Source organism: Corvus hawaiiensis, chromosome 4, assembly GCF_020740725.1.
Source record: "Corvus hawaiiensis isolate bCorHaw1 chromosome 4, bCorHaw1.pri.cur, whole genome shotgun sequence".
Classification (NCBI taxonomy): Eukaryota; Metazoa; Chordata; class Aves; order Passeriformes; family Corvidae; genus Corvus; species Corvus hawaiiensis.
The window spans coordinates 46,258,642-46,402,114 of record NC_063216.1 but is presented as its reverse complement, the minus strand read 5'-3'; the positions used below and the strand labels follow the sequence as shown (position 1 = coordinate 46,402,114).

Sequence of the window (143,473 nt, the reverse complement as noted above, 5' to 3'; positions counted from 1 at the left end):
TGGAGGCTGTGACTGCTCAGTGCCGTGCGGCTGCCCCCGGTCGCGAAGCCGGAATTCACGGATTGCTGAAAGAACTGTAAGGGAAAAGCTCTCCCCATTATTTTGCCGTCGGTCATTTTTTTAATGACTGTTCTTACAGTGCACAGAAGACTGAAATCGGGTAATTATTAGGGAAAAGGTTGGGAACTTCTTACTACAGAAGGCCGCCCTTAGCTGCCTCGTTGCTGGTAATGAGCATGGGGGTGCGGAGGCGCCGGCAGGAGACCGGGACGGGGTCAGGGACTCGTCCGGCCCCGGGCCGGCAAGGAGCCGCCCCCGCCCCTCACCTGCTGCCCGGGCGGGCGGGGGCGGCGCTGCCGGGGAACTCGCGCGGCAGGAAGGGAGCGGAGCGAGGGCGGGAGCGGGGCCGCCAGAGCCGCGGCTCCTCCTCCTCCTGCGCCCCGGACCCCGCGGGCTGGGCGAGGAGCGGCAGCGGCGGGGCCCCATGCGGCGGCCGGGACGGCGCTCTCCGCCGCCCGGCCCCAGCACCACCAGCAGCCCCCGCCGCCGCCGATGACCTGGACCAGCAGCATGAGCAGCGGGTACAGCAGCCTGGAGGAGGAAGAGTCCGAGGAGTTCTTCTTCACCGCGCGCACCTCCTTCTTCAGGAGGCCGCCAGGCAAGAGCCGCGCCGCCCCACAAGTAAGTGCCGTGCGCCGGGCAAGAGGGGCGGCTGCGCCCCGCGGGGCAGCTGCTGCCGGGCCGGGCCGGGCCGGGCCGGCTCCCTCCGGCTCGGCCTCCACGTGTCCGCCGCCCCCTCCCCCACAGGGAAGGACCCGCCGAGCCGCCCGGGCGCCGGGACGGAGCGGGGAGGAGGCGGCCGGCAAGGGCTTCCCTCGGCAGGCTTCCAGCGGGGCTCCTGCGCGGCCGGGGGTCACTGGAGGGGCCCCCGCCGGCGTGCCCCGCTCGGCAGCCGGGCTGAGGGACCCCCATTGCCCGGTGGGCAGGGGACGTGACCAGAAATCGCTTATTTGTGCGGAGAGTAACCGCGCTGTTCGCCCCGCTGTAGCCTCTGCGGGGCACGGCGGGGTCTGCCTCCTCGCTCTTCCGGAGCTCGTTCCGAGGTGAATGACAGCCTCTTCAGCTGGTTTGTTGGCAGGGAAAGACCCTCTGAAGTGTTTAAGTGGCTTGGTTTAAGCATTCAGGCTCATGCAAGTGGAGCTTTGAAGTGAAGAATTGATTAAAACCAAAGCAAAAACCCCGAACCAACCCCTTGTGTGGGCAGCGTTGAAATTTCAATGGAGGACCTGTCCGACGCAGAGCAGTTATTAAACCGTATAGGGTAAACGTCACACTTCTTTAGCCAGCCAGTCTATCCCCCCTCATTCCTCTCTTCCCAATGTACAGGATCTCATTGTAGAGAAGGCTGGCTATGAGCTAGTGAGCCTGTTTTGTTTATGCTAGTTCTTCACCTGCTCCCACCAGCATCAGTGCCTTCTTTCTGTTCAGTGTCTGTTTCTTTCTACAAACTCTTCGTGGTTTTCCCCACTGGATTTCAGTGTTAGTATTACTGCTGCCATGGGGACCTGCTTATAAACTTGCTTTTCAAAGCTTGGATACCTCAGCTGCCCTCTGGTCCACCTGTGGCACTTGTCAAAAAACGTCGTTCATTACCCACAGCCATTCCTGTAGGCTGTGTTCTGCTGCAGAAAGCCAATCTTGGTTTCTTTTTCTCTGAGGTTATGTTCCATTTGTGATTTGCTTAAAACTGAAACCCTCTAGCTGCCCCTTAGGAAACTCCTGCTCCCGTTTGAGGAAGTGCAAGAGCTCTCTTGAGCTTTAACTTCCTCTGCAAAGTTTGGCAGGGAGCCTGGGCACACCCTCTGTCTACACCTGAGCTTGGGCACTTGGAGCAAATAGGCTGGGACTGGCTATGTATCAGGTTGTGGCTGCTTCTCCAGGATACTTGTCTTGACACCTCTCCTCAGTGGTTGGTTTTGTCTCATCCATTTTGAGTTTCAGCCTCCCACTAACCTCAGGTATTCACTGGAAGCTGCCGAGTGCTGTGGAATGTCCTTGAACTTCACCTGCTAACCTATTTGGCCAGCACTGGCTGCCACCTGGCCCTTACGGAGGAGGATTCTGGTGTGACAGTACTGTGTGAATAGATGTCTGCTGTCATAGAACTGCTGTCTGCCTCTGTGTAGCTGCTGTATCGTGACATGTAAGAAGAAGGCCTGTGTCTTGATTCAGATCCTGAAAACATACAGGTCTTTCCAGTGCTGTTGTATGAGTTGTGTTGCTAAATGTTAGCTGTATAAGTGGTAAACTGTGCAAATGTGTAAATTTTTGTGTGTGGTGTTAACATTTCCAAGCAAGGGGGACTGGAAAAAAACCCACAAAAAACCCCATAACTAAAATTTGATGTTCTGCTCTAGTAATGTTTCCCAAAAGAATACTGCAGTGAGGTGTTGCAGGGTGCATATTTAAGTAAGTATTTACTAGGCTGGAACAAATTAATCTGTATTGCTGACTCTGCAGCATCAGAAATACTCAGCTAATGTTTCTAGTCATAAAGTTATAACCAGTTGCTCTCAACTGCAGATTTATAGGCAAAAGAAAAAAAAATCTCCAAACAATGCTGAATGTAGATTTCAACAGTCATGTGGCCAGTAAGAGTGAGTTTCCCCTTCCAGCAATAACAGTCATAATAAGCCTCTTTGTAGGGATGAGGATGCTACTTTTGGTTTGTATTTGAGGTTTAGTCAAAAAATGCATACTATGTCCCCTTGAGCGAAGAGAAAAGAGGGGAGCTGATAGTTATTGTTTCTGTGTCTTTCTCAACTACACAAATATTAAGTTTTGCAGTGTGGGTTTCTCTTCTTGTAGAAGACTTTAAGTGCTGGCAGTTACGTTTATCCTTCTGTCTTAGCTCCCTCTGCCCCCTTTCTTGCAGGGAAGAAATGGTTTAGAGCATTTGGCTTGCAGCTGTGCCTGTGGAAAAACTCTCTACGAGTGTTTAGTCTTGTTTTGTATGGATTTCCAAAGAAAAGAAAGAAAAAAGGAAATTCACTAGTTTAAGTAGTGAATTTTTGTCTTCATTTAATTGGGCAAGGGTGGGCTTAAATACATCAAATGCTGCAACTGAGACAGGATTAATGAATTGACAGCAATTCTGGTGTAAAAAATTTGCGATAGTACCTTCGGTCTTTGCCTAGGATGCCTGATCTCTAGTGTGGTTAATGATTTAGACAACTTTTCCTCTCTCTGTACCACTTCTAAAAAAAATTGCAGCATAAAACCATTGCAGCATATAATAGATGGTATGGTGTTTTGGGGATGAGCAGTAGCCCCAAAGTTATTTCTTAAGCAAGAAATACTTCAATCTGAGGGCAGTGTGAATAAAAATGCAGGTTGCTTTATGCTGTGTTATTGCTCCTGAAAGTTTAGCTTTAAGGTTTCTTATCATCTGTGTCTCTTTTAAAATTTAAGTGTCAGAAACTAGATTAAGCTCGGTGTGGCCCTGCTTTATGTTTGCAATGAGTCATTTAATAAATGAAAAAGGCAGAACTGTAAATATTTTTGTCCTGCCAGTGTGACTACTCATATACATAGGCTTTTGCAAGATCAGACCGGTGCTTCTGTATGATCAAGCCTTTGGAATTCATCCATTCCCTGTAGAAAAAGTACTAAAATAAGATGTTTGGCAAACTTTTGAAAGCTGACCCCTTTCTCTCCCTATTTCCTCCCACCCACCCCCATCCTTCAGGAAAATTGAAAACAGTCATGCCTGCTGCTGCAAGCCCCACCATATGCTGGAGGGATGTGCATCTTCCTGTGTATGTTTTCTGTGCTTTCCTTCCCCACACCAGTTCCCCGAATTATCTCACATTGAGCAGGGTCGATGTAAATCCTTGCAATATTTTTCCTTTCTCAGGGGTCTCGATGGACAGTGGCCTTTCAAGCATTGTATATGGTTAGTTCCAAGCCATGCTGAGCTCAAGTCTTATATCAGGATGACTGCAAAAACCTGAGGACATCCCTGTACTTGATTCTGCTTGCTCTATGTTTGAGGGCCCCTTCCACTGTTACTGTAAGGGTTAGAAACATGAGAAGAGGCTGTGGTCAGGATCTCTCTCTGCCCTTACGTGTGTAGGATCTGTGAGAGAGGACACCACTGTGCTTTGGGAAACCTTGCTTTGGAAGCTGGCAGTGCTATGGAGGTCACGGATCCCAGCTGCTAGAAGAGGGCCTGTCCTACAGGCCCTTGTTCAGCATCTGAGTCGTGAATAGTTTGCACACAAAATGTGAGAGAGTTCTGGTTGATGTCTCATACAAAATGGCTTGGATATAAGAAGTTTGACGCTTGGATGCTGCTCTGTGCTTTGGAAAAAAACCCAAAATGCTGCTGTGTGCTCTGTTTTTCTACCATTTCATACAGGGCTCTGTAAAAGTGTTTGCAAGAAAAATGCAATCTCTTCTGTTGGCAGTTTCCAAAAATGCATGTGTTCCTTCTGCACCCAAGAACGTCCTCATTGCCTCACTGTCAACACTGGTCCTTCCCTGTCTGAGGTCTGATTTCTCCCTCTCTCTTCCCCTTACTGGTCTTGGTCTTCACAACTTGCAGACCTGCTAAGTTCCTTCCCCTGTACCCTCACCCAGTGCCCCCTGCCATGACATTGGCTTTGTGGCTGTATTTCCTGCATGTCAGTGGGATTTGCAGGTGTGGTAATGGTGGTGGGAAAGGAAATTCATAAAAAAGCTGGAAATGAAAAGCAGATAGATAAGAGCAGAGGAGATGTAAAGGGGAAAGGCAAAAGGCAGAGGGTGACAGTGTCATCCCGAACTAGTCCTGACAAAGTAACCAGCAATCTCTCATTTCACTGTTGGAGGAGGAGGTTTGACCTGAAAGGTGTAGCAGTTTTTTTTGTTTTGTTTTTCTTTTTTTTAATGGGTGAGCTGGTGGAAGTGGGAGGAAGTAGGACAAACTTCTGGGCACAGACGCCTTTTTTTACATTTCTTCCATATGAATTTGCCCAGTAGGTTGGGGCATGTGATTGAGAGGACGAGAGACCATAAAAAAAGCGTTTAACTTTGGAAGAAAACAGTTTCTAGCAGTAAAATGCAATTTGTAGCTGCTCAAGCCTGGTTAGGATGTCTTTGTGTTACCAGTGTCTGTTATTAATGTTTCACGTTGTTTAGCCATTACGACTCTTCCTGGGTTTCCTTTCTGTAACATTCCCTAGGGAAAATGGCTCTCCTGACTACCAGAAAAAATGAGGTTTCTAATTATAGGCTTGCTTTGGAGCCAAAAAGTTTAGGTTTGTGTTTGACATGTAGTCGTGAAACTTACTTAAAAAAAGGCAACTAAAAATACCCAGTAATGTTTTGTTCTTTTTTTTCTAATCCATTTGGCAGTCAGTGAATACTATGGGATAAACATTGTTGCAACTGAAATACTTGAAAGTTAAGAACTGAAGGAATGAGCAGGGTAGAGATTGTGTCTATTTTAAGGCCCACATCATTGTGACAGTAAACTAGTGGTCCTTATTTTGTGTTTTTGTCTCACTCTTGTCTTGGAGCACTTGATGCAGCATGTGTGCATCAGTAACTTGGAGGGGTTTGATGGCCATTTTGTGGTGAACTCTTAAGTCCCCTGCTGGTGTCTGACAGCCTCTGGAGGTGAGATGAGATTTACGCCCTGTGCAGAGGATGCTGATTGCTGTACACTGGTTCATCGTCCCAGTTGGTTCTTGGAGTCATTGGTTTAAATTTTGAGGGCTTAACTATATGAAATGGTAACTACTAGCATAGACAAAAATTTAAGAAGCAGGTTTAGAAGAGATGGGTTAATGTACTGTCCTAAGCAGAGTTCAAGTCACTAAAACATGTAATGAGTGCTGTTACATTCAGTGATTTAAGTGTCATGAGTGCAGCACCAGCAGCAGGTAATATTCAGACTAGATGAGTAACTCTTAACATTTCCACTGTTTTCTTTAGTTTATTGTATTAATACTATATTAAGTGCATCTCAGGCAGTTACTTCTCTATAAACCTGGGGAGCACAAACAATGTGTTATTATCTTTGTTACTGACATTTATTTAAAAATCACCGGAGAAACACTGTTTTTTTTTTTTTTTTCCTTTTGTTGGAGAAAAAAAGGTTTTGATTCACCCATTGGAGTCTTGGAGTACAGTAGCTAGGCTTCACATTAGTAAGATCAGGAGCACTTAGTAAATGTGGGTATTTTGTGAATTAAGTGATGTGATTGAGTTGGGATAATCATGTAGGTTTAAGTGCAAAGCAGAAGGGCAGAGCTGTGGAGTTTTGCTGAAGTCAGAAAGTACTGGGCATCTATAGCTTTATGGTCCAAAATGTTTAGACTTAGGTTGCTTTAGACACATGTGAATAGACATGCAGACACAAGGAGTCTTCTTTTAACTGAAGAGTCTGGTGAATTCAGGAAAGTGCTCTGCAACACAGCAGAACTGAAGAGTGTCTAAACACGCTAAAGAGATTAAAAGAAAACCCAATAAAAAGTTACTTAAAGAAGGAGAAAATCTTCTTGTGATCTGTTACCTCAACTGTAGATCACTGTGTAAGAATAGTATCAGAATGACCATTTTGGAAGAGGGTCTTGCTGATTAACATTTAGCTACTGCAAGAGCAAAATGATGAAGAAAAACTAAAGTAGAAACTGATGCTACAGTTTGTCTCTTCTGTAAAACGTCAGTGGCACCAGTGCTGCATTAACAGTTGCAAGCACTACTGGCTCATGGGTCGGACACAAGGGGTCGAAGTGAATGGGGTAACATCAGGCTGGCAGCCAGTCACTCATGGAATTCTGCAGGGCTCCATCCTCCGCCCAGAGCTCGTCCACATCTTCATTAATGAGTTGGATGCAGGACTGGAAGGAATACAGAATGAATTTGCTGATGACACTAAATTGGGAGGAGCTGTTGACTCCCTCAGAGGCAGAGAGACACTGACAAATTAGAGAGATGGGCTATCACCAACCATATTAAAGAAGTTTAATGAGGGCAAGTGATGGATTCTGCACCTGGGATGGGGCAACCCTGGATTAACAGACAGACTGGGGAATGAGAGGCTGGAGAGCAGCACTGCAGAAAGGGACCTGGGTGTGCTAGTCGGGGGAAAGTTAAATGTGAGTCAGCAGTGCCCTGGCAGCCAGGAGGGCCACCTGTGTTCTGGGGTGCATCAGGCACAGCATTGCCAGCCAGGCAAGGGAGGGAATTGTCCCACTCTGCTCTGCCCTGGAGTGGCCTCACCTTGAGTGCTGGGGTTAGTTTTGGGCAATGTAAGGAAAGGTCACAATGCAAGGAGGATACTAAGCTATTGGAGAGTGTCCAAAGGGGGGGCAACAAAGATGGTGAATGGCCTTGAGGGGAAGGTGTATGAGGAGTGCCCAAGCTCACTTGGTCTCTTCAACCTGGAGAACAGGAGACTGAGGGGAGAGCTCATTGCTATCTGCATCTTCCTCATGAGGGGAAGTGGGGGGGGGCAGACAGTGATCTCTTCACACTTGTAACCAGTGAGTGACAGAACTCGAAGGAATGGCCTGAAAGTGTGTCAGGGGGAGGTTCATCTTACATATCAGTAAAAGGCTCTTCACCCAGAGGGTGGTTGGGCACTGGAACAGGCTCCCCAGGGAAGTGGTCATAGCTCCAGCCTGACAGAGTTCAAGAAACGTTTGGACAATGCTCTCAGGCACATGGCGTGATTCTCGGGTTGTCCTGTGTAGGGTCAAGAATTGGACTTTGGTGATCCCTGTGGGTCCATTTCAACTCAGGATGTTCTGTGATTCTAAATAAACTGATTAACAGAGAATTTCAGGTGAAGTGCTAGATGTGTAATACAGCATTTGCCTGTGAGAATATACTAGCGAGTCAAGGCAAGCAGCGTAAGCTTCATGAAGCAAGACATGAGAGTGACAGGTCTCTTGTCCAGCTCTCCTCATGGATAGACAGGTAAAACTTGGGGGGCTTCTGCAGGCAGCACATGGAGCCAAGCTATTCAGTATATCCCGCACTTCATTCTTAGGTAGAAATAGGGCTGTTATGGATGCATGCTCACATTTTAAAAAAATAATTACATATTATCTATATATAGATACAAAATATTTAGATTTATTTGTATAAATCTAACATGCACACATACGGATTTGTACCTTTCGAGACCAATACTCAGGAAAGGTCTTAAAACCCACAGATGTTAGAGGTGTGCCCCAATGGGACTGAAGCTAGCCCAGCATGCTGTCATCTCCCCCCAGTTTCAGTGCAGCACACCTGCCTACAGTGTTGTCAGGCTTTTGTATGGGTTTGGGTTCCTGTAACAAAGCCCGCACGTTTCTGTGGACAGGTATGAATTCATTTGGAGTGAGTAATTGCTGCTTTCCTTTTGGCATGCTTGCTTTTCTGTGAGGTTGATGAAATACTGCAGACAGTTTTGAGGAGAGTGCTTCCTATGCAGACATGTATTTGGCTATGCTAAGTAGCCACATGTGATTTATGTAGCAATTAAGAATGCTTTCTGGTTACTCATCTGTGTGTGTGTTGGAGAGGAATTTGTGTTCCTGTATGCAGAGGAATCTATGCTGTGCTGAAAATAATAGTAAAAGCAGAAGTGGTTCATCTGCCTCAGAGGATGCGTCAAACGTTGATGTTGGGTATGTAGTACTTGGTGTGCCGGTTGTCAACTTCTCTGTCTCACTCTTTACCCACTAAGTAATTGTGGAAAATGCTGTTTGCAAGTGTGTTTCTTTTAGAAATTATATAAAATAATGTACTAGGGGCAAATTACAAAGGCAGTCGTCTCTAATCTTTTACAGATATCCCTGTTGTCCATAATTAGGACCGCTTGTATTGTGATCTGTCTCCTTACTGATCCAAGGTGTGGTCAAGTGCATGGATGCACAGTCTAACCATGCTATACTCTTCCTCATAGTGCACAGTCCTTGTATCTTGTGTTTGCAGTACACAATCAATACAGTCTCTCTAAACCCTGGTTTTTAATAATAAAAACTGAATATCAAGTACTGCTCTGGCTGATGATGATTGTTTGCCAAATACTTAAGTGCTTAATTTTATTTCTGCTGAAGCAGGAATCCCATGATTTGACTTGTCCCCCTTGAAGTAAAGTTTGTAATAGAATAAATTTTTTAATACTTCACAAGTAGCTTAACACCTTTATTGATGGCTAATAACCTCTGTTGTAGACTACTTCTTCTCGGTGACTTCTTATGTACAGTTGTGCTGGTCACACTAGCCTGTAAACTTGGAAGAGTTTAGTTCAGAGGTTTCATTTAGAGCATTACTTTTCTCTTAGTGGGTTCCTCTCTTCTGAAGAATTGGTCTCCTCAAGATCAAAGACTGCTTGTCTTGCTGTTCAGTCCACCAGCAGCTTGATTTAGTGTGTTCACTTAGATCCATGATCTCAGCTTATGTAAGTCTTTTTGTTCAGAGCTGCTCATTTAATTGTAAAATATTTTCATAGTTCATCTGAGAAGCATCTGGTAAAGCCATATAAACTCCAGCAACTGCACTAGGGATTTCAGCATGACCCATTGTGATCATGTGTACAGAAACTGGCATATTCTTTGGCACTGCCTGAAAGATTAAGAATTTTGGTGGTTGTGTTGCATTGCATAATGGGAGAATTGGCCTGCATTGTTTATCTTCATGTTTGAAATGAGTAGGTTCAAGGTTCAGTATTACTGAGATTAGCATAGCAGTCAGTACAAATTTTCACAATAGATGTAATTTGAACTACTATATTAGAATTTTTTATTATGTTATTGATGTGTGGAAAGGTTATGTAGTATAGGCATAGACAGGTGTCTTACGTTACCCTTTATGATAAAATGTGTAAAAAAACCCTCCAACCCTGTTTTTTTGCGTCTTTGATTAGCTTGTAAGTAGTAGAAAAATCGATGTGGCAAGTGACCTGGGCTGTGCCTGAAGTGAGCAGAGAGGTATGTGCTGTAGCCAGCTGCAGGAACTGGTCCCCCAGCTTTCCGGACTGGTGACTTAAAGAATGGTCAGCCCCTTTTTTGTTACCATGCATGTGTGTTTAACTTGGAAAAGCAATGGAAAGAGGGTTTTTGCAGAAGCATTTCTGGATGCGTCAGGATAAACAGTCTACTGTTGAACCTAAGTGTTGAAGATCAAGGAACAGAAATATGAGCAGGAGGAAAGTTCTTTTAAATCCTGTCAAACATACAGGCTCCCCATCTCCATCACCAGGAGTACCTTGATCCAGAAATGAGACCCATGTGATGACTGTGATATAGCCAGGGGTAAATGCTGCAATAAGGGGGCGCTCCTGAAAACTGGTAAAATAAATCCCTAACTGTATGTGTGGCATGGACCTGGCAGCTGAAAGCTAGAAGTAGGTATAACTTTTATATTTGATAGTTAAGGAGTGAAGGAGGAGGAGAAGGAAGGAATCTTTGTGTATAAGACTTGCTCCATCTCTTGCAGGATGATAATATGAGCACTTATCAACTGCTGAGAGCAAATTGGAGTAAATTATCCTGCATGCATGTAAGGCATGGTAAAAGTAATTTGAGATGGGGAGTTGATTTGTGACTGTTGTCTTTTAGGAGCTGTGAAGGAAAGAAGGAAGATTAAGTATTTTATCTGTCCTGCTGTAAGTGCAGGCTGAAAAAATTGCCTGTTCAGATTTCTGCACATAGGAGAGATGTCTTATGTCCTGTGGAAAAATCTACAGCTTAATCAAAAGTTCATGCTTGAGGCAGTTGCTCCATTAGGTACCCACGTACAAGTGCTGCCAGCGTTAAGAACAGCAGAGTCAGGGGAACATTAGTTGTGCAGGCAACCTGATGCAAGCAGTAACCAGACTCCATATAATCTGCACGAGAGAAATCTGCTTTATTAAGGGGAACTTGATCTTTCATTACAGAGATCTTCTTCTGGTCATGATACTTGCAGCTTTCATGGAGCCTAACTTAGCACAGTGTTACTTTTCTAATGCAGTGTCTACATAAATTTGTTACTCTAAAGCCTGATTTTCTGTATTTAGGAATGTATCCACATCTTTTGAGTTAATTTTGATGTAAAAATCTAATATTAAGGAGAGTTTGCAGTTTTTGCATGAGTTAGCAGGTCAGCTTAAGATGAACTGGGAATATTTAACTTGATATTAAGGGGTGCTTTAGTTGTTGAATTAAGGGAATGCCTTTTTCCCTTTCCAATAATATGTGATATGGGGTGATGACTAATGACAGGAGTCTGAGTCAACTCTTTCTGTAATGAAAATCATTTAGCTGCTTTAGACAGCCCAGTAGGTGGATCTCAGTAGCTACATAAATGGATTCACAGTAGCTAGTTAAGATAGTCTATGGAGTGGGGCTGTTGTAGAGTTCAAAGACTGGAGTATCTTTTGTTGTATTTGGTAATATAATTTAGTAATTTCCTTGGGGAAGTGACTCTTAAAATACTGAATTGTTTCAGTTACCTTTTGATTCACTGTAGTGGTAAGAGACTACTGCATATGCATATGGATGTCAGTCTGGACATCAGTCAGATAAACCTCTGAATCAGATCCTCACATTATTTTAAATTTCATTTTTCTATTCTCATTGAATATAAAGTCAAATTAATTTATATGATGAGTTGCCTTTCTTAGGCTTTTTTTCCTTTGGGCTCTATGACTATGTAAAAAATTATTCCTGAAAAACTTCCTACCACCTCCTGTCCCCACCCTCCTTATTTTTTCTTCAAGGTCCTAGCCAAGCAAGAACTTGTTTTATTCTTTGGGTACAAATTACTTTCTCCTTTAAGTCTGAGACTGACTCACTGTTGTGGTTTATAACAAATATAACAAGAATTGCTGATAAATCTAAGTACCTTCTCTAAATATTCACTATAATCAGCTGTACAGTATTGCTTTGGGGTCTGATTTGGGCTTCATGGGAACAAGTTTGTTTTCACAGAAATTGAAAAATGGTATTAGTGTTCAGCTGACCATGTGATCTACTACTGTGAACTTTTGTTGGTCCCTTGCTTGCCTAGGAGATATTTTTACTACTTTAAAATTAGTATAATGTTAGCAAAATAATATTCAGCTTAACTAAAACCACCATGTTTTAATTAAAGTATGTTAAAGAAAATATCTTCTATAAGACTTTTAATTCTGTACTGTTAATTACAACTTTTTTCTTGAATGAATATTCAGTAGACTATGTTATCAAAGAGTAGAATAATTGGGAGAATGTTCTTATTGCTAACTCAAACCTGTGAGCAACAGGACTTCATGAAGTAGATTAAACTGTGGGTTTCTGGCTTTTTGTTGCTCTGGTCAGATTTCTTGCTCTGTAAAATGAAGCAGACAGTTCCTGTGCTTAGTACAGTGAGATTTTTATATTCAGGATTAGGCTGGGTGCCAATTAGCCAGCCACTGTCTACCCTTCACAGTGTAGACAGTTCCTACATCTTAGACCTGATCACAGCCTATGTAACATTATCCTAAATAAATGCCAAGTATTAAGGCAAGGTGGAGAACCAGTGATGCTTTGTAAATCAAAGCGGCTCTGTTGCCAGCGGGGCATATTCCATCAGGGTTTCTCTTTTGGTTTGTTAAACCATAGGGCACTTGTAATTGCCTTGATACTGTGGTGGAAAGTTTGTTATAAAATACAGAAATAATTCCTGATACACACCTTTCTCGAGTTCTGAATAAGAATGGAACTGTCTGTAAAACAGCAACTCCAAAGAAGCGTCAGAAGATCAAGTAAGTTGGCTTGAAACATGGCAGGTTGTGTAATGCAAATTTGTTTGACTTCTTTATGATCACCAAATCACAGTGAGGTTCCTGGGAGTTTAATTCCGTGTTTTGTCACCAGAAAGCCACTTTGTGCTCACCTGTACCTGAGATGAACTTGTGAATTGTGTTTTCAGGCAGCAAAGTTATTGGCTGCACCCCCTTGTTTTGGCTCACTCCTGTTGGATGTCCTTGGTTTTCCAGTTGTTGTTACCCTGTCCCTGCGATGGCAGCAGTGGGCATGGGAGCTTTTTGGAGGAGTCTTACACCTGCTGAGCTGAATCCTACAGACAAATCAATTTTCTTCTGTTACTATGCTCCTCTGGAAGGGGTCATCCCACTTGCAAGCAAGGAGAGCTTCAGGTACTCTTACAGCGGAAATCTGTGCTTTGATGGTCGTAGCAGTTGGTGATTTGAATCCAAACTGTTGTTCCATTGTTCCACATGCTCCTGTGACTGAGGGGTGATAAGATGTGCCTTAATACAAATCATGAAGGATTTAAATAACTTACACATCATTCCAATAGAACAGAAGTTACATATTTAGAAGTATCCTTCTAAAGATCTTCTGTGTTTTCCCAGTCATGGGCAAGAGTGGTTAATAAAGTTATATCACAGGTTTTGTTTTATGGCTGCAGTTTGTGGGTTTGTCTATGCTGACAGCTGCTTTTGAACTGATTACGTGTTCACATGGTGGGAAGCTTATCTCAGGATGGGGGAACATGACTGTTTATATTGTGCTAAAAGGTTGATATGTGAAGTGAAACATCAAAGCAGTTTCACATGCTCTGAACTTTAAAACTCACAGTTAATTTAATTAAAAAATAATTAAAGGCACATCTTTCCCCACCCCTGAATGCAGACCCCAAATATTCTTCAAAGCATATTTGATTTTAATGATTTGGTGATTTCCTCCCTGAGGCTTTTTTTAACTTGCCACCGACATACAAAGATGTAGCTTTGAGTTGCAATGATAATAGACTATTAGTGCAGTAGGTGTTTGCCTCCTAAGACAGTACAGTGACATGTTCTGTGGAAATAGCCTAGTATTAAAAAAAAAAAAAAAAAATCAACCTAGCGGTTTTTCCTCTAGCAGCCAAAGTTCATGATACACTTCTTTTTTAGTGATTTATAGTTTAAACTAGCTCCTGAAGCAGCTTGGTGAAGTGCATGGTATGGAATGCTGGCATGCTACCCTTGCTTTTTCACTTTTTTCTTTTGTCTCCTCTCCTCCCCCTTGAATTCTAATGAAGGGTCCTGTTTTAAAATGAGTTAGATTTTAAATCAGCCTTTATGGCCAATGCTGGAAAAATCATGTATTATGTAATACAGATTTACTGCACTAAGTAGTTGTGAAGATGTTATGTGGAGGATATAGGATGGGAGCTCCATGCTACTTGTCTGGATTTAACAAGTAGTAAACTATATGTTTTCATCTTCAGAGATCTATCTGGAAGATAGAGTGGAAAAAAACCCTTTCAGAAGATATTTCACATTGGGTAGTGATTGTGTCAGAAACAAAAGGCAGCAGAGAGGAGTATTTTTTATTATAAGGATTGGTATTTTATGCTGTGGGTATGGGCATTACAGTGTGCTTAGGGCAGTCATTAGAAATGTGGTGCCATTCCCTGGATGTGGGAAGGAGCTGCGCTTTTTAGGTACTTGCAGAGGTCCTGAGTAATGTGCTCTGGGAGACCCTGCTTGAGTGGGGAGGTTGGACTAGATAATCTCCAGTGGTCCCTTCCAACCTTACCATTCCATGATTCTTCCCTGTCCCCTTGCTATGTGCTTCCATATGGACCTCAATACTGCCCTTCCATAGAATCCAACCTTTGTTCTGACTGTACCCAACAGACAAGTGAAAAAGTCTAAAATATGGTGGGGATGCCATGCTGAAACTGACCTGGAATTGGATCCCCTTCTCTTTCAGATGTGTAACACCAGAACATAACTTTCCTGGGCAGTGCTTGCTCTGTTCCCTCTTTGTTGTTCTCGTGGTTTCTGTGCAGGTCCATGGCTGCATGCACAGAAGGAGATCTTCTAACCTGCAATAGTAATTGGGTTGCTAATCCATACAGGTTATCCATAAATAGTTCACAACTTCACCATACTTCACTTTTGGTGAAGCAGATGTTTGCAAAACATTTTGGTGAAACCATGATAAACTAAATGTCAAACGTAAATTGTTTTAAGATCTAAAAAGTCAAAACACAGGCCTAGTGCAACTTACAGCACTGGTTCTGTTTGGGTGTTTTGTAGAAGGGTGGCAAGTACAGCCAGGTTTCCAGTTTCCTAGATTTATCCTGTGACGCAAGGGGAACAAGTGATGTCTCACAAGGTAGAACAGAAAGGGATCATCACAAAGCTGTTCATCCTACCTCCCTTGGTCATGCCCTGTCATCTCAGCCATACACCTACAAGGTGGGTGCCACAGGTTGAAGGCTGTTTCAGTGTGGCTGCCATCACTTGAGCACACGGTGTGGTTCCACTGAAGCTTCAGTTTAAGCTAATAAAGGTGGGTTTTTTTCAGATGCCTTCCTTGAATCAGATCTCTCTGTGATTGCAAGAGGAACAGCTCTGGTGCTGGAGCAGATGGAGGAGGAATGTGCAGATGAGGAAACTGACTGAGAGGGTGGGACCTCAAGAGGCTGGGCTTAGTTTGTGGAGTTGTGCTTTGGGAGAGAAAGCCTGAGCTGATGGTGCAGTGGAGATGCCTTAGAGTGTTTGGACAGATTTCTTAACTGGATAGACATGATACAGGTAGGCAGAAGGTTGAGAAGTCTGGGCTTTTTGGTTTTGTGTGGTTTTGGTTTGGCCTTTATTTTGTTGTTTGTTTTTATTCTTTTAATGAATAATGGTTCTGAGAGAAAGCAGTAGAACTTCTTGAATGGAAAATATGGTTTATGCTTTGGTATCTGACAGCAAGTAGTGCAGCAAATAGGATTGCAATGTAAACCTTGGATTTACTTGCACGTTCTTGATTTTCAAAATACATGCATTTGTGTATTTCTAGCTCTTTGTATTTTCTGTGGCTTTAGAATCCTCCCTTAATTGTTCCCTGTAACAGGTTTAACAGGCCAGCTCATCCATTTAGAGAATAAAGTTAAGGGCACTATTTTGAACATATTGAAATGTATTTTAAATGTTATGCCATACCAAAAGGTAACTGCACTCTTTCCTGTGCCTTGACTAGCTTCAGTCTCCAGCTGTTATAAGATTTTTCCGCTGCAAGCGTGAGCCTGTTAATGGAAATCAGGTGTCTTTTGCTTGTTGCCTTGCTTGCCAGTTTTGAGGGAAGGGGTTTATTAATCTGTTTGACAAATGTATCATCAGTATCTATTTTCATAATGCCACTTAATAAAAAGTTTCACAGCTGAAACTATCTGCCTGTGGTAATGGTTGCTGTAATCGACCTTTTGCCATGATTTTGTTTCGTTGTTTTGGGCTTTGCTGGTTATAGCATGAACAGTTACTGCTGTTTTCACAAGTGTAAATATGGGCAGCTTTTTGGACATAGCTGTTTGAGAGGAAGAAAGTTTCTTTCGCTGGATGGAAGACAAAAATGCAGGTGAAGAAGCCACAAGAAGGGAAGGAGGCAGCTGCTCTCGGCAGGAGGTCTTGCTCTGCCGGTGGACCACTGGAAGAAGAGAAGGCAGGCCTGTGCACTGCTTCTGCCTTTCTTTAATCACAGAATGGGGACATTTGATCATCCTTGACTTCTGACTGTTTAATAATTTAATTTGCTTGTTTTAGAAGGAGGAAAAATCACCTGATTAGCTTCTGGACAAACTGGAAGGCCACATCATGATTTTTTTTTTCTCTTTTTTTTCTTTTTCTTTTTTCTTCTCTCCCACAAGACTGATGATAACAAGTAGGACAGAATTCAGATGAGTAAGGCACTAGTGTTGTCAGGATCATGGTAAATAGCAGAGCTATGTATGCTATTAATGTAAGAAAACTGTGAAGTTTAAAAATACGTAAAATGATACCTCATTACATGGGAGATTAGATCTATTTTTTTACCTTGGTTGTTTTTATTGTATTAGACACTAGATGTTCCCTCCCTTCCTTGTTCTCTTAGATCTTTCCCTTACAAATGTGTGAATCTGCTTCAGGTACTTTGTTAAAACAAACAAGAAACAAGTATGGACAGCTACCCGCAGACTGGGGAGCAGAAGGACCAAAACCTGACTGATATTGCCAAGACCTGAAAGCATTTGATGCTTCTTTGGAGGCAATCTCATTTTGTAATAGTCTCTGAACTCGGCCCTTAGATGAATACAGTATACTGGGACGCTGAGAAATCTGTGTACTTAGATTTGTGCATAATGAGTTTTGGTCTGCCAATTAGTAGTGTTTTTTAGGAAGTAATTGCTAAGTCTGTTTTGTTTTATTCTATTGAGAGCTGAAAAAGGAAGCCATTGGAGTCGAACAGCATGTGTGTGTCTAGCCCTCAGGAGACATGGAGTGTCCTAGTCAGGGTGAGGAGACCAGGTGACAGTGCATGGCCTCTGTCTCTTCCTTCCCTGGCTCAAAGGTTCTCTGTGTGTAGCACCTATGTGAGGCATTAGATCTCCTCTGAGCAAAGGGCTGATGTGAGCAGGTATAAGAACCCGTGTGAGTGCTCCAGCTCACCGGTGTGATGGAGTCTCTGCTCCCAGCGGGCTCTTCCCTCATGTCAGTGCTGTGTGCTGGCTTTGATGCGGGGTTCCTGCAGTGGCCTTGGGGAAAAGGCCCTTCTGCTCTCCAGAGACCTCTGCCATCACCTGGGTACAGGATAAGGCATCTGGGTGACCAAGCTGCCTGGAAAGAAAGGGAGGGCTCTGGGTCAGCTTCTGTGCAGGTGAAGGATGCTGGAATAGGGAGGATGCTGGGCTGTGAGCCCTGTAGTTTGAGTATTTAATTCATTCCAGTTAGCAGTGCAGGAAGCTGGATAGCCAGCATGCTGGGCCCCTTATCCGAAGAGAGAGGAGTCCAGAGAGCTGAACGGCAAGGAGGATGTCTCAGGGAGCTTCTGCTGGCAACTGGAGCGGAGGTTTGCCCACATGCTGGGTGCTGTGGGTGACCTCAGTGGAGCTGGTGGCCAGGTGGAGGTGGTGGTCTGTATTGCAGCAGTGCAGGTGTTGGGTTGGTGGATGCTCTGAAGATGGTGACCCGATCTGAAAGGAATGATGAGTCTAGTCTGTGCTATACAAAGAGTGATGTTTATGATAGCAGCTTATGTATGAGGAAAGGTGTGCAGGGTGTTTTTGACATCTTTTCTTCCAGTGACTGTTTTGTTGTTTGTCAGGACTGGCTGAACTAGCTTTATGCTGATACCATCAACTTAACTTTTGTGTGTTCTTTTAAACCTCTTCCTTGGTGGCTGTGATACCTGAAGAGGTCATAAAACAATACCTGGCTGGATACAAATGCTTTTCAGATGATTTTTATCACTACCACTTACCAGACATCTCTTAAGCAAGCCTATTTATAAGCATTGGTTTGTTGGGTAATTATTAACTGTAAATCCCTCCTGTTTGCTGCTTGGAGGCTTGAGGATAGTTGCTGATAGTAGATAGGTGGTTAAATATCCATGCAGAAGTCCAGCAACCACAGCCTAATACTAGTCCATTGACTTCCTTTGCAGTATTAGGTGGATATACTTAAGAGTTTGGATGTAGTTTAAAAGTGAAAGTCCTTTTGTCAGAGTGTAACTGTGCTGGAAATCTAACTGACTTTCTCCAACAGCCTTCAGGATGCTTTGGCTGTACTTCAGAGAACTTGTTTGGAAGTAAATGTAGAAAGCATCATTTTTTTCTCTTGAGTTAACACAACAAATAAATGAAGTATACAGTAAATATAACAGTATTTAAAATTTGAGTGTTGACAGACAGTGAAAGTGAGTGAGAGGCTGAAATTTGTAAAGTTGCTGTCCACTAATTGCACTTTTGTATCGCATGTTTGCCAGTAAAAAGAAAAAAGTGCATCATTTAGTTTTTGGCTAGAGAGGCAAACGCAGACCAGTTGCGTGGAAGTGTTTGCTCTGGCACCCTTCATTGCTTAAGAGAGTCTTTGCTTATGACTTGAATTCTGGGAAAGTATCCAAGCCCTATGCAGGCTGAAGTGCTTATCTCTTGAGTGTTTTCTTTTCTTTTGCACAACAGAATACACAGACCTGCTTAGCAAATGCAGACCTACTTAGCAAATGCCCATGCAATTACAGCTCTGTGTCCCATTTCAAATTCTCCTCCTGCCCTGCCAAGGCTATGCATTTAAAGGTCTTGTTCTTCAGTTCCAGTTTGTTCTTTTCCCTTGAACCTTGATAGTGTCTCTTTTTTCCCTCTTAGTTTGAAAATTTTCTTAGTTAATCTTATGGCTTATTTTCAAGGTGACCTGTCATCTTACATTCATCTCTGGAGGAAAAATTAATTTTGCGAGCAAACCAAGTTGTCTTCTGTTTTTATTTGAATAGTTGCACAATTAACATGAGTGCATGAAGAATCTTTGCTTTTGCATCCATGTTACTGATGTCAGTTACTGAGGCTGCTATGAGAGTGGTGTTTGTGAAACTCTTGAACTCCTTTTTCATTGCTGTGGGAGAGTCATGTTGGCATAAAAGATCTGTGGTGTTCATGCAGAGCCCCTGGCTGGTGCCTGGGGTGGCTGAAAGCTCTTTGTGCATGGCACAAGTAGAAACATGAGTGGCAGAATTACGAGTGGGTTTGTGCTGTCTCTCAATGTAGTACGTAGCTGTTTCAAAATCAGTTGTTGCTGTGGAGGAGGTATAGCTTAACACAAAACCTTTTCTGACTTGCTGCTTGTGGTAGGATCTCAAAACTGTCCTGGCTACTTTTTAGCTAATTTTTAGCTCTGTTTCCTGCAGGAGCGACGCTTCCATTCCCTCTCTTAAGCTTAAATAATGTGTTGACTAGAGCTCACAAAGGTCTGGAAGCAAGCAGGTATTGAAGGTTCTACCAATCTTTAGCTAAGCTCTAAGAAGGATTTGCAGAGGAACAAACCCTGCTGGTGCTCCAGCCAGAAGGTCAGCAAATGCCATTTGAGACATCAGGACAACAGCTCAAAAGACAAGTTGTACAATTCATACAAGAGAACAACTTGAAACACAACTTGCCTCTTTGGAGGCATCCATGTGGAAGTGTCATGTAGTTTAGTTCACAAGTAGGTTGTATGCAAGATCAAGGCAAATGGGCCTTTATTAGTTCCTTTGCATGCAAACCACTTGGGGGTTTCTTGTTGCCTTTCCAGAGGCTACTGGAAGAATTTTCAGTATTGAGTGGAGCTGATGCTGTCCCTGACCTTGGGTCATTTGAATCAGAAAATGTTTTTAGAACAGCCTTGCTTTTTTAGAACAAAGGAGGACTGGGAAGTTTTGAAAAGTTGGATAAATAACAGTGTGTTTTTATGGCCTGTAGCAGCCTGGACTCTTCATGGCAGGGAGTATAGCAGGAGCTTTGTTCCGCATTTCTGTCTTGGCTCTCCCTCTGGCATTGGTGGCACTCTCTGAGTTGCTCAGTGTAGGGAAGGGGAAATGGGTTGTGTCCACTTCTGCTGACTGTGGCTGTGTTGTCAGTTCTGTGTGTTTATCTAGAGAATAGTCAACATCTTAAGTGTGTTTACTCTCTTACACAGTGTTTGGCATAGTTCAGTTTGCCCTAGACAGTCCAGGGGCTGCCGAGTTAGAGAAGGCAATCTGCTTTTGTCTCATAACAGTGGAGAGCTGTGAATGCTCCAGTAAAGGAGACTTTGTATTACCTTTTCCCTGGACTTTTGTGTATGTACTGCAGTACAGAGGTTATCCCATTATCCCCTTTCCCTTTGGAGTTGTGGATACTTGAGCATCCTTCCCATCCCCCAGTTCTGCCTTTCAGTGCTTCCTCTTCTGGAATAAAGTGCTGCAGGACTTCCTTCAAAGGGCTTTTTTAGCTGGGAAGCTCCTGAGGTAGCTGTGCTCAGCAGCGGGCCTGTTCAGGATTCTGGCAGGATTATGAATGCGTGCTTTCCCCTAACCGTTCTTATCATGAGACACAGATAAAAATGGACAGATGCATCTTTAATGCATTTATAAGCCTCAGTGGATTTGGCTTTCTTTTAAAGCAGGCATCTGGCTTTGCATTTTGTACTTTGTTTTCCCTTGGTTACTTGAAAATCCCTGTGTGGTCCATCCTGACTCTCACCTTTTGCAGATATTTATTGGAGATGATTTCCAATGATGAATGGGATTTAGGAATGTTTTTTATAAGTGATGTGGCTTATTTCTGCAGAACTAATATTCTGGAACAGCTTAAATCTGTCATTGGTACACTAAACAACCCAAGATAACTTTTGTGGAAAATCTACTTCTAGATCCATTCTGCGTTATATGGCAGAGACTGAAGGGCTCTTCAACAGTCTAGTTCCCTCCAGATGAGGCAAACACTGGAAAATCTTTTATTAGGAAAAGCAGATCAAATATGTCTTCATACTGATCACATCTGTGTTTTTTAGAATAAAGCAAAGGGAATGGCATGTTTTGGTCTTTGCAATTCTCTGACCTGAATAAGTTTGTTTGTGGTGTTCTGGGTTTGTGTTTTTTTTCCTTAACCAACAGTTGATGTAAGAGGGACAGGGTTGAGAACTTCGTGGTTTCTAAGCAAAACATTCTTCCATTTGATACAATCTTTTGTATTTTGAAAACGGGAAAAAAAAGTTTTCATTTTACAGTTCATGTAGGACATAGGATTTAGTCATACATGATAGGCACTATATGTCGTTATTGTAAGCAGCTGATTACATGTCTTAGATGGAACATGCAAATGACTCTGGCCTTAGCAGCAAGTTGATAGGAAGCATGTTAAATTCTTACCTTACTCTTAATTGTACTCTGGGATGTCAAACTGATAGGCTGTTGAGGAAAGCTGGAATATTTGTAGTTTTAGTAAAAATACCTTAAAGCAGGAAAATAGTTTTGAATAACAGATTATTCAGGTTTGTCATCTGAAGGCTAAATTTCAGTGTCTTTTGGATGTCTGCCTTTTATAGAGATGCTTCCTTTCCCCCTGAGGATGTCTTGCTTCCTTGCCTCATCTCAGTAGCTGCATAACATGACTTTCATGCTTTGAAGAAAGATGGTTCATTCTGCAGGGTGGATTATAAGCAAGTGATTTATAAGGAAATCATGAAGCACAGTAGGAAACTTTTTAAACATTAAGTCTGATTAGAAGTATTAATAAAGGAAACAGTTCTTCATAATGCAGAAGTGATGCCTAAGGAAGGACAGCGTGACATTTACAGTTCTGTAATTTTAAAATGGTTTCTGGATAAACTTTTCCCATTATTTGTTTCCAGTAGCCATTGTTTTTATTAATAGTCAACTACTGGACATGAGAGATTTGCATTTACGTTAATTAAATGTATATCCTTCTAAGTGAGTGTGAAGATTTTGGCATGCATGAAACTTATCTCAGTGACCCTTTAATATCATAAAGGGCACAATGATTTGCGTCATTCCAAGTAGCATTTTCCCATGCTAATTCTCTTCACTACAGGCCCTGACTCAAAATTTGAATGGTGCTTTATCTAATAAACCTCACAGCTGTGCCTTGCTTTAGAGCCGACAGTTCATTTGGGGTGCAGAGGAAATGTATCATCTGACTGAAGAACTGTTACAGTCTAGAGTGGGCAAAACCACACAGGCTTGACTCTGCTCTGGCACAGAGGTAACCTGTGAGGTCCATTAGCTCCCAGTGGAAAAAAATTCGGCTGGGGATGGGGGCTTGCCGAGTTTAAAGGCACACTGTGAATTTCTAAGGCTGGCTGTTTGCTTAGGTGTGCCTAATGGCTCTGGCATCAATATTACAATTCCTTCTACAGTTTTTTGCTTGCAGTTCTGGAAAAGACTGTCCATGCACAGGGGCTGTTGCAGTCAATGTACTCTTCCATTATTATTTGGGCTCTTGGGCTGTTTCCTGTTGATGAGGCAAGCATCTGCAGTCTTGGTGTCATACTTTCCTACTAGATCTGCTCTTTAAGGCCTTCAATCTCACCAAAATGAAGAATAAAATAAAAATAGGTAGAAAGAAAATTTGCATGTGTAGTTAATTTGATGCACTTTTTCAAATAGCTTCACTGGTCGTAAACAAATCTTCTTTCAAAACCCATGTTAATACTCCTGAAGTCTGGGTTTCTTCTAGATCTGATGGGTCCAGAGCCTTAGATTTGAACTTGTACATACTGAGTTTTTGCCTACACTATTTACTCAGGCTGCATTTTGAACACTTCTCCAGTGGGGGAGGGGAGACTCTTTTATGAGTAAGGCAATGTAAAGGATTCCAACAAAGACTAGGGCATGTTATCTCGAGGTTTGCATAGAAATGCCTTTAATTTCTTGCATTTAAGAAGCAACCAACCCAAACCCTAGGAAACTTGTTAATAGAGCATCTGGCATGCATGGTGTGAGTGAGTCAGGAAGTTGTTGACTGAGTAGAGCAGCTTGAAGCTCCTGGAGAAAAATCTTAAGGTACTCTGTGTATTGCCTCCTGTACTGCATTCACCTTGTTTTGCTAGCTTAGTTCTTCTGGAGTTAGTTTCCTGACACAGCAGTGAGCTGAGTTTCACTCACCAAGGGTTTGTTGGAAATGCTGAGAGCCAGGGAAGGAGGTGAGACCCCACAGCTGTTAGGGAAGGGAAGTACTCCATTTGTCCTTGAGAGCAGCAAGTTGCTGGGTTGTGTCACACCTAGGAAAACCTAACACTCATGTTTGACCAAGTCTGGGTGATAATGCTGTGGTGTTTGCTCCCTAGAGCAAATAAAAGCTATTAGGACTATTGTGCGACATGAATTGATGGCTGCGTTGCCCAGTTTAACGTGTGCTCCGTCTGTCCCTTGCTTAAGCTGATACAGCCTTTGGTGGGGCTGTAGTGTGTGAGATCGGAGAATTCCAGTTCCATGACTCATCTAGGAAAAAAGACGGAGTGAGGCTGTTTGAGTACAGTGTGCCAGCAGAAAAGAATCTATCTCTGTTTGGAGCTTTAACCTTGCCAGTCAAGATGCCTGGGATGTGAGAAGGCTGACTGGCGTGTGGAGAGTTTTGCAGTGCACAGACAAAGAGCCACTGCACTGTGGCTCTTTGCAGTGACGTGTGCTGCAGGGGTGCCTTGGTGTTTGAGGAGGAGCCAGTTGAGGTTCAGCAGAATTTATGGACAGTAGCTTGGTACTAGCTGTGTCAGAACACAGGGAGCTTGCGTGGGGGTTTTCTGCATCATACCATTCACTTGTGAAGGGTGCTTGTGCTTGCCTCTCTTCTAATTATTCTCCCAGCTCCCCACAGCAGATGATTGACTAGACAATGATGGTTTTTTAAAATAAATGCCTTTCTTTGATGGTGATTTAAAGTGACAGACTACACCATGAAGTGCCACCTACTGCTCATAAGTCTTGAGCATTAAGAAAATACATGGTAGCTACAATTCTAAGTTACTTGCTGTTGGGAAATCTAAAACTGGATGCACAGGCTTCAAGTCTGAAGATGTTATCTGTCTTGTGGAGAGATCTAATAAAGAGTGTCTTTTTTCCAGAACTACCTTTCATTGTTAGTCTGAATTAATATTATAGTGCATAACTAATAGGTTCTTTGATGCATTTTGTCATCTCATAAACAAGTCTTGTAAGTGCTCTCCATCTTTTCTCTTGGTTAGAGGACACTTCCTTCAGCTTTGTTAAATTGGCAATAGATGATGTGTCAAAAGTGGCAGAAAAATTTATCTTTTTTATTTTAAAGCAAAAAAAATTTAGGTAAAGCTACCATGTAATCTTTTCCTATATTCATATCTCACTTTTGCTGCTGCAAATGGAAGCTAATTTTTGTTGAAGTCTAACCATTTATTGCTTAGTACTTAGAAAACACTTAGGCAGGTAAACTGCTCTATTCAGAAGTAATTTGTAAATGTACTGAATCTGTCTGCCAAAGCTTAAATGCCTTTTGAGAAAAACCAAATATGCAGTGATATCAAGCTTGCAGCAAGTGATGAGGGATGTTTTGTTTTCTGTGTTATTGCAGACATACCATAGTATTAAATGTAAAGACAAGACTAATCATTAATTTTTAAATTCATAGTTCTTTTGGACTTTATTGTGCAAATAAGTTTTGTTGTTACTGGTTTGATTGCTATGGAAAGAATTAAAGGACTTTTTTCTTTAATGCAACTGACAGCTCTTTGCCCTACACCTTCAGAATACTTGATGATGACTGCAAACACTTGACACCTTTGAAAATCAGACTTCAAACTCTTGAAGTTTGGAAAAACCTTTCAATCTCCTGACCTGTTAAATGTGATACTGAAATGAAAGGTAGTTTGGAAAAAGACTCGAGGTCTGTAAGCCTCAAATTTGGCACTACATTTAGCTTACTTTTACATAAACACTTCCTAAAATGGCTTAGCTGTTGTGACAGGTACTTTTACAGAAAAAAACCCCAGGACTTGACAATGGTGCTTCCCTAGAAGTTTGCTTTACATGTAGCAATAGGAGCAACCTTGCCTTTTGACTTAGGCTTTAATATGAATTTAGTCAGTGACACCCAGCACCTTCCTCCCAGACATGCAGTGGGTGCAGCGATGGCTGCCTCCTGATACATGAGAACATTTGGTGCATTAAAGTGCACATCTGTAGGAAAAGAACTGTCTTTCCCTTTCCTTTTTAACATGCGTTTTAAATCCCTTTAACTTTTTTAACTGTTGAAAAGTAAAGTGCTGCTTCCTTTTTCCTTGGCGTTCACAGTGAGTAGAGACAGGCTGATCTTAATTATTAGTTAGCAGCAACCAACATTGCTCCTCTTTTTGGTACCTCTAGATCACCAAACTGCACTGCTTCCATTGCTTTTTCTTACTTACTTTATTGTATGACCAAGGAAGCTATACTACTTAACTCACAAATCTGCTGACTAGTTGCAGTTGGCTCCTTATCTCCACTTCCTTTTTTGCTTGCTATGTAGTGTGAATAGTATCCTTAGGGAAAGGAGGAATTAAAGTGATGTTTGTGCAGGCCAGGCTGCTATAGCTTACCTTCATCTGTGCCCTCTGAGAGTGGCCCAGGAAAGGCAGGAAGACAGCACCTGCTGCAGGGAGATCAAATCACGTTTGTTGTACTAAACCAGATGTAGGGTAAACTGTAAACCAAGGCTGAGCCTTCCTGGGCGTGGTATTGACTTCTGGAAAGCTGGAAGTCAGAAGTGTAGCAGTCTGTTTCCTGGCCTTCTAAAGCAAATCCTTAATCAGAACTGAGGAGAAGTATCTGTATGTCCTGGACTATTGAACATTTATACTGGGATTCAATATAAATGGCTTCCCAACTGCTTCTCCAAAGTGTTTCCTCCCTGGGCATGGAGGCTGTGGTGATGTGACCTTACTAGGACACAGTTTTGTTTGTCATGGTGAGCCATTGCCATGTCCAAAGAGCACCCTGGTTCTGAGGCGTTTGTGGTGCAGGGAAGTGCTCATGATGTAGGAACAGTGACTGTGTTTGCCTTCCACTAGTGGTGTGCATCTGTTTTTGATTCCTCTTCCCCAACCCTACCTTAGCTGGTTTTTTTTGCTCCCTGTGATGACTTCTGCTTGCACATCTCCTGGGTGCAGCAGGATTCCCTTTTCCACCATGGTTTGGGTACTCACTCCTATGTCTTTTCCAGGCTGTTATACTGACTCAGCCTGGGTTGGGTGGGTGTCTGCAGCTCAAGCCTTTAATCTCCTCCCTGCTCTACTACTTACTTTTCTTTGATCTCTCCTAGAGCCATTTCTTTCCTTTGTCAGATACCACAGCTACTAACCTACTCTCCATGCAGGTACTTAGAGCCCTCAGTATTTACTCTCTGTAGCTGTTTCCTTCCCCAAATGCCAATGTTTGTTTTAATCTCAATGGGATAGGTCAGATGATCATCTGCACTTTCTTCCTAACCCACTCTAGTTTGGTATAACTATCTAATTTACATTTATCAAGTCTGTGCCTTTCAGAAGGTCTGTGTAGGAGGCCACTGTGTTTTTTCAACCAGATGAATTTGCCGGAGCCCGCACCCATAGTGTCAGTGCAGCCGCATCACAGGTTGAGACACCCACACTTGGGCTTCCCCAGGTGTGCTCAGAGCAGGTGGGCGCTGAGCCAGTTTCTCTGTGGGTGGCTGTGAGCTGTCCTTCCGAGGTTTGCTGGCAAAAACAAGATGGGACATGAGAAGCCTTTCATGCAGGGAGGCTGTCAAAGGGACTTCCACTCCCTTCCTGCCGCGGGAGTGGAGGGGTGTTCTGAATTCCTCATCCATTTCTTTCTGTAGCTGCCCTCACTGGGGTGGTTTTTAAGTTTACCCTGACCCCAGGCAGTATATATTGCCCTTCTGATCTGCTGGCAGCTGCTTGCAGCAGCCCTAACCTGATGTGTAGCCTGCTCTTTACTTCACAAAAAATTAATGTTCCATTATCTATCTCTCCATGCATGCCTCAGCCCAAGGGTTTTCTAACAGAAAGTTGTAACATCAGGGTAGTAGCAGAATTTACAAAGTGTTGAGAGAAACTCATTGACTTCAGGTAAAATGGAAGACACTTGTCTTTATCTTCTAATTCCCTGGGCTATAGCTGTGCTGTAGCTGTGTGTTGGTGCTACTCAGGGCAGAATTCTCTGAATCTTACAAGAGAGGCCAGTGTGAGGAGCAGCATTGCCTCAGGGGATTGTATGGTTTAAAATACACCCCTGCTATAAATGGAAACAGATGGTGGTGGGATTCTTTGAGGTGGATTTTTATTCAAACATGACTTTCAAACAGCTATCCTACCCCGCTCCCCACCACCCCCTCTGATCCCTTATCAGTGCAAATTTTTGGAAAAGGTGTGAAAATGAACACGGGAAGGTTGACTTTGGTTTTTGTTTTGCAGCTGCAAGGAAAACACTGTAGGACTTTTAGTGTCCTTTTTCAGTGGTGCCAGACATAGTTCTTTGTCCTCTACCAGTGCTACTCTGCATATTACTCAGATTAGGGACATGTAAGCAGGTGTGCAAGTGGAGTTGTACAGTCTCTCTGTGTATTTTTAATGCATACCATATTTGTTGAAGGGTTGCCTGGCACACTGGGTTTGGTCCCCCCGTACCCAGGAACATGGAAGCTGTTCTATTAGTTTCCAGCCGCTAATTTTTCATTTGCTTGGGGAGGGCATCCTGTTATGTTGACTTCCATACAGTATCTGATTACCCCATGAAATGTGAATGTGGTCTTGAACTCTTTACCAGATACCCTATCTGCTCACATTTTTCTTTATTATCCTTTTAAGTGGTTTTGTTGTTGTTCATGTTTTTTTTTTTAGTTTTATTTAATATCCTTTGCAGCAAGATAGATGGTAGTTCAACTGATTTTTCTTTTAGTTACTCTTTACTTGGTATCCCTACTTAGATTAGATCATACATATTATGGGTTTTACTTCCCAGGTTTTCTCTTATTTCTTTGTCTGCCTATATTCAGGTGGAAATGGAAACGGTGCCCTTTTTTGGTAGGTTTTTTTTTTCAATTTTGTCCTTTATAGCAGGCTGTTAATGCTTACTGCAATTGAAAGGCAGGTATTACAAAATAGGGGTCTCTGTCCTCAAAGACTGTAAACAGAGGGGGTATTTTTTTTTTTTTTCTTTTGCCCTGGCCAGATAGATTAGTTCTCATGTGCCTTAAGTGTGTAGGATTTGCAGATCACTCTTGACCTGTCAAAATGAAAGCCAGCTGTAAAAATTTGATATCTGTCTTGTGGGTTGAAACAAGAGCTGGGTTCTCTAAAGTTTGTCCTGCTGTTTGGAATGCCAGGCTTTCTTTGTGAGAATTGAAATTTCTGTGGCAGATTTTTTTTCCCCCTCAGTTGAGACCCTGAACAGCTACTCTCTGCAGTGTCTTCTGTATGTGTGGTGGGTTGCATACTTCCTCCAAGATGGGGCAGCAGAAAACTTGTACTCCTGCTTTTCATGTGGGCTTCAAATAGAGCTCTGAAATAAGCTGAGGGTGTTGTTAATACTAAAACACTGACTTCAGATTCAAGACTTGTGCTTGAAAGCTGCAAGCTGAACAAGTGAGAGAAGAGTGTTATGGTCTTGCTAAACTTGAGGTAGCTCCCATCTTGTCAGGTGGCTGGACAGTGCACTAACGTGCTGAGATACAACAGAGGAGAGCATTACTAACAAGGAGAAAGCAATTACTGTGTTTCGATTGGAAGCAGCAATGTAAGTGATAACTAAAATATCTAAAGCAAGAAAATGTTTCAAAGACCATTTGTACAAAGACCTAAATAAATTCTTCCCCAAGAGAGGAGCTCTTGAAAAAAGTCTTTTTTGTTACCTATGCTGCAGTCTATTTTAATAAGAAAGTAAGCAAGAAAACATGATTCCTTTTTGCAATATTTCATCTGTTCATGAGCTTATTTTTCCATGCAGGTTCAACTTCCACATCTTTTAGTTTATCATAAATCTTGTGAAAATAAATAGTTGTTTAGCAGAATTCTTGTCAAGGTATAAGTGTGTGTGTGTATATATATATGCATGCCAAGGGTTAGTATTATAAAGTTAAGTGTAACTGTTTCATTTGAAAACATGTCATTGTCCTTAAGTGTAAAGTCTTGTCATAGGCTTCATAGATACTTAATGAATCCTAGGTCTGTGGTACTCCAATTCTGGATTGTGCTTTCTAGGTAATAAAATAATTCTTTTATAAATGACCACATTAAAGTGTTTGTGTGTTTATTTTTAAAAACACTTGATAGCTAAGTTTGGAAAAGCCAGTGTTATTATTCCTGCTTGTCTCTCTGGGTTAAGTTAAAATTTTTAATTACATTATCATTTGCCAGCATCCCTCCCACATACTCTCTGCCTCATCAGCACACAGAATATATGCTGCTAATCTTGATGAGTCTTTCCCCTTCTCCTTATTGTGGAGTATGTGGCATAAGGCCATAAATTCCCTGTATGGTACTCAAAGCTTGCTTTAAAAGGAGAATTAATCATTTCAGCAGGGATTTTTTTTTTTTTACTATGATATTTCACAAATGTTTGTGAATGTGCCTTCCAATAATAACAACATATTAACAAGAACTTCTTCCCTTCTGCAAGTACACCACTGCTCATATTTCTGGCTTTACGTTAAAGTGTGTTTTGTGTTGTGGTTGAGTTGGGTGATCCCTAGCTGCTTCACCTTGGGCTCTGTGCATGCCTGACAGTCACCTTGGTTGGCCAGCCTCACTTTGGGACCTGCTGTTTCTCTCTTGTGCAGTGGTGATGATATTCCCATTTTATATGGAAGCTGAAACATAAGAAACGTGTGGATACCCATATGAGGTCAAAAGCAAGATCTGTCTAGAGCAGTGTCTGGCAATTGTTAATAGTACGTGCTGGGGAAGAGTAAGAAACGGGGCAATTATGAAGTGGTGTCCTGACAGAACACTCTTCTAGCCTCTTTGATTTGCAGGCTAGGTTGTTTTCTCCTGGGAGTTACCAAGGCTGCTTTTGCACCCATGTAAACTTGTAACATCCCCAGAGTCCTGTGACATGGAATTCCACAGATCCACTTGCAAAAAACACTCTGCCTTTCTATTTTTTTTAAGTCTGCCTCTTGTTGATGTTGTTGGAGTAGGATTCAGCTCTGGACTGAACACCCACGTGCAGGTGTGTGAATGCGAGTGTCTCACTGACAGTGTTGGCAGTACAGCTAAGAGCAATTCTGCTCACCACTAAGTCAGCCTGTGCTTTGGGACTCAGTTGCTTAAACCAGAGGTATCTAATGTTGTCTTGGGTACTGTTGGATGTGTATCCTGCCCTATCTCCTCCTGTTGCCACTTGCTAGGTTGCAGGCATCCAGCTAAACCTCTGACATATCTGCCAGCCCTGTGCAGGAATCTTGGATGTGCTAGGATTTCTCACATATGGCACTTGTGTTTATCTGGTGGAATTGGCTCCTCTGTCTTACTGCATCACCTGGCATAGGAACTGTTCAGGTGTTTTGATCAGATCAGTGTCTCGTGTCCTGTCCTGTCTCCCGCTTTGCTCCCTCCTCTGTGTAGTAAGAATTGTCCTCTGCTTCTGATCTGGTTAGATCTACAGCTGTGACAGACTTCTGCATGTATCTCACATTGCAGAGAACTTGTCCTGCTTGTGTTTGCTTTGCTTGCAGATGTGAATGTTCATGAGTCAGCAAATCCTAGTAACTATCAGGTCTCGAGTCAGCTCCCCTAAAAGTAGAGAACCTGCCATTAGCTATCATCTGTGGATATTTTTGTACTTTAAACTCCTTTTCAGGGCAGGGGTAGAACCTGTTCCTGCCAAGCCAAATTCACTTGAGAGGTTCCTCCCGCTGTTCCTTCCTTCTTTGCTGGGCTCCTTCCAGTATCTGTAGCAAGGGCTCTTACAGACCCAGCCTCACAGTTACAGTTGCTTGATGAAAATATTGCCACAGAACACCTAAAAAAGCCTGTGTTTGCAAGTGTGTGAGGAAAATAGTGCTACGTGTAGTGTGGAAAATAATATACTGATGGTAATCCATAAATGAATTAGTTTGTTCTGTAATTCTGTTTAGTTGTTGATGAGAACAAGTCTAACAATGCTGCTCAAAAAGATGGATGCATTTATTTAAGGAACAGGTGGACCTTGAATTGAGCAACGGTTCTGAAACAGTGCTCAATGCATGCATCTCTTTCAGCACATGGTCCTGACTTGCTGTGCCTATGGTAGCTTCCCCCACTGGTTCCCTATCATCCTCCTGGACTCCACAGCTTTCCCTTTGCAGTTGCAGCTGCTCCAGGGGCAGTCAGATGAATTTCTGTTGTGGACAAACACACAGTTTCCCTGCAGCTTCTCCCTCTGCTGCAATGGAGCTGTTTGGCTGGAGTTTTGAGAGAGAGGATAAATGTCTTCTTAATACATAATGTGAACCTTGGCTCAACCTTTCTAACATTAGTTGCAGTTGTGATCAACTGAAAAATGGCTGTTGCCATCTGTGCAATTTCAGTCAATACATGCTTGTGTGCCACAAAGGTAATGGTTTGTGTTCTTTTAAAAGAATATTTTTAAATTATTGTTGCAAATTTGACACTTGGATGCGTGCTGTATTTATCCTCTGAAAGCATTTTTAGTACCTTTCCCTAGCTTTATTTTCAGTGAAATGTACTTAAACCCATTACTTAGTGGTTGTGTTCAAGTTCATAGTAAAGCTTATAGCCTATGCTTGCTCAGTACTTCACTTCCAAAGGGCACACAATTAAAAACTCCTAGATTAAACCTCATCTTAAAACTACGTTGTGTATTCATGGCAAAATCTGGACTGGCTCTTCATTCCTGGTTTGAGTGCTGGAGTGAAAAATACGGACTTTTCCCATTATCCAGCTGCAGAGACAGTAAATTAGAGGCCTCCTAAGGGGCCAGGTGTCCCTTGGCAGCATTTTGATGTCTCTTGTTTCTTATAAGTAAGCTGGATATTGGGAGTTTCTAGGTCAGTCTGGGTATGGGGAGAGTTGCGTTCTGTTATTTAGAAATCTAAATGAGCATCGCTGTGCTCCTTTGGCTGCTCTTTCTTATGTTAATCTTTAGTTTTTAATTTTGTTCAACTGGATTTGTTCAGTGCTTTTTTACTTCAAAACTATGCAGTCACTTAAACAGCTTGAGTCAAGACAGCAAATATCAGCGAGGGTTTGGACAGAAACAGAGATCATGTTCTGCAAACAGCTGTTGTGGTGGAGGGTGGCGGTAGCCCTTTCAGTGGGAGTAGTCTTTGTAAACTAGAGCAGTCAGATCTGGAAGATCTTGCAATGTTACAAAAGTTAATGTGAGAATCAGTATTCCAGTGCCAGCATTCCTGATAACTTGGTATTTCAAAACATCCCATTTAATAGATGTATGGGACTCAGCGTAAACTGAAACACAAGAGTGCTGAGGTTATGGGTGCAGGGATAATGTTTCCTTGTTCTGTGTAAAGTTTAGAAAAGGTTTGCTAAGCCTACTGTTTACAACTGATTTGCAAAATATTCCCAGGAATGTACAGTTGTGCTGGCAAATTATTCTCTTAAACAGTAGTAGTTTGCAAAGAGATCCCAGAGGGAGTAGGAATGTAGTTATGACCAGTCCTAGTACACAGGAGCATGCATGTTTGATGCTCCCAGTTTGTGGGCAAGTCACTGCAAAGGGCTGGCAGTCCAGAGCCTACCAGCGGGGAGCCTCTCTTCACCCACTGGCCCTGTCACCAGCTATAGCAGTCAGTTGGTCATCTACCTATTATCTTTTATTAATTTATAAAAGACTCTGCTTCTGTGGTGAAAATTACTCTGTTTCCCTTTTTAGTGACAACACCTGAACTAGCTAAAACAAGAGCATGACCCTTGGTGATATTACCTCTGCTGGTTTACATGCATATGAATTCCCTTCAAAGCATTTTGAGATCAGGTTGGGCACAGGTGTTCTGGTGGGCAGGAAAAACAGGTAGTGGTGCCTGGTGGTCTCCCAAGATGTGCCAAGCAGGAGAGGAGGGGCAGTGGGGTTAGTTCTGTTGGAAAAAGTAGATTATTTCCAGCCCAGCTTCATCCTTTACGTCTTGGAGCATGGAGTTGTGTCTCTGGTGGCAGGAGGAGAACACAGTGCAGGGTCTGCACAGTGTCTGCCCCCCTGTTAGAAGATGTGGAGGGTACTTTGGAAAGCCTCATCCCAGAGCAGGCTTTTTGGCTATCCTGTGTATGGGCTGTGCGACCTAAACCACCACATGGTCTCAGTGGGAGGGTGGCTGGAAGCAGGTGTGCTTCATTTCTAGTATAATTATGTGGCCACGTAAAACTGCTAAGGAGTACAAAAGAGGAGAGCACACTCTCCTTATGTTAGCAGTAACATCAAGATGTTGCTGAGTTTTGATCACTCTTTCCTCAGGACAGAACTAGACTTCTGACTCACTAGAAAGGTGGTATTTCCTAGTCTGGTTAAGCCTATAAGATGTTTGCAAGTCTTGTTAATTTTTCAATGATGTAAATTAGTTAGATGTATGAGACTGAGAAATTGCAAACAAAATGCAGATTACTGAAGCAAAACTGGAAGGTGTGGTGGTACCTCAGGTTGTATACCCTGCAGCATTATCTTTTCTTAGGATTGCTTGCGTCCTTTGTAGTTTGCTTGTTTAGATTGCCTATGCTCTTTTTATGAAATGCTGAAAAGCTATGTCTGGCTTCTTCCCACTTTGCATCATAAAAATTATTTGATTAAAAGCATGTAGTAAGCTTCCTTTGTTCCTTGTTCCTCGTGTTTCTACGCTTTGATGTTGCCATGCCATTTTTTCTGAAAACATCTTTCCTTCGTGTGTGCGTATGTGGGCATCAGTGTGTCACCTAAGCCTGTGTAAGTAACTACACTGATTTTCGTTAATTTTTACTAATTAATAAATGAAGAATTCTGCTGATTTCATTAGGAATTCCTGATGAATGGTCCTAATAATCAAGGACTATGCCATTTGGAGAGAACTTCCTTATACTTGGGATGCCTTGTAGTTTTTGTGTAAAAGTGACACTTACTACTATGCTACTGTAACTTTCCACATTCATAATGTGGGTCAGAAGTGATTGTTTGGATGCTAAACGAATGCATTTAAAAAAACGGAATGCCTTCTCTGTACTGTTCTGTTGTCTGTAGTTTCCAGGTCTGCTCCTTGTGTTATAATATCATAGTGCTTGCTAGGATGCTGCATAGGGGAAACACCCATGTGTTCTTCTCCCCCTTCCTTACCCTGTGCAACCAGGCATTACAGAAGAACTTTTTATGTGAACCATCAATGTTTGTCGATATGAAAAGTTTTTGCTATCACATTATGCAAAGGTAGAAATTTGTCTGAATTTCAGTGTTCTGGAAAAATTGTCTGTACAGGTTTGGAACAGAAGAAATACCAAACCTTTAATTAATTACATGTTTGATTGAGGTGTAAAAGCTGAGGCCCTTCACATATGGCAATTAGAGAGGTCTTGTTAGCGGACTTGTATTATATATGCTCAGTGGAAGAGTGGATGTGAACTGACTGGTCTGATTACAGGACTAATGCTTTTGTGTGTGTCACAGGTTCCAGATACATTCTTAATTTTTCCAGCTCTCAAAAAGACTCCACTTTACTGTATAGTTTTAAGTGTGCATGTCTATATTTGTAAACTAAGAATGGCTCCTGTGATCTATAAACTTCTAATAAGATAATGGTATAACTTAGTAACTTAACAACTGTAAGTTTAAAGACATAGGCAAATGCTTTGTTTCCAGTTGGGTGATGGTTTTTTGGTTTGGTTTTTATTTTTTAACTTTTATTTTGATCTCCTTTTAAATTACCTGGTTGCATGCTTCATTTTATTGGCTAAAACCATGAGTTCTCAGTATTTTCTGTTAAAGTACAGGAAATGTTAACAAAATATTTCAGATACTTTTAATAAAAAGGCCATTGTGATTTTGCTTTGCAGAATTTGTTATTTGAGGAAATTTTGATTGTACTGGTTTCTTATCTGATGCTTGCCCATAAGGTGACCCATCCTTTTCAATGTGTTCTGTCTTCTGAGTGTTTTCTCAGAGGGTGTGATAGTACTGACTATCCTTATTCCCTCTAACAGGGATTTTTTTTAAAACAAAAAATTCTACTCTTCTGCTTCCACCTGAAATGCCTATCAGCTCTAGCAGATCTCATACCTTCAGAAGCTTCATAATTACATTTCCTGAAGCAGAAGTCAGGCTTAAGGAAAGGTGGAGTAGCAGCAGTGCTTCCTTGTGCCTGTAACATCCTGCCCATAAAAGCAGGGAAATAGCTGTTTGGAAAGGAAAAAAGAACAACTTTTTGAACTTTCTGTTGTAAAGTCAACACATTCTCCCATTTGCTGCTTAAGAACAAAGCATGTAATCATTTTCCCCCTTCTCTGGTTTCCTGGTGGCCATTCTCCAGCATGGCAAAATAACTTGTGTTTGGAGTCGGGCCATAGCACCAGGTTGTAAGCAAGCAAGCCCTGTTCTCCGGTGCAGCCTAATTGCTGTTCCCCTGACCTTTCCTCAGATGGAGAGTTTGTTTATCCAGCTTCTCCAGTGGGATATTCATTAACCATGTTCTGAAGTCTTCTGTTCACACCTTCCTGGAACGCCTACCAGTTGTGGCCTTCTACTCTGTTCTCTCTCCACTGTGTCCTGTCAGTATTGATCTAAATAGCACTGGTATCACCCTATTCTTTTGTTGATGTTACTAAAAAAATAAATGTCTGAGTGTAACAACTGTCCTGTAATTCTGATGTGATTCACTGCTACAGAATTGTCTGCCCAGATACAGAAATGGTGAATTGATGAGAAAGGAGCAGCATGCTCACATAAGCACTGGAGATGTTAGTGGTGTAAACTGTCTGCTGATACATGGCACCAGGCTAGCACAGTGTTTGGGTAAGTTGGGACCTGTGCCATGAGGTGTTTATTGCACTGTAGTTCTCTCTTGCTGCAGACTTGGTTAATGCTTTTTTATGTTATCTCTGGTCTTTTTTTTAACCTGTACAAAATTAAAACCCTGGCTTTCCTTTGCTAGTTCTTCTGTTTTCAGTTTGTTTATTTTGTTCTTTTTCACCTGTAAAAAGAAAAAAAAACTATTTAAGAAAGAAGCCTCCTGGATTTGTGGAAGTCACCTGCAGCCTTGTAGTGATTCTGTTAGTGGGTGAGGGCTGTGACAGCTGACACTGGTTTCTCAGACAGTGGTAGCACCTAACAGAGAACTGGGCATATGGCTAAAAGCAGTCATCTTTAAAATTGTCTCAGCATGAGAGGCACCTGAATTGATTTGTAAGAAGTTAATGTGTGTGTGTATTCTGGAAAACAAACTCATACTGAAACTGGGCAGCAAGTATATTTTTGCAAAAAGGGTTGAGACACAAGATGGTGGCAGTTTTCAATTTTTGTAATGGTAATAGTATGTTTTGTCTTTCTTTTTAGAGAATGTAGGAGTTTTGAAGACACTTGTGCTTTTGTCAGTCCCACTCTGCTTACAACTGAAGTGCTTGGTAGCCTTAAATGTGTGTGACTGATAAAATCCAGGTGGTAGAAAAACAAGAGATTGAAACCCCTCAGAAGCAGGTTATCATTACCATGCTCATGAGTTTATTCAAGGCATAATCTTACTGACTCGGTTGGTTGGTTTCCTCACAATGCAGCAATCTGAGGGTTGAGTACCATCTTACCGGTGTGGTCTTGAGGTCACTAGGACATGGGCTTTAGTGGGTGGTGCCATGGAGCTGGATGGCTAAGGTCCAGCAGCCACCTGCCTTTTACCAGTTTGTTCTCAGCTAAGCCGTGAATGCTCTACTGCATCCCTCATCTGCAAGATGAGAGAAGTAAGTTGAATCCAAGAATGGTTCAAGCCTTTTATTTTCTTTCTTACTGGAACAGCAGTCAAATCTGAGCTCTGAAGTCATGATAAGTTCAAACTGGAATTCCAGTCAAATTGAAGGAAGGTGGAGAAAGAACTGAAAAGTTCCAGTTTGCTGCAGCCTTGAGATAATCGCGTAAGGGGTTTTGGTTTTCATTTTTCAACATTTGACCTCTTAAGGCTGGAGATACAAAATAGAGGTAAAATCCTATCATTAAGGTCAGTTTAAGTTTACACTACAGTGGTACATGGTCGCCTACTTTGCCCCCATCCATTTTTCTTTCTTGAATTTTTGCAAGATTAGCTTAGGGAGTAGTAGGTAAAGCTGATGATTATATTATGCTGCTTTAGAAATGTCTTTTGGATACTATGTGATTTTTAATGTGGTAATATAAAGACTGTACAGAAGGGTACAGTCATTACAGTTTTAACTGTTAATGAAATGTGTCAGGTGATATAAATTTTCTGGAGTGTGAAAGAAGGAGGAAGTTTTTCATGCAGGCCAGACTGCAGGGGTGCGTCCTTTTGTCTGCACTGTGAAATATCTGATTTGGATGTCTCTTGGAAGAGACTGGTTTTTAATATTTCTGTGGAAGCTGTGTAGAGACTTAATTGCACAAATTGCAGTGAGACAAGTAGTGTGGTAAAAATACTTCCTATGGACTTACTTCATGAAAACTTAACTTGTTTTGAAGTAGAGCTACAGTCAGTGTGAACTTTATTAGGTTTTGGATGGGATTAGTTTTTAGCTCTGTTTGTTTTGTGTATGTGTGTGTATATATATATAGCAGCAGTTACATAAGTTGACTGTAAATGCATGTGATGGTTTTATCATGATCATATTTAACATACTAAGAAGATATTTTTTGCTACTTTAATTAGAGGTTGTGTATGAGCTTTTGAGGCCTTTCAAATGCAGACTTCATTTGAAAAATAGATAGCTGTACTTCCTTAATTTTGTGGGGGTTTGAGATGCATGTGTGGTAGAGGAGGGCATTTTTTCTTCAGAAAAGTTTCAAATATGAGTTCAGCACCAGGTTGATAGAGACAGTAACAGTGACTATTTGAATTTGCAGAACTTTATGTTCTTCAAACAAAGTACAACATCCTCCCCATGACCATGGAATTTCTTTGAGAAGGCCATTCATCTTTCTCAAGATTTTTTTCAGTGTTCTGGTCTGTGATAAGGGAAAACTGTCAGAGTTGTTCTATATCCAAAGAGCCAGTGTGTGATGTTTCCTAGATGAGAATTGTTAGTGTGCATTTTTGAGGTTTGTGTTTTTTATGTGGAACAAATCCAAACAAAAATGACTTGGTTGATGGGACTGTTGTGACCATGTGTAGGCTCACCATTTCTGTCTAACACCAGCCCTAAGGCTTGGCCTGATTATGAAGTTGTTGTCTTTTCTCGATACAAGCAGGTTTTGTCAGAAGGTTTTAAAAGTAATTTGGTGACACAATCTTAGAGCTACCCAGCCAAATCCAGGAAGGGAATGTTGCTCTAAAGATAAAATGGTGCTTGACACACTTGGCAAAAGCTGGCACATCAACCAGCTTCTGCTGAGACAAGGCCCACGACTGAGCTTGCTTCAGACTGGAAAGTGCTGGCAGTAAGCACGGGGAGAAGACTCTATGCCTTGGCCTGGCATGGTGCTTGCTTCCCCAGGAATGGCTGGGTGGTTTCCAATGTCAGTTTTAAAGTAAAATGTAGATAGTTGCATTTGAAGACCTGGGAGGCTGTCATTGTAAACCACCTCTTCCTACCTTGTGTTGGATGGAACATGTTGGATTCTTGCATTGCAGGGTCACATGCACCTGGTGTAATAACCTGGAGCCCTAATGTTACTTAGCTGTTTCATCTCTACTTGTGTTAGTACCCTGGGCTTCAGACCATACTTAACCTTCAAGATATACTAATTAGTTTTCAATACAGTATCTTTTATAAGCTCATTTCCTAATGGTCTTTTAAAAGCTTGACTTTGTTGTACAGGTCACAGGGGCTGGTAATCCATTTTAGTTCATTAAACACCTTATGTGCTTAAATAGCCAGCAGTTAAAACTCACACTTTCTGAAGAGGAGACCTGAAGGAAATGATTTGCTGTCTGTGATATTTCTTACATCTAGTTTTACTAAAATTTGCAAAACTGAAACGGCTGTTAAATGTTATTTAAATCACTTAATATATTTCTTTAAAAATATGTCATAGTATGGAGAGGGGAAAATGTACAAATCTGTGTAAAATCTGTTGTGTCTTTAGGGACAAAATCTAATGCTAAGCCTGAGTTGCTATTATTTGTACAGTTGGTTTTCACTTTAAACAGATGACAGATTTTTTGAAACTGGGTTGCATGCCAGTAGTTAAAGTACAACCATGTAGGGTACGACAGGGTTTGTAACTAGGGGTTTTCAGAGGTGAGGTCATGATGAACTTAAATGAAACTCAAGCAGCAATGTTAATGTCACCAACAAATATATTCCGTTTTCTAGCCTTACTTCCACAATGCCTGAATATGAACTGTGTTCATGTGGCCTCTGTTTGAAGGAAAATAATTTGTTAAAAGGAATAAAGGGAAGTTACAACTTTTGTTTTGTTTCTCTGCTACTTAAAAATATTCACCATATAAACATCTGAGTGTTTACATCAGAGGGGGCAGACAGGAGACATAATGTTTTACTTTGTCATTCATTGCTTTCATTAGCATGCCAAATCACATGGTGGTACTTGGGAAAAACTGAAAATAGTCAGAAAGTAACAAGTATTAACTGTAATGCCTGTACCTTGTAAAATTATGATAAAATTATAAAATGTGGTGTTGCATGGGGATTTCTTTAACCACTATGGAAGGGAGACCACATTGCATCATGGATAAAAGTAAAGATTTTTCATATACCTGTAGCATACAGATTGATAAGCAAAGAGCATCTAAGCTTTGGTGCACCTATGTCGCAAGTTCTGTCCTGGTCTGGTCCCCATATCCCATTTTTGTGCTTAGTCACCCTGCTGCAAAATGATTGAGAGGATGGAGCAACTACCTTAGGAAAGACTAAGGAGTTCAAGGCTTCTCACTTTGGAGAAAGAAAAAGAAGGTATGTGCGCCTGTGGCTTACAAAATCACAAAGGTGATACGTAAACTGAATGTGAAACTTGGGTTTACCAGCTCCTGCCATATTGGGATTACAGGGCACTCAATGTTTTTAACAGAAGTTATCTTCTGTCTTAGTAGTAAGATCAGCTTAAAGCAGATGGCAGTACCTCTTCACACTGCAGTCATGAATTTCTGGAACTTGCTGCCACAGGAGGTGTAGAGACAGGCGGTGTTGGCAGGTTCAGAAAGGGCTTATGTGCATGCAGAGGCACCAGGCCCATAAATGGACACTGAACAGACTCGGAAGGGAGGTGCCGTCTGAATTCCTGCTTCCACACTTGTGGATGCCAGCAGAGAGGCTGCAGAGATGGCTCACGTGCTTGCTTGAAATAGCCTTTGTTTTTGCTGCTGTCAAAGGCAGAATATGAGGCTGGATGCCCTGTACACCTGACCTGGGAGGGTGCCACTTCTCTTGCTCTGTCAGGAGTTTATGGTGTGGGCTGTTCTTGAACTCTCTCTGACTGTCAGGATAATTGTTCAAGACTCAGATCAGCCAAACCTGCTTAGAAAAACAAAATCTTTTCCTAAAAAAGAGACTGCTTCCTTGCCCTGTGTGCCACTGTGAGAACTGGATCTCCCTGAATGCAGAAAGCAAAAGGTATTACAAGAAGATAGATTATTTTGCCCATGTCCATCCTGTGAGAAAAATTCCCCTTTCCCTGACCCAGAAAGCAACCTCACCCTGTTCAGGAAGATGCAAACATTACAAGGTTCAGCTATGTGATAAGGTCAATGCCTGTAGGTACTTAGATGTTAATGTTTCCTCCTGGCCACCCTGCCCCTAGTTGGTCTTCTTCACACCTTTATGGCTACTGGTGTCTCTGACTGGCTGTGACGAGTGTCTCTACTTGGTGAGTCTCAGGGTTTCAGATGAAGGAAGAGCACGTATCCTGAGTTCAGGCTTGCCCCAGGATAGGAGAGATTGTTGTCACTTGGGAAGCTGCTCTGCTCTCAGAAGAGTTAGGATGAGGGAGAAGTAAGGTGCTTGTTTCAAAATAGTTTAATTGCAAGGTTTCAGTTGCTGTCTTTCCTGTAGGAGTGCTGGCAGGCAGTAGGAAAGAGAGTATTCTTGCTAGTAGAAGGAGTAACAATTGAGATCAGAATTCCCTTTATTTTGTTTCCTGTATTCTCTGTTGGGCTTTTTTGTTGTTGTATGATAGCACTGTTAGTTAAATCCTTTCTTTAATGCAAATGTAGTGTAAATAGGATGCACTAGCTGAAATTTTTATGACTAAACAAGACTTCTTTTTTTAATTTAGATTAGGTCGGATTTCTCATTTTCAACCCCTTAGTGCTTTATTTCAGAAATTTCCAGCCACAATTTACAGCAATCTTCATTCATCTGACTGAATCATGTTCACTGTATGTGTGTGATTAATGTGAAACATGAGAGCTGAGATAGGGATTGATGTGTCTTAAAAGATTGCTTGAGTTCCCAGAGGTCTTTGGTTCTTCAGATTTCTCATAAAAATGCTTTATTTAAGTTCCCGGGATAGGTTTAACCTTTTGTCCATTATATTTCCCTGTGTCTTTCAGGCTGAAATATTGAAGAGGAACTTAGTTCTCCATTCCTCAAGAGATGCTAATTTCTTAAGTTTTGTGAAAATACCAGGTTGGATGGAAGAGAGAGACCTTTTATCTCTCCATGAATAGAAGGCTGCAGTAGCAGTTTGGGGAAACCAGACATTTGACTCAAGGCAAGGATCCTGAGGATACAGGCTTCATGGTTTTGGAGTTTTCTTTGTTTGTGAAACCTTTTTTCATCCTCGTCCCATAGCAGCTTGTAGCTGTTGAGTTTATTAGTGCTTTCTTACTGCATGCGAGACTAGGCTTTGGCAGAAACCGTGAGACTTAGACTTCCATAAAACCCCTGATGTGATGTGATTCTTCTTTTTTGGGACCACAACTTGACTTGCAGTTCACTTTAATTGTAATTTGTGCAGTTTTAGTTGTGTTTCTTGAGGATTCATGCTGAGCGAGTCTCAGCTAGGGCTTTGCACTCAGCATCAATGTTACAAAGAGAGTGCTGCTTCTCGAAACATCTGTGCTACAATAAATGAGATGAGCATGGGGGGTGGAGGCGATAAAGAAAAAACTTTTTCTGCTCTTTTTGTTGGGAGGAAGCTCAACTGTGAAGAGGCATTGCATCATGAGCTCTAATGAAAGACCAGCTATTCCCCTTGGGAAAATGAAAGCACTTGCCTCATTTCCCTCTTAGGGACAGCTGTTGCTTAGGAATTTCATTTGAGAATGAAATCCTGCTTTGGTTGAGCTGAGAAATGGCTTTAACACAAATGGCTGCCAATGGTGTGCACTGTAAGTGTTGTGAAGGACAGAATGATTTTCTTAACAATTAATAGCTCACACTAGAAAATCAGTGCTTTAGACCCAGATATATCTGCACGGATTCTGATGTATTCAGCTGTCTCCTTGGGACTAGTTTTTATCTTTCCCATCTTTGCTGGTCTGAGGAAGTAGCAGATCACATTTGCATCAGGGAATGGAAGGAGACCAGGAGCTCTGATGAGGAAAACACTGAAGTGGGCTGGGAGGAGAAAGGGGTGCTGACATGGCAGACATTACCAAGAATATAATTTGGCTAGGTGATGGAAGAGAACCTAGCTCAGGTTCAATTCTATATATTTTATTTTATTTTTACAAAAAATAGCATGGAAATGTTTGTGCATTGTTTTATAGAGAAGGTTCATTTTTTGCACACTAGCACCCAGAAGTGCTATATGATTAAGCCTAGCAACATCTAGGTCTTGGTTGATGGAAGAAGACCCAGTGTGAACTGCTCTGCTGGTTGTGTTTATACTTCACTCTGCTGCTGTGACATATGCAAGGATCTGTGGTTAGGAAACTCATCACCAGGCCTAACTTTTGAAGAAAGGTGGTTTCACAATTCCTGATGTACAGTTGTTCTGAGGTGCGTGCTGGGCGTTTTGTAGGGAGTCGGAGATGAATCAGCTGCATCTGAATCAGCCTGGAGATGAATCATGCTTCCCTTGTGCCTCAGCAGCACACTGACTTTGAGAAGCTGTGCCCAGTCTCACCTCCAAAGTGGCTCTTGCTCCTTTGTTTGAAACAGCTGACTTAGGAGCAATTACTTTACCAGTAGTCCCACCCTGAGCAGGTGTGGCTTCAACCACTTAGTGGCCATTGCAAGAGCAAGATGTCAGAAGCACGTTGTAAAGCACGGTAGAGATGAATTAAGTATTACTGTTGTATTGGATGACTCAAGGTCTTCACAGGTAATAAATTTACCTGCTGAGATAACAAAGTGGAATTTGATCTGCTAGACAAAAGCAGAGTTAGCAGGGGATGGCTTTTAGTGGGTCCTGTTATGAAGGACCTGTTATTTCCTATGGGAAATGAGTTTGCCAAGTCTTCCTCTACCCACCTCAGTATGCTGGTCAAAGAGGACTTATTTTAACTTCCAACATGGCTAGCAAAGCTGTATGGCAAAATTTAAGTGCTAATGTATACTGAGAGCAATTCAGCTTCAGGAAGGTTGAAAAAGCCAGGGAAAAAAACCTATATACCATCTTGTCAGCTTCTCTTTGCATGTTGGTTAAGCATAATTAGGAAAATTAAAAGACACAAGTGCCTCAAATCTGTGTGTCCTGCTTAATGATACTCACTGAGTGCAGCTGACCCAGTGAATCATGGTGGGCTGAGGCTTTCTTGTTCATAATAAACCCAGTGAGTTGTTCCTTTGTTGGCTTTCTGTTGACAGCAGTCATATGGGATTTACTGTCTCTGCAGTCTGTGTGACAGCAATGTGATTTTCTGTAAGTCCTGGTGTGTATCTAGTGAGGAGGTTTTGTTTGCTTGGTTGAAGCTGTGCCCTGATGAATGAGTAGTTGGAGTGTTCTCAGCTTTTTTTTTTGGGGTGCAAGATGGTATCGCCAGAATAATTCATGAAGACCTCGGGCTTAGGTTTCCAGTGGCATCAAGTTCTTTCCTCTTCTGGGACATGTCTTCACTTTTCTCTGCCTGTGGTCTTGATGGTGAAAGATGGTGGAGTAGGGTGAAAATGATGACTGAAGTAAACAGCATTTCTGCCTATTATGTATGGTATTTTTATTGAATGATTTTGGGTCCATTTGTCTGTTTTAATCCTAGTAGTCCTCTTTGTATTCAGTTCAGAGGTTTGCTATGAACTACGTGCTGTTAAAATTAATTGAGGCACAGGCTTTGGTTGTTTAGAAAATGAGTTAGAGGTACATTTGTTGGCAGAATGCTTGCTACAGAAGGAGGTAATCTCTGCTTTTGCGTAAACACACAGATGTGTTTTTTGTGGGCTTAATTAAGCTTTGCCAAAATTGTCCGGCCTCTAGTGCTAGTGCAAGAAGGCAGAAATTCCTGTGGTATGTTCAAGTATGGAATCATGTCTGACTCATTTGAGGGAATGACAGCTGCCCCAGTGATACCTTGTGGCCCACAGCTCTATAGTGGAGCCGCACCGGAGAAGGCTGACTACAAGGGCATGACCAGGGCAAGTCTATGGGAAATCAGCTGGCTTGGATGCTGTGCTTGGATTTTGCTTGTCGTGCCTGGTTCCACGGCAATCCCCAGGATTAGAGTGATCTCGTGGGGTAGTGTCGTTTCTAACCAGATCAAATTTCTGTCATTTTGGGAGAACAGAAATGTATATGAAAACTCTCCTGTGTGAAAACAGGAGAGAATTTCTTGTTGTCTGTTTATACTTATTAATTCACCAAGGTTTTTTTTCTTGCTCTTTTTTTTTATTCTCTTTAATAATGCATACAGATAATTTCCTAGCTGTCAGCCTTGTGAGCTTACTCTGTGCCATTGCCATTAAAGGCAATAGGTTCTTTTTGTCACCTACAGTTATTAAAAGTTGTTTTTGTGAAATTAAACCTTGAGGTGCACAGACGTTAATGCGAAATGGTTGTTTGTTTGTTTATTATTTTTTTGTAAACAAAGGTTGATGTTTCAACATAGGTTGAGGTTTTTTCCTCTTTCCTGGTTTGTGTTTTTGCTTAACGATAGTGGATGTTGTGGGTGACCTCAGTAATCATCGTGACAGTCAGCTCCAGCTGGGTAGGTACCTGGCTGAACAATCAGAAATTAATTAATAATAAACATTAAAGCTGAGGTGTCCAGTATTGGAAATTCAGTATCAATACTGTTGGTAGATTGGAGAGATATGACCTCTACAATGTGCTTGCCTGAGGTGAGTCTTGGCTGGCATCCATGTGAAGGAGTTTGTCTGCACTTACAGGGAATGTTGCAAGTTAAAGCTTGGGTTCTTGAAATGTGTCATATAGATGTAAATAGAGGCCTGCAGACTTTCCTGTCCCTTTAGTATCCACTTTTTTTCCTTTGTGTCTGCTTTGTTTGCCCCCAAATAGAACACTATAAAGCTGAAAGAGCCTTTGGAGAGATGAAGTGGGCAGTTTAGATGAAACTGTGTCCATCTTTATTATGACAGTTTGGGGGAGAGGGAAGATGAAAAATAGAGGGGTGTTGGGGTCCCTCCCCTGCCGTGTAGCCCTGGGAGAGGGGCCCTGAGGGCACAGACACGGGGCTTCCCTGCCCCTGCTCAGCCTCGTTCCCATTGGTTGGTTTGTGTTCCCTGCGCGGGCAGAAGGACCCTTGGTCCCGTGACTGGAACAGTTCCTCGGCAGAGCCCCGGCCATGCGGCTGGAGAAATAAACATCTCTGAAACAGCTATCAAGAATCTGTCTGTCCATATATATTTCCTTTCCACGGGGCTCCTGGTTTGATATATGCGTGTTGCAGGATCCCCACTGCAACAAATGGTGGAGAATTGAGAGCAGAACGATCCCCGATCCCTAAGCGACTGATTTGTGTGAGTAAACCCTGGAAACTTTGGATTCCTCTTCTTGGTTTTGCTTTGCTATTCCATATCTGAACTATGGAGGAACCGTGGGAAGACTCTTGGCTCTCAGAGCCGCATATGGACATTTATCTTAAACTTAAAATGATTCTTGAACAACGATTTGTAAATTTTAGCTTGATTCAAGCTCAAAAAGAACTGAAACACTTCCTGGCATGGTTGTTTAAGAACTTTTTCTATGTTTCTTGGGATTTAATTCTTACCAAGGGCTTTTGGAAAACCGTTTGGACACAGTTAATACTGGAGTCAAAATATATGCCGATGGAAGAATATTTTCGTGAATATTATTTAGTTACCGAGACTGTTGAGCAATGTCAGCTGTGTCTTGGCGAAGGGAAGCGTGGCGCAGGGACCGTGCGGCCCAGGCCACGTGCACCGAGCGCTCTGAGAGCAGCAGCGAGGCAGTTCCCGCGCGCGGCCGGAGCCACGCGAGCCGCAGTGTCGGTGGCGGAGCGAGGCGCGGCGGGAGCGGCGGGACCCGGCGGTGCCCGCCCGGTCCTGTGCAGTGCGTGGTGGAGCGAGCCCCGTGAATGCCCGACCGAGAGGGGCGGCACGCGGGCGGCGGCTGGCGGCGGTGGAACGGAGCCGCGCCCAGCCGAGACGCGCGCTGGAGCGGAGCGCGGGGGAGTCGTCGCTCGGGGGCCCGGCCGAGACGTGGGTGCAGCGCCCGGCATCGGCAGCGAAGCTGCGACCAGAGGAGGCGACGCACGGAGAACTGAGCGGCACGGCCCGGCCCGGCCCGCGCGGCCCCGAACGCGACCCCGGGAAGAGCGCGCAGGCACCAGCAGCCCTGACAATTCCAACACGAGAGCGACCGAAAGAGACAGCAAAGACGCAGCGAGACAGAAAACAGCAGCCACTCGGAAAAAGGAAAAGATCATAGCAACTAAGACCTTAGGGATAGTAAAATGGTATAATGTTAAGCAAAATTATGGTTTTATAACAAGGTGTGACAACCAGCAAGACATATTCGTGCATAGAACTGCTATTAAAAAGAATAACCCTGAAAAATGCATCCCAAGCTTGGGAGATGGAGAGGTGGTGGAATTTAATATTGTACTAGGGAGAAAAGGGTTACAAGCATCGCAGGTCACTGGGCCTGATGGTGTTCCTGTAAAAGGCAGTATATATGCAAAAAATCGTAGTCATGTTAGACAGTATCTCTATTGTAAGTCCCCCCTACAGTTTCCCTTTCCTAATCCCACCTTTCCCTTTTACCCTATATCCTATTACCCCCAGTGTACTCCCAATCCGTTTTTTCATCCATGGTTTCCCTCACAAAACCATGCTTTTGCCAATTGTTTCCCCAAAAATCCCTTTCCAATGCCGAGTGGGGGATGAAAAGGGGGAGGGAAGAAGTTAAACCCTCTCCTGCCTCAGTTTCCCCACAAAGCATGCTCAGAGAGTTCTGTCTCCCTTCTGTCAGCCCTAAGATGTTCCACAGAATCTGTTTGGACATTTAAAGACTCAGGAGGGTGGCTTGTTTTGTTTTGAAACTGTTCTTGTTATGTTTATCCAGTTGTTTTCATTCTCCTTTTATTAAAATAAAACGGGTGAGGTGTTGGGGTCCCTCCCCTGCCGTGTAGCCCTGGGAGAGGGGCCCTGAGGGCACAGACACGGGGCTTCCCTGTCCCTGCTCAGCCTCGTTCCCATTGGTTGGTTTGTGTTCCCTGCGCGGGCAGAAGGACCCTTGGTCCCGTGACTGGAACAGTTCCTCGGCAGAGCTCCGGCCATGCGGCTGGAGAAATAAACATCTCTGAAACAGCTATCAAGAATCTGTCTGTCCATATATATTTCCTTTCCACGGGGCTCCTGGTTTGATATATGCGTGTTGCAGGATCCCCACTGCAACAGAGGGGCAACAAGGCTTCATTTCTCTAGGGAGAATAGAGATTTGAATTCTGAAAATGTTCAGTAATTTGGTGTTTGTAATATAGTAGGTGATGTCTGGCAACTGTGCAATACACAATCTTAGAACTGTGTTTAAGGAACTAATGGCAGAGTTGTCTTTCACTGGTGTTCCTTTTTTGCCTCAGTTTCCTGATTTTGGAATAAAGGTATGTTTTCTGTGGTATGCAGGAAATCAGTATCTGAGCCCAGATCAGAATTCAAGGTTTCTGGCTTCAAGTTCTCCATTCAGACCACACCTTTCTTTTTATAGCTATGGGAAAATAAGTCTGCTCCAGCATGTCATTTAGTGAAATGCCATATAGGAAAAGCAAAACTAAGCCTAAAAGAGCTAAAAATATTTGATTTTAAATTAGGAGACACAAAAAGTTCAGCAGATTCTTTCTGGCAAGTGGAAGCTTACAATGCCACAGCAGATGTGCTCATCTTTGGGGTCCTGTCTGGCAAACTGAAGTGCCTGCAAAGGTGTATGCTGAGTTGTGCTGAGTGGTGTTCAATATACTGGCCACTGAAGTCAGGGAAGTCCTTTCTCAGGATATGCTCCACTGGAATGTGTTTGTGAGGACAGATGGAACTGTGATTTGGTTTGTCCGTAGGGTGAATGTGTTCAGGTGTTCTCTGAAAGCCTCGAGGTTCTTCAAAGCGTCTCCCTTGTCTAACTGAAGCCTTAAATCGTCAAAGCTGAGAGCTGGAACTCTTTCATACTATATATGGCGTTTGTGCCAGTGGTAGAAACTGGAATGTATTTATAACACTGGTTTGCTGTGGGAATACAGACTGGGAACAAATGTTTGTTTGGAAAAAATCCAATTCCAGGGTCGTCTTTTACTGCTGCACGTGAAATCCATAGCAACCTCATAAAAGCAACAGTTGAAAAATCTTAATAGGCCTTCCCCATGGAAAAAACATGCAATTGGTGTAACATTATGTATCTGGAGAGTTACTTGCAATGGTTTATGTAGTAGGCAGTGACCCTGTGTGTAACATCCTGTCTGTCACGTTGGAATGCAGGGATGCCGTCGTGTTGTTGGCACATGCTGGGATTGTCAGGGTTACTTGTTAGGACATGCTGCTATTTTCAGATGTACTCCTCATTTGTTCAGAAATACCTATTTGTGCCCCAAGTAATATTTCATGAAAATTTTAAGTGTTCTTAACAGGATGGCATGGCATTGACAGGAGGAAATCAAGCCATAAAATGAGCTGAGCTGTTTTGCATACTGCTGCAAAATATTCGAAGGAAAACAGTTGGCAACAAAAGGGCACAGGTGTCTTTGGATGTGTTGATTAAACCATCTCCCTTCACTCTGAATGTTCTGTTTGATTTGCTTAATGTGTTAATCCTTTCTGTTGCTGCACAGCTAATTACTGTTATGTTGAGCCTTTGTGGAATAATTACCATTTGGAGTAATGTTCATATCCAAAATCATAAAATAATTATTATTATTTTTTATTTTAAAACTGCTGTCTTGTTTTTGAAGGATGTTCAGAAGGAGAGAGAACCTCACATTTATCTCAGTAAAGAAGAAGTTAAAGAGAAGATACAAAGCTATAATTCATCTGTCACTGATAAATTAAAGATGACCTTGGTAAGTTTTGCATAGGATTCCTGTAATTTTTAATGCAAGCAGTTGAGCTGTAACTTTGTAGTGCATTGTGAATTGCTTTATTCTCAGCATCTTACATATGAAACTGTTTTAATGATTTTTTAAGTGACATTTCCTTAGATCTGCAAATTAAATCTCATGTCTGAAATGCTTCTTATCCATGTAACTCTTTTATATGGATCAAAAAAACCTGTTGTAAAAACAAACTGGTGTAATTTGAAATGTGTTTAAGGTAAACTGTCAGCTGACACTAAGGTGAAAATTTGTCAGAATTTTCTGACAAATTCTGAAAATGCTCAGATGGTAAAAATGAAGGTATATTTATCTTGTTTCTGCAGATAAATTTTTGCCAGATTTCTTTGATAAGGATGCTCAACGAGTGATAAAAATTAAAACACTCAATATTTATTATAGGAGACTTAACTTTCAGAGTAGTCATATAGGTTTTCAGCATGAAGAGGCTTTCTTCCCCCTGTCCTCAAAACATAGACAGTACAAACTGGAATACATAAGACTCATAATTTCCAAGGATTGTGAACCAGGTCTGATATTCAGTCCAGTCTACTCAGGACCATACTAATAAAATTCGCATATGCTTCACACGCTGTTACTCAGTTGTCATGCTGTCCAAATTTTCTAATACATGACATATTCCCGTGGGTGTATATGGAAATTTTGAAATTCCATTATGTCCTAAACCATGTAAGTATGACTATGTACTGAGAAGATCTTTGTTATGTTTTTGCATGTGGATCAGGACTTACTATGCCTAAAACCAGATTGTCAAAAGTTTTCTAGCTCAGTAAGGTTTGATTTGCTTTACTATTTTGTCTTTCAGAAGAAACTGGAATAAACAATTTCAGATGTTGATTAGATTGGCATTTATTCTGGGGTTTTGTCTGGGTTTTTTTTGTTGTTGTTTTGTGGGGTTTTTTGTTTTGGTTTTTTTTTTTTTTTTGGTTGGTTGGGGTTTTTTTTCAACATGATTTGACCATCTAAATACCTCATACGAAGTTGACAAAGACAGCTAAAGTGTGGGAGATAATTTCTGTATTTTTGCAGTAAATCTGTTGCCAAAGATGGGTGTTAGTGATCTTTTTCACTTCATAGTTCTCTCCTAAAGTTAAAACCTATCACTGGTATGTCATACCTGTTGCTTGATGAGGTCCTAATATACTTAGAATTCAATGGTTATTATTAAAAAACCGTTAATATTCAATAGTTATTAATAAGAAAAATTAATATTCAGAAGATATACCAGAAAGAATAACTGTCTGAACTACCACAACAATACCTTTCCTATGAGATGTCGTGTATTGCAGTGGTATTTAAACTGTGTTCACCACAGTGAGCATTTTCATGTGGCTGCTCCACTGCTGTGTCACAGCTGGTCATTGCTGACAATGTTAACAGTTCAGTCCTTTCCTTCACTGCAGAATGCAAACGGGATTTACACTGGCTTCATCAAAGTGCAGATGGAACTATGCAGACCCATCACTGTGCAGTCCTCCCAGAGCCAGGGGAGGTGTGCTCCCAGCAATACAGAGACCGCTTTTTACTTGCCGGACGGCTGCGTGAACACCCTTCACATCAGCAGCACCAACACTGTTCGGGAAGTTATCGAGGCCTTGCTCAAGAAGTTCTTTGTGGCTGACAACCCTGCGAAGTTTGCACTTTATAAACGCTGTCACAAGGAAGATCAAGGTATAAGCTGAGCTTGGGGCATTTTGGTAGTGGAAGGGTTTGGGGAAGAAGTTGTGCTATAGTAATACTTGAAATAAGCCAGGTGGAAGAACTCAGATAAATAGGGGTGACAATCTTCCTACCATGTCTTTTTTTTCCCTATGCAAAGTAGCATGGTAAGACAGCAAAAGATCTGGGGGTATTTCAGGATAATTCATCGAAGACAAAGTCACCTGCTAAAACATTTACACAGATCTCCTGTGCTTTGCAGTCCATCCTATTTTATTTTATGCTCTCTTCCCAGACCCTACGTTTCAGCTGGCCTGATACACTGCAGAGTTGTGAGATTAAGCTACAGGACAGGTTTTTAAAATGATAAACCCTGGTGTCTGTGGTGCCTGAGGTAGTGGCGCTGGCAGACTGCTCTCAAGGTGACAACCATGAGCATGTGTGTTGTGCTCCTGGGTGTTAATGCACATGGCTTTCCCTGGGCACTGGCTGCTGTTAGGAGTTTGTTCTATGTTGTCATGGAAATACCGGAAGATGGAAAAGAGGTTTTTTTAGGGAAAGGTGCATTTTACCAAAGTTGTGTTCTTGCACTTAGAATCCACCTTCTTTCTGTGGACATTGAGAGCAGTTTCAGGAGTTCAGATGTTTCTGGCTGTCAGGCAGGCAGAGCTGTCTTTTAGACTTTGTGTGTGAAATTTTAAGTGGAAAAGGTATCTGAACAGGAATACACAGCTCTGATGTTGTAAGTGCTTAAATAGAGCAACAGATCTGTGTGTTGTATATTTTTCTTGTGGGTTTTTTCTCCACCCCAGCCCTGCACGTATTCAGCTGGTGTACTGTGTTGACTGGAGGCCATTTCATTCCTGTGTAAGTGCAGTGTTGCACTGTCACCATCAGTCAGTGCTCAGCTCCTCCCTAAAACTCACCACTCTAAACCAGTCTGTAGACTGATAAACAGTGTGTAAATTTTGGCTACACATGCATCTTTCTGAAATCTTCAAGCATTAGCAAGCATTAGTCATAGCGTCAGTTGTTCCAAGTGTTTGAAACGTTGTTGGTAAAGATGATAATTACTGTGGTTTCCTTCTCCTGCAGTTTATACATGCAAGCTGTCAGACAGAGAACATCCCCTCTACCTGCGCTTGGTGGCAGGCCCCAAAACAGAAATGCTCAGTTTTGTTCTACGTGAGCATGAAACTGGAGAAGTCATGGTATGTCACACCCGTGCTGGGTCAGTGTTTGTGTAACTTCATGGATGAGTGGGCTTCTGTTTGAGCTGTGCTGACCAGACAGTTCATTTTTTGGAAGCAGACTTTTTTCCCCTGTTAATTTCCTTTGTGCTTTTGTGTTAATTTCCTTTGTGCATTTCGTTTGTGGTTAGGTTGACCTGTTGTTACTTGCAGAAGAAAAAAGCAGTTTAAAAGAGTAAAATATTTTCAGATGCCCTAAGATTTGCAAGGAAGGTGCCTGATACTGTTTCAGTTGGAAATGGTCTACAGTGTCTGAGACTTTGTTTAGAAATACTGTATATATAAAAGATTTATGTATTTTCTGTTCGTCTCATCCATTCTTTGCTCTTTGCCTTTCCAGTGGGAAGCTTTTAGTATTCCTGAACTGCAAAACTTCTTGCGCATACTGGACAAAGAGGAAAATGACCAACTGCAGATCTTGAAGAACCGCTACGCAGCTTACAGGGGCAAACTTGAAGAAGCCCTTCGTGGGGTGTTGAAACCGGGTTAAAAGGGGGCCAAAGGACTCTCAGGAAAATGTGTGCTACCAAATGTCAATAGAGCATGCCAAACCCAACGTACAAAGAGCAGCAGAGAGTAGTTTTCTTTATTCAGAAGACGGTTTTGTGATGCCAGGGTAGACTTAGTTCCATAAGCCAGGTCACTTAGCATCTTGTACCCACAAGTAAGGCATTCTGCATGTTTGTACATCAGTTTGCAACCCTCTGTGTGCCTAGAGAGTTTCCCAAGTTATCTTGGTGCAAGCTGTGAAACTGTAAGCAATTTCCTAGGATGCTATGAAGTAAGATTTTATGGTTTTTTCTTCTTTGCTTAATGGTATCTTTACAAGTAAGGATGTGCAAATTGATAATTATTAAAGCCATTTGGACGAGAATTAGTAGGAGCACTATCTTAGAGATGAAATTGATTTGCACTACCTTTCTGTTTTCAAATAGTTACTGTATAATTTGTGAAAGAACTGTTATAGGTGTAAGGCATATGAGATCTTGTGGTTTGTACTGTGAAATTTGTGGAAAGCTTTAAAGTGATCTTTCTGAAGAAGGTAAAGAGAAAGTTGAAGAGAAGGTAAGAGTTGGGGGAGAAGAACTCTTAATAGCTGACAGAGGAAGTTTTAAATGAAAATAGTATTTACACAGAGGAAAGTTAAAATACTAATTCTACAAGGTTAAAGTTTTAGTATGTTATAATATTGTGAATAAGTTTTATGGTTTTTAACTGCGTAAATCCACACTGGAAAAGAAATAAAGATAATAGAAATAGTGGGAAGGAACGAGAAGCAAAAGCTAAGTAAGAATGGAAATGGAGCTGCACATACAGGTCCCTTTTGGAGAAGCTGGTTCCATAAAGGCATAGTCAGGGTTTGAAAAGTGTTGCAAACCTAAAAAGCTGCTTACTTGAATTCTGAAAAGTGGTCCATGTCTCAGATAACTCTGTGAGAAATACCTGTCTAGCGAGGGCTCAGACATAAGCTGCAACTACAGATGCATTTGGTTTTTATTGTAAGTCAGGTCTTTCCTCTGGCTCAGTGACCGATTTTTAGGCTGGATAATCTTGAATTATCATATCTGAAAGACAGAAATAGCTTCCTCTGCTTCTTTCTTTGTTAAAGGCTCAGTCAGGCAAAGAAAGTAGAATTTTGTATTCCCGTTTCCAGCCCAGCAGAAAGTTATTATTTATTGTCTGTGTTGGTGACTGAGCTTAGTAACTCTTGCTTTTAATAATTCAAAAGGTTTTTTTCTTATGGTTTTTAAACTCTTAATTGAAAGACTGATTACCAAATTCTGCAGACTGCTGATTTACTTGATTTAAAAGTAGGAAAAATGTAGCAAGAAAACTTTTTACTTTAGTGTAAATATAGTTGTTGTTCTTTCAGAGTTATTTATCTAAAAAAGCATGTTCAAAAGAAACCAAAGAAGTGGGTGTGCAATAGAAGCATGGAAGCATGAGGCAGATTTGAGTGACTGATACCGTAGTCATTATTATGCCGGAGAGGAAATGAGTTGTATACTGGGGGCTGGGGGAGTGGAGGAGTGCTAAGGATTGAACAGCAGCAGAAGTTGTGGTGGGGTTTTTTTCCCCTCTGTTCTTAATGTCTTAGTTTTAAATTCCCAAGGAATTGTTAAAACTTTGGTGACATCTAATGGATACTGTGTGAAACTCCAAGATGCTTCTGTTCTTCCCCTTAATTTTATGTAATTGTGCCTTTGTTTCCTTTCCGTAGTAAGATTCTTTTTAAAACTCTTCACAAGTTTTTTAGGTAAAAAGAATTTGCAAGCTTATGAGACAATCATAATGTTTTAAAGGGTTAAGAAAAATTAAGAGTAGGACTAACTATAAAATATATCTAAGGCATATCTTGTTTGTTTTTTAATTTCACATGTAACATCGTAGTGCATGTGTGAGTTAGTAACATTATCCTCAAGTGAGACACTTTATAATGGTTCAGGGAATGCTTTTGTGTTTTGTTACAATTTGTTTTTCTAGGAATGCAGCAGCATGTTGGTGGGTATTCTGTTAACATCCTAATTTATGTATCTGCCCATAGCTATGTAATCATTGCATAATCGCTGTCAATATTGAACCATTTGTTGCTCAGATTTAAACACTGTTTGAGTTTTAAAGTTGAGTATAAAAATATGTGAATTTTGGTTTTACTTGAACTAAACTATCAGTCTTTTTAAGTAGGCACATCTGCATTTACTTTAGCCAAAAACCTCAATCAGTGTTGTATGCACTATGAGTCTTGATTTGGGGTGAAGGGGATGGGGGTGGGGGACCAAAATAAACTTTTAATTTTGTCTTAGTCCACAGTTAATTATTGTAAGATATCGTGTGTGGAGTTAATTTTCTTCTTTTTTGTTCTGCACACTGGTGGTTACAGCAGCTTTAATTTAAAAGAAATGGTCGTGCCTGGTCAGTTTTATCTTTCTTTAATTTTAGCATCAAATTGAACTGTCAAAGCTTTTGTTGCAAAACTGTTTTCTTGTCACTATATGATGGTACCAGAATGATGAAATGATGAGGGAGGGGAAATGCAGGGAAACATTAAAATGTATGTCTTTAAATACAAACATTTAAACTATTTATAATTTTAACAAGCTTAGTTTTATTTTTGTAGGGAAGTTTTTATTCCCCTTAAAGTTATTACTGAAATGGCAAAAAAAGTGATGGTTCCATTATTAAAGTTGAAGTTGGCAATACTTTGGTTATGTGACGTGTGTCTGGTTTTTCCCTTACCTGACGGTGTTGTGGTCTCTTTGAGGCCAAATGGATTTCCTTGTAAAGCAGCAGTAAGGCCTGTGGGCAGACACAGCTGGCCTTTAGCACACATTAAGGGTTGCCTGGGAGAGAGGGAGGGAGCTGAGGGTGGCGGGGCTCACGGAGCTGACCCCTCCATAGGGGGGAGCGCAGTGGTGCTGGGTGGGACAGCCCAGGGGCGAGTGGTTTCCTTCTGTTAAAAACACCGTGCAGAATGAGGCCAGTACACCAAGGCTGGAGGTGATACCCTAGTCTTCCCTCCCCGGGAAATGCTTTTCACTCCTTTTTATCTTTAGTGGTGATTTAGTAGTTTTCTTTGGTAGCATCCATGTTTAATTTTCCGGTTACTTATTTTGTGTTTCTTAAGTGGTTTATTCCTCCCTGATTGAATTGGTAGGAGGGAGCTGCTGAGCTGTTTGCTTTGGTCTCTGTGGCACTTCCCTGGGCACTGTGGCTGCACAGCAGAGGAGATGGCAGTTGGCTCAGCCAGTGCCTTGAAGGCTGGTTCATGTGAGACCTCACAGCTTCGTGTGTGCCACAACCACATTAGGGCTGTGTTTGCACTTGGTAAGGGCTGCAAATAGCAAATACTTCAGCACTCAGGCAGGGTGGGATGGATAAAAGCCTTAACGATACTGCAGTCAGTGAAGCTGCTGACCACACAAGTGACTGGGCTCTGCCTGTGGCAGTTATGTACTAGAAATACAACTCAGCAAAAGAAACGTGTTTTGGTGGTTTGGGGGCAGAATCATCCACCTGGAGACTGACGAGTTCAGTGCAGAGGCAGAGCAGGACAGCAGCAGTGTTTGTGGAGCAGTGGGGCCACTCCTCTCCATGGCAGGGATGGACAGATTGTCAGTCTGCTGTGTCTTCCTGCAGGCCAAATTTTTAGCACTCAGTTTAACATTTACAAAAAAACCCCACCAGACTCTGTTCCCTTCCTGCCCTCCTCCTGAGTGTGTGAATATAGAACCGTTTTCTTTCCTTCCCAGGTTCCCAGCATGGGGATTTCCAGCTGCAGTCCTTGCAAGTTTTGTCAGCATTCACTTCTTACCATCTCCCATTGATCTAGAACCGTTCAGGTATGTTCTCCTCCTTCATTTTAATGTTCAATAGCATACTTGTATTTGTTGGGAAATAACTGTGCTATCAAAAATTTTCCTACACTTTTCATCTTGCAGGAGCATATAAATGACACTGTTTAAGTTCATATGCAGGAGAAATTGTTTCTCCTATAAAACTGGAAAATAGAACCACTTTTTTTAACAAATGCCTTTTGAGCAAAACAATGCTGACTAGTCCAGTATTCATACATTCATGTAGGGAAATGTTAGTATACCTCAGACTAATAAGGAATAAAACTGTCTAGGATTATTGCAATTTTGTGTTTGTATTCGTTTCAGAAAATAAAAACTCCTAAGAGTCTGTATACTTTTCACTTGGGCCTGAAAGCTCCACAGAATCCTTAATTTAGTCTGAAGTACTAGTTTTAACAAATTCTTTTAAAAAAGAAAAAAGATAATACCTTGTTACTTGTATCTGGAATAAAGTCCTATTACTTTAACTGACTTTCTAGTCCAATGTTGTCTTGTTTCTTACATCTGTTTTATAATTAATTTGGTGCCATTTTGAGAAGTCACCTCCTCCCTTAGTTGGATCAAGTGAATAAAAAGTTGCAGAGTGGACAAAGAATCCTTACAGGAGAACTGAAGGGTTCCGAGTCTCTTCCTGCTGATGACGAAGGCAAGTGGATGACTTCCAAATGGGTGAAGTTATGCATTTGCTACATCTCCTTGGTCAAGAAGCAGGGACTGTGGTGAAAATTTAAGCCAGACAGAGGAGACACGCTGTGATCTGCTGTTTACAACACAGGTTTAGTGCTGTGAACTGAGGACTTCCCTCTTGCTGTGTGAGTTGGTAAGAGAGATTGTTGCAGTAGCCAGTATGGAGAAGTAGGCAATGCCCAATCCAGAGCAGTTTGAGCTGAGCACTTCAGAGGCCGAGCCAGGCTGCTGGCACTGGTCTTGTGGTGTTTTCCAAGGAAATATTGCATAGGCCAGGACATGTTTATCTGAAAAGCACCTTCTTGTGTTATGTGCTAGCAAGGTGAGAGGTAATTCTGGAGTGTCCTTGTTTGCCCTTGTGCAAGCTGAAATTAGAAGTGTTTTCAGTTGTAGCGGCGTAGGTCTGAAAGGGACCCAGCACAGCACCCTGCACTGAGGCACCCAGTACTAGCAAATGGCTCCTCAAGCTGTTTCCTTCCTGCTTTCCTCAAAGGTGGTTTTTAAAAAGTGTCTTTTTTTGGCACATTCTGTTCTCTACCTCTCTCTCTACAACTTTTGGAAAGGGCAGTGTTCACAACTGGAATTTTGAAGTTTTTTTTAAATCCAAGGATTAATCCTGCAAATGCTCTGTGTTGCCAAATGTAACTTTTCAGGATGCTGTGTAAAGTACTGTCTTGGTTCTGTCTTTCTTGAGTGCATTTTGCATATGAATAAGACAGTAGGTAGTTCTGTTTTGCCTTCACTTTACCACGAATATCCATGAGAGGAGTGCAAAACCCCCTTCATTAACTCTGTAAACCTAAATATAGCACTGTGTGTGGCCTCGCACATAGCATGAGAGAAAATAGCATTACAAGTCTAAGATTTCTCTTTAAATACAGAATCTGGAATGTGATCAGACATTTCAGCTGTTTCCAGCATGTCTCAGGAGGAATTAGAATGCCAGTATATTTTATGACAGTGAAGTTCAGCCTCTGTTTTTTTCCTAGGCTTGGTTGTTGTATTAGAACACTGGCTCTGAAGCTCTCCCTTCAGCTAAGCAGGTGCTTTCTGTATGCCAGTAATCCTAGACAGTTCTTTTAATCTAAACTTGTCAGCTGATACTTTCAGAATCTGCCCTCTTTGCTTCTAACATTTTTCCATAGATGTAAGCCAGCAGATGTTAGACACTTCTGTATTTTTATCTGCTCTGGTTTGTCTGATGAGCACTTACAGTCAGAACCTGTGGGGTTTTGGTAATACTGGCACAGAAAGGCAGCATAACTTGTACAGAGTATCTTTTAACCTGTTGCCAAGTGACAGCACTCATTTTTAAATGTAAACAAGGCTGAGTGAAAATGCAGTTCACATGCAAAAACCCCAGTATCTACTTTAGTTCAGTCTATGTAAATAAAAGATGTATCAGAGGAATGTTTCCAGGAAGTTAACAGACTTAACACTAAAAGTGTGTTTTGTTAACAGCAGCTCTAGGACTGCTCGTGTGCATTGTGCTGTTCCAGAGCCTGGAGCAGCCCAAAGGTAGGAAGACACTCTTTTCTAAAGGTGGGGCTTAATTGCTGCTGATGTTTTTTCTTTAATACTTGACAGAGAAGCTTTTGAAGTTACTGTACCATTTCAAAAGACATGAAATATTTTTGTGAGGTTTTTGCCTTGTTAATTTGAACACTTTAAAAGCAGAGAAGAAAAACACTAAGCAGGTATCCAGTAAAAAATGTGGTTAGTCCTTAAAACATCACAGCTCAAACAAACCCACAACACACTTCTATTTTGCTGAGGATTTTCATGTTGTAGAAGGGTTATGTTCTTGGTTTGGATCAGTCATTGTAATGTTTTTCTTTCATCTAGTGCCTGTTTTAACATGGCAGAACCCTCAGGACAGAAAGATAGATCACATGAGTTCTGATGCTTTCACTGATTTTCATCAACAGCATGAGAATATCCCCATGAATCTTTAGTCTCATCCTTGATGCCTTTGCTGCCAACCCATAGGAATCTAGCAAGAGTCATGGACCTGGCTTTTCCCTAGAACTTGCACAGGAAAAATGAGGAAGTGGGTGATGCAGTTGTGTTCTATCAAGTCCCTCTTATTCCTGTTTTTACAAAATGGGGGGATTTTGGCAGCTGGAATAAGTTCAAACTACTTTAACACCTTGAGAAAGCAGACACTGATTACTTTGAGATTTGTGAGCAATTACTGGACTACAGCTTTAGACACGTCTGGTGGATATTATCAAAATACTGACAGCTGAATGACTACAGCAGCATCTGGAATGTAATATATTGGCACTGCCCTTTCTTTCTAATCATGGCATTCCCCTGCCCATCCCTTGAATGAAGTATCAACGCTGTGTATGTCTTTTTCTAAAACAGATGATTCCTTTAGCCTTGTAACAGCAATTTTCTTCACAGACAGGGCTTGTTCTTAGAAATTAACAACAAGGAGATGTGGCAAGCTTCCATGACAATGACAGCTGTGTCATTGGGGCTGTCAAAATTGGCTGATGGGAACATGTATCTAAGTAATACAGAGCTGCCCTTTTTTGTGGTGCTACAGTAAACTTCATAGTTTTCATAAGCTGGAACATCAAAATTAAGAGAGCAATGTTTCAGGCAGCCATTAAATATTTTTGTCTACTTAATGGAACACTGCTACCTCCTTGCTGAAGGAGAAATTAAACTGATACCACATGGTTAAGCAGAAATGCAAATAAAATGCAGAAATACATGTTTTAATAGCCTGTGAAAGCCTCAGACTTAAATAGGTTAAAGGTGTACCAAGTCACCGTCTTCTATAGTTCAGGAAAGTTATGTAGTATTTTTAAACAGAATCATCAAAGAAATTCAACTCTGTAACAGGGATTGAGGTGAGTAAGTAGCATGTATCTTAGTGTTGGTCACAGTTCCCATTTTGGAAAAAGCCTTATGTGGGATGTTGTTCTTCCTCTTTCCTGGGGCAGCAGATGCTGGTCTTAATTATGCAGAGCAGTTTCTCCACTGTGCTTTCTGTTTTCCATTTATTCAATGACACCAGTTTCCCAGGAAATGCAAGCAAGTATAGGTTGCATTTCAGTTTGTTCCCTCACCTCAGGGTGCTGCCCTGCTAGACACTGTAATAAAGTTCCCTGTGGCCATATGAAGTAGCTCTTGTTAAGTAGCAGGGCAGTAAAGCAGAAGCTTGTAAAGGCTTATAAAATAGGAATTCAGCCATTAGACCTGTGACACAGCTTATTCCTGTAGGAAGGTTTAACTCAAGCTCAATAACAAAGATAGGAAGTTTGATAGGCAGTTTATTTTTTCTTTCTTCAAAAGTGCAGCAGTGAACAGGGTCCTCTGGAAGGGCACTTTCTAAATAGATGTTCAAAACAGCAGAAATATGCTCACAACATGCTACAGCAAAGTATGCTCACATACAGAGAGTCATACAAAGAAAATTCATTTTAACTGAATCACAATAAATGACAGTTGTTTCATTATCTTGAAATATTGTATTCAGTTTGATGAATCAGTCTCAAATTTAATTTGATTGAAAAGGTATTATACCTGCTTTGGGTGTGTTTCCGTGTACATGTCCCTGCTACAGCTTCGTTCCCCAAAATGAAGAAGCCCAGTTTTCTGGGCCCCTGCTGGGTAAGGAGGGGCCTATTCTGGCTGTATTCACTTGTGCTGAAGTGATGATAATGAGTGTTGGTTTGCTTTAGGGTAACATAATGAAGTTGTTAATTGTATTTCTCCCTGTATAGTATCTACTTTACCAGATCCGATCATTAAAAATTCACAGCCCTGCTTTTGATAATAATGATTTTTAAAAAAAGTAAAAAACATGATCACATTTTATCTAAACTCAACTCTGTACCAGTAAGGCCTTTTATTTAAAACTCTGTACATTTAACATGAATGCCTTCGGTACCAGGGTACAGAAACAGCTGTGGTCAAATAGCACACGAAATGGAATATCCAGAAAGACCATTTAATTTTAAAATAACTTAGTTGGGAATTAGATCTGGATAAGACTCAAAGATCCTTCATAGTATTTTTTTAATTATCAAGGATAAGAATTAACACTGTTCATTTGAGGTTGTAAAAATACTCAGAATTAACCGCTTTATGGCAACAGACACAAGTGATAAATTGCTCTAAAAGCAATGGAAGGCAGGCAGCTCTTGGTTCCTGTTCTTCCTTCAACTACATGCTTAACAATTATTAAATCTTTATCAAAGGTGGGAGTGAATCAAATATTTCCCTGAACCACTAAGTAAGGACTGATTAATTTAATTCTGAATTTCAATTTAATACAACATTTACTACACCTCTGCCAGATTTCAGGTATAGTGTGGTTCTCTCACAGTGAGTGCCTTAAGTTACTGAGCCTTGTTACAAAATGCTTTACAGGTATGTGCAGATAGCAAGAGTAATAATTTGGGTAAAACATCTGGTCACTCATACTGAATAATCTGCATCAATTCTGTCAACTTTCATATTACTAATTAGGCAAAAAATAAACATCCAAAAGAGTGTGTCCTTGTTAGGGCTTAAAATCACTTGAAGAAAAGATAGTTATGGGTACAGAAATGTAACTCTAATACAAAGTTTTTTTCTATTAAGAATGCACATTACTTGCACTGAAACTTAAGCAGAAACTTGATGTATGACCCAGATTTGATAGGACTGATGAGGGTTCAATGTGCAGCAGTCAATATATTTCACACTAGCCTCCACACAGCTACCAAAATGAAGCTTAAACAAAGAACAAGTCTAAATTGCTAGAATTCTCTAAGCAGAACACTACCTACATGAGCTCAGTGTGCAAAACCCTTGAGAGCATGAAGACAACTTTGGTTTTGTTTCTAGAGACAAAACAGTGTATGAAGGATACTGATGAACAATACTAAAGCTTGAGAAACAAAAAACAGGATAAAGCTACAGTTGTAGTTGAGAAAAAAAAAAAACCTGAGTTTTTGAAAGCATGTAGTAAGTAGTCTAAATATCCAAAACCCTCTGCATTTATACAGATGCTTCAGCTGAAAAGTTACCTTTCAAGCTATTTTTTTTCTCTCCAAATATTTGGTCACTTCTGAGAGATTTGAAACAAAAGTTCTATGAAAATCTACCTTGTAGACCACCACCGAAGTTTGCAACTCTCAGCTACATGAAGGAAAACTTCTGTGCCTCAGAATTAAAAGCCAAGTAAGTTCAACTTATTTTATTGTAGCATTCCTTGTATCCAGTTGGTGGATCTGCACACTGGGGTGTGCACTTTCACAGTTTTGAGTCATACTTTGTTGCCTACTTAATGATTAGTTGAAATAATGCAGCTCTCTACTGGGGTTGAGAGATGTGAAGTAACAACACTAAATAGTTTTGCCACAGTTTGTCTGACGAGGGAATGATTACCATGCCTGAAAACACAAGCAACACAAACTTGTCTTGCAGAAGATCCATAATTCAGTGTTTTCAGATGGTGTGTTGCCAGTGAATCTATACAGAAGTTATATGGTAATGCAAGTTTGTGTGCTTTTCAAGATTTAGAAAGATACTCAAGTTTGGGTGCGCATGACAGCTGCATTTCAGGTAAGCCTAATCACAAGGTTGATAAGACATCACGCTTTTGGAGGGAAACCAAGTGACTTCTGACATGCAGACCTTTGGTGTGAAGGCCACTTTTTGCAGGTTCCAAGTAGTTATGTCTCAACCAAAAAGCAACACTCTATGAAGCACTTAAACTGCCTAAAATAGCTCTTAGTCTAATGTCTAGTGAGCAATGATTCTAAGATTTATTTTTAGCTAGTTTGCTTTCAAAATAATTTACCTTCAAGAATCTAATCAACATAAGTTAGACATCTAATTCAAGACATTTGGAGGTTAGAGACAGATCACCTCTACTGTGGTGCCCTGGTTGTTGGATTTTGTTTATTTTAGTATTACTTCTGTTTGTGTATAAAAAAATAGATTTAAGAGTTAGCTCAAAGCACAGGCACACTTACTTGAATACTTGTTAGTCTCAACAGCCTTTTAACTCACTAGGAAGTCAGTCTATCTTAAACCGTAAGAGGTTTTTCAGTAGTACATAATAACCCAGCCCAGCATTTCAAACCAGAAGGAGGCTGAAATTACATTCTTGTTTGTAAGCTACCAACACTGTCCTACAAAATTCATTGGTCTCATCTAAAGGGGTCTCATTGAAAGAGACTGTTTAGCAGATGGGTTTTAATTCTGCACAAGACACTTGCTAGTCAGATCCTACACTTTTGACTAATACCCTCCTACTCTCTTTTGGGCTAGTTTGCTATTGTCATTAACAGCTTGGAGCTCAGTTTATACGGAAACCTATAATTAAGCGTAGCTTTTAAGAAGGTCTGTGACACTGAATATGGGTGAGCATTACTGTGCAATAGCACCTGCCTATCTAACCTGACTCAAATACACATTTATTGATTTTTTAGAACAAAATAAACTGTTCAGATTCATAGGCATAGGTTCACCTCTGTGCCTGTGATATGAAAAGGTACTTGAAAGACAAAGGTGGTAATCAACGATCTGAGCAAGACAGATTAGCTGTGTCTAACAATTTACAGTTAGAGTTCAGCTGTAAAATATATATATTGCACAAGGCAACCAGCTAAAGACAAGGGGTTTCCTTCCAAACAGGGTTTGAAAAGCCCATTAAAAGTCTTCCAGCTGTAATCAGCGAAAGTTAACAGAGACAGACCTGCTGCAGTCACTGGAGAAACTGGTCAGTAGGAGCCCATTGGAAGAGGTTCCTACAGGTCTTACAAGAACTGTGCAGAAAACCTCCGAGCCCGTAGGCCGTGATTGCTGAACATGAGCCGTGGGTCAAACCTGTACCTGGAGAGAGGAGCAGAGTCAGTGTGAGCTGCTTGGCCTGCAGTGACCAGCACTTCTGAGAGAGCTTTGTGCCAGAAGAGCTCTGGTACAAGGCTATGTGAGAAGATGCTTTCTCAGCAGTAAGCAGCAGTGACAATTTCTCTCTGTTACAACAGATAAACTACAACAACACCCTACCAAAAAGCTGTCTCCACAGAAATAAATCCTAGCTACAAGGTACCAGTAGCACAGGGGCATGTATAACATCAAGCATTCAGGAGCTACATTCTAACATAAGGCTCTGCTGTCCAAAATGACAAACTTACATAGCACTTTAAGGACACTGTAAGGACATTTTAAATACTGCTTTAAAAAGCTTTGATATAAATGATTAGTGACTGAGTTTTGAGGCACCAAGTGCTATTTACTTCCAACAGCTAATATATACAGTTCAGGTCCTGTGGGAAATGTTCTTGCTAACAGCATCTCCTGGAACAATCAGAGCTAGTACTTGGAAAATGCCTGCCTAGAGAAACCAGCAGAGCTTTTCCTGGTTTGCAGGCAAACCTGAGATCAGTCTCTTGACTACTCAGAACAGCTGAAGTGTACAGCTAAGTCAAGAGTGGCTGACAACATTAAAGTGCTAGTATTCATACCATCGAAGTTATACTTGGTAAGTTAAAATATAGATTAAGCACCAAAATTAGAAGCATCAAGAAAACACCTGTATTAAAGAACAGTATGTATGACAATATATTCCATCACAAATGCCCTCTATAAAAGACTAATTTAAAAAAGACATAGTTATATTTGAAAGTGTTATAATAATGAAGTGGATCTGTTTACCCGGGATCAAAGACACCTGGTGTACGGCACGTTGCTCCTGAGCAGGACTGCAGCATCATTAGTCGATAGTTCATCTTTTCTAGAATTTCTTGATCAATTGTTTTAGCAATGTTATTGATTTGGTGTGGATCTGCAGTCAAGTTATACACTTCCACAAACACCTGCAGAAGAAAGTTCCTGCACTAAGTCCTGAATGCTAATTAACAGTCATATTATTTGAGAAGAATGCTTTATTGGCAGCACATAGTCTCAAACATTATTTTGAACTCCACTGCAGCAGCCCCACACATAAGCTGTGTTCAGCCATGCAGCTAAGTGGTCAAAGACTGGACAGTGTGCAAGCAAAGCAAAGTTTTGCAATAGCACAATTTTGTTGGAAAAGTTTGTACTTTCACCTGAAGTACTCACCTGCTACTGCAAATTCTTTTCCAACACACAAATGAAACTTGTTTTATGACTGTAAGATCACAGTAAGAGGCCTTGGCTAAGCTGGCAGTCTTTTCACTAATGGATCTCAAAATATGTAATTTCATGACCATCACATCAACGCTCTGTACTCATCAGCTACTCAGAGCTGTCAGACCCAGACAGGTGTCTTGACAGCACATACAAAATATGCTGAATACAAGTATGCTCCAGCCTCAAACAGAAAAAGCTTATTCTGTGTGCATAAGCTGAGGTTTGTCTGGAAGATTTTTAGGGCAGATTTGTTTTTTGGTACATTAAATCTCTACACACTTCTGTGGGACCAATACTGGTCAAAAGTATCTCAAGAATTTAGCTGTGGTTTTGTCTGTCCTAGAGGAGGAGGCCTGACTGCAGATGATACTGATAAAAACTGGCTGAGTTGTGTCTACCTTTAAAAAAGACCTATCTGGACAGACTTCAGCGTTTTTCTTACAAGGTTCACTGCAAGGTTATAGAAGCCACATTGTTGCACCTTCCCCATGCTGTTGGTTTTATTTTAGCTAGTTCAGCTAAGCATAGTGACCCAAAAATGCCACAGCCATACTTTTGCCTAGTAGAAAAATCCCAGAGTGACATGAAGTGTATTATTGAGTTAACTTTGGAGTCTACTTTTACAAAGAAATCCACAAGCCTTGTTTAACTTGATCATAATTTGTCAGAAAGGGGAAAAACAGAGGGCAGGGTCTGCTGATTGGTATTTTGGTTTCCTGTACAGCTTTTCACACTATCTAACTGCAAAAACATCTTGTAGGATTTCCTCCCCTGGCTTAAGTTGCTCACTCTAGACTACCATAAAACACATTGTGTGGTGCACATACCTGCTGCTTATGCTGTGACTACACAGCTGCTGACAGCACAGTTTGTTAGATCTGTGACCCAACTGCCTCAAACCCCGCATCCCTGCTAGAGCAGCTGTGTGCAAACAAGCATAACTAAAGATCAGTCCTGTAACATGCCACCTGTTGTACATACAGCCTGTGCTCCCCTAGTGAGACCTGAGCAGCCTCTGAAGGGGGAACATTATGTCCCTTATACCCAAAAAACTCAAGATAAGACCTTTCTCACAGTTGTAAATTTACTGCTATTTTTGCCAGACAAACAAGCAAATAATAGATGAGAAATTATTAGCATGGAATTTCAGGTCTTCCCAAGTACAAGAGTTGAACACCGTACCTCTGCTGTGTTATCAGAAAATACTTGTTGTTCAAAAGAGACTGCCACATGGAATTAGGCTGACAGAGAACTGAAATCAGTCCTGCACAGCTCCCTGTGAGGCTACTAGGTGATACCAGAAGGTAATAATCATAGTTTAGGCCTCACTCCCCTCCCACACCCTTTTTTTTTTTTCCCTTCTTCCCAGAAGCCCACAGTTTTGGTCAAACATTCTCACTAGGAGATAAGTACTTCACTGTTTATCCTGCAAGCAATGCCAGTCTGCTTTTCAGAGTACTTCATGGAAACCTTGAGCACTGATAAGAGAGCAGACAGACACACGGCTGTGAACAGCTGACATCTGCTAGTCAGACACAGACTTACCTCCCGGTCATCAAATTCACAGTACTGCAGATCCCAGGAGGCCGACAGTGTCCTCACACAAGCATACGTGTTGTTATAGGAATCTTCACAGACGCAGTCTGGGAAGCAGTGCTGTGAAGCAAGCAGCAAACAAAAACTTCAGGGCAGAAGATGAGCTTTTCCTAGACTCTGTACCAGCTTATCCTAACTGCAGCTAACTGATGAACACCCAGATCTCAATTTAACACAAGCAAATTTGCACTGGGGATTTTAAGCAAAACCTTGCTGTTGTTATTAAACTCACCATGATTAAGTGCATTTTTTCCAGGAAGTGAAGGTACATACACAGAAGAGAACAGCACAACACACTGCTAAAGACAGCACCAATGGGATGCTTTACTTTAGTAAAATAAAGCAAACCTGCTTTGATTTAGAGAGTAGCTGGTGACTTAAATAAATAAAATAACAGCAAGAATTGTGCAACAAGGTTACTGAAAGTTTAGAAAGAACATTATGTCACTGCCACACACTTGACTTAAGCCCACACCTTCCTGCATCAGTCTCCAGCCCTGAGGCTCCATAGATTCCCACTGAAAGGGTTGTTGTGACCTAAGTAGTCACATACACATGTCAGTTCCACACAGCTGAACATCTCCTTCCAGTTGTCAAAGGCTGCAAAGGACCTACAGAGCTGGATCCTACTTACCAACACACTGGGAGCTTACATTCAGAACCAGGTTAGCCCACACAGCAAACAGGTTTAATTCAGCAGCTATTTCCTAATATTAACAGATCTTACTTACTGTGACTCCAGGTCCTAGGCCAGGACAGGTAGGATCACTGCCATTGTATCCTTCTCCTTGGTACTCCACCAAGAAGTCTGATCTCCATGTGACATTTTTTTCTCCTCTCTACAAGAGGGTAACACAACTTAGTATCTACTGTACCGTGAAACAGAAGAAATTCTCCATGCTTGGAATAACACTAACACTGCCCACTGCTTACCAGGCAGTATCAGTCTTAAATAATTAGCTTTATGTTAGAAGGTCTTGTGTAACTGGAAGACAAGGATTAAACTCCAAAAATATTAGTACACCCTCCTGTGAGGGTTTATCTTCAATTTATAAAGTATCATGCAGTAATACCAAGTAGGAGCCACATGGCCAGATACTACTATCCTACAGACAGGATCCCTGTAACAACTCTGCTTCCCTTTGATTTGTATCACATTACCACAACAGATGGAAAAAGATACCCTTGGCAAAAAAAACCCAACCAAACAAAAAAAGAAACAGCTTTAAGAAACAACTAGGTTTTAAGCTGATCTATTTGTAGCTGCATTTTAAAAGACAGCGGAGATGGAAATATTTATAGTCAATATACAGCACCATCACAGGCATATGCAGCAAAACAATGAGTTTCAGATTTGATTCCACCAAAGTTTAAAACAGGTGCTTTTTACCTGCTTCTGTCTAAAGAACAGCTTAAGGTTTGGATACAAGGTTTTAAGAGCAAAGCACCATTTTAAGTCTGGATGATCTTTCCAAGCTTACTTTCCAAATAAGCTGCCTTCTATTTAAAGACTAAACTTAATTAAAACTAAACAGATCAACTGCAAGCAGCTTTATTTAAATAGGCTTCTGCTCACCTATTAGAAAGGTCAAGTTTACTTTACAAAACCACATGCATTCTTCTAGAGCTTGGCAGGAAACACCAGTTCTACTGAAAATGGAGTCAAACCAAAGATTTAATAAGAAGAGTCTGCTTTTCTCCTATTCCTATGCTGAGAAATGCTAAGGAAAAGGGGAAGGAGAATTCAAGGTGGAAACAACATACGGGCTTCAAACCAGGAATTATTACAAATGTGAGAACTAGCCAAAGGACAACACAACTTTCTATTATAAAATGACCACGAAGCTGGTAGTGCTTATGAAAATATATCTGCATTTAAACAGCATGCCTACTTTTTACACTCAGCTATGAGCATCCCATGTGAAAACAACATCAAAGGAAGATTCTGGATTATGAGTCAACCTAATCTATCAAAGGAAGTAACACTGACTTTGAAGAATTACCCCTGCAAGAATCATCGGTTACTATCCCTGTCCCTACTTACCAACAGTGGCAACAGTGACATCCCATCCATCTGGGTCTTATTCAAGTCATATCCCGCAATATCCAGAATAGTGGGACCCAAATCAATGTTTGCAACAAGCATCTGCAGGGTGAGAAGAACTTAACTTCAGAAGTTCAGAACCTATCTTAAATACTCATAATTTTAGGTGCATCTAAACACTACCTAATTTCATCTTTATGGGCTAATGGACCCTGTAATATTGAAAAGCAATGGTAGGGAACTTGGAAAGTGAGTTCAAAATTCATTTGCTTTTGTGGCCTGCAATGGCCTAATTTGATTCAAGCAAGAACAGACAGCTTTTTATAATGAGGCCGTTGTACTTTCTACCACTCTGTGTATTTAATTTCATTGATACATATATATGCAGGGCAATAAATTACTAGCTAAAGTGGTAACTGTGAAACAACATTAAAAATAAAACTGTACTGGGATTTCACTTCTTCCTTACCTTGTTTATCTGATTTGGTTTTATCCCTGGTCCTCGAACTAGCAATGGAACTTTGATATCAAACTCATAGAGCTGCCGTTTGTCTATTGGCAGAGAAAACTGGCCTAAACAATAGAAGATAGAAAAAGTTAAATGGCTTCTTTTTTACATTATAAGCCTTGTGTTACCATAGAGTGGTTTGGGTTGGAAGGGACCTTACAAAGATCATCCAGTTCCACCCCTTCTGCTATGGGCACATAATTGCAACCAGGAAATTTTTAGAGGAGAGAGGTTCTGGACCTGAACTACACGGACACATTGGAGGACAGAAGAGATAACTTCAAAGTATAAGCCATATCTTAAAAAGTTTAACAGCTTACATACTGCACTTTAAGTTCTTTTAGTTGTACAACATGATACAGACAGGTCTTTGATAGATTTTTACTGGTTAACCCTCTTATACCAACTCTTCCTATAGAACATAGAGACCCTTCCTTCATTTCTGTCCTAATTTTATGTATACCAGGATACACTGGTAGAGATTAATGCTGAAAACCACAACCAAACCAAAAAAACCAATAAAATTTCCAAACAACCCACACTGCAACTCCAGATTGTTCAGCAATTCAAACCAGTACTTCTCATATCTATAGTTTTCCACTGCTGCTGTTCCCATTTTCTGGGGTGATCATGAGGGTGAAAGGTTATGCAATTCCTGGATCTTTTACAAATAAGCAGTAAGCAGTGAAAATTTTACCAGTGTGGAAGCCATTGTCTGATGTGTAAAAGATGTACGTGTTGTCTAATTCTCCATTCGCTTCTAATTTCTTCACTAGTTTCTCTATCAGGTCATCTACAGACAGCAGAGTTTGCCACCTATACAGAAACAAAGTACTTCACATTAGAGTGTGAAAAATTTGCAATAACCCTGACTGCAAGTAGGGCATTTATATCCCCTCCAGTCAACAGTATATGCACTGTAAATGAATTATTTTGCTTACAAATTCTGAAAACAAACTTCATAGACTACTACACCAGATTTTTAAGGCAGCAATTAAAGATAGAAATAGACTTTGTCCTCAGTTCTTGTTGATTTTATTCTGTAGTGTCTGCAAAAGACATCAAAATGCTGATTACTTCTTATCTGGAAACAGCGAAGACCAACTCTGAAGCAACACGGTGACAAAGAGTCTGTTATCTCCTGCAAGGTCACTTATTAGTTCTTTATACATAGTTTTATATTAAAATGCATGACTTTAGTTGTCTTTATGGGATCCTTTCTGCTTAAAAACTGTACCAGCTGTTTTGTATTACTCATGTAATGTCAGGGTCCATTATTTCAGTTCTTTTCTTTGTCATGGGGTTTGCTGTTGAGAAAAGTGACTGCTTCCACTAGCCTCCACAGACTAGATTAATGCTCAACTAACTACAGCTATTCAATTCTTGGGTTCTGTTGTCTCTTGGCTTAACTTAAGATCTTGTTGCGTAATTTTACCTTCATGTTTTAGAAACAAGAGCCTGAAAAATCTTGGGTTTCCATCTCCAAAGTGACAAGATAATGCCTCGTAACTGCTCAAAATGAAGTTCAATACTTCAGGTAATGTTTGTTTCAAGACTTTTTAAAGAAAATACATCTGCAGTATAAACAAATACCCTTGCTTTCTATTAAAAAAAGGGAACAAGTCATGTGTACACATTATTTCCCACATCCCCTTTATAAAAAGGAATCAAGCACCTCCCCTGGCCAGTCAGGTATTCCCACGTACAGACAGAGCCAAGATTAATAAATCTGATTAGCTGGCAGACAGATCAGCCATGTTTGATGTGCATCACGTAAGAATCTAGAATTAAGTGCAGGAGAAGGTAAAGCCATTTTTTAATGAAAACCTGTTGTGCACTGAAAGAAAAGCAATAGAGAGACAAAGTGCAATTGGTCTTTTTTGTGACAAATAATGGCAGCATTTGTGAATACAATATTTCTGAAGCCAATGACAAGTCTATTTGCAAAATGTAAACAAAGTCAGAAGGTCTTCTGAGACAAGTGCCAGAGAACTATTAGAGGTAATGTGACATTCATTGTCAGACTTACTACAACTTTATAAAAAACTCCACACATTACAAATTAAGCAACAAAAAAGTTCTTACCGTTTTCTGTAAGCATCATCAAGAAACTGTATCGAAGAGTTGGTCATTGGAGTCTTTGCTTGTCGAATTAACCAGTGCTTGTTCTAAAGAAAAAAAACCAACAAAGATTAGTGTACAAGAGAAGTATGACGTTTTGAACCTTTCTTAGAGCAATTACAAAAATGATTCCTGTGAAAAAGTCAGGCAAGGCTATCAAACTGACCTGACTCCGATTTTCCCTGTTGGTTTATACAAAATCTAAGTTTCAAGAGTAAGATACATTACAGCCCCATTATGCTCAGCCACGAGGAGAAGAAAATAGATGTGGATCTTTTCAAAGCAGTTCAGGGAAGAAAGGATCTAGGGAAAGCTCTCTCAGACTAATGAAAGTGGTAGCCTAAGACAGGTCTGAGGAAAACAATCTGAAGCATTGAGCATCATTGTGAGATTGGACTTGGTTGTCAAAAGTGAGATACTTTTGGGACTAATATTAGTGAGCATCCCAACAGGTAGCAAGGTGGGGAAAGCTCCTGCACCCAAAGCAATTAGAATCACTTAAGTTATAAACAGGTGAGTTCAACTACCTGTAACAGTGTCACTATCAGATTCCTAGCAGTCTAAATCAGGGCTGGAGACTACTGAAGGGAGCAGAACATTAGCATTTTATTTAGATTTTGACTCTGAAACAAGAGCATTTCTTTAGCTGCAGCATCATGGGTTCTTCTAGATGTATCCCCAACTTCCAAAAACAGCCCCTTTCTTTCTTTCCTCACCTACACCCCCAAAGTAATGGAGATGATGTAATTCATATAAAAAGTGATACTCCTACATCAAAGGACTAGTCTGAGCTGGGTCAGCTGCTCTACAAATACATGAGAAGGTCTGTTGTGAACAACCTGAAGGTTAGTATTAGTGGGGATCAGAACAAAGAATAAAGTCATGTCAGTGCAGCTTTATGCTTTTTCATTTAGTAGGTCAGAGATGACCCCACTCATCACCCTCAGCTTGAGCCTGTATTTAGCTGGTCACTCCTCTCTGTAGAGCCTCTTGTTACGCAATTTCCCCCCCGTCACAAGCGAATGACTGAAGGGCTCAGGCTTTAGGGACTCACAACAAAGTGACTCATATCTCCTGCAATTACTCAGTTCCCCTGTTTTCTGCTCTTGACTACTGAAGGAAAGCTTTTTGGCATGAAGACTTAATGCTATGTCCAGTTTACTTTAATTCAGTTGTTCAGCTCTTTTACAGTAGCTGTACAACAATTCTCTGGAGAAACACAGTCTATCCGAGCTGAGAGAGGAAAAAGTGAGGAAATATATCACAAATCCTATCTTCAGCTCAGCAGAAGTTCTTCAGAGAGCAAAGGAGCTGGAAATGTCACCTGTGCACCAGCCACCTTTCAAAGGTGGTGTGCTTAGGAGAGGAGCATTGTAAGGCACAACCACATTGGGCAACTCAGGCAAGTAAGTCACCTAGTGTTGGGGTCCCTCCCCTGCCGTGTAGCCCTGGGAGAGGGGCCCTAGGGGGGAGACACGGGGCTTCCCTGTCCCTGCTCAGCCTCGTTCCCATTGGTTGGTTTGTGTTCCCTGCGCGGGCAGAAGGACCCGTGGTCCCGTGACTGGAACAGTTCCTCAGCAGAGCTCCGGCCATGCGGCTGGAGAAATAAACATCTCTCTGAAACAGCTATCAAGAATCTGTCTGTCCGTATATATTTCCTTTCCACGGGACTCCTGGTTTGATATATGCGTGTTGCAGGATCCCCACTGCAACAACCTAGTGCAGCAGAATCCTCCTCTTTGAGTATTTTGTTCTTCCTGCCTTTCTCTGAGGTTTCAAAAACTTCACACAGCACCCAAACACCTTCGTGGATTTCAATAAACTTCACACTAACTCAGAGTTCTCAAATCTGCTTCCCTGTCAAGTCTCTTTCAGCACTTACATACAAAGCAGTCCACCAATCCTGCTGCCTCCCTATGCTCCATTCTTGGAGAAATTTTAGGAGATCGAGACAATAAACAATATATTGCCAGCAGAATCAGAACACAGCTGTGCTCTGAATTTGCAGGAAAAACAAGACATGCAAGGGAAATACCCAAGATATATCTTAATCAAATTCTCTTTTAGAACAGCTTAGCTAAAACTCATCTGGACTATTAATAACTCTGCTTAGGAATCCAGACAGCTGCTGATCATTTAATACAATTCATAGCTGAGAATCCAAAGCAGAAGTTAAACTCAGACTCTCACCAGTGATGTACACAAGAGCTTAATTCCTATTTTTCATGTGGAGAGTCTGCCTAAATGGTTCCTCTTAGTAGCCCTTGCCCACATCCAGTATAAGGAAGTGAGGTGACATTCATTAAGGAGTCGAGGCTGTACAATCCAAGACTGTCAAGCAAGCATTACAACATCAGTGAGGGTCTCAGCCTACGTACATGTTTACTGCTACTGCAGGAATCATGCCTGCCCTAGAGAACAGTGAAGCTCTAGAAAACACTGAAGTTCCAAGAAGAGTTAGGCTTCAAAACCACAACACTGCCAGCTGCAGAAATGCACATTAGCTGTGTCCAGGAAGGAAGGTAATGTTAGTCTGCTCCTCTAGTAAAACTGCTGTATCCACAGATATTAATTGCCAAACATTAAGTCTAGCATTTTGCTCTGTGTTATACAGTTATATGCAGAGCTTTTACACCACCTAAGGGAACACCACAGTGTATATTTTGCTAGCTGCTGACTTCACTGGTCAAGTTACTTCTAAATCATTATTTTAAAAGCACTCTATTATAGTAATGGAGTCTTAAGACAAAATCTGGAATCCCTTCATGGAAGAAAAAACCTCAGTCTGATTCCCACTCCCTACTTTGAAATGTAAAAAGGTTGGGTGAAAGTATTTCTTACTGCCTGCAGCCCTTTTCTCCCCTTTCATTCATGTTTGTCTATCATACTGATAAGCACGTGGTCATTTTGCAAGCTACAGTCCTCAGCTAAAAACAAGTTTCATTCTGTACTGTAAGAGTCACAGTGACCTGAGGTATGATTGCGCTCCTGATAGGCATTTAGGCAATGTTATCTCAGTCTTAAGATTAGAGGCAAATCTTGAAGTGAAATAATTGAACACTGAACTGAACAGCGGTGGGTTCTATATTTTAAACTACTTGGATCAAAAATACAAAACTTCTGCAAGTTTCCACCAAATTAACTGCTTGGAAAATTCACTTATTGGCAGAGTAAATTGCAGCAGATTAGTCTGAGCTAGACCATATCTGGCCATATTTGCAGGCAGTGGAAGGTACTGCCCTGTCACAAGGATGTCTGAGTTCATAACACTAGGCCCAGCAATTCTGGTTATAGGTTATTTTAGCAAATAAAACGTAAGTTCTCAAAGTACTTAGTGACCCTGGGCCCTATGGTTCCTGATTCCAGAGGCCTCTGATTAGTCTGACATGGTTTTCACCTTGGGGCAGCTTTGCCACAAGCTCAAGGAATGGACTGCCCATCCACAAGCAGATGTATGCAGGAAGACAGGGCTCTTGCCATTCTTCACTCAAACCTTTGAGTAGCACACTACCTATGTGTTCCCCTGAAGATACTGAGAGCAATTATAAGAAATTTTTAAGAGCTTCAGAAGAGCCTAGAAATGGAACACAGAATTCACTTTTTATCTTTATCCACCATAATTCCATTGTACTACCATATCACTTCTGCCACTCTGTTGTTTTTCTTTACAAGACATTAGTATGCAAATATCTCAAAGTCACAATGAACTTATCTGACCCTGACAGACCAATTTAACATGATTAAACAACCAGTAGCCGTAGTACTCGTCTATTCTAATCACTGTTTAAACCTAACATGCAAGTCAGGGCCACTGCCTTCTGCTCTCACAAACTAGAATAACCTATTCAGGTTCTTGCTAGTTAGCTTACCTTGCCATGAATATTAAAATTGCTGTTTCTTGGTGCACTGACATTCTGAAAGCTCTTTGTATACTGTGGAGCAGGTGTCCAAGGGGAGTGCGGTGCTGGGGTTGCGATCATCATAAAGAATGGTTCAAAATTAGATTTGTACTCCAAGAAGTCCAATGACATGTTGGCCTGTGAACAGTGTTGTTGGAGAAGAAAAGTCATGCTTCAAAGGAAACCAGCAAGTATTTGACAAACCCAAACTAGACATTCATAACTTACTTAGAGTTTATTAATACTGTGAACATTTAAACTATTTCAAAAACTTACTGCTTGCTCATCTACAAATGTCTAGAACAGCAGCTCCTGATAACAATAATCCCAAGTACTCATGTTAAACAAATAATTTTTCCCACATCTCCAAAAAACGTTCTACTTCAGACCTTTGCATTAATTAGACCTGGAAAGCTCATCAGATGTTTGTGCCTGTTCCAAGCACCAACAAAATCCATCTATACTCTGGTTTCATCAAGTAAAATCAGAGCTTTCTTCAACATAGGCCAAGTCTGAGACTTTCACATGCCATCTCCTGTCTCACAGACCTCAGTTTACAAGCTTCAACTTTCTTCAGAAATAGCAATAGTTCTAAAAAAAAATTAAGCCTCACTGTTTATAGCCTATGCTCATTCTACAGCAAGCTGCAAGATTACAAGGGGTGAAGACAAGGTCTGGCGAAGAGCAGTGCCAAAATGGACTCGCTCACACCACTTCACTGCACTTTCATTTTCATTTCAGCCTATACACAATTACAAGTGGCGAGTTCCATTGCACCTCCCCTAGACCAGCCTTTAAGTTAAGGCCTCAAAGGTATTACTTGTAGATGAGCTCTTCAGTATTCAAATCTTGCAACATTTTTTTCTTGCCTGATTAGTATACCCCATTTTGGCTATCCTTTTATTTCTCTAGAAAAAGAAAAAATACCAGGAATTCCCTCTTCCTTCTAAATTTAGCATCTAAGCAAGTAGGGCTCAACTTCAGTTACGTGACAGGAGAGTCAAGGAAGGATATGAACCATTCAGAAATTCATAGTGGTAGTCAACTTTGATTGCACTAGGAGCTTAAACTGCAACATGTGAGAACTGCAGTAAAAAGATTCAGGTGTTTGGATTCTTAATACCAGACTCAAGTACCCAGGTGCCCTTAGTCAGGACTAGAAAGCTTGAGGATCACATCAAGCAACACAGGAACTTTGCATAAGCAATCTACTCCTGTGCACTGCCCTGCAAGTGAATTAAACACTGGCTCTGAAATGCTGAATACATGTCTGGTAACTGCAGGAAGAAAGTAGAATGCAACACACTGAAAATCATAATACGCTGCTGTATCAATAGGTAATATACCACAAATAAGCAGTTTATGCAACAATGACCTGTTGGACAAAATGCTTACAAGTTGCTGAAGGATCAAAAAAACCCAGTACAATGCCAGTAATAGAATAGTCTCACTTCTGGCTTATCGATTCCAATCTAGCTTTAGACAATGTAAATCTAAATTTAATCAGACAGCTGTTCAGTACCCTAAGAAACATCAATCAGTGCTGTTGCTAGTGAGCAACTGTGTTCTAGCACCTAACGGAATGAAACTCCTCAATGAAACACTACAAGACTGCATGAGGAGACATCTCTAGAGAAGAATTTTTGTGAGTGCTGCAGTACCGACCTATACACTGTAACAACACATCAAATTATGACTCCCCCTTGGCAGACGGGGACACTCCCCCTCCCTGCCTCTGCTACTTGCCAAACAGGGCCTTAAGAAAGCTAAAGTAACTCTTCCAACCTTCCTTAAAGTATCTGACATCTTTGTAAACTCTCTTTAGTTTATGCGGATAAAGAGACTAAACCCTCTCCTGGTCAGCTGCACATTGCCCTCACATACTGTAAAGGATTGATTAGTCTTTAATATTTACAAGTTATCAGCCTGCAGGAGTTGGAGACCACAAGATACCAACACATCATAATACCTAAGAAACAAAACATGGTGTGAAGTTTATGGTGCTTCCTACTGAAATCTTGGCCCAGTTAATCTGTTACAGAAGTTGCATATTATAATGAAACATTTCCTTCTGTGAAGTAATTTAAATCTCTGCCTACCCATTCTTCCTGCAGCACAGCAGTCAGTATTAACTCCTCAGTGAGGCTATTGGCTCAGCTGGAATCCCTTTCCTCTCCACAGTTCATAAACATAATCCTGTCATTTCTAAATACACTCAGAATCTTGCTTTGCTGATAAATGCCCACCCACCATCACAACAATACAATCGTCCATTTGTGAACTAATACAGCCAAACAAATTATCCCACCCTTCTCCAAGTCCCCAGGATGAAGTATTATCTGGTCATAAGCAGCTTCTGTACACCATGCATTGCAAAATTTCTTACCAGTACATCTGTCAGATAATCTACACTGTAGTTCTCACCATGCCTTCGTGCTTTGCCATTTACTGAGAGAGTATAGTTGTAGTACTTTGAGTTTTTCTCCTATGAAAAAGAAAAGTGACACAGACACTTATGCAAAGTAACATGTACATTGATTACCTGAAATAATCCAAATTAATTGCCTGTGAGCATTTGTCAAATAGGTTATGAGCATTTGCCATAAGGATACTGCAAAAATTCTCAGAAGTGGTCTCCATCAACAAAACTGGTTTTAGTGCTATCTCACACTGCTTTGTCTTTACAAATTGGTATTTTTTCTCCAGGCACTCAGTAGGAGTAGCATTTGTAAAAGCAACAGATCTGACGTACAATAAAGGAAAAAGGGGAAGGAAATTTGCATTAAATTGTTAGACGCTTTTTTCCTGCTCTTTCATGAGCAGCAAGGTTAGAACATGAGTTGGATTACAAAGCAACCAAAATTATGTAGTTAAAAAAAAAAAAGAATAGTCACATACCAAAGCATACCAAAAACTCCATCCAGGAGGGACATGACCAACTCCCCCTGCATCCTCTGCTCCATACTGAAAAAAGACAGATCATGACTCACAGTTTCAATTATGATGAATCAAAGCCAGACATTATGTTTCATATTTATGTGCTTTATTCAACACTACTCAGAAACCATGTTAAGCCAAATTCAATTTCAGAATGGGGAAAACCACATATATGCATATAAAAAACACATGTAGGGCCTGTTAAAGAAACCAGGGTTCAATAACTAGACAGTAATTGAAAGCTTGGCAATCATCAGTAAAATTCAAATATTATTCCCTGCTCTATTCTGCATGTGAAAATATGCAGAGATCCTCAAGAACATAGTGTGTACATCATCAGGTAATGAGAGGTGATCTAAACATCCATGTGACAAGACACTTGTAGGCTTTGTGATAACAGTTCACAAGATACTAAAGAGAATTCCACATAGACCAACAGCTTCCTTCATCCTCCCCCAACCGGGGTAGGAACTTCAAGTAATGCTAGCCTCTTGCCACCTCACTGCCAAATAATCTACAACAACTGGCCTTTAAGACAGCAAAAAAAGGAAAGTAGCTGCTGAGTCAGTGCCAAACTCAAAACAGAGAGTGCCTTAGAGCAACACAACGGGTTTTCTCAGGGCTGCCCTCTCCCATCTACGTGGCTTGCCCAACTGCAGGCACGAGAGAGTCTGCTGAGTCAAGGGATGCTCAGAGGAAGCCAGCTAAGTTTCCCTTCCCCTTGCTGCCTCAGGAACATCAGCAGACACAAATTCATGCTTGGCTATGAAAACTCACATTCTATTTTCCACACTCCAACATTTTCCATCATGAAATGCAAAGAAAACATGCTGTTAAGAACCCTGTAGTTCATCTAGCTCCAAATCCAATTCCATCACACAAGAGTTACACCTAACGTTAAAGCTTTCAGTGCTGAATTTTACATCTTACTATAAACTACTAGAAACCACAACCTAGTTAAAAAGATGAAAACCCTAAAGCACACATATACAAGTGACTCAATAATAAAGTGTTGGGTAACTGTAGCAAAAGAGCTCTGAAAATATCTGTTCTCCTGATGAATTTGCCTCAGTGGACACTTAACTTTTAAAACAAGCCACAAAAAGAAAAAAAGAAAAAAGCACCAAATACCTCATTTAAATACTTTCCAGCAAAGAACGTTTGATAACCACACATAGCTTTGAGCAGAGCTGGGAAGGTATATGGTTCTTGAATCTTCTGCCATAACTTGCTGCTACAGTTCCCTTCCAGAGTGTTATTGACAACGTGATGATTATGTGGATACTTTCCTGTTAAAATGCTAGCTCGACTGGGACAGCAAAGTGCACTGGGAACATACTGGAAAAACAAAATGAGGAGATTTAAGAGTGGCATAGTAAAACAATTTTACATCAGAATTTATAGTTTTCAAATATCAGCTAACAGGTTGATTAAAATGTTCACCAACAGTAAAACCTACTTCTTTCTGGACACCCAGAATTACGTCCCAAGTATTTTCACTAGCGAAAAACTCCACATGAAGCCAGTTTCAGGTCTCTGCAGCACGTGCCCTTCAACTTCTCACCACCAGACTAGACAGGGTTTTCAGATGGGGCAAGAATCCACTAAAATACTGTTTGATCATTGACTCACTCCATTATTTTAGCCATGGAGATACATTAGAATATGAAAAGACTGAAGTGACTTTTCATTGTGTGTGAAGCTGATGAAAGTTTTGAGCAGCTTCTTTTAATGCTTCTCAGTTTATAACACGAATATTCAGACTACGCAGTTTTACTCTACAGATTAAGGAAGTGCTTTCAGAAAGTGAAACTTTACAGATTTTGAACATGATCTTAAGTTATATTCATTCTGAGACCTAAAAGTAGGTAGCGATTTAATTTTAAAAAGCCTACATCCATATATACAGGCTTCATAAAACTATTACCATCTTTTGAGATCTCAGATGACCTAAGATACAAAATACATAAATGCGCACACCTCAGAAGTTCAGAGCGTTAATGCAAACACTTACTGCATTTACGAAGGTTATTCCCATCTGCGCAATGAGAGCATTAGTCTTCTTAAGGGGGGTCTGAAAGGAAAACACCAAAAATGTATCAGCTAAAAACGTAAGGATGCCAGGTAAAGCAGGGGACTTGAAGCAGGCTGCCTGGAAAAAAGCCCATCACCACAGTCTCTACGCACCACCCCGGCAGGACACTAAGAGTGCCCTTTCCTTCTCGCTAGGGCCTGGCGTGGCCACAGCGATTGCACAAGCCGGCCCAAGCGAGCACAAGTGCGGGGGGTTTCCAGGGGTATCTGCAGCTCTAGAGGCCCTAGCGGCTCCGCAGAGCGACTCATCCCACCCGCGGAAGCCCCACCGTGACGCTCCTTTAGCGGGGCTGCCTGGCCTGAGGCCGCAGTGAGCCCCTGCCCGGCTACGGGCTGGGCCCAGCGCGCCGACCCCCGCGGCCGGAGCGACCCACGCCCCACACCGCGCCCTCCGGCAGCCAGGTACGCGACCCGGGAGGGCGGCGAGCCCCCCTCTCGCCGCGCTGCCGCCAGCCCCGCGCCCCCCGCCGCAGGGTTACCATGCCGCCCAGGCAGACATCCTGGTCGTCGGTGAGGATAAGCACCACGTTGGGCCTCCGCGCCTGCCGGGCCGCCCGCGCCGGGCTGAGCAGCAGCAGCACGGCCAGCGGCAGCGCCCGGAGCAGCACGGCGGGGGACATGGCGGGGCCGGGCGGGTCGGGGCCGCCACAGGCGCGGAGCGGCCGCGGAGCCGGAGCAGCAGCGCGCGGGCTCGCCCCGCCCCCGGCATATGACCCGGGAGCGCGGGGGGGAGGGGCGGAGTCACGTGGTCCGGGCGGCCGCCGCGCCCCGCCCTAGGCCCCGCCCCCGCCCTGGGCTGCGCGTGGAGGCGCTGCCCGGCTGTGACCTCCGCGCTCGGCTCCCGAGGGTGGATAAACATCCGTGGGAGGCGCGTCGAGAGGATGGAGCCAGTTCTTCTCAGCGGTAGAATGGTCATCTCAACCAAGCAATAGGGCAAGAGGCAACGGACAGAAACTGATGCACAGGAAGTTCCACCTGAACATGAGGAAGAACTTCTTTACTGTGGGTGACCGTGCACTGGAACAGGTTGTCCAGAGAGGTTGCGGAGTCTCCCTCGCTGGAGATGTTCAAGAACTGTCTGGACGCAGTCCTGTGCGATGTGTTCTGGGATGACCCTGCTTGAGCAGGGAGGTTGGACCACTCAGCCTTACCCATTCTGCGATTCTGTCAATTCGCGACCTGAATTAGTCGCGGCTGTTACGCGTGTGGCCGGGCCTGCCTGCACCGCCATCGGTGCCGCAGCCAGAGCCCAGGCGCGCCCGGCTCTGGCGGCCGTGCGGACCCCGCCATCCGCTCCGGGTTGCAGGTGGTGTCAGGGGGACCAGCCGCAACACAGGTACTGAACTGTTGGCAAAAGCGGGCCGCCGCTCCACCGGGGGAGCAGGAGCGGGACGGCCAGCAGAACGGCGGTGACCTCCGTGGCAGCCGCACAGTGCACGGGTACTGCGCCCGGTGTCACCGCCCCGAGGCGGAGCGAGGTCCCCGCCCTCCCCGCCCCTCGGCAGGTGCAGCGCCCCCGCCTCCCCGCCCGCCCCGGCCTCTACCACGGTGCGCGGGGAGGGAGCGGAGCCGGGCGCAGCGCTCCTGTCCGGCTCTCCCGCCCTCTTCCCTTTCCCCTGCCCGCCCCACCCCGGCGTGTGGCCGTGGAACGGGCTGAGCCCGGAACCCGGCGGCGGTGCGGAAGATGGATGCGGGGGAGGCCGGCGCGGGCGGCAGGGCGGGCAGCAGCGCCGACAGCCTGGCCGAGGAGGAGGAGGACGAGGACGAGGCGGGTCCCGGCAGCGGCCGGTCCAGCCGCACCTCGTCGCTGGTGAGCGGGCTGCTCACCGAGCTGTACAGCGCCGCCGAGGCGGCCACCCCCTCGGGCAGCGCCCGCTCCCGCGCCCTCCGGGAGCTGCAGCAGCCGCCGAGCCAGGTCAAGTACCTGCGGCTGAAAGGTACAGCCCGCCCCGCCTGCCTGCCCCTGCCGCCTCTCCGCTGGGGCCGGAAGCTGCCCCTGCCGCCTCGCTTTTCCTCTGTGCCTGCAAGGGAGTCCTTCCCGAAGGTGCCCTCCGTGCCTGCGCGCACGTGTCTATGTGTGTCTATATCCAGGCTTTCTGCATGGCCGTGGCTCCGAGAAACTTCCCACATACTGTTAGCTGAGAGCTCTTCAGACCAGGCCCTCCTGTGCTGTTCCTCCCTCTTTTGTTTCAGGTGCCCTAGGAGCAGAATTAGGGTCGTCTGCTACTAGTTTCTGTGATAGACTGCCCAAGCTCTTGTGTTTCTGCGAGTTTGGTGCTTTTCCTCATTTACAGTAATGAATAAATGTCCAGTTTTTCTTTCTCTTTCTTTCTCTTTCTTTCTCAGTCCTTATTTTCTGAATCTAGAAGAGATGCTACACGTACAGGGTCATAAGAGAGGGAGTTGTTTTTCTCAGGTCCTTTTAGTTCTACTGGACAAACTAAACTGGACAACTGTAAAGCTTATTTGGAGCTTGGCATGTCTTCCGGAAAAAAAAGGGGTGTAATGAAAAATGTAAATGCTGGAGTCAATCAGAATCTAAATGGAATTTTCAAAGAATTCTTATGAAAATTAGGTAGCCTCAACAGTGCATGTTTGTGAAAGACTGAGATGTGCAACTCCAGGTTGAACCAATGAAGAGGAAGAGAGAACAAAGGCCTCTTGTCTCCTGATGTTTAATCACTTTTACTTTTGATGAGGAAAAAACCCAAGAGGTGACTAAATATGCCTGTTTTTCAGAGCTGTACAAACAGCTATCTGCTTCCGTGTTTGGCTTCTTAATGAGATGATACGCCATCTGATGTTACTAGGATGTAGCTCGAGTTCTTCTGTGTGTCCTTTGGCAACCTGAGACCCAACAGGAAATTTTCTTGTACAGAAACACATTTTGTGGTATTTCATTCGTTTTGCTGCCAAGTTACTTGTTTTTACAGGGACAGCTAACTGGCATGAATAGGAAAGAGTAAAACTCATCTGGCAGCCCTGGTAGTGACTGTATAAGTAGGAATGCAACTTATGTTTTTTTTTGCTCTCAAAATCCATAGATCTGGTTTTAAATCACCTTGCCTGTTACAAGTGATTGGGAATTCCATCTGAGCAGCAGGTGCTGAAACAGGGAAGTGTCTATAAAATACAGAATTGTTTTATCAGTGGCTCCCCTCTCCTTGCAGTCATACTTTTCACTAGGCCATGGTTGATGGTCATTTCAGCCTAATTTGTCCTTTTCTTTAGGCTTTCCAGAATTTTTGTAAAAGATTTGCCACATGAGCTGAGCTGTTTACCATCCCACTGATAGTTCCTTTTCCTGGATGCATATGTATTTTTCTCATTATATCAGGTTACTGAAGAAGGGATTTTTTGGGCTGATTTTCTTCCCAGCGTCAGGGGACAGGGGTTGCATTGAAAGTGATAGTTTGAAAACTTAGCTTCAGGGAGCAGGCAGCTGTGTAGATGCTGGTGGCAAGCTGTACCAGGCTGTTACAGGGAGGAGCTGAAGAGGTCAACATGTGATAAGCAAGACCCAGGATTTCACTGGTGGGGTGAGCCTCTGAGAACAGAGCAGAGGACTCAGAAAAAATAATGGACTTAAGACATCTCCCCAACAACTCCCTTTTCTGGACCTGAAGTTCACCTTACGGGGGGACAGCAGGAATATTAGAAGTTAGCTGAGACATTTTATGAACTAAAGGGATCTGGTGGCACTGTGGCTGACCAGGGGAGATAACTGAGGCCATGACTGAAGCCATCTAGTTGCATTTTAGTGGAAAGAATTTCCCACTTAGAGGTCATTCTGGAGCTGCATTTGTAGCTTTGCAGGCAGCTTCTTGAACATGTTCCCTCGTCTGTTACAAGTGTATTTCTTGTCTCTGCATAGGCAGTTTCTGGAAGGTACTGTATTTAAAATGTATCCCCTGGTTGCACTATTATCAGTATATTCTGGCTACATCTGTCATGTTCCTAGGAGTTTATAACAGCATAATTGTTAAGATTCATACTCTGTGCAATAAATTGAAGTACTTTTGTTTAAAAGAAAATTAAAGACTTTGGCTCAGATTCTGAAAGTGTTTATAACTGGGAATTACCCCAGTCAATAGAACTTGTCGTTTATAGAGAGCTTGTATATGTAAATGTTTGCAGGGCAAGTGCCTTTGCGTGTCAACTACAATAAGCTGTTTGTGAATGTCTTGGCCTGTACTGAAGTTGTTTTCTCTGCTTGTTGGCAGATGTTGATGAATTAACAACTATAAAACGAGAACTGAATCACAGAATTTCCGTTCAATCAGCAAAGCTGCTCCGTCTTCTGAAGCAGAAAGACAGGCTTGTACAAAAGGTCCAGAAGAACTGCGACATTGTCACAGCTTGTTTACAGGCAGTTTCCCAGAAACGCTGTAAGTACTTTCTGTGTACTAGTGTAAGTAGTTTATTTCATTAAGGTGGGCAGTATTTTAAGCCCTCACACTTAATTTAAAGTCAAGAGGCCAGGCTATGCTATTCCTTAGATATGACTGGCTCCTACTGATGTCAGTGGTACCTGGAAACAGGTAAAGTTCAACTAGCTCAGCTGGGTAAGCTGCTGTAGCCCCAGCTGTTAATTTTTTGTAACTCCTTTCTATCAAGTTGATCCAAGGTGAGGTGTATTAGTAAAAAAAACCTACTTCCCTCAAAGCCCTTTATCAGCATCAGTGTTTTGGGGGTTTCTGAGAGAGTGCGTGGGAAAGAGAAGAAATGCTGTTCTTTCATTGTTTAGCCTTTTTTTCCTGCACAGTGAAACCTTTTTATTTGTCTTGGCAAAGTTTTCACCTTAAGATAGACTGAAGTGCTTTTTGGTAGTTCTGCTAAAGTAAAACTGTATGTGATGTGATATGTAAGAATAAATAGAAATTATGCCTTTAGAAAAGACATGAAAATAACCTAATGTTCCATCTTATTTTTTCATTAACATGCAGCATGACAGGTACAGAAATCTTCAGGTACAGTAAATAAAGCATGGTCTTTTCATAAAAATGTCTGTAGGAGCTTTGAGGTGCATGTAAAGACTTTACTAAAAGAATTTTACTGTAGTGGCATGTGCTGATGTAGTCTAGTTAAGAGCTTGTCTATTAGTGTGAAATTAAATTTTTAAGCATTTAAAAGCGTTCCTTTGTTTTACTTAAACCTGGCATGAAAGTTCTTGGCTGTCATGTACTCTGTAGGCATATTTCTTTTCAAAAACTCTTTTCTTAATGTCAGCTTGAGAACTAAGGCCTCCATGACACTAGTATGCAAGCATATACAGTAGTCTCCTTTTAAATGAGACTACTTGAATTTTCTTCATATTTAGAGGATTTGGCTGTAAACTCTGAATCTTTTTTCCCCCCATAGTGGTGTCTCTATGTAGAGGTAGAACTGCAGTCTTCAATTAAACTTAAGTTAACATTCAGATGTTTAAGTGCTACCTTTAAGCAATCTATACAGCCCAATTGCAAACAAATACTGTTTCACAAAAAGGTGGAGATTCTGTCTGACCCTTTTTGAATACTACTTGACAAATTAACTCCTAGTGGTAATTTCAGTAAGTTCAGAAATTACAGGGCTGATAAATTTGATGTCTTATTTTCTGCTCAAGTGTCTATCATGCTTTAACCTGTTTCTACAGAGAGAAAAAAACAGGTACTGTTTAAAAAACTGCATGCTCAGGACTGTGTTCAGTGTCAGAAAGTTCAGGATCTGTGAGTTTTGCAGCTCACACAGGGAGCCATCCACTCCTCAGTCTTAGACCTATGCTGGCTCTTGGTCTCTGCTGCATGCACAGAGGAGTCCTGCCCCCCTGACAGCTTTGGGAGCCCACATCTGACTTTCTTGTGCTTCAGGACCACTGATAGCCAGCACAGCTCTTGTAGCATTTGAACCCCTGAGTGGGTAGAGTAAATGTAGAGGAACAGTTGCCAGGGACAACTTCATAACTTACTGTGTTTCTCATTATGCTGCTGACCCTTGTCCCTAGTAGATGATGCATGTTTTGCATACAAGTAAGTATTCCCATAGAAAATAAAATTCACTGCAGAGTGAAATGTGTTTTGGTTGGACACATGAATGGTCATGGCTCTGTTAAAGGAATGATAAATTGTTCTGTAGGACATATTATAAAATCATATATCACTGTACAGTACACTGTGCTGTACTTGTAGTTTGTAGGATATATGAATTAACTGTACCATTTTAGTAATACTTTTTTTACCCAAATTTAAATAAAATACTCCAATGAAGAGAGAAATCACAGTGATGACCTGATGGCAAGCATGGCACATGTTTCTCTTGTGATTTTGACTTATTTGGGGTAAGAAGATATATGTTTGTTCTGGAGCACTATGAACTATTTCAAGTCCATAATAGAAACAAAGTCTGATTTATACACTTAATTATATCATCTGAGAAAAGCAGAGATCTTTTTCTCGGATGATCTCAGAGATCATCCGAGAAAAAAAAAAAATCAAGGTTTTGCAAAGCTGTCATCTAAAGATTATGCGAAAGACATCTCTTTCTTTCATCTCCCTGTATTTTATATAGTGACAGCTTGCTTTCATTACTAAATATATTTTGATTGATCAAATGGCAAACCAGAAGTTCCTTGAACCACAAATTTTGATTGATGTTAATTAAAACAAACCCAAAAGACAACCAACAAACAACCCAAACCAAAACCATGTATTATCTGTAATTTATTTAGAAGTAAAAGCATCAAGTTTAAGTCAGTCTGGCTGGAAGCAAGCAGGAATGCTTGAATTTGATTCAATATAAAATTACCTGAAGTTACAGAAACAGAAAGTTCATTATTATTCTCTTGTATTTTTAATGAAGAAATAATTTTAGTAGAAAATTTCCCAAATATATAAGTAATTTCTCTGTCATAGCTGTGTTGCTGTGGTGCTGCTATGTACCTATAATAACTTTAAATGGGTCTCATGCTGTGTTCAGAAAGATTCTTTATATTCTCTCTTCTAATACTTGTTTAGAAACTATGATTAAAGTATTAATCTTCTGTTATTTGAGCATTGTTTCAGTATAGAATTCTCTAAGATAACAATAAACATTTCCTTTCTAGTTTTTCTTTCCCTTTTTCTGGTTTGATTTAATGCAGAGCCAGTAGAGGGAGACAGAATATTTTATTTTGTGCAGAACTAGAAGTGTATCTCTAGTTTTGATAAGGATACAAAAGCCTTCCTTAAACATGAAGGGAAGCGCTTTACAAATGCAGTCAGGCAATAGTTGGATGAAAAGATTTAGCATCAGGTTGTCAAATAAATGTTATCCACAAAGGAAATATTAGGTTCCATATATAAAATAGATGAAAAACAGTGGCAAATGGCTTTTCAATTATAACTGAGATCATTAATTCCCACATGGTTGTCAAAGTTATTCAGAAGCTCCTGACTAAGTGAGCTGAATGTTTTGGAACCCAGCTAGAGAAATCCAGAGGGTTATGTCTGTATTTATTAGTGGTATTTGCGATCTCTTTGAGTGCATCTTAACTGGATAGAAAGGCAGCATGAACTGGCATCATCTGAGCACAGGTTTGTCCCCCGCATGTCCCTAGAGCATGGACAGTTTCCTGGTAGAAGGCTGGGCTATGAAGTCTCCTCAATTTCTGAGAACGAGTTACTATCTCTATAGCATCAACTTTTCTCACAGGGAACTCAGAGGAAACTGGGAAAGCATTGCCTGATGTTATTTGCATGAATTGATTAGCAAAGAACTGAGTAAGATTACATTACCATGTGCACCTCAAAAAGTGCAAAAATTTAGATATGCAAAAGTACTCTAACATCTAGATTAAATTTCTGTTTCCTGTCTCCTCATTCCCTACTTCCATCCCTTTAGCTTCAGTCCTACTGCATGTGTTCTGTCCCATTTTATTTTTTTTCCTGCCAAATGCTTTATTAGCTTTTCTTACATAGCCCAATCTTTAAATATTGGACTTCTCAGCTCTGTTCCATTTTCCCCATCCCTGCATCTTGTCTATCTTGCAGTGTCTACCCAAATTACTCCCCATCCTTGAGTTTTCTTCACATTATTCCTTGGTCCCGTTCATATGTTCTTCCTTGTCTTTTTCCTGCATGTACTAATTATCTGCTGGCCCATTTTCTCCATCCCTCCTCTTCCCCCAATGTGGTTACAAAACCAAGCCAGAAATTCACAATTTTTAGTTCGTAGGATGAAAATTTGGTTAAAGGGGTAAGAACAGCTTTAACACAATATTGTGTGGACACAGCTAATATTGATTTGATTGAACTTGATAAGGTTCTTGGAGGAGATGAAAATTTTTCACAATGAAAACAATCAGCCACTGAAATAATCTCCCCAGGAAAGTGGTGGATTCCTCAATGTTGGATGCTTTTGAGATTTGGCTGGACAGGATGCTGGGCAATCTTGTCTAGACCATGCTTTTATTGAGAAAAGTTGATGATCCTTGAGATCACTTCCAACCTGGTATTCTGTGGTTTGGTGATTGATTTCACTCTGGATCAGATGTCTTGCAACATGGGGCAAGTACTTATGTACATATGTAATAATTCATGCATATCAAATTTTGCCTGTGACTTATCTGTCTCTTCTCCCCCAGTTCCCAGTAGTTTGATGTACTGTTGCAGCATTTATATGCAGTACTAAAGCATATAAATAGGCTTTAACCTGGAACACCCCAATTGCTCTGTTCTAATTTTTTTATTTCTTTACGAAGACTTGAGTTACTCAGTGAATATTGGTGCTATGGCAGTTTAGTGGAGGTAGGCTGAGCACTGGTTAGCAAGGATTTTCCGATCCATTTCTGTGCTGGTTTGCCAAGGGTGAGGTAATGGAGCAGTTAGAAAAGGAGAGAACCTGTGTTTAGTGATGCTAGAGCTTGGCTCAGTGGGCATGGTAGCTGTGTGCTTGGTCCACCAGCTGCACTGGGCCACTGGGCAGCAGTTCTTTTGATCTGGATGGTGAAGTTCACCTGCTGGTCCCTTGGGATGGGCGTGCACAAGGGAAAATGGCTCTACATCTAAGTGTGATCTTAACTAACTTGTTCATTGTTATCCAGCATTATTAATAAATTGTGTAATTTTTGAAAAGATTACTGAAGAGCCCTTCAAAAGAGCCACCTATAGTGATGAATATAAAATTAAATGCCATTTGACTAATGTACTTCATTCAGCTTCAGCCAGGAAAGATTCTGAAAGCTTATTCAATTTCAGTTGGAGCCTGGACTGAGAAGGATTACTTTTCTTTTAACACTTGGCTTGGAGGAGAAGGACTGCAAACAGCAACCTTCATTTCTGTGCATCAGGTCACGAAGAAATGTTTCAAAAAGTAGGTGTGTGTCATGTTTACTATTTGCTAATGTAAATTAGATTGTGTATTCTGGGCATCTGTTAGTTAGACTAGGAGAGAGTTTCAGTGTTGTCAAACATAATACCAGCTGTGTGAAACGTGGACTGACAACTAATCACTAATGGAATAATCCCAAGGAGTTTTTAGGTAGTGAATTCCATGGTTACTTTCTTTTGATGAGAATATCATCTTGGAACTGGTCTTTGAGCAGCACAGCCAGGATGCTGGGACTTAGGGAAATAGTTTAACGGAGCAGGAAGTCAGTGAAGTTCTAGTATAGCACTGTGTACCATCCCTCTCATAGGATATTCTTCTAGAGAACTATCAACTTAATACCCAGATTTAAAGTGTAATTGTGCTGCTGATGGAATGTGAACACAGAGCAGATCTTGCAAGTAATGAATTTTGACATCTTTGGTTCCTTGATGAGCAGTAACATTGGTAAGCCCTAGGGGGAGAGACCACCCCACTGCACTGTCTCCAGCCAGCTCTTCAGGATGATCTGTGCTAGCCCCAGAATGCTGACTGATGTGTGAGTCAATAGAAGCCATTGGCTGGCTAATGAAAAATACTTCAACTGACTGCCATCTTCTCTTGCCAATGTTTTCCACTGTAAAAACAAAGCTGTAATATAAATTCTAAATTGGCAAACTGTGCAGTCAGTTTCCCTACAAACCTGGCAAATTGTGTGATTGTGCAGTTTTGGTACCTCTCAGAGGCCACTTTGAGGCCATTTTCAGTTTCTTAACTCCCAAGGTGAAGTAAAGTTTCTTTGCTTTTCTGGTGTTGAAAAGATAATTTTTTTCTTTCTTTTTTCACTGAAAGAAAGAGGCTGGATTTGCTGTCTAATTTGGTCATATATTGACTGAAGTTTTTGTGGTCTGTGTCACTGCAGAATATCACATTCAAAAGGTGGCAAGAACGAAGTGCTCAGAGCATTACAGAACCTGGAATCCTCACTTTTGAGGGAAATTCTGCTTTAAGGATACAGCAACTAAAATATCTTGTTCCAGCATGAAATAAAACACCCACTCACAAGAGTCAATTGCTTATGCAGCAAAATTCTGAAAGCTTGCATTTCAAATTAAAATGCTTTGTTCAGATGCCTTTTTCATTTCATGTTATGTAACGAGCCATTTTCAACTAAGATGATAAAATGTTTAATCCTAAAAAGAGTCAAAATCATGCTTTTAGCATTTGGAAATCTGTTTTTATCAAAGATGACATTTTGCTATGAAGGACTTTGCTTTCCACAAGCTGGTATTTTATGTCAGACCTTTCCGTTAAAGTGGTTTCAACCAACTATATTAGAAGAGATCTTCCTGGGAACATTCAGCAAGCCATCTCTGCAGCTCACTCCCTGGCTGCTCAGCACTGGGATTGCCAGGCTGGTTAGGGAGCTGAGGAGCCCACATGCATTCCTAAACCATATGTTTTCCTTCTGACTCTGTAGGGGTTATATGAATCCTTACTTTTCTGTGTCACATACTTTCCTAACTACTTTGTCCCTAAGTCTCACCACTGAAGTGTCTTATGTCTACCAAAAGTAACTCCCAGCCTCCTCAGAACAAATACTATCTCATAATTGGCTAAAATTTCAGCAGTTCTTGAAAATGGCTTTTATCATGGGCTCCTTCAGCTATATTATTCAGGATTTAACTGAGCAAACTCTCTTGGTGGCTGCTTTGACTAGCATCAGGAGCCAGAGGCAAGATTGCCTTTGTTAAAAGCCCTGGGAGTCTGTTTCCAGGGACACTGGGCTGTGCTCAGTATCAGCACAGGGTGTAAGACTACACCTGACTGGCACTTTTTTCTTTTAAGTGTCATTCTACTGCTACTGTTAATAGGGAATTGGTTGCATTTGGAGCTGGGGTCACTGCTGCTAGTAAATTCCTGGGGACAGTGTGGAGCCTGCTGACTAGGAGACCATTATGTGCTTGAGGAAGGTGCTGCCTTCTGGCTCACTGCTGCCACTCATTTTCCAGTTCAGTGAGCTGCTGTGTCTGGAGGGGTGGGATTTTTCTCAGAAAGGGAAATTCCAGGGGCTCAGGGCTAGGTGGAAGCTGAGCAAAATGAACAGCTGACCTTGGGGCACTTGCCTCTGAGAGGAGAGAGCCTTCAGTTGCCTGTTCACTTCTGCCTGTTGGGCATCAAACTTGGCCCCAGACATGCCTCACGCAGAAACAGGTGGCTGCTCTGAGACATACCAGCCCTTCACCCACAGGAGTGTGGTGAGACCTGGGAGACCCTGGTCAACCAGCTGTGGCATTCCACTTCTGTATAAGCTGTGGGCCCTGTGAAATGGAGAGCCATGCTCCTGCATGGCTCCTTCCATCTTGCCCCACTTTGAATGCTTGCCCTGTAAAAGGCAGACATCTGGGGTGAGGGTGTGGTGGGGCTAAATTGGCCTGTCTGAAGTGTGTTGTGTAGGTATGTTCTGTAGTTGGCCTCAGCCTCTAAAATGAAAGGTGCACCTTGCAATGGTCACCTGAGGTTGTGAGAGAATCAGCCACTGATTAACTACAGATAGTTCTCTTTCTTTCCTCCCTCACTTTCTCCCTCCCTTCCTCCCTAATAAATAGTTCAGCAGTATTTTTTTTTAATGATGTAGAAACTTGGTGGGATAGTAACAGCTGAATGTGGTTACAACATAGAAAATTACTTGCAGAATAAATATTTCATTTTTTATCATGGAACTGAACAGTAAATTCAGTAAATAATTTTGTAAGCAATTATCTGGCTGCTCAATCTAGGCCCGGTTTGCAACAGAAAATGCAGATTGTTCAGTATAGGGATGTACAGACCACAGAGTCACGATCAAATTCTTGTGCTGCAGCATTTGGTGTAGGATGTTGCAACTGTCCTTTGTCAGTGTGCTAGCAGCTGTGATGGCAAGGAAATTGGTTGAGTTAGTGCTATACCCGAGGTTGTGTTTATTTTGGGTATGCATACAACTTGGAGGCTGACTGCTTAGCTGCTTCTCCATGTTTTTCTGTGTAACAGTAATCCTGTTGCTGTTGCAAAGTTGTAGCTAACCTCACAGGATTAGCTTTGTAATGCATGTAGAATTTTGACTCCACTGAATTACACTTTTCACAACAGCTGTGCCACAAGGAATTGATGTACTGGAGAGTACTTGTTACATGAAATACTTCCTTAGTATTAGAAATAGGGATTGATGCAACAGATTATTGTGTGGGGGGCTTTTTTGGATTACTTATCAAGCAATACTTGTAGTATTTATATACCAATTTGCCCAAAATAAGTGGTTCTCAAACCAGTGACCTCTTATTTCTTTGGTACTGAAGTAACTTTGGGAGGTGGGATTTGATTAGTTCAAATTGAGGAGGCATGCTGGAGGAAGGATGCTACGGTTTGGAGACAACAAAGTCAGAACAACCTGTTCTCTGTCTACAGTCCCTGTCAGTCAGTCATGACATGAGAAATAACTGGCAGGCATTGCTGTTCCCTCTGCTCATTTGCAGCTATTCAGATGGATACCTGATCAATGGTAAAGTTTTGTTAGTCTAATAGTTCTGAAAAACTGGAAAAGCTTTTATTTAGTCAACCAGGGATTATTGTGATTAGATGAGGTGAAGTGCCAATTTCCAAGTAGGTTCAGGAAGAGTGTGAAACAGCTCATCCTGCTGCAGCCCAGCAGCTGCATGTCTGCCCTGGGGCAGGGCTAGTGTTGGCTGTGGGGGCAGGAGTGGGGTGCAGAGCCCAGCTGAGCAAAGGGCTCAGCCTGCACGTCTGTGTGCGAAAGCGTTTGAGTGCTTTGCTGCGAGGCGTTGTCACATCCAGGCTATAACCTAGGAGTTCATTGCACTAACTGGCAATTTGCAAGGAAGCTGGCTCCACAACCAGTGGTGCCAAAGGCCACATGGGAAGCAGTGATGTGTGAGAAATGCACCTGAGTACATTCATATTTCACAAATCTTTAGACACTTCTGAACTGATGGTAGATCTGCTCCGATTCCTGCAGGTAGTGAGAGCCACAGCATCTGTGACAGACATTGAACAATCAAGATGTAAGGGTTTGTTTGTGTGTATAAGCTCACAGCAGGGGTGGCTGTGTGAGCTGCATAACTATAATATCATGTCATTTCAGTCTTTTAATCTTTTTCTGACAAGCTTTTGGATGTGGAAACAGCCTGAGAGAAAAAGTTCTGTCATTAGATCGTATGCATAGTCTTTCACACTTGCCTAGCTGAGCACTGCCTTCTCTTTTATTCTGCTGGGGGTTACACTTCTGTACAAGAAACAGTGCTGTTCTTTTTCCTACTGAAATACTCTTTTCTAAAAAAAAAATAAAAAAACCAACCCCAAACATTGTGAACTTGTAGGAGGGTTAATGGGGCTTCAGTGAAAATACCCAACAGGGTATATGGCCTTTAAGTAACACAGATGCATTTTCTCTCCAAGTGGTACAGGCTGAACATTCTTTGGTTGCATTAGCCTTTGAAGAAAAGATTTCCTGGATACTGAAGATCAAATGGAGAGTAACAGCTGCTTGGGATAATCAGTGCTAGGAATAGACTGATTTATGGAGCATCAGGCAGTGCCAGCAGCTATGTTTCTGCAGCTTTGAGATAGCTTGATGTTTAAAAACAAAATGCTAGAAAAGTGGGCTGTGGAACTTAGTCCGTTTGGATCAATAGTCCTGCTTTTAAGTCTGCACTGGAGCAGCTCTGAAGGAAGAGTTAAATGAGAATATCAGATTTTAAAAATGTTTTTCTCTTTGAAGCTGTTAATAACCTGAATTTGATTTACTAAGCAGTAAATGAGTGCTCCTCACATACCCTTGAAATTTGCCCAAGAAGTCTATGTTCTATCTCCACATTAGATCATCTTACTTACAAGCCTATCATTTATCTTTTTCTTAGTAAAAATTGGAACCTTCTTGCTATGTTTTGTAAGCAGTGAAACAGCTTCTAAATTTAGTTCTCTGTAAATTATTGGTAGCTTCCTAAAATCACAGAACCTGATACTGATCAACGTGTTTCCTTGCCATCTGTATGATACATATGACCAAAAGACAGACCGTGAACAGTTTTTGATTCTTGGGCTGGATTAGGTATCATTGATAGCTAACATTTTAATTTTGGGTGTGTGTTTGTGTGGTTCTCATTGTTTGTTTGGGTTTTGGAGTTTTTGTCCCCAACATATTATTGCTAATTTCTTGTCTCATCCAATGCTTATTGGCAGAAATAGCTATTGGACCTGAGGTCCTGAAGGGAAAATAATTGTGCAGTAAAACTAAAGGAAGTCAGAGTGAGGAGGTAATCAATGTACAGAGCTGATATTTTTAAAAAATGTATACTAATCTGAACAACTAATTATTACTGATATTTATAGTAATATCTAGAGAGGTCTAGAAGTCAGTATCTATTGAGCTGGACAAGGTAGACATCACCGGACAAATAGATGGTATGAGATTCTTTGAAAAACAAACTTAATGGGACAAGATTACTTGAAGGCTGGCAGAAGAAGCACATGCTTAAAGAAATGAAGTGAGTTGTCCCATGCTACGCAGTAGTAAATAAACAACCAGAGCTTTGCTGTTAGCAAAACTCATGCTTGTGTGGTATTGTACATGCTCAAAATCAATTTTAATGGCTCTAGGCTTCAGTACTAAATGAGCCTTTGATTAATCCTAAACACATCCAATTCAATAAACTTGCCCTGTAAGAGTAGGTTGTGAACTGAAATTTTGTCATTTAATTGTTGAGTCTAAAATCTTGGAGTAGTAATGTTGTTGGAACTGATAACTATTTTCTCCTCTTCATCTCACAAGCTTCATCATCAAAACTCTCTGTGTCAAACTTGCTTAAATGACTAACGTGTGTATCTTTTTCAGGAAGTGGAGGCGGTGATTTGAGGTTCTTTTGCTTTGCTAGCTGCTTCTGTTTCCAGAACTTGGAGAATATGCTCTGTGAAGCTATGGCCCACATGGGAGATGAAGAGAATTAGGTGGTCTGGAGGACTTGGGGTTGCAGTAGCTTCACATACATGCAAAACTTTCTTTATGGCACTAGTGGCATCTGCAAATGGGAACCAATGCATACATGATCAAAGACTGCAGTGGTGGTGCAGGCCTTGCTATTGACTGATCAAGGTTTGTGGTTCCAAAAGCTCTATGGTGCGTATATGAGCTTCTCCAGGAGTCAGCAGCATTCCCCTCCCCAGCTCCAGAAAGGGCCATGTTTCTGTTCTGTGTAACAGAGCTCTGTCCATAGAGGTCATGTGTACTGGGAGAGAGGATCCGAGCTGGAAGCTGGACTCTTATCCTTGGGCAGTGCAGGACAGACTGGCTCTTTGCTACATGTCTAATGAAAGCCTCCCATGGTCTGAACCTAGTCTTTGCTGCACATTCTTAGCATTACTGCAAATAAGTATGGATCAATGTATAAAAACTTTTATGTATAAATGTGGTCCTATTTCCATAGTATTTCCTGGCCCCAAACAAAGAGATTTTGTCATTAATAATTTTTCTGACTTTGGCGATTAATTTTTAATCTATAATCTTTCAAAGTGTTCTATTTGTGGATAAATCTTGTCTTGGAGACATAGGATCATTTTTCTTTTTTTTATTACGTTAGGGAGATAAAAATCCTGCTGTTTCTGAAATAGCAGTTCAGCTCGATGAAGCTGGTGATTCACACTATAAAATTCAATTTGTATGCTAGGTGCTAAGCAAATAATCAGATTCTAATAAAGGAAGAGAACTTCAGTTTTAGATCTGGGACCTGCTATGACCTCAATTTTTCTGCAATATTATTTAAGCATAACTACAAGTCATACCTGTCAGAATTCTTTTTTTCATGCATTGCATTAGTTTTTCTGCTGACTTGGTGACTTATTTTTTTAAATTACCATGTAGCATTTAAGCAGGATTCTGGAGTGTGAGTACTGGCCAAGATATGCATTTACTTCATATTGCTTAGCAAGGTTAGGGAACATTTCTTAACTTCTATAATCATACTTTTCAGCAATATTTTTTTATTATGTAGGCCTCTTCAACAATTTTTCTTCTTAATATATTCCTTACCAAAATATTTGAATTTCTTTGGTAGACACAAATAATTTCTCTGACAAAAAGGTCATTTGCTCTTCAAAAGCTCACTTCAATTCATTACTTTGTATTTAATTTAAAAGGTGTTCTCTCTATATTTTATCGACCATATAAGCATTGCTATGACTTTTATTCCAGTTGTTAACTCTAGGCTTTATGCTACTGGTTACTACAGCAGTTAAAATATATTGTTACTTTAGCAGTGCTTGCATGACACATCTTTTACTTTGCTCATGAGATGCAGCTATCTACTTAAGGTAGCTGTGTATGATCTGCTTTACTTTATAGCTGGCACATGAAGCCAATAAGTGAAAAAAATTGATTCTCCCCCTCCTTTTATTTTTTTCATCACTGCTCCTCAAGTGGCAATTATAACTTCAGAGTTTATTTATGCATTTGAACCAAATTAGAAAAAATATAATAAGAAACCTAGATGCTGTTGTTGAATTACAAACACACAGCCAATTTTACAACATTGAGATATCTATCCACTTATCTATAATTTTTCTCTGATTAAGAGCTTGTTAGAAGCATGTGGAACATAGCATTTGGAAGCTTCTGCAGACTTTTTTTTGGTTGGGTGTACTTTCATCCTTTTGGAAGACAACATGTATATAAACAAAGAATTAAACGTAAAGTGGACTTCAGCATTTGATTAATCACCTGTTTTAGTGTTTGTACATATGTTTTCATGAATGCTAGTGTGTGTGCTTTCCTTATGGTCATTGTAGATCTAGTCTGTCTTCCTCTTGTTGCTTTAATATCCAAAACTCTTCACAACCTACTTTTTTCTCCTTTGTCCCATCCTTATAATTTCTTATTTAGTATTCAAGTTTGGCTCATGCCTCCTACCTCCATCCCACATGTGTTTTAAAACAAGTATGTTTTCAATTTCCCCCCATGCTGGCATTTTCTTATAGATGTTTAACCATGTTGAAGATGTGGATGATTAACACTGATCTCTTAGCCCTCTTATTGACCATATGCGTTCATGGTGTGTCCCTTGGAGCTCATCTCTGCCATGAAGGCTGTAGAAACAACAGCAGCTCTTCTATTAAGAGTACTGTCCACTATGCTTTTCAATATCATCTGGCTGTACTTCTCTGTCGGCTAATGTGTTTTCTCTTATTTCTTTTTTTTTAAAGCAGGCAGTCTGAGGTTTTGCTGTGCTTGTGCAGTACCTGTAGTAATAGTGCTGGAGTCCAGAATTAGGATATTTACAAGCACTGCAGTGAATACAGATAGTTTTAATAGTATCTCAGGTGTACTCAGTTGTGTAAATTTGTTGTCCCCTATTATTGGCATAATAAGGTGAACTAACTGCTGTCTTGTGATCAAGCAAAATTAGTCTAAGCTCCTTTTTGTTTCCCACATAGTTCTGACTAAAATCTCTGCCTTGTTCTTTCATTGTAGCTATTGAACCATATGTTAGAAGTTTCCACATCACATATGTTTTATAATTTCAGTAAGGTTTCTGGTTTTTTTCTGAAATATTTGAGGTGCCTCTGATCTGTGCTGCACGATGTTTGAAAAACATGAGACAGTTTCTACTTTTTGGGAATTCTTTCAATTCTCTCCTTTTAAGCTCTGGGAACAGTCAATTCCCAGTGATGGGCCTGGATTGAAATAGGCCACCCTTTGCACCCACCCCATTGGCACTGGTTGCTGTCACTTTTGTGCTCAGGGTTGCTGAATTATAAGCAAATTTAAATTCTTCTATTCTCAAAACCAGTTTACCTAGGAACTACAGAATACAAGCTTATAAATGGTGTGCTGGTGAGAGTTGGTGACATAGGAGAGTCAATTATTTGTGAAGTAAAGCATTTGAATATTAACATATTCAATGTTAGCTTGATGTGATGATGTTGTAGACAGGTTTAAGAAAAGCTTCTGGCTTACTGCTGAGGGGTTTTCTGACAGGGAAAACAGGAGCTTTTTGCTCTACTGGAACGAGCACAGATCTGGGAGATGAGTTTATGCAGTTCTGCTGTTGCTGCCTGTAACCCTGGTACTATACAGATGTTAAGTCTTTCTGCACTTCCCTCATTCATTTAAACAGTTATGTATCTACAAATGGAAAGAGGTTATGAGTAGGTTCAGGGGGATTACAAGCATATCTGTATGTCTGTTTTAGCAACCTGCAATGCTTGTGAGGGCTTTCACATGCTCACCTATGTGATCCAATTGCATAAGCATCTTGTGCTACTCTGAACAACCAAGGGATTGAGGGACTGCAGTCAGCCTTACCTGCACTGATTCCCTGCCTAGGAATGTGGTGCCTCCCTAGATGGGGAACTGGTCATCACAGCTCCATCTCATTGTGCTGTAAACTGCTAGAAACTGCTTTCACAATTGATTTACAGATATATTATATTTTCAAGTGCTTTCACTAATGCTGGAAAACTTTGGCATACTTCTCAGGGTGTATCCGCCAAAAATTTCAAGAAGCAATATGACTATGAACATTATTCAACTTGAAAATAAACTTATTAGACGTAACTGTCCATCACTCCCAAAGAATAAATTACAACACACACTTGTGGGCAGGGGATGCTCGCTCTATTGAGGGGACCTTCTTTTCTCATCAATCCTGTCCTAGTGTATGCAAGTGTGTAGTACAGAAGGCACGAGTGGATAATGTGTGTGGGAGGAAAATGGGAGAATAAGATTAAAAAAACAAAACCCCACAACTAAAGATCACAACAAAGAATCTTGAGTCTGAAGTTCTCGTGGCTGAATCCTGATTGTGATAGCTGAAGGATCATGTAGTGCATATGCAGTTGTGAGCATCTTACATGAGTTACAGACTTGTAATTTCCTGTTAAAAGATATATACCATACTAAGCAGTGCTATTTTAATGATTTTCTCTAGATTAGTCCTCAATAGATATGGCTAAACATCATAAAATCAATATTATTTTTCAGATCTCTTACCTATAAACAAGAGAATTCCCCAGCTCCTCTGTCATAAGCTCACCAAGAACAAGTGTGCTGTTTTAGGGCTTCCTTAAAAGGAAGGCTCTATTAAAGTGTAATTACTGTGCTTGCAGTTTTTGAAGGGGGAAATAAGTAATAAGGTTATGTGCCTGAAATCTAAAGGAAGAGGAAACATTTGACTAGCTGCACTCTTCCTTAGACTAAATCATATAAATTTTGTTCTCTGTTCCTGGAAATCATAGATGTTATTTCCTGTCCATTGTGTAGTTTATATTTGCGCTGAAGACCTTTGTAGGCAAGGATTAGCTCTGCAGTTTTTGTCTGTGATGTCTAATATAGGACACAGCGAGGTCTTGACCTCTTTTGTGACATTTGTGTACAAAGTGATACAAATAATGATAAATGCAATGAAAAAATGCTGTGTTGATGAGGCTGTGGTGTATGAACACACTGCACCATTTTCCTGAGCCCTGCTTTCAACAAGTGCATAGAATTAACCTTCTCTAGGGACAAATACAGTAGCAAAAACTCGTTTTTGTATTTTTTCTGGAACCATCCTTTGTGCAGTAAAGACAGCTCTGGATTACTTGTTTGACAGCAGAATCCAGCTTGGTGGCAGAACTGAATCTGTTAGTCCATAATCATGTTTCTCCTTCTGCATAATACAAATCTCTCCACTTTTGCCCACAGGCTCCCTTGTTAGGTGCTCCTGCAACAGTGATGCAAACAGATACACAAAACAGTGCTACAGGCTCTGTGCTTGGTGGTCCACACAGTAGTTGCAGGTAGCTGGTGGATCACAGCATGCACTCCCTGCACTGTCTGAGGCAGCACGTCACTACCAGGGGCTGTGGACAGAGCAGTACAGGCAGTGCAGGAGGGAATGCTCTGCTTGCAGGCTGAGGTGGGAGGAGTGCTGGGCTGTGCCACCTCACAGGCTTATGTGTTCAAGGGACACGTGCTGTAGCATCGCTGTAGCACCTGTGCCCCCTGTGGTGTCGAAGACCCAACAAGCCAGAGACCTCTTTTCAAGCTGTCAGAGCTGTCAGAGGTGCGATGGAGGAGTATGAAACCCCGGGCGGGTTGTGCTTGCTTTTAGGCTTTTAGGATCAAGCAGAAGGAAGCAGGGCTGTTTTTTCAGAGGGGATGTTTAATAATAGAACACACATAGAACTGGGTAGGATAGGAGTTTTGTGCTCCAGTGGTGGAGATGGTTTAATGGGCTAAATGTATTTAAAATAGTTTTGCCTTCTGGGATAATCTCAAACCGGCTTACCTTTTCTTGTCTCCAGTGTGGACATATTTCATTCCATTTGTTTTCTCTTGTACACTGTCATTTGAAAGTGAAATCTTTTTTCTTTTGAGCCTCATGGTGAACGACAATACACATCAAAACATATGTTGGTTTATTTGCTAACTTCTGTAGAGCTATTTGAAACCCAGTGGTAATAGGGTTACATTTTCTGGATACATTTCTTGGCTCTTTAAAGTGGTGTATGGAGCTCCGGGGTTTAGCAGACGGTGACCCTATGATTTGGTCAATACGACAATTGTGGTTGCAATACATTTTTCCCCCTCATCCTATTGATATATATTTCTTTCTGATATTTGCTGTATCATCAGCTGCTGTAGTGCTGCTGTCTAACTGTGATTTCCAAAATCCTCTTGGATTAATCATATGACAGTATTATCATACAGTATACTTACTATGTTTTTTCATGGGTACATGTTGCTTTAAGTATTTTTGCCACCATAGGTGTCGAGAAGTGTGGCAAATAAGCTTTCTTCACAGACTTTGACTGTTTTACTGGGATGTTGTGATGCAAATCAGAATTAAGGAAGGTCTCTACAATTTTCTGTGAAATAAAGGGGAGGATGTGGATTTCATTAAATACTGTGACCCAGCTGAAGATATCTTACCATTTTTAGTCTTTTGATTACATTCAGTCTTCTTAGCACACATCAGAAGAGAAGTGGTGGTGAATTGTGCCTTCTAGTAATCCTGGGCTTGGGCACTTAAAGCTCCATGCAAATAGGTTCTTTAAAAGTAAGATTCCTCTGTGGCCCCATTTCTGCTGCTGTTCCTGTCACTGTCCCATCTGTTTGTACTCATTGTCCCTTTCTGGCTGCCTGTGTTTTACCTCATTGTCCCAGTGCAGACAGAAGTGGGCTAAAGAATGGAGAGGTTTAAGGTAAATGGAGTTGGTCAAAATCTGGTGGTGATCTTGGGACCGACCATCCTAAGGTTGATTGTAAAAAAGGAATAAGAATATACATAGTATTCTTAAGAAGTTCTCTGTCCTTAAAATGGCATGTGTAGCAGATGGTGGTAAGACTGTAAAGAGGTACCAAATGAGGAGGTAAGGTTTTTCAGAAAGTGACTCTGTTGTGTGGGAGGGAGTACATGAACTACAGAGGGAGGAAAAAAGCAAAGTCTCACGATTATTACAAAATACTGGAGCTGAAATATCTTGCCTAGCCAAACATTTTGATTTTTTTTTCCCCTCAGAATCCTTTCTGAATGTCATCTGTCTTGTCAGTAAATGCCAGTGAGGGCTTGTGGACATGACCAGACTTCCATGCACTGGTGGATCAAACTAGAGTCATGATAGTTGACATGTCTTGCCACAGGCAGATTAGACCTTTGCCTGATCAGTGATTAAAACCCAGTGCCATCTCCTTTTCTAGAAGCTAGGTTCTTGCCCTTAAGATATGTATATGTGAGCTTAATGGGAGGCTTATCCCTGCCTCTAAAATCCATTTATACTAATGATCTAGTGAGTCATCAAACCTATTAGTATGGCTTGGCTTCTTCATTTTGTCTCCTGAAGTTCGATTTTGCTTTTTTTTCTTCAGAATAACGTTGTATTAATTGGCTGGCATGTGGGAAATATCCTTAATGGTATGCTTGGAAGTACCCGTGTGCCCAGTCACAGAATGATTGTCCTGATTGTTTCCAGTTTTCTTGTAGAGACAAGATGACAAGTAGGAGAAATAGCAATAGTGGGGATACTGAATTCTCATTTTGAGAGCTGGTTTTCCTCATCAGTTAAATATTGATGTCTTTCTTAGACCTGGTTTCTAATTATTTAAAAATTGAAGGTAACACAGTTTAGTGCGATGACTGATTCTCACTGTATGGATAATGAGCGATTTCTGAAACTTTGGTTATGGCTTCTGAGACTTTGGGCAACGGCATGTGGTGTTGGGTTAGTCAGTCTTGAAATGATCCAGGAATGATGTGGTGCTATTTGCAAAAGATGCTCAGGAAAGAGGAGAACAGTATTACAGAGATAATCCAGCTATTTCTGTATTTAAATGTTGCTGTTATAGTCCCATTGGTACTATCTGTGCACCTAGGGAGACTAATTGATTTCAAATTTGATGCTTTAACCGCTAAATCATCATCTCCAGCTGGCACTGAAATAAAGTGATTTGCATCGTCTACATCAGCAGGGAAGTGTCACCTTTGTTAAAAAAAGAACCACCGACACACAGACTTAATTATCTATTCAGAGTGCAAGCTAACAGCTCAAATGCAGTGACTTTTCTCCAAAACCAAGGCAGATATTTAAGGAGGTGTGATCAAAATCACACTTCTCTGAAAGCTGAACAGTGACTTCTAAAGATAGTTATAACTGATTTTTAAAAAAGGCTTGATTCTGTGTTTTATATTGTGTATCTTTTATATAATTGGCTTTACTGCTTATCTGTTGACAGTTTTCTCTCTTCATAATGTGACTGAGAAACACATCCTTTTAATAAAGGACCAAAGTGTTTCAAAGCTACAGTTGTTGGCAGGTAGACCGAGACTTCTAGTAGCTTGGTCTTTGAGCCTGACTAATGTGGTGTGCTAAATCTGCTCTCCTTCCACAGAAACGCTGAGTGGTTTAGGTTGTAAAAGCTATCATTATTTCAAATGCTTTTCCTTCTTGTCAATCAAACCCCTAGTTTGAGAATCTGTATGAAACCCTTTTAAGATGCTCTTAGGCCAAATAGCACTGGAAAATGCATCTAATAAAGTGCTGTTGAATAGCTTCTTTTAACTATTTAGCGCATGGCATATCATTACTTTTAAGTGCAGTTGCAATGTAGATTCATAGAAAAGGCTGTTATTTTAGCTGAGGATGTTCAGGGTCTCTGTGCTGGAGAGTGAGAAACAGAAACTGTGCAGTGCACTTTCTTGTACTGCGGCTGGGGCTGTCCTGAGCAGGACCCCAGCCTGCCCTGGCACTGACATGCTCTTTGCTCCCTGCTCCGAGGTCTGATAGTGCTTGTGGGACTCCTTTCCAGGACAGCTTTTTGAAAGGGGCAGCAGGACTACCTATGTTTATGTTCAGCTGTAGGCTCGAGTACCACGTGAGAAGACTTTTTGGCGGATATTTAGCTCATTTCATTCTCGGGAGAAATGTCAGTATTGCCGCCTGTTAACAGGCGTCAAGCGAGCCGTGTCCGCATTGCCTGTGCTGGGGGTCTCCGTGTAGCCCGGGGGATTGTCCTGGAGCCCCTTGGCACCGCTGAGCCTCACCACTGCCGCCGGGGCTCCCTTTATTTCTAACCAGAGCTGCTGCTCCGCTTCGCCCGCTGCATTCCAGGTGGTGCTGGAGGAGGAGGAGAGGCTGCTGCTTTATTCAGGCAGTGATGCTAGGATTGTGGGCGGGAACAGCTTTTTTTTTTTTTTTTTTTTTTCCCCTTTTTGTCTTTCTCCTCTCCTTGTCCTCTCTCTTCTCTCCCGCACTTGGATTTCGCTGTCTGCAGTGCAGGTCCCCGCATGCCATGCCCTCCACCCCGCCGCCCTAGGGCGAGCCCCGGGCACCATGCGGCAGGACAGGCTCACGGGCTCGCTGCGGCGCGGGGGGCGATGCCTGAAGCGGCAGAGCTCGGGCGGCGGCGTGGGCACCATCCTCAGCAATGTGCTCAAGAAGCGCAGCTGCATCTCCCGGACCGCGCCGCGCCTGCTGTGCACCTTGGAGCCAGGTACCCGCGCCGGCCGGGCGAGGCGGCGGCTGCCGCCCCGTAAGCGGCTTAGAGGGGCGGGGGGAGCGGCCGGGGCCGCGGGGTCGGCTCGGAGAGGAGGCGGCGGCCGGCGGGCGATGAGGGCCGCGGGTAGGCGCGGCGGGGCGGGGGGCAGCGCCCGGGGGCGGCCCCGGCCCGAGGCAGACGCTTCTGTCCGGCCGCCGCTGCGGCAGCCCCGGCGGGGCCCGGCCGGCGTGGGGCGCCGGGTCGCGGCCTGGGGCCGGCGGCGTGTCCGGCGCGCGGGGCTCCCGCCCGCGCTGGGCCGGCCTGGAGCGGGGAGCGGGGCCAGCGAGGTGGCTCCGCGATGAGGAGCGGCGGAGGCACCGCGGCGGGGGCGAGGCGGCCCGCGGGGAGCGGGGCCGGGCCCAGGCGGGAGGCCGGGGGCGGCCGGGGCCCTGCGGCGAGGCAGCGCGCTGCCCCTGCCCCGGGGCACTCCTCCCGCTGGTGTCCCGCCCGGCTCGCGGATCCGGGCTCCGCTCTCCAGATCTCCCGGTCCTTTCCCTGCTCCTCCCGCCCGGCGTCGCCGCCTCGCAGCGCTTTTGTGTCGTCTGCCCCTACTGCCTTTCTCCCTCCGTCTCCTCTCCCCCGGGTCCAGCGACTCAGCTTTCCGCCAGTCTCTCTCCGAAGTCTCTTCGCAGCCTCCCCAGACCTTTCCCGATAAACCTGCTAACTCTTGACCTGCCGGAGACCCTCCTCCCGCCCAGCCTTTGTCTGCGGTAGGGTATTGTCTAAATTTGCAACTATACCTATCCCAAGGGGGAGGCATCAGCTCTGCAGCTGTATTTTCTAGATCCTGCCTCACTATCAAAATCTTTTAAGAACTGGGTGGTCAGCAAACAACGTGTGTTTATTCCAGGGAGGTGGGCTCTCAACAGAAGCACTGATGCGTGGTCATGACTGAATGCTAGATTCTAGTTGCCTGCCATCAAAATTTCGGATTTTTTTAAATATGAAATATCAAGAAATTTAAATTCAATGTACCATGTTAGAACTGTCATTTGTAGCTAAAACATTGTTGATCTGTTGCCTAATCGTAGGCATTTACAAAGCATGGAAGCCAGAGATACACTGAAACATAGACCAATACATTGAAATAAACAAGGATCAGTTTCCCATTGTACTAGCTGTGTGTGCGTCAAATACACAATGCTCACTGCCTCTGTGTTTGAGATGAGTTTCAGAGGCTGTTATTAATAAGGTCTCAGATACATTTTGGGATACATTTATGGGATTGCTGTTTTTAAGATTTCCTAACTTGTAATTCTCAATGACCCCTGCTCCAACCGTAGTCAGCTATTATCCCAGGTAATGACGTTTTCTGGATAATGACATTCTTGTATTTACACTCAGATAAAGATCAGAGAATGTGATTGGAGGCGTAACTATGAATGCCATAGTCCTAAAAATCCCACTGGTTTGGGGTTTCCATATTGTTCATATGTAGGTAAAGGCAATAACCCCGTTCGGGATACGTCTTTTCACAGAGTGGTGGAGATGGGACACCTAATGGGCCCTTAAAAAATATGCTGGATGAAATATTCATATATACTTATATACTTAGTGTCTGTATTAGCTGTCTGTATTGAGAAGTTTTTTTGAGGCTGGAGATTTTAGATGTGCTTTGATACATCCCAGTGAGCTCTGGCTCCTGATAGAAGTGGTTTCATACAGAGTTACTCAGAATGTTACTTTCAGGGATAAATTGCAAGGCTAAGAATCTTTCTGAAACAACAAGCAGCATAAGGTGATAGCTTACATTGGCACTTCTCTTTCCTCCAGTGTGGGCTCCCACTGAACACAAAGCTGCTTTAGGCCTTTTTCCTTGTTTATTTTTGATAAAATATTTATTTGCATTCTGTGGGAGAGGTTTCAACAGCTGTCAAGTATAGCCAAGAACCCATACTACTACTTTGCAGGTTTAAAGCTATGGCTTTATAGCTCACAAACATGCATCAAAACACATAATCTTCCTACACTTTCTTCTGGTTTGATATTTCTGGAAAAAATCCCAGATTTTGCCCCATCCTTTTGTTTAATGTTGCTGAGGATGGACTGGGAATTTGATTCTGTCACCCAGGTATTTCATGGATAGTATTTTTCTCCCCTCTTGTGGCTCTTTATGTGGTTCTGTGCTACATTTTGGTTATGCAATGGAAGATTGCTAGGGTTTGGGAATCCTAGGGATATAATCTTCCCTCTTACAGCCTTTTCTTGTGAGGAGTCATTGTGTATTTTACACAGGAAAGCTAACAGGACTGGGGTTTGGTTGGGTTTCCTATTTTTTATTATTTTTTATATAACTTTTCTGCAGTGGTTTCTGGTGACAGGCTTGGAAGGGCATTGAACAGAGCTTATTTTGGCATTCCCTACCCTTCAGAAATTTGTTGTCAAACATGTACCTTTGTGTGTCCTTGTATTCGTGGAGGTAGTAATTCCAGTGTGTTCCCAGCATATTCCTGCTGATAGGAATTAATATGCTTCTCAGGTGTGAAGTATCAGTTGAAAGCGTATGAACTGGAGGTGATATTTAATATATTAATAACTAGACAGGTAGCCTGGCTGGTTTGATGTGAAAGGCCTGAGTTGTACTGACAACACTTACAGTAGGAACTATTGCTCTGTGTGTGGTACATCTATGCCAGGCTGTCCTTGCAGAGGAGCTGGGAAGAAATGTTCTCTTAAGGCCCAAAGGGGTCTTTTCTGCAAAAAGCATGTATTTATGTAATGATGAGGAATGTGACCTAAAGATGGAAGATTGTCAGAAATGGGAAAATCCAGTGAAAATGGGTGCAGGCGTGGTAGGGTTGTATGGGTGTGGGATACTGAGGGGGGAAGAAACTATTGGGGAATCTGAGTTAGTTTATGGAGAGAAGACAACTGAATAAAAAAAGGGGAGTGATGAAAAAAGGAAGGTTTAGGAAACCAAGAGAGGTTGAATTGGGGATAGGCATTAATTTCCTTGAAGCTCTAAAGCTCAGGGACAAATTCCTTGAGCAGAGTGCAGAAACTGCATGTAGCAAGATGATTTTTGTGCCAGAAACAACTAACGGGCAATGAGATGCTGCTCCCAGTTTGTTGGTTGCCTTCCTTGCTCTCTGAACAGTTGCAGCTTTTTTTTACATGCTTACTAGCTGTATTTTTTATTAAGCAAGGTTGTAATTTTTTGATTTTAGGAAATATAAATTCTTTAAAATGGATGTGAATGAGGAACAATTCATATATGCTCTGTGGTTCGTTTCCCATGGTTCTTCCCCTCCCCTCCCACAAAACCATCACATAATTTGATTTGGAGAATACTTCTAATGGAGAACAAATAAGGGGACACAGATTCCATGTCTTCTACAAGAGATTGTCATGCATGACCTGACTAAGCAGTTCCTCACCATACTGAAGAGAGTGTGCTGTGTAGTCTGATGTTACCGCGTGATGTAATTCACATTTACAGTAATTTTCACACCTGTCTTAATTGTTTGCTGTGATGTGATTTAGTTAACTTTTGTAGATGGATGATCTCATTTCAGTCTGTTAATCAAGGGTCTCATTTGAAGGGTCTTATTTCAGTCTCAGGAGAGATAGCTAGCTTGACTGTTGTGTGAGCTCCCTGGTCATGATGTTCATGTAACTATAGATAGATTTTGCCTTGCTCTGAAATTTTATCTTACTGTACTCGATCTTTTGAAGACCTGGAAGTATCTGTTTGTATCTTTCTTAGGAAGCTTCTAAGACAAAGAGAGAAGTTGTTACTGGGGTCTTGAAGTCTTATAAAACTGTGAAGTAATTAATATTTAGCTGCTGGGTTGGAAATGAATACATTTTGGAAGGCTATTGGTTCTTTGCTACAAGGTAGTGTTAGTTAACGTGTCAGCATCTGTTACTTTAACAGAAGGAGTTCTTGGTCATGATATATTTTTGTGTGTATTAGGGTTTTACAGTACTTACTTTTTTTTGCTTGAAAATGAAGTTCGCTTTTTCCTGTTTCAGCAAATGTGATGCAATTTAATCTTAGTAGGTTACTGGCATCGCTACATTGCTTTGAATTATTATGAAAAGATTTACCTATTAGGAGTCCCTGCTGAGTGCCATTGCGCTATGGGAAGGAATACTAATAAACAGTTCCTTCCAGGAATAGCTATTAATCCTTCAATGTTTTTTTAAGACATATCTATTATGATTTGAAGCCTTTATTTTTCTAGATCTGACAAGCATGTCTTTTAGATCTGAAGCAGGGAAACGAAAGCACTAATCCCCAGGTCTTAGTGATGCAATTCTAAAACGCTAAAATTCTAAACAGTACTGGAGTTTGTGTGATTTTTTTCTTTGTTTCTATTCACTCACCCCCAACAAAGAAAAAAAAACATGGAAAAGAACATTTTCTCTTTAAATATATATTTATCACGTAGTAAGGCTTTAAAATTACTTACCACCACTTCAGTATGCAAATGCTCAAAGGCATTTTACATTCCATAAATAGCAAATGCCACTAGTTGAGTTTTCTGTCAGACTTGAAGGTTTAGACCTCCAAAGCACTGGGTATTACTGGTGAGTTGATTAGCATGGATATTACATACTTAAAACCTTGCAGGATTATAATCTGTTTGGGTTTTCTGTGTGTGTGTGTATATATATATATATATGGACATTTATATGTTAAAAATGTTTGGCTTCATATTCTGGAAAAATAAGAAGCTATGCATAACATAACTGTAAGTGTGGAACAGTACCATTAAATTATTAGTTATTAATATTAGTATTAAATTAGTATTAAATTATGGAAGGAAAAGAAAAGAAGGCTTTATTCTTTGTGCCAGCAGACGGGAGGGAGGGAGGGGATATGATGCCGTGTTCAGCACCTGAGTTCTGGACAGCAGCATTTGAAGGACCAAGGAATTGTACATTCAAACTGTGGGATGGAAAGCAAATTAAACGTGTTACTGTTGATTGTGTTGATCTGGCATATCCAGTGCCATGTTGGGATCCACTTGAGATTCTGGTATTTTATGTAAAACTGTATGAACTATTAGTAGGCCCGCTTCATAACAATTAAAATAGTTTGCTCATATGGCCAAAATAAAATCTATGCTTAAATAACAATACTGACCAAATGCACATTATGTTCTGAGGAATTATAAAAAAAATACGTTATGAACAGTAAAATAATTTTAGCACACCAAACTTAGAAATTAGTTTTGACTGACTTAACGTCAAGAAGCTGGCATAGATGAAAAGAAACTGTCTCTGTACATGTATTTTTCTGTGGATACACATGACAATTTGCAGTGTACTGGTATAGTTTGTAGTACAGTGAACTATATGAATATTAGTGAAATGAGTTGTGTCAAACTGCATCATTAAGGAGAATGTTACTGCATTTTAAAAACATTTTGTCCATGTACTTCTTAACATGTTCCTTGAATCCACTGTGAAGACAAAATTCACCGAAACAGATTGAAATGTAGTTGTTATAATAGGAGGCTAAAATTTTGTGTTCTTGTTTCAACTGTGGGATTTTTGTGTTTCGGATTTTTTGACTTCTTTTTATCTTCTGAGCTAAATAAAATAATGACCTTTTTTTTTTTTTCATTTTTCTTTTTAGGGGTTGATACAAAATTGAAATTCACTCTTGAACCATCTTTAGGTCAAAACGGTTTTCAGCAGGTAATTTGATTTATTTTTCTCTTGAGTTTGTGAAGGAGTGGGTCTGCAGTCAAGGTGCTTGCCCTCATTCAGAAGTGCATTTGTCATCATAATGTCAGCATATTATTTGCAATTGCATCAAGAGCTGTTTCATTCATATTCAGAAAATGGAATAGGCTTTCGTTGTTTACTCAGATATTTCCTACATCCTTGTGTCCTAGAATATTATACTCTTGTCACATCATTAAATAATTAATCTGTATCTTCCCTGTGAGTGGATTAAGCAGTTAAACTCTGAAATGCCTGCAGTAAAATGAAATTAATGTGCATATCTGCAAGGTATTAAATGTTGCTATACTGTAGCATGAAACTAATGATGGATATTTTACAATTTTGGATGCTTTTGCTTTTAGTGGCATGATGCGCTCAAAGCAGTGGCCAGACTGCCGACAGGTATCCCAAAGGAATGGCGGAGAAAGGTAGGTAGACCTCTATGCCTTGTGGGCCATATTGCCTGTAGGTTTCTCAGAAGAGGTTAATTACATCAATATTATCTGTTGGTGGTTTTTATAACAAATATTTGGACCTTATAAGCTGTACTGGGGATTTTTCCTTGTTTACGTTCTTCAGTGGCAACCTCACAGGGCAGCTGGAAAGGCTGAGGAGACAGGTAAAGATGGTGTTTTCAATAGTTGGGCTCTTTCTGCTTGAGGCTTAGGTAACTTATTCTGGTGCAGATGTTACTGCTTCATTCTGTCAGTCTCAAGAAATTGCACTGGTGAAATTTCCCCCAAAGCTGAACATATCTGCAGTGTAGGCTGTCACACTTACAAAGGTGAAGTTGATAGATACTTAATGTTGACAAGAATGCTCATAGAAACAGTTGATGGGGAAAAGGCAGATTGCCAAAATTACGGAAATTCAGAGTAAGGAGTGATGTAGAATGGCAGAGTGCACCATTAACAGGAAATTGCACTGAGTTAGTGTTGTAGGAAAGGGTCCACTGGGATTTTGCTAGACTTACTTTATTGCATTCTTCAACGTTTGAAGCCCCCTAGCATAAAAAGAGGCATGTCTATTAATTTTTTCTTTAAAACTGAGTCACACGATCTAAGCTTTAAAAACACAGTTTTAATAAAAGTAGTATTTTTGAAGATTTATAAAATACATGTAGTTTCACGTATTTTTGATGCATCAGCTTAATTTCCTTTTCCTGTTTTTGCTATCTTTCCAAACTGAACTGTACCTCTTTACAAATCAGGGGAGAAGGAAGAAAAGACTTGGTGGCATTGTTTTCCTCACACCACGATGAATTTATTTTTAATCTACAACTAGAGTGAATCTTTATATCCATCTAACAGCCTTTTCTCTTTCCTGAAATATTCTTTTCCCACGCTTCAGAAAGTGTTCAGACACTTTTCTGTGGTACATGAGTGGAAGACGTCACAGAATCACAGAAGGGCTGAGTTTGGGTGGGACCTCTGGAGGTCATCTGGTCCAACCCCTCTGCCCAAACAGGGCCCCCTACAGCTGGTTACTACGGGCTGTGTCCATGTGACTTTCAAATAGCTCCAAGGAAGGAGATTCCACAATCTCTCTGGGAAATCTATGTCAGTGCTCCTCAGCCTGTACCCTCCCCCACACCATGTGGCAAGGGAACGGGCAGTACTCAGTCACCCTCACAGTAAAAAAGTGTTCCTTAATGTTCGAGGAGAACTTCCTGTGTTTCAGTTTGTGCCCATTATCTCCAGTCCAGTCACTAGGCACAGATTAGAAGAGCTTGGCTTCCTCCTCCTTGCACCCTCCTTTCAGGTGTTTATACACACTAGTAGAATCTCCCCATAGCTGCCTTTCTCCAGTCTGAACGGTCCCAGCTCTCTCATAGGAGAGATGCATAGGAGAGATGCTTTGCAACTGGGTGCCCCCCAGCAAATACTGGTGCTTGGGATTATTTCTCCCCAGAGGCAGGATTTTGCACTTCTCCTTGTTGAACTTCATGAGGCTCTTGTCAGACCATTTTTCCATTCTGTCAAGGTGTCCTTGGGCTTATCAGCCACTCCTCCCAGTTCTGTGTAATCAGCAGACTTGTGTATACTCTGCCATGTCATCCAACTCAGATCTGTCTTTCCTTCTCACTCTGCCCATCTCTGTGTTTGCTCACATGTGACCACATGATACTAGCCAAAGAAGTAGTGGTAAGAAAAGAGATGTTGTCTTTTCACTGCCTTTCCCCAGTTTCACAATGATTTTAAGATAGATACCAAAATAAAGGAAGTATTTAGTGTTAGCGGCATGCTGATTGCTTCCTTTGCTGTCAACAGAAGGAGCAGGTTGACATCTGCATTATTGTTGTGGCATGTGACATTTAGTTTCTGGGGCTGGCAGAGGTAAAGAATCCAGTCAAACAACATCAGTAGGATGTCAAACAACATCTGAGGTGGTTGGGAGGCAGAACAGTGGCATTCCTCCACATGGGTGACTTTGCAGAAGTGTGGGAAGGGACATTTAAATGCAGAAAACATGAGATTCTGGGAGCTGTCTATAAATTCCTTCATCATGCAGCTATCTAAGTGTTTAAATCTGTGGGAAGTGTCTAAATTGCTTTTCTCACTTGAGTGAATTAATGGCTGGTATAAAACTTGACCAGTTTGCTTTTATGATTTCTTTCAGTTTCCTGAAGAAAAAGATCCTTTATTGTTACTTGCTGTCACTGTATGATCTGTCACGTGCCTTTCATGGTTCAGGAGGTTTTCAAATTTTTCATAAAGGTCCAGCCTTTGTCTTGGATACACATGCATAAATCTGTTCTGGCAATTATTAGGCTTTAAAAGTAGTGAAAATGTTTGTTTCAGAACTCCCTGTAGCACCAGCAGTTTAGGAAGCCCTCTTGTAAGTTGCTCTGATCCAAGTGATGCTTTCAGATGAATCCCAGATGGTGAATACTAGATGTTATTTGTTCTGCAAAGTCATCAGAAGAGACTTCTGATAAAGAGAAGCACTAGCACTGCCAGATTTCTTTTGGGAGTTTCCAGGAGATGTATCCATGGTAGAGTTTGAGGAAAGCCAACAGCAGTGTTATCCTTTTATAAAACTCTTTGTTGGTTATGAGGATAGAAGGTCTGAACTGACAAAGAATCCTTGCCTTGTGTTTCTATTTTGGAGGGCCCCTGTGAATTCACTGACAGCTGACTTGCATCTTTGTAGGCAATCCATGGATCTGGATGCTTAATGCCAACCATTTCCTTCCTTTCTGTTTAGGGAGCAAGGTATTATTTTAATTGTGCAAAAATTGTTGTAGCTAAAATCCTCTTCTGCATATTTCAAGTCTAACAGCAGATCACATATAGGTGAAGCTGATAAGGTTCATCTAACAATATATATATCAAAACTTTTTATTTTACCTGAGAAATAATTAATTTTGCCTTATGTATTTCTAGGTTTGGCTGACCCTGGCTGATCAGTACTTACACAGTATAGCCATTGACTGGGACAAAACCATGCGTTTCACATTCAATGAAAGAAGTAATCCTGATGATGACTCTATGGGCATCCAAATAGTAAAGGTAGCCAGCTAATTTGTTACTTCTTTTTAAAAATTTTTAATGAAAAGTTGACATTTTATTTTGGATTTATTTTCATGTCTGCAACTGCTTTGGCAAAAATTACATCTTCATTCCCAATTTTGGCCTGCCAAAACTTTTCTTTTTTGGCTGCTTTGGTTCTTTTGCACTAATCTGGTTAGTGTTAGCTGGGAAAAAATTTGCTATTTCTGACTTTTTTTTTCTTCATTTTTACTTTTTTTTTATTTTGAAAAAGTACTGGAGTTTAATGAAGACAAAGGAGCATAAGTGGGTTTTTTACTTCCCTGTAAATAAACACAAATGTTTTCTGGGAGTAAAAAGTATGTTTTAAAATGTAGCAAATGAGCATTTTTCAGTTGTTTTACAGGAGTGAAACACATTTGCCTATTTGTATTTCTCAGCTGATTAATGTTTAATATTTAAAGCAGTCAGCCATTTTGCAAATTTGCCTTTCACTTATAAGTCACTTAAATTTCAAGGACACGGTTTCTGGTTTTTATGGTTTGAAAATTCAGTTGTCTAGTAGTTCTTTTATACTTTTGTTGGGGTTTTAGTTTAGTCTTAGGTTTTTTTCCTGTTAAAGGAATTTTCTCCCATACGCATGTTGCTAGGGGACAAATAGCTGTACTTAAGAAAGACAAAAAGGGGAGTGGGGCGGGCCTGGCTACTCCTTTGTCTACACCTGGGTGTGGGGTCAGTTCGCTCTGAGCGTCCGGAGAGAGAAGCTGCAGAGAAAGGAGCTGCTGCTTCTTTCTTTTTGGCCGTTCTTTCTTCCTGCTGGAAGCAACGCCGGGACCCCAAAAGCCGCTTTCCCTGCCCTGCTGGAGACCGGGCTGTGGCTGCCCTGCCCCGCTGCTGCTTCGAGCTTTCGCTACGCTGTAGCCCTGCTCGCCCTGCCTGCCTGGGCCTCCGTGGGGTTCTCCCATCTGGATACATCTCGCCTGCCACCCGGGATTTGCGTCCGTCCCTGCCGTTCCAGCCTGCCGTTTCAGCCTGCTGTTCCTGAGAGCCCGGGATCAGCTGCCCAGGGGTTTGTGAAGCCTTTGTTCCATCCTTCCCGGGATCCCAGGGCACCAGAGCCGCGGTTTTCCCGAGCTCGCTCCGGAGCTCCCCCTGCAGCCGCGGGGGAACCATCGCACCTGCCCTGCTCACCGGGAGCCGCCAGCGCCCCTGCCGGCTGTGAGCAAAACTGCACCCGAGGGGAAAGGGCCTGACAGCCGAGAAGGCTGGGACTGGGTTTGTGATTGCTGTTACTGCCATAGTTGTTGTTGTTTTGTTTGACTGGTTATATACATATATATATATAGTAAAGAACTGTTATTCCTATTTCCCACATCTTCGCCTAAAGGCTCTTGATTTCAAAATATAATAACTTGGAGGGAAAAGGGGTTATATCTGCCACTTCAAGGGGGACCTCTGCCTTCCTTAGCAGACACCTGTCTTTCAAAACCGAGACAGATCTTGGCGCCCAACGTGGGGCCTGAGGGCATTAAGAGATAGAGGTGAAAAAGGAATAACAGTTCCTCGATAACTTTATTTTGTGTGCTGGATATTGGAACCTTGTTAGGCAGCACTATGTGGTCTAGTTTACCCTGGTTTGGGTGGCATGTAGCCGTGGCTATATTCTTCCCCTTTGCAGCTCCTTACTTGAATATGGGTCCTCTGACTAAGGCTACCATTGCTGTTATCCAGCTTGCGTTATGGGTCGAGAAGGTGAGGAATTCATGGGTTTTTAACTTCCTCCGGAATGTGGGCACATGGATAAACAGCTATCACACACTGAGCACATGTTTTTGGGGTTATGTTAACAATGGTACCTTCTGTGAGGAAATGACACCAGGGGAAGTTTTCTCCCAACCCCTCAACCAGTTCTTTGGGCCCACCCCATCAATTTTCAAAGGGTTTAAATTCCCTCTGAATACTAACCATCTGCTGCTGATAGGCCTACTCTATTTAGCATTCAAGGATAAGTTGAGATTGGCTTGGATATCTACCCGGACACCAGCCCCAGAGACTAGAGATCCTGCCCCAGAACCTGACATGGCCCCAGAGAGTAGAGTTCCTACCCCAGAGCCTGATCCTGCCCCAGAGCCTGACACGGCCCCAGACACTAGAGATCCTACCCCAGAGCCAGAGCCTGCCACAGCCCCAGACAATAGAGATCCCGCCCCACAGACTAATACTGCCCAACAGTCCACCTCAGAAATGGACTACCCAAACTGGGTGGGGGTACTGGCAAAAGGGATGCAGGAGATGTGCCAAGAGATGGGTCAGGTGCGCCAGGGGATATGTCAGGAGATGGGCCAGGTGCGCAAGGAGATGTGCCAGGAGATGGGCCAGGTGCGCCAGGAGATATGCCAATTGCTAAGGGAATACACCTCCTCAGCTAGTGAAAAACCCTCTCCCTGCCCCAAAGAGGGTGAGTCCGATGGTGCAGCAGTGGAACCCACGGATGTTACAACCGTCCAGGCTTCAGCTGAACCACAAGGACAACCACAGCCAGCAGCAGTCGCCCCTGTGCAAAGGAGGAAGTATAAGACCAAATCAGTACGACCAGTTAATGATGATGGGCAACCAGGGCCCTCACAACCAGCAGGAGAGCCAGAGCCAGAAGTCATCACTGAGTCCCTGTCGCACGACAGTCTCCGTGCTATGCGAAACGACATTGTGCGAAGGGGGCGTGAGCCTTATACCACCTGGCTGCTTCGGGTTTGGGACCTTATGGGCACAAGTGTGCAACTGGATAGTGGTGAGGCAAGGTATCTGGGATCGTTGACCCAGGACCCAGCTGTGGACCAGATATTTGTGAGGGAGCCAGGGCCTCTCTCTCTTTGGGAGCGGCTCTTAATGAGTGTGAGAGAAAGGTTCATTCACAAAGAAAGAATGCAGGAGTATCATCATAGAATGCAGTGGAAGACACTCGAGCAAGGGATCCAACAGCTAAGAGAGGTGGCAATATTAGAGGTACTCTTTGGGAAGGATGGACAGCATGATAATGACCCCGATAAGGTCAGGTGCACAGGACAGATGATGTGGAACCTGGCAAGGCTAGGGCCATCACAATACACCACCTTCATTGCAACGATTGATGCTGACAATACCCGAGAAACAGTGGGCTCTGTTGCCAACAGGCTCAGGCATTATGACAGCATGATCAATGGCCCGCTGAAAGCTCATGTCTCTGCTGTGGTCCAGGACCTCAAAGAGGAGATGAAGGAGATGAGGGAGGAGATGAGGGAGGAGATGAGGAGGGTCAGTGTGGCACCAGTGCGAGTCACAGGCCCCCAAGTCAGAGCCCGTCGTCCCCCTGCTAGAGAGAGAGGGTACACCCCACGAGCTGAGCTGTGGTTTTTCCTGTGTGAGCATGGGGAAGACATGAGAAGGTGGGATGGGAAACCCACCTCTGCCCTGGCAGCGCGGGTGCATGAACTCAAGGAGAGAGGCACTAACCGAGGGGGTTCCGCTAAGGTGAAGGTAGCCTCAGCCTCCCGTGACCGAGCTGCCAGGCATTACAGAAGGGAGGATGATATGTCGGATCCCCTTGAAGGTACCTCGAGCATGTACGCCCAGGGAAAGAATGATAACCAGGGCTAGAGGGGCCCTGCCTCTAGCCAGGAAGAGGCACGGGAGAACCGAGTTTTCTGGACGGTGTGGATCCGATGGCCTGGCACATCAGAGCCACAAAAATATGATGCATTGGTTGATACTGGGGCACAGTGTACTTTAATGCCATCGGGACATGTGGGGGCAGAACCTGTATCCATCGCTGGGGTGACCGGGGGATCACAGCAGTTGACCCTTTTGGAAGCTGAGGTGAGCCTGACTGGGAAGGAGTGGCAAAAGCATCCGATTGTGACCGGCCCAGAGGCCCCGTGTATTCTGGGCATAGACTTCCTCCGGAATGGCTACTACAAAGACCCAAAAGGACTCAGGTGGGCATTTGGGATTGCTGCTGTGGAGGCAGAGGGCATTAGGCAATTGAACACCCTGCCTGGACTATCTGAGAATCCTTCTGCAGTTGGGCTCCTGAAAGTGGAAGAGCAACGAGTGCCAACTGCCACCTCGACAGTGCACCGCCGGCAGTATCGGACAAATCGAGATGCTGTGATCCCCATCCACAAGATGATCCGCGAGCTGGAGAGTCAAGGGGTGGTCAGCAAGACCCACTCACCCTTCAACAGCCCCATCTGGCCTGTGCGCAAGTCTGACGGGGAATGGAGATTGACTGTGGACTATCGTGCCCTGAATGAAGTGACTCCACCATTGAGCGCTGCCGTGCCAGACATGTTGGAGCTCCAGTACGAGCTGGAGTCCAAAGCAGCGAAGTGGTACGCCACTATTGACATTGCCAATGCATTCTTCTCCATTCCTCTGGCAGCAGAGTGCAGGCCTCAGTTTGCCTTCACCTGGAGGGGCGTGCAGTACACCTGGAACCAACTGCCCCAGGGGTGGAAGCACAGTCCCACCATCTGTCATGGACTGATCCAGACTGCACTAGAAAAGAGTGAGGCTCCAGAACATCTGCAGTACACTGATGACATCATTGTGTGGGGGAACACCGCAACCGAAGTGTTTGAGAAAGGAGAGAGAATAATTCAAATTCTCCTGCAAGCTGGTTTTGCCATCAAGAAGAGCAAGGTCAAGGGACCTGCCCGAGAGATCCAGTTTCTGGGAGTAAAGTGGCAAGATGGACGACGTCAGATTCCCACTGAGGTCATCAATAAGATCACAGCAATGTCTCCACCGACCAACAAGAAGGAAACACAAGCTTTCCTAGGCGCTATAGGTTTCTGGAGGATGCACATTCCCGAGTACAGCCAGATCGTGAGTCCTCTCTACCTGGTTACCCGCAAGAAGAATGATTTCCACTGGGGCCCTGAACAGCAGCAAGCCTTCACTCAGATCAAACAGGAAATTGCTCACGCCGTAGCCCTTGGCCCAGTCAGGACAGGACCAGAGGTGAAGAACGTGCTCTACTCTGCAGCCGGGAACAATGGTCTGTCCTGGAGCCTCTGGCAGAAGGTGCCTGGTGAGACTCGGGGCCGACCACTGGGATTCTGGAGCCGAAGCTACAGAGGGTCTGAAGCCAACTACACTCCCACAGAGAAGGAAATCCTGGCAGCTTATGAAGGAGTCCAGGCTGCCTCAGAAGTAATCGGCACAGAGGCACAACTCCTCCTGGCACCCCGACTACCGGTGCTGGGGTGGATGTTCAGAGGAAAGGTTCCCTCCACGCATCACGCCACCGACGCTACTTGGAGCAAATGGATTGCCCTCATCACGCAGCGCGCCCGAATTGGAAACCCAAGTCGCCCTGGGATCTTGGAAATAATTACAAACTGGCCGGAAGGTGAGACTTTTGGGTTATCTTCTGAAGAAGAAGAGGAGCAGGTGACACGTGCCGAAGAAGCCCCACCATATAACGAGCTACCAGAGAGTGAAAGACAATACGCCCTCTTCACTGATGGTTCCTGCCGAATTGTAGGCGCTAGCCGGAAATGGAAAGCCGCTGTATGGAGCCCCACACGACAAGTTGCACAGGCTACTGAAGGAGAAGGTGGATCGAGCCAATTTGCTGAGCTCAAAGCTGTCCAATTAGCTCTGGACATAGCTGAAAGAGAGAAGTGGCCAAAGCTCTACCTCTACACCGATTCATGGATGGTAGCCAATGCTCTGTGGGGTTGGCTGGAAAGGTGGAAGAAGGCAAACTGGCAGCGCAGAGGAAAACCAATCTGGGCTGCTGAAGAGTGGAAAGACATTGCCACTCGGGTAGAGAAGCTATCCGTGAAGGTCCGTCATGTAGATGCTCACATCCCCAAGAGCCGGGCTAATGAAGAACATCGTAACAACAAACAGGTAGATCAAGCTGCGAAAATAGAGGTGTCCCAGATAGACTTGGATTGGCAACATAAAGGAGAACTGTTCCTAGCTCGATGGGCCCATGATGCCTCAGGTCATCAGGGCAGAGATGCCACCTATAAGTGGGCACGAGACCGAGGGGTGGATCTAACCATGGACAGTATCTCTCAGGTTATCCATGACTGTGAGACATGCACTGCGATCAAGCAGGCCAAGCGGGTGAAGCCTCTGTGGTATGGTGGGCGATGGTCCAAATACAAGTATGGGGAGGCCTGGCAGATTGATTACATCACACTGCCTCAAACCCGCCAAGGCAAGCGCTATGTGCTCACAATGGTAGAAGCCACCACTGGGTGGCTGGAGACCTACCCTGTGCCTCATGCTACTGCCCGGAACACCATCCTGGGCCTGGAAAAGCAAGTCCTTTGGAGGCATGGCACCCCTGAGAGAATCGAGTCTGACAATGGGACTCATTTCAAGAACAGCCTTATAAACACCTGGGCTAGAGAACATGGCATTGAGTGGGTGTACCACATCCCTTACCATGCACCAGCAGCTGGGAAGGTTGAGCGGTGTAATGGACTGCTTAAAACCACCTTGAAGGCACTGGGTGGGGAGACTTTCAAAAACTGGGAGATGCATTTAGCAAGAGCCACCTGGTTAGTTAACACTCGAGGTTCCACCAGCCGAGCAGGCCCTGCCCAATCCAAACCCCTACAAACAACAGACGGGGATAAGGTTCCAGTGGTGCACATGAGAGGTATGCTTGGAAAAACTGTTTGGGTAAAGTCCGCCTTGAGCAAAGACAAACCCATCCGTGGGGTTGTTTTTGCTCAGGGACCAGGTTGCACCTGGTGGGTGATGCAAAAGGATGGAGAGACCCGATGCTTACCTCAAGGGGACCTTGTTTTAGGGTGAACTACCCATGGCTCTGTACTTGTATCAGTATCAGCATGTATATTTGTATATAATTTGGGTAATGCATAGAGTTATATGGTTAAAAAAGTTAAGTTTCATGTAACATGTTAGTATGGGAAAAAATTCGGGGTGGATAATGTTGGGGTTTTAGTTTAGTCTTAGGTTTTTTTCCTGTTAAAGGAATTTTCTCCCATACGCATGTTGCTAGGGGACAAATAGCTGTACTTAAGAAAGACAAAAAGGGGAGTGGGGCGGGCCTGGCTACTCCTTTGTCTACACCTGGGTGTGGGGTCAGTTCGCTCTGAGCGTCCGGAGAGAGAAGCTGCAGAGAAAGGAGCTGCTGCTTCTTTCTTTTTGGCCGTTCTTTCTTCCTGCTGGAAGCAACGCCGGGACCCCAAAAGCCGCTTTCCCTGCCCTGCTGGAGACCGGGCTGTGGCTGCCCTGCCCCGCTGCTGCTTCGAGCTTTCGCTACGCTGTAGCCCTGCTCGCCCTGCCTGCCTGGGCCTCCGTGGGGTTCTCCCATCTGGATACATCTCGCCTGCCACCCGGGATTTGCGTCCGTCCCTGCCGTTCCAGCCTGCCGTTTCAGCCTGCTGTTCCTGAGAGCCCGGGATCAGCTGCCCAGGGGTTTGTGAAGCCTTTGTTCCATCCTTCCCGGGATCCCAGGGCACCGGTGCCGTGTGCTCCCCGAGCTCGCTCCGGAGCGCCCCCTGCAGCCGCGGGGGAACCATCGCACCTGCCCTGCTCACCGGGAGCCGCCAGCGCCCCTGCCGGCTGCGAGCGGAACTGCACCCGAGGGGAAAGGGCCTGACAGCCGAGAAGGCTGGGACTGGGTTTGTGATTGCTGTTACTGCCATAGTTGTTGTTGTTTTGTTTGACTGGTTATATACATATATATATATAGTAAAGAACTGTTATTCCTATTTCCCACATCTTCGCCTAAAGGCTCTTGATTTCAAAATATAATAACTTGGAGGGAAAAGGGGTTATATCTGCCACTTCAAGGGGGGCCTCTGCCTTCCTTAGCAGACACCTGTCTTTCAAAACCGAGACAACTTTGAAAAAAACAGTTGCTCTTTTTTGTTCAATTAAGCAGCTGTTATGTCTTGCCTCTTTGAAACCCAGAGATCTTTTAATATCTTCTGTGGCAATGTATTATGAACATCTTTTAGGGGACTTGTTTACTTGAGAGCTTGCTGAAACTATTTCTCTTGGGTGAGCTAAAGGTTTAACAGATTAAAAAAGAAATGTTGTCATCAACTTTGGGAGTATGTACTGGGAGGGTGGAGGTGGAAGGAAAACTGGGACAGTCAAGAGAACTAACGGGGGAAGGAAAATACACATCTTTTCTCTTCTTGTCATTTTTATTTTTGTTTTAATTTCTTTTTCCTTTAAAGGACCTTCACCGAACTGGCTGCAGTTCTTACTGTGGCCAGGAGGCAGAGCAAGATCGAGTGGTATTAAAACGTGTTTTGCTGGCATATGCCAGGTGGAATAAATCTGTTGGCTATTGTCAAGGATTTAACATACTAGCTGCACTTATTCTGGAAGTAATGGAGGGCAATGAAGGGGATGCCCTGAAAGTGAGTAAAATTTTTTTTTTCAATGGTGAAGATTGCTTTTAGTTAGTGAACTTTATAATAAACCAATGTGTGAATTTTGGAGACAGTGTAAAAGAGCAGGACTCAAAAGAGTTAGCTAATTTATATCTGTGGATTTTTTATTTTGTTATCCTGTCTGAGCTAAAATTAATAGTTTGAATTTTATCACTGTTAAATTTTTTTTCAAACAGAAACAAATGAGGTCTTGGCCATAAAAAAATAAATGGGACCACTGCTACTAACTGTAGAATATCTTATGCCATAATCCCAAATCTGCTTGCAAACACCATAGGTAGCTGAAATCTTAAAATTCCATTATCAGCATCTTATGTGGTGGTTCCATGTGAGGCAGTTTATAAATCAGCTACATTTCAAAGCAAATCCTAGGAAAACATTAAATATTCAAAAAGAAAGTAAGTCACTTTGAAGCTAATTTCTGGGTTACGTTAGTCTTAACAGCGTTTTGTTTTCTTAGACAGTTTTTATTGTAATTAAAAGAAAGCTTAATGAACTTTATAGTATGTTAGAATGGAAATACTATTTACTACAGGACATGGTTTAAGGTTTGGCAAGATCATGGGCAAAGTTCCTTAAACAAACTTGCTCATATGTGTGAGTTGGGGTCAAATTAATAAAAGATGACTGTGACTCTTGAGATACTGAGCTGTTTGTTTTGCCTTAGACAATGATTTAAATATGGTAAATATTTAAATTCACTCAGAGCTCCTAAAATACAAAGCTTGTGGCAGTAGAGTCCAGCTACTTCTTCATTCTAGACAGCTGCCTGTAATAGGAAGAAAATACCATAATATACTGAATTTGTATCAGAAAGTAGAATTTTCTTTCAGTAGTTCTTGTTAAGATTTCCTCAATATTTTTAACTGTAATTTATCACATTTTATTGTTATCTTATACTGTCCAGAAGCTCCCTAAACACATTATGGTAGCATAGGAAATACAGTTGCCCAAGGTTTATGAAGTCCAAGGTGACGATAAGAACTGTGTGTGTCCTTATGTGTTGTCTGTTACTGTGAGTTGTGTCAGGCTCCTTGTGTGGAGGAGACAATGGAATGGAGCCAGACTGCCCCAGGGAGGTAAAGCACTGAAGGCTGTTTGCACCAAAACTGGTCTTACCTGGCAAAAATAAGAATGGAAAATAAAGTAATTTCTTTTCCAAGCTTTGTGTGTGGGCTTTGCAGGAATTTTCTTCAGGAATTTCCCCAGAAGAGAGAGGGAAGAAGGGAAGGACAAGAAAAGGAACAGAGTGTGCGGGAGGAAATAAGAATTGGGTATTAGCATTAGGTTTTGTTGTAGTCACTGCCACCTAAAGCAAGCAGTGAGTGACTTCAGAACAGCTACAGAGGGCTGTAAAGGTGCCCTCAGGATTGTAGCTATGGGGTAGCTGTGCTTCGGTTATTGTAGAGTCTGGGAGTTAAGGGAGCAATGGCATTCTCAGGTTTTGCCGGTCAGGTCTCGTTTCTGGGAAGGACATTATAAATAAAAGCTCTGTGTCTGGGAAGTATCTCCCAGAGGCCAGGAAACAGCAGGTATTACTGATGCCAAGGGGCTTTAACAGCACAGGACCCAACATGGTGGCTTCAGGGAATGCCCAGCCAGTGATACTTGAGTGTTCACTAGTTAACGTAGGCATTAAGTTAAATCCCTGGAGTTGTCTCAAAGTTAGCCTACAGAAATTATGGTAAGCAAGAAAATCCCAGCTTGCATGTGTAGAAGCTGTCAAAGTATGCATAACTCATAGATACCAAAATTCAAATTTTTTCTCTTGCATGTTATTGTGTAGATAAGCTACAGAATCAAATAATAAAAATAAATATGTAGAGATGTGTTACAAAGAAAGTATCTATTGCAAACTGGTAAATATAGGAAGTGCTTTTTAAAAAAAGGTCTTCTCAAAGCAATTCACATCTTGGTGAAACAGAATGAACTTCAGTGTTGAAAAAGACTTCTGTTCTCCTCTGTGCTCTCATATATTTGAGATCAGTGAAGTAATATATGTCATAAGAAATTAATGAAAATGCAAATAGCATAGTTGTAAATTAATGTTGTTATATTAAATTACTCTTCCATTGGTTGAAATATATCTGAACAAAATAAAGCATATTTTTACAAGACAGTGAAGTGACCCACTATTCAGCAAAGGTTAGGTAATGCATCTGACAAAATACAAGGCTGTCATGTAGAAACTGTCAATTCGCCTGTGTTGACTACTGATCCACATGCTTTAAAACATGGAACGTAAGACTGCTATTACCTGAAGAAATCTTGCAAGGACAAGTGGCAGTATGTGGTCACAAGCAGCTGGGAAAGACAAGGAAGCATTAAGACTGTTTCAAGTGGTGCTCTTGGTAGTCCTGTGTCTGAGAAGCTGTTTTTGTAGGCAGCTTATGAAAAGAGAGGGATTGGAAGGAGGATTGTCTCCTGTATATGAAGGTGCAATGCTTCTCTCGAGAATTAAGGTCTGTATGAAACATGGTAGGGATGCTCATATGAGAGAAAGGGAGACTTGAAGCATATGGGATGACTGCATGCTGGCTCTCTGGGTGTGGTTAGCAGAGTGGCCAAAGAGTTCATAGAAGATCCTGAAGTGAAGGTCAGTGTCTTCTGTTAGGCTGATGGTAAACACCAACTTTTGCGTATTTTTTGTTGCATTTGTTCATTCTCAAAAGTTTGACAGTAATCCATTACCATCCACGTAGTTTAGCTACCTCACTTGAAACAGATGTCTGCTTAAAATGTCTCATGCTGCTTAATTTAGCACCTTTTAAAGTGACAAGATGGAGTGCAGCGCACAGTAACACATTGCAGTAAAATGTATGGAGAATCTCTTTTTAAAGAACAGGACCTTGCATTTTGGAGAGGGAAAATAGGGGATTTGCAAGATCAGTTGTGGCATTAACCAGAGAAGGGATAGTGAGACTCTCCAGCAGTGGAGAATCTCATAAACAATTCCAACATCAGAAGTGTCAAAATTGCTTTTGGTGTGGGTAATGCTGGCAGCTTGGGCATAGCTTACTGTGACATTGATTTCAGTCACTGATTTCAGTAATTTCATGGTTCATAAATTCTGGACAGTTTCAAGAGGTCTTTGCATCTTGAATACTGGATACCTAGGGTACTTGAGGATGCTCAAAGTGGTAATATTTTCTCCCCATTTAAGTGGAGCTGCCAGAAGCATGTGTTGCCACTGGCTCCAAGTAATTCATATGTGAACAGAGAAATTTTATTTTTCTGTTATTCCTAGAAAATAACTGCTCTGTAACTCCTACATGATGGTCTTTCATTTTTCCCACAGATCATGATTTACCTAATCGATAAGGTGCTTCCTGATAGCTACTTTGTCAATAATCTCCGTGCTCTCTCTGTGGATATGGCTGTTTTCCGAGATCTTTTACGAATGAAACTTCCTGAACTGTCCCAGCACTTAGACACCCTGCAAAGAGCTGCTAACAGAGAAAGTGGAGGTACATTCAGCAGAAAATGCTATTATACCCTGTCTCGTTGTTTTGTCTGAGCACTGGTTTAAAAATACAGTATTTTCAGTGTTTACATGAGTTTATTGCTTAGATTATGTATTTTAAATTGTTAAGATGAAATATGATCGTTTCCATTATTGAACATAAATAGGTGGTACTTCCAGGAAAAAACAAAGGGAAATAATTTGGTCCCACCACTAGCTGCAAACAGAATTGTGTTGACAGGAATATACAAAGCATGGAGTGACAACACTAACATATAGCTTAGTACAAGGGCAACCTTGGAAAGGTAGTTGCTTGCCTGAGCTCAAGATAGCTGTCCTCCTACTGGTCTGTGTAGTTGCTGGCTCATATAGTTATTCTGGGAAGAGTTACAATGTGAGAGCAAGTGGGAGCAGGTTAGTATTTCTTCACCTGGATCCTTACCAATATGCAGGTGCAAAACTCAGAAGTACATCTTGCATTGCTACTGAGAACTGGCTTTGCACTGTGAATTTTTTTTTTCTGGCGTAGCATTCCATCCAGATTTAACAGCTCTTTTATCTGGGAATGTTCTGTGGAGGGCAAGAGGTCTTTTGTTAGTTGATTTGGTTTCTTTTTCCTTTGGGAAGCTAAGTGCACCCTGAGTTCTGTCTTAGAAAAGATCTGCTACTATGTTTCATGTGGCTATGCCCAAACTGTATAAAAAAAAAAAAAGATGGTATCAAGGAAATATTTGCTGTTTGAAAGTGTTTTCACAGGCTGGCCTCTCTGGTCATGGCCTTCAGTGCATCAGTTGATACCGGGATGCACAAAGTGTTCTCTGAGCATAACAAGAAAGTCAAACTTCAGAGTTTCAGGCTGAAATAGTACATCTTGTTTGAAACTTAACAAGTACATCAGGATATTGAAATAATAGATATGACTTTACAGAGACAGTCACCTTCACTTTCATGTAGATAAAGATTTACGCCATCAGTTGGTGAAGAAATGCAGCATTTTGTGGGAAAGTTGGTGAGTTTGTTTTGTTTCTTTTTTTTGATAGAAGTTTTTATTTCGTATTGCTTTGGGAAAGGAGAAGCAGTCTTTCTTATATAAGGGGAAAATGTGCTGGTGTATTCCAGGGTTTACAGTCTAAAACCAATGCTGTTGCTTAGTTTTTTGCAGTGCAGCAGAATGGAAGGTGACTATGTAATTTTTTACATTGCTCTTCTCAGCTTATCTTTGGACAGCTGCAGGCTAACTAGGTTTTGAACAATAACAGAGGTGCTGGAAAGTCTGGTGGATTTTAGTGTGCAGTTTATACTCTTTGTAAAACGATAGTAAATTGCAGTTACTTCAAGTTTTTTGCTTGTTTGTTTTTTTAACTTCAGGAGGCTACGAACCCCCACTTACAAATGTCTTCACAATGCAGTGGTTTCTGACACTCTTTGCCACCTGTCTGCCTAACCATACAGTTCTGAAGATCTGGGATTCAGTATTCTTTGAAGGCTCTGAAATTATCCTGAGAGTAGCTTTGGCTATCTGGGCAAAGCTAGGAGAGTAAGTGGTCATTTTTATCTGTTTTTTGTTTTCAGTATGAGCCATGTTTAACTTTTGTTTTCCTTAAGAAGATGTTATCAATTCTAAGCAAGATTCAGTCTTTCAGGAGAATGATTATGTTTTGAAAAAGCTGCAAAAAGGACCTTTATGGTTTCTTAAAAACACATGATTCTGCCATCAAGTCAGAATGGGCATGATAATTAATTGACCCTTTTTGCAGAAAATTGTCTCCACTTTTTGGAGTTGTCTGTGTATAATGTCTTCGTGCTGTGCTAAAGGGTTGGACTTTCCAGAACATAAACCTCTGAAGGAACTGGTAAATACCCTGTGTAAAGACACACTCATAGACTTCAGGATGATCAGCTAATTTAGTTGGGTACCTGAAACTGGGGGTGTTAATTCCCTTGGTTTCACTTAAGGAGACTTAAGGGTTTGAGCCCATTGGCTTTGCCCAGTAGAAGAGTTCAGTTACTAAGAGAATGACTTTGTAGTACACAAGTCTTTTCTGTTAAGGCCTGGAAATGAATTTTCTGGAAATTCTCTGCTTTTAAGCACATTCAAGCTCACTTTCTGTTGTAGTCCTTTATGGCCTTGGAAACTCACCACATGGCCAGAACACAAGAGATGGCTAGTTCTTTAAACTCCTCTGTTGTCAAAGCAAATATTTGCATTCCAAAGAGTTTACAGTGCTCCCAGAGAAATGAATTTTGTCATTGGCTTCGGTGGGAGCTGTGAGCTGTGACAAGTCAAGCAGATGTTAGTTCAGCTGGAAACATTTTTTAGCTGGCATCAGCAGCTGCATCGATTTTTTTTCTTGTGATGCCTGTTAAAGCTCATCTTCAGTTTTTGCTCTGAAACTGAACCACTGGGATTTATGTTCAGTTCTGTCCTTGGAGGTTTCATTTCCTTTTTTCTTTCTGAATAAATTAGCACTGCAGGCAGGTAGCATTGTAAGAGGCTTTGTTTAGTACATTTAATTTTTAATCTGAAGAATAATAATTAGAATAATAATTTCCTGAGAGCTTTTTTTTATAGTCAGTTCGTGAATGAAACTTGCATGAATCATTTGTATTAGGATTAATCTCTATGTAGTCACGTAGTGTTTTCAATAAAATGTCCTTTCAGTGGATCTCTGTGCACTTAAAGGCTGTAATTGTGAATATTAGTGCTCATAACATGATAAAAAAGGAAGTTACGACTTTGAAGATTTTACCGTAAAGCTTAAAGAAAAATTAAACGTGTTTTTAAAACTTGAAAGGAACAGAATCAAGAAATAAATAAGAATGTCTCCAAGAGAATAAGCTGATCACACTGCACATCTTGTAACTGTTGTTTGTGGGGAATGGGAGAAGGTCTGGTAAAAGGTTGGGCACTGTTTTTGCTGGGAGAAGATTGTGATATTTTTATTTCTCTTTGTCTACCATTAGAACTAGAACAGGGGACATTTACAGAAGTGGGGCCTGAAATAGTGTTCATAGTCTCATGATCTTCACACTTCTCAAGAGTAATTCTCGAAATGAAAATAGGGTGAGAAGTGCATTTTTAAAATGTGGGTGGCTCAATCATACTTCTGTTTTGAGGGAGACTGAAGGAACGGGGAAGTTAATCATAGGTGCAGTGGAGAAAGCAGTATGTGGGGGTCATGAGAGACTGAAGGCATCAGGGCAGGTGAGCCATAAGTTGGTGATAATCGGCTACGTACCCATTGTTTCTACTAATTTTTAAATTTTTTTAGCGATGTTATCGTTGTTTTAAACAAACTATGTTAAGATTTCAGTAGGAGTTTCATAGTTCAGCGGTTGTTAGGTACAGATGCTAAAGATCAAGGGAAGCTGCTTCTTCTATTGCTTAAGAAAAAAGGCAGTGGTTTTTTTTCATCATTCCAGCATCTGTGTTTTAGAGGAGAGGCTACAATATGTAGCCATTGATGCATTTCCTTGGGGTATAAGTAAAACAAATTTTTCACTTGACAGGAGAGGTGTTTAGCAGCTGACCCTAATGTATGTAGAGCATCAACTCACAAAAGCATTTTACTCATATATCTCTTCCTCTAGGTGACACTCTGTGTGTTTAGAATGATTCTGTGTTTTTAGAAATTTAAAGAAAAGTGTGGAAAAAATATTCAATTGGACCTCACTCCCCAAAACAAGACAAGCAAAAGCATACTACCAAAGCAAACAAACAACCAAAACCAAAACAGTTCCCATCTCTAATTTAGAAGTAGCATTCACAAATATGATGAGTGAATTTTCCTTCATTCTTCATTATGTTAATTATTTTTTAACACAATGACATATATGAATGCACCTATACTTAATTTATTCCACAGGAATGGTTTCTGGCCAGTGAGTATCTTCCTGTCTGACAAAAAGAAAGTTCAGCCAGTGAATTTGGCCATTTGGTGCATGGTGAAGAATGGGTGATAAGGCAGTTAAGAAATCTTTATGCTCCCTTTTTGAGCTGATGAAAGAACTCCCTTGTGCTAGTAGGAGGCAAGGTTTATTGATTCTTGTGCTGTAGAAGTGAAAGGGCCAGAGGGAATAGCCTGTCTGGAGATACATGAATCTGTTATCATGAGGAGTCAGGACAGTAAGCTGTACTTAGTGCATCTTTTTACTGCTGCACCTTTTCCAATGTTGTGTGCACTGTTTTACTTGGAAGTCTAGACAGAATTGCAAATAAAAGTTAAGCTGTCTAATGGAAATGCATATTTTATGATGACAAGAAAATCTGTTTTGTTTTGAATGCGTAGAATCATATGTAAAAGTAAAATAAAAACCAGCGTGTATTTTGATGTAGGCAGATTGAGTGTTGTGAAACTGCAGATGAGTTTTACAGTACTATGGGCAAGCTGACCCAGGAGATGCTTGAAGACAGTCTGATTGACAGCAATGAACTTATGCAGGTGAGTAATTTTGATGTAATTATTTTTTGTGTTTTCTGTGTTGATTTCTAACAAATTATATTTTTGTTCAGATACTGCAGAAACCTAAATTCTCCCAAGAATAAAAGTTTCAGATAACTGGATTGAGCTGGCATGTCAATGAAACAAGTAGATGATCTGCAGTTAGAGCTAGAATCTTATTTTATATATGCAATATGGAGAACCACTCGGCTTCATTTAATAAAAACTGATTCTATGTTGACAATTGAAAGTCTTTTGTGATATTATGCCCAATTGGATTTACACAAGTAAGATGTAGAATCTTTTAGTAGTCACCATTTTTAGGGTATTCTTTTTCCTTATTTTTATGTTTTGGTCAGTTCTTTATTACACTCTGTCCTTTTCATCCTGCAGACACTGTGGGAAATAAGAGTTTATGAAGTGAGAAGTGTATAAAAAGTCCTTTCTGGTTTAAAAAAAAAACCCCATGAACAATCAGTAGTGTACTGTAAACAAAGACATTTGTACATAATTGCAGTCCCTGAGTTTTTAAAGCATATGAGAACAAAGACCCACATTGTTCTGGGAAAGGAAAGGGCCTTTAGTATCACATATACAATTTATTTATTTACAGTTACACTTATTCTTGTGATATTTTTAAGGTGTTGTCTACTTAGCTGTTTTATAAGGACTTCGTGCTACAGTTTTGGAACTTTCCTTTTGATGAGTTAGAGCATAGAGATTAAATGGGTGCAAGTACAGAGAACATAATTCACCTGAAACTTTGTAGCTGTCTTAGGGGAAGGAAAAAAGTCAGTCTATAAAGCTACACAAGTTTAATAACAGTTGTTAGCAGGTAATAGAATAGTTGACTTCTATTACCTATTGTTGGAAGTGTCAAAATACACTTAGCTAGTCTGGTTAAGTAGTGCCCTGAAGTAAAGGATTGTTTTTAGTTTTATTATTTTGGCCATTGTTATTTTGTCTGATGAGGAAGCTCTAGGAATGGGAGGAGTGAGTGTTGTGGCTTTGTTTTGCTTCAAAAATGGAAATGCAGCTGGTCAAAGGTACTCACATGCTTTTTAAAAATGTGTTAAGGTTCCTCAAAAGACAGTTCAGATACTGAGGATGTGTAAGGAGGGCAGCACAAGCTGACATCTTCTCATTATGTTTCAGTTCCTGGTCTCCAGTGCGGTACAAAATCAAGATGTGGCATTTGTGAATAAGAATGATTTTGGGAAAGCTGAGGTGGTCTTTCATGACTGTTGATTTCTTTCTTTGCTACTGTAATAGAAGATAAGGCATGGGTAACTTACTGGTTGGAGGGATGGAAGGATATTTTTGTTTTTGAACTGTTGCAATTAAAATACTAGCAAATTAGCAATCTTTTTTGTGCTTCCACATAAAGTGAGTATTTGGCACAATACATATGTGTGTTCATAGTGTAAGTGGGTATTTGGTTGCACTGACAGGAGTGTTAAGGTAGGATGGCATTGCCATTGATATGGAGAATGTGACAGGTTTAATACTGTGTATGGAGGAGCAGTGGATCTGGTTTATGTGTGTCCTCTCAGTTGAAGAAACCACAATATAGTTTGCGTAGCATTCTTCAAGTCAAAGGCAGGCACTGGCAGTGTAGCCATCTCTGAGGTCTTTACTCTAGGCCCTCTTTACCCTAAGTAAAGAGTCCACTTTTCCTAAGTGGAAAGAATAAAGCACTACAAGAGTACAAGAGAGCATATAAATGCTACCATGTATCTGATTGGAGAAGAAAATTAAGACATATGAACCATTGCATTAATGAAAAGGTCCAGGCTGCTTGAACATACTGGTTTTTAAATTGCTTTAAGCTTTTTCAGAGGAGCCATCCAGAGATGCTTTGTTTTCAATTTTTCTTTCTTTTCCCCTAATAAAAATCAGAATGATGAATTTACATCTAATACTTTTTACAAGATGGCCCAAGGATTAGTATCCTACTGTGGGAAAGGAGTAGTATCCAACTCTGCCTTCCCTACACATTTCAGTAGAGTTCGCTGGCGGCAATCATCTCACTTCTCTTTAGACTTGCATAACACTTATATTTACATCTAAACTACTTGTCCAGGCTCACTTAAGCCAGAGTAACAGACACTTCTCAACCACTGGAAAACAAATTGTGCTCAAAGAGCCTTGTTTCTTTTGGGAGTTGGAGGAGGGAGGTACAACTGATCCTTCAAGGGAAGTGTTGACAGAGCAGATGTCTAAAATAGAACAGGGGCTCATGTCCTCATTCTCTCCAGCAGCGTGTACAGTTGCTGCAGTTTTATCCCTCCCATGCAGACAGTACCTACAGTTAGGATGGAAGCCTTAAAGCTTTTTGCAGATTTGGCCCTTGCGTGGCAAGAGTTTTTAATGTTTTACTAAAGAGAGCATGGAGGCATTGGAGGAGCAAGCCAGCCTACAGTTTCCTCCTTTTTCAGATTGAACAGTTTGGGTGAATAAAGGGTGAGTGCTGTACAGATCAGATTCTAGACTGGGTATGTATTGGTTCCAATATGGAGACAGAAGGCTGTACACCAGGTGTCTGCAGATATTCTAAACAGAGTGTGCTAGACTGAGTCAGTGCTTTCATGCCTTCTCAGAAAGCGAGCATTTTTATAAGCAGCTGAACTTATTCAGTTTGTACACCCAGAAACATTGCAGCACAGAGGAGATGAGAATTGGAGGAGAGGCATCTCTTTGTATTTACTGGAAGGGAGGGGAACAGGGAGTAATCTTTCTGAGGTACTCTAGCATTTTGGACTATCTCCCTAGGCAGTTACCCTGATTTAATGGTATTCGCTGTTAGCTTTCTACTTGAGTAGTACTTTGTCTGTTTTCTTTTGGGTTTGTTTTTGCTTTTGCTTTTTGTTTTTTGTTCTTAGTCAAAGTGAAAAGAAAGGAGAGCCTTAAAGCAGTGAGGAGCAGCTATTGAGATAAGTGTGTTTGGTAAGTTGTCTGCAAAATGGCTTACCCTGTTTGGAAGCCACAGCCTATCACCTTCCATATGGTGTTCCACTGAGGGTGTAGATGGCTTTGTTTTTTTAGGGTAAGGCAAAGGATTGTCAGATGATTTAAGGTGAGAATAGAGGGGTTTTTTCCTTGTCTCTTTTCTTGTTCCCAGGATCTGTCCCTTATGGCCGTAAATAAGATGCTAAGTTTGGCTGCATTGTGCTTTGTGTGTGTAGGCTATTTCCCTCTGGGACAGTTCCCCAGAATTAACCAAATGGCATCCAAAGCAGTGTAAAAACTAGAAAAAGAGTGCTTTGACTCTGAAGTGTTGCTGGGAGGATATCACAGGTGTTGGTTCACAATATTTTTTTAAAATTTTCAGTGGAACTTGCACTGGCATAAAATTTATTTTGTGGATCTCTTAGCCAGGTGGTGAGGCCTACAGTTATAGCCTGATAACAATAATTAAGCTAAAAATATGTATGCTAAATGAAAGAAATTGTAGAAGATGTGGAAGAGACACAGATTGGAGACAGGCAAAAGCTAAAAGCGTAATCTGAAACAGTAGGTGCAAGGAGTAAATGGAGGACTCGGAGCCGACTGTTTCACTTAAAGGGTAACTAGCATATGGAACAGGTTACCTGAGAAGGACATTGACATAAAGAGTAGAAATAAATTCCAGACAAACCTCCAGAGAGAGTTGAAACGTATGAAAAAAAAAAACCCTAGCAGGAGAGTATGGTGGATCAAACAAGCAGGAGGATCGAAGGCATGTTGGGCTGGAGGTGGGTCTTTCATAAAATTCCTTTGTCTGCTAGACTGATGGGAAATCACTGTTCAGGCCCTAGAGAATATTTTTCTTTCACAGTAGCATTGTAGTTTAATGGAGTGGCAAAACTTCAGTTCATGCTCTGTATTTTTGGAGGCATCTTCCTTAGTCTGTGCATGGCTCGATCTGTAAAAGCGTTCTCACACAGAAGCCTGTTGAGGTGCACTATTGCCCTGTCTCTGATTCAGACAGGAGTGTCTTTCCTGCTCCTCAGTGCTTACATCAGTGCCATTAGGGCAACTTTTTTCCTCCATATGTCAGGAAATGTCTAATACTGAATTCACGTTTGCAATTTTCCTTAGTGTATTTAGCATAGACAAGACATAGCTCAAGAATGGATTATGTAGAAACTGTTCAGAATTTCCTTTCACCTTAATTGAGGTCATTTGCCTTCGGATGAAAATGTCACTGACTTAATAGCACAAGAAAAAAAATATGTAAGTGAAGATTTACTGTCACAGCTAATGAGAAAATTTTATGTTGCTGTCTTTCAAAAGATACTTAATTTTCAGGGTGTGGAAATTTTCAGAGAAACGGGAAATTATATTTTTGGTTTTGTTTTTTTTTCTTCTGACATTGAGGCTCCCAATGAATTATTTGGCAGTTATTTGAAAGTTCTGAGTAGTGAACAAAAGCAGGGGAAAAAAAGGCAACTAAAGTAGGTAGGAACAAATCAGCTGTGATATTGCAATGAATGTAATGCATCTTTATGCCAGGTTGGCTGGTGACTTACAGCAAAAGTAATGCTGAAAGGAAATGCATCTGCAACTATGTATCTTCTTTGAGTTGAGAATATCTATTAGTATTTTGATTACCTTGTTTTAGAAAAACAACTACCTTTACCCCACCAAACCTCACCATTCCCCTCAAAACCAACCAGCAATCAAAACTAGAAACTGAGGGAAGAAAACTAGGGTAATGTTGGATCCTTCCTCTTTAGCTATAATTTTTGTGTTGGCATGATTTCTTTCACATAAGCTCTTGAGCTTCTCAGGTAAAATAATGAATCAGCTAACAGTCCACATCAATGAGGATCTGCCCCTTCCTATCTCTGCTAGTGCTAATACTTTGTTGAATACTTGAGCAAAAACATAGGTCTTCTGGAAAGATCCCCAAATCCTAAATGATGCATTCATGTAAATGAAATAATAATTGGAGGAGCATTTCTGGTGTACTGGCAGGGAGGGGTTGACAAAAATTACTAAGTGAGTATGGGAGTTGAAAAGGATCCTACAGCTCATGTTATCAGTTCCTTTTTGGTTTTTTTTAACTGAGCTGTTTTTTTTTTTCTAGCGAGTCAGTCTTTATTTTTCTTACAGGAAATACTGACTGAATCATAAAACTAGACCATTTTCTTACAGCATGTGAATGTGCAAGAATGTGCAGCCTTTAGTCCTGCAAGACTGTGGAAGTCTGTTCATGGAAAAATCTTTTGTGAGACTGCTAATTAAAGCGAAAATTTTTAAAGTTTCCTTTTTTTCCCCCCCTAGACTGTTTACACCATGGCTCAGTTTCCTTTCCCACAACTGGCAGAATTAAGGGAGAAATACACGTACAATATTACTCCTTTCCCTGCAGCAGTAAAATCAACTTCATTTTCAGGGTAAGTTTGGAATGCACTGCATATGGTATATAGGGTTATTGGTTACCCTCCACAGATGGTGAAAAGGGAGGTGGAATCCTTGTATGCGTCTAAAAAAGATAAAAATGCTCTGTAATGTTCACATTTAAGAATGTATCTTTTTTATTTCTCTTATGTTCTCTTTTGACAGAAGGTTAGGCAGAACCAGAGACAGTGATGAAGAGAATGACTTAGATGATGAAGACTCAATTGCTAATGCAATTGGTTGTCTTGGACCATTAAGTGGGTTTTTGGCACCAGAGCTCCAAAAATACCAAAAACAGGTGAAAGGTAAAAGTGATTTTTTTAATTTTGGAAAACACAGTTAAATCTCTATGACCTTGCAGAAATTGTCTGCAGCTCTGTCTGTGAAAGCTGCTATGGAAAATACGTTTTCTGTGCACATAGAGGTTACAGCAGGTACCAAATGACTTGCTCTGTATTCCATAAAGATGTCTTCAAAGCTGAGTTGGAAGGCTGTAGGTGTACAGTAAATGATGGTGTGAGGTAAGGATTTGGCTACTGTAATGGTTAACAAATCAACCCCATAGTGTTGCCCACACACAAAAAAGAAGCATATGAGAAAAAAAGTCCACCCTAAATCCGTGCATATTTCTGAGTCAGCTGTTAGATAGTCAGCATTTTCTGAAAGGTGTACCTTTAATAAATGATCTCGACCTTTATTAGTATATGCATGGCAAATACTGGAACCTATCAGCAGTGAGTGAATTCTGCAGGTGATTTCACTGCCCTTTTGGTCAAACCTTCAGATTGTTGTATGTTTTGGATATATTCACATTTAAGAAAAAATTGGTATGGTTTGGGGTGTTCTGACAAAATGTCACTATTTTTCAAATCCTTCCACACTGAAAATTTCTTGACAGATTTGTATGTACACCAGTGCAAATTCTCTATAAGCAGTATAAAATGCTGATCCATACAAGAAAAGCAAAGAACGTTTGTTAACTTGCAGCAGCCTTTATGAAAGGTACTGGATCAACAGTAATTTCACAATATCCTAGGAGAGGCCATTTTTATTTATCCCCAACTGACCTCCACCTTCACCCTCAAAAAAACCCCAAACTGATGTAGCAGTTGCTGTTTACACTTCATCATTCTCGTGTCTCGGTTTTGCTGAGACCTGTAAGCTGCAATTTTGCTCTCGATTGCTGTGGTGTTTTGTTTTTCCCTTCCTGAGGGACTCTCTACCTGCTGCTTCAAACTAGCACTTAGTCAGAACATCAAACTGCTGTTGCAAACTAAGCCAAAGACAAATAAACATTCCTTGAAAAAGAATTATCCTCCTGACCCTGGAGTGCCAGGTTGGTGGTGCATCAGAAACAGCTGTAAAAATAAATTGCCCTGCTGCTGTTGCTCTGCAGCTGTTGATCAGAGACACTCTCAAGTTGTCTGATCCTCAGCTGCTCTGTGCCTAACCCTTTTGTTGCTACTAGCAGCTTTCTCCCTGTGGTGTTCTGTTTCTTGATGCTTCTTGCTGGTAGCTTAAGGTTGGTTGTTTAATCTCATGCCTGCTTGACTGTAATGTATTTTGTAACTTGCTCTGTTGGCCTCTATGACAACAGAGTATCTTTAATAATCTGTTATTGAATTACTTCAATGGTGGCTTGATGTACTTTAGAACACTTGAAGAACTCTTCTTATAACTTTGCCTTGCCATGTTAATTGACTTTTGTACTCTTTAACCTCCCCTCAAAGCCTTGCTATTCTTAAGCAGTAGTACTATTTACAATACTTCTTATTTTAAATAGCACAGCTTAGTTAAATATACATATTATAATAAATTTTTAATTAAAGACTACAGTTAAATAAGATGATAGGAATCAGACACAGACTTCCTTTGGAAATAATCTGCAGAACTTTTGAGTACACTAATTTATTCCTCACCTCCACTTTATTCTCTCCTTCTACAGATCAGAATGAAGAACAAAGTCTTGGTTCCAGTAACATTGCAGAATTAAGTCCAGGAGCAATAGACTCTTGCAGAAGTGACTATCACACTGCTTTTAACAGCATGATGATGGAGCGTATGACCACTGATATTAATGCACTGAAAAAGCAATATTCCAGGATAAAGAAGAAGCAGCAACAGCAGGTTCACCATGTGTATATCAGAGCAGGTAACACATCAAAACATGCTTCATTTCCTGATTTATTACAAACTAACTTCATCAGTGGAGGCTAGGCAAATGATGTTCTTTTACGTGTAACCAAACAGACAAAACAAGAAAGATTGATGGAATATATAACATTAGTCATAAAGTGGGTACCACTTCATGCAGACAGAAAATGAGAAAGTGATATTTTTTCTTCTTTTGTCAGGATCTGAAGATGATGACCCTGGGGTTTTCTTGGGTCCCAGGGACCAAGTAAACAATGGTATTTAAAAGTAGCTTTGCTATCTGGGTGCATTGTGTTGATCTCCCTGATTAAAAACTTTAAATCTTTGGCATTCTTGGAATTGACATACTGATGCACTGGAAAAAGTGAATGCAGAGATGAGGAAGCTTCAGATCATGTGGCAGGTAGATTCCTAGCTGGTCTGTGTTATCCAAACTTCTTTGAATTCAGCTGGGCATGGCAAATTATGCAGCTGAAGGAACCGGCTTAGATGTTCCATTGTGGCTGGCAGTTTCCCTAGCCATAATGGTACTGTTGTGAGGACTGAGCTGGACATCAGTCCCTTATTTAGCAATCCATGTTATGGAGTCTGTCTCCCCAATTGTGAGACCCAGCAGTACAGGAGTTGGCATAAAATGCACAGCTGAAGGTTTTACTGGGTATACAAGCTGAACACAGTCCACCCTGCTCATTCCTTCCACTTAGGTGTCATCTTTCTAAGTCAGCATTGAACCATGCAAGTGGGTTGCTGTGGAGAATTTTTATTTCTCTTTTAGATTGTCTAAACTTGTGCTAGCATGAGTGTTGGAATACATGGAGCTGCAATTTTTTGTTTACATGATTTAGAAATAATTAAAAAAAAATATTAGTGAAGTATTTGCAATGAACAAAGGCTGTAGCCAGCAGAAACAGTGCAAACAGTGAAATGTTGATTCCCAAGGATGCCAACCCCTACCTTCCAAAGACAAATCTTTCTAATCTTACTAATCATGATGCAGGGCTGGGTTTGTCATTTAATCAAACTGCCATCTAATCAGTAATTCTGAGTCTACTCCTCTGGCTTCATAAGATGTGGTTTATCCATCAAAAGTACTTTAATTCGTTTTCCATTTTCCAGTCGCACAAGCCTCATGGAGAGGCTTGTGTGACTGACCTCATATGGAGACTGAATTGCCTCTTGCTGTTGGAAGAGAAATGAAGGAGAAGGGAAAGATCAGAAGCCAATATTAATGTTAAACTATCAGTTTTAGTGCAATTCCAAAAATCAAGAAGCTATTTTTTAAAATTATTTATTTTCATGGTACTCCTGGCTCAGGACTTATCCATAGGTGGAAAGCAGTGAGGGAGGACAGAAAATCCTTACATGGAAGGTGCAGCTTTGTGTTCAACTCTTAAGACATAAGTGAAATTCAGTGATGATTTTTAAGTTTGGATTGGTTTTTTTTTAAATACATTCAGTCCTACAAACCTTTGCTATACCTCAAGAAAAGTATCAAATTTGGTGGTGGATCCTTTGAACATTAATTTGTTTGGTTCTTTAATAATACTGTGTTTCTGTTAAATGCTTTCTTTCAGACAAGGGGCCAGTTACCAGCCTCCTCCCTTCTCAGGTAAACCATTCCCCAGTGATAAACCACCTCCTTTTAGGAAAGAAGATGAAATTGAATAACAGGTCTCTCAAAAATGCTGTTATTCACATCCCAAGCCATGCTACGGGGAAGATGTCTCCCATTCCTCAAGAAGATCTTAAAACAAAGCTGAACTCTCCGTGGCGCACTCATATACGAGTTCACCGGAAGAACATCGCTAGGGCCAAAGGCCAGCTGGGCTACGGGGATACCGTAGGACTGATAGATGAGCAGAGTGAGAGCTGTAAATCAAGTAGTCCTGGTGCAAAGGAGGAGGCTTCCAAACCTTCTGACTTTGGAGAAAGAGAAGGAGGTGGTTTGGATGACAGGACTACTCGGAAGGCTGACCAGCAGTCATCTGAGCCAGTCTCTATGGACAGCAGTACAAACATGTCCGTGGTTCAGCTAAAACTGGAAGCCCTGGAACTCACCTCAGATACCCAAACCGATGTGGAGTCAACATCCCATCAGTCCAGCCAGCCACGCTTATCAGAGTCTTCCACTTCATCCAGAGACAGTGGAAACCTGGCTAAATCTCCCCAGCCTGGGAACCCAAAGCCACAAGTCTTCAATCCTTTTCCCAGCGTCAAGCCTCTTCGAAAGTCAGCTACAGCCAGGAATTTAGGGCTATATGGCCCCACTGAAAGAACGCCAACTGTGCACTTCCCACAAATGAGCAGAAGTTTCAATAAATCTGCCAGTGGCAACAGTGGGACCAGGAAACGATGATGTGCTACCTGGTACTTACTATTTCTGACAGCAACAAAAGAATTTGTATTGCCTTTTTTTTTAACGTGTGCATGTGTATGTGTGTCCCAAAGCATTTCTAATTGCTAATTAAGTAACAGGGACAAAAGTGGTTACCAGATATATAAGTATGTGTCTTTGAAAATTGTACTTCCGTATTGTTATGGGATAGATTAGTGAAGATGCACTCTGGCACCCTATTGTTGATTCTGATGGTCCTGTGTAAAATAAACAATTACTTGCAATGTGAAACATACTGTTTCTTAAAGTCTAACTCAGACATTAAATCACCAGCTGCCTTTAACCCCTCGGCCCCCCATGGCTGCCTCCTGTCTTTCTGAGCTCGAAGGACAAATTGTCCAGGGCAGCAGACAAGGTGTAACAGTTTTTGTGACTGTTAAGCGGCTTCCCCATCAGACCTCATCATCATACTCCAGGAGTAGCTGGAGAAGCCATGACTAACAGAAGCACAAGCAGCCCTAGCAATCAAAAGTGTCACTTCGTGACATCTGATTTCAGATCTTCTTGAGCAGCATTTTGTGCTTCTCTTCCCACAGCAATTCTCTGCTGATACTATTTTTAATATAAACCTAATCATTGAGCATGAGAGCAGCAGACATAAGTCCATCCACAACACAGGTTTGCTCCTCTGTTTCATGTGTACATACATGCATTTCTGTTAAGTACTGCTGGAGAGTTGCAGCACTGTAAAACTAGGAATTAGGTACAACTATTTGTGTAGTTGTATGATTATTATTCTGACGCATCTTGGCTTCAATGGATTTAACAATTATTATCTAGATTAGACTTCTAGTTAAATAATATTTGCCAGCTTAGCAGTAGGTAAAATATATGAATGTTCCAAAGTAGTTTAGGGGTTTAAATTCTATAAATAGAGTGATTAGATACTGAGTGCCACTTCCCATTAAAAGCCAACACATCAGCTACTATGTTAGTGGGATGGACTCTTGGGCTTCCATGTCTTGGTTCCTTTTTGGTGTGAAAGAAAGTGATAAACTGAGTATTTATTTCCAAATCAAAAAGCAAAGCTGATGAACACCGTATGACAAGTACTTTTATATATATATATATATATATATATATATATATATATATATATATATATATAACACAAGCAGACAGAGAAACTAAATATAGGTCATTCAACTTCAGGGTTGCAAAATCAAGTACTCAAACTCCAAGAAATTCAGGTTGCTCTTAAATTATTGCAGCTCTGTCAAGTGGCATGTACTGACTGTGATTCATTACCTTAATTCCAAGCTTCCTGTGGCATGAAAGGACCAATATTTTAAACTGGAGTAAAAGCAGTAATGATGAATCAACTCCATTGTATGTAATATCTTACTTTTAAAAATTCTTTGTTAAATTTGCAAATTAATATATCATTGTCTATTAATGTATTCCATAGCCTATAGTATGTGACACCAGTTTTACTGTATACCATAACTTATAAGCTGTACAATATACTCTGTTCATGGTTGTGGGGACAGTTTTATTTTGCTGTGTTTCATGTAAGTGTATGCATATAAAATAATATACAAGTATGAACACTATAAATATAAACCAGATGTAGATCAGATCTTGTCCCTGCCTTATTTCCAGGCTATGGTAGTATTGTCACTAATAATTACTTACAGCACTAAGTAAATTTAAAATAATGTAGAATTTAGTCACTGATTATGGACTGAATGTGAATTGTTTCTGCGCTGAATTAGAAGAAATGGACTTCTCAAAAATTTTCCTGTGAATCATCCTCCCCAGTTTTTCTTAGCTTCAGTGCATCATGCGGTTGTATGCTGAACCCGTAAAATAAAAGGACTGTCAATCTGCAAAACCTGCTAAAGTGGTCCGAGTATGTGCATGAATTTTCACCATTTTACAAAGTGAGTAAGCAGTGAAAAATTAGAAAATTATGCATGGATATAGGTCTGGGGAAAGAACAACACATTCCAGTGATTCAGAATGATTAGTAATTTACAAGTGTGCACTCAGGTCTTGGACTGTTGGGATTGAGGTGAAGGAACCACAGCTAATCAGTGCATTGGTTTGGTGATGCTTGCTGGAGGAAGTTTTCTTTAAGTACTGCTTGATGAGAAAATAGAATGTCACGTTAGCTACCTCAAAGGTATTTCTGTACCTCAAAGGATATTCACTCTCTACCTGAAATACTGTTGGAACATACAGCAAAAGCAACTTCATTGCTTAGTATTGAGACAGAACACTAAGATGAGGTCCAACGAACCAGGGAATTACGGAGAAATTTCACATTATTTTTTCTTAAAGAATCCCTTCAGCAAATGAGGTCTAGTGATGAAGCAAGTTGTGCTAGGAAGAGTGCCATCGTAGCACTGAGGGTGCTGGGAAGTATGATGGTGAGAATCTGCTCCGTAAACATTTTGTTCTCCTTGAGCCTTCTTGTGCTAATGCTCTCTTCCATCTGACCAAATGACATTTCTGTTTGTTGGGGTTTTAAAAAATTCCTTGAGGGTTTTTTTTTTTTTTTTGGGGGGGGGGGGGGGCGGGCTGGGGGGGAAAGTATCTTAATAGGATCATGTTGACTTTTACTTCTGAGCATGTGTTTCACCATAATCAAATGAAAGCTCTCAAAGGACAGGCATTTGATTCCATTT

The 143,473-nt window shown here is 41.7% G+C and overlaps 3 protein-coding genes across 10 annotated transcripts in view; 2 read left to right on the top strand and 1 right to left on the bottom strand.

Moving 5' to 3' along the window:
* The window catches only part of RASSF3 (Ras association domain family member 3), a 77,291-nt gene extending 21,439 nt beyond the window's left edge, over positions 1 to 55,852 (top strand). The window contains exons 1-5 of one of the 3 annotated variants that reach the window (XM_048301503.1): positions 452 to 681; positions 49,585 to 49,692; positions 51,147 to 51,414; positions 52,498 to 52,613; positions 52,993 to 55,852. In XM_048301503.1, coding sequence (XP_048157460.1) covers positions 553 to 681; positions 49,585 to 49,692; positions 51,147 to 51,414; positions 52,498 to 52,613; positions 52,993 to 53,142 — 771 coding nt within the window. In that variant the 5' untranslated portion in view covers positions 452 to 552 and the 3' untranslated portion in view covers positions 53,143 to 55,852. Of the gene's footprint in view, positions 1 to 451; positions 682 to 15,517; positions 15,542 to 49,584; positions 49,693 to 51,146; positions 51,415 to 52,497; positions 52,614 to 52,992 lie in introns of those variants that run through there. The other 2 variants (XM_048301505.1, XM_048301504.1) reach the window with 2 other exon arrangements.
* A 5,111-nt stretch (positions 55,853 to 60,963) lies between these two features.
* Positions 60,964 to 81,701, bottom strand: GNS (glucosamine (N-acetyl)-6-sulfatase). Its single transcript, XM_048301502.1, has 14 exons — positions 81,500 to 81,701; positions 80,941 to 81,000; positions 80,058 to 80,264; positions 78,888 to 78,953; positions 78,376 to 78,474; positions 75,960 to 76,127; positions 72,055 to 72,137; positions 70,667 to 70,785; positions 69,931 to 70,034; positions 69,462 to 69,563; positions 68,149 to 68,256; positions 67,367 to 67,477; positions 65,363 to 65,523; positions 60,964 to 64,537 (listed from the first exon to the last, which is right to left on the bottom strand). Exons 1-14 carry the CDS (start codon positions 81,638 to 81,640, stop codon positions 64,462 to 64,464), a joined length of 1,605 nt encoding a protein of 534 aa, XP_048157459.1. The 5' UTR covers positions 81,641 to 81,701; the 3' UTR covers positions 60,964 to 64,461.
* A 549-nt stretch (positions 81,702 to 82,250) lies between these two features.
* Positions 82,251 to 142,682, top strand: TBC1D30 (TBC1 domain family member 30). 6 transcript variants are annotated; one of them, XM_048301501.1, is made up of 14 exons: positions 82,251 to 82,356; positions 85,244 to 85,408; positions 110,990 to 111,051; positions 111,444 to 111,509; positions 114,468 to 114,593; positions 122,786 to 122,971; positions 126,303 to 126,471; positions 127,836 to 128,004; positions 130,804 to 130,909; positions 136,178 to 136,290; positions 136,460 to 136,599; positions 138,240 to 138,446; positions 138,649 to 138,705; positions 140,023 to 142,682. In XM_048301501.1, exons 5-14 carry the CDS (start codon positions 114,528 to 114,530, stop codon positions 140,802 to 140,804), a joined length of 1,995 nt encoding a protein of 664 aa, XP_048157458.1. In that variant the 5' UTR covers positions 82,251 to 82,356; positions 85,244 to 85,408; positions 110,990 to 111,051; positions 111,444 to 111,509; positions 114,468 to 114,527; the 3' UTR covers positions 140,805 to 142,682. The 6 variants fall into 6 exon arrangements, with proteins under 6 accessions (XP_048157458.1, XP_048157452.1, XP_048157453.1 ...); XM_048301495.1 differs by lacking the exon at positions 82,251 to 82,356 and adding an exon at positions 82,636 to 82,957; XM_048301496.1 differs by lacking the exons at positions 82,251 to 82,356; positions 138,649 to 138,705 and adding an exon at positions 82,654 to 82,957.
* The last annotated feature ends 791 nt before the right edge of the window (positions 142,683 to 143,473 follow it).

Excerpts from the sequence above, each read along its gene's own strand:
- GNS (XM_048301502.1), bottom strand. The coding sequence starts at position 81,640 with ATGTCCCCCGCCGTGCTGCTCCGGGCGCTGCCGCTGGCCGTGCTGCTG. Across the intron at positions 78,475-78,887 it reads GGAGTTTTTGGTATGCTTTG|GAGAAAAACTCAAAGTACTA; the intron begins GTATGTGACTAT and ends TCTTTTTCATAG. Across the intron at positions 70,786-72,054 it reads GATGATGCTTACAGAAAACG|GTGGCAAACTCTGCTGTCTG; the intron begins GTAAGAACTTTT and ends GTTTCTGTATAG.
- TBC1D30 (XM_048301495.1), top strand. The coding sequence starts at position 82,705 with ATGGATGCGGGGGAGGCCGGCGCGGGCGGCAGGGCGGGCAGCAGCGCC. Across the intron at positions 111,052-111,443 it reads GTCAAAACGGTTTTCAGCAG|TGGCATGATGCGCTCAAAGC; the intron begins GTAATTTGATTT and ends TTTTGCTTTTAG. Across the intron at positions 114,594-122,785 it reads TGGGCATCCAAATAGTAAAG|GACCTTCACCGAACTGGCTG; the intron begins GTAGCCAGCTAA and ends TTTCCTTTAAAG.